This window comes from Dermacentor andersoni, chromosome 5 (genome assembly GCF_023375885.2).
Source record: "Dermacentor andersoni chromosome 5, qqDerAnde1_hic_scaffold, whole genome shotgun sequence".
Classification (NCBI taxonomy): Eukaryota; Metazoa; Arthropoda; class Arachnida; order Ixodida; family Ixodidae; genus Dermacentor; species Dermacentor andersoni.
This window is the reverse complement of record NC_092818.1, coordinates 178,412,511-178,556,689: the sequence shown is the minus strand read 5'-3', so window position 1 is coordinate 178,556,689 and position 144,179 is coordinate 178,412,511. Positions and strand designations below refer to the sequence as shown.

Genomic DNA, 144,179 nt, shown 5'->3' with positions numbered 1-144,179 from the left:
AGCCGCACGACTTGGCGCAGCAGCACACGCGCAGCAGCCACGCGCCCGTAGCTTTCCCTTCGTTGCCACAGAAAGTTGTCAGAGAGTGTAGAACCTTCCACGAATGATGTACGAAAGCCGACGCGCTTGATCTACTGATCAGATTTCGACGATCGCCGACTACGTTCGCCGCTATCGTTGTGCTTCGAGTGTAACTCGTTTTTGTGAACACAAGTTCGCCCAATAAAAAATTAGTTTCGTCATTCGCAGTTTTCCTGCTGTGTCCTTGACCGTAAGTACTACGTGACATCTAGTGCGGATGCTGGTTGCGTCTTAAGCCTTTCTACACCCATTGACGAACTTAAGGAATTCGTTTCTTTGTTGTTTTCTATTTTTTTATTGTTCTTGGTGCTCTTTCCGCTTTCTTCCTTGTTTGCAGCATCGGAACGACGCTTTTTAAGAGGTGGGTATTGACACCTGCGCTTGTTTAACTTTCTCCGGTGACCATTGTTCACCGGCTAGGAAATGTTAAACGTTATTTCACGGCGCAAGACGCACCTGCATGACTTGGAAGTTACGCGAATGTTACCATTCATTCTACGTGTTGTGGATGTCCTTGACGAACCTTCTATTATCATACTGCATGCGCGACACGAATTGCCTAGTAGTTTCTGGAGATCACGCGGGCACCAGCGATTAGACTAGAAACTTAGGCGAGTGATGTATAAAAGCCGACGCACTTGACGCGCTGATTTCGACAAACACCGACTATGTTCGCCGCGATCATGGTGCTTTGAGTGCAACTTGCTTTTGTGGGCACAAGTTCGCCCAATAAAAAGAAAAATCACCCACCCTCTCCCACCGGAAAAAGGGGTAAACGAAGCTTGTCCTACGTACACCTCACCTATACTTCACGGTTAAGTAACTCACAGGTAACGGTGCCGGATGGCTTCGGCTTCCTGCTTCCCTCAGCTCGGGATCTCCTTATGGTTGCTTTCGGATTACCTGGGCTCGGGCTGCTCTAACGGCTGAATCGGTGTGCTGACGGCAAGCCCTTTCACGGGCGAGTTCTCGCCGCCGCTCCTCAAACGCTGCCTGTTCCTTTGAGGAACGCACAACGCTCGAGGGTCCTTTCTGTTATCCGAGACTGAACAGAAACGAGCCGGCGCAGCGCGCGCGAAACCCTTTCCTGCTTTTATGCGAAGCATACTAGCCGCACAACCACGCTCTTCCTTGCTGCGCCGCGCGCGGCCGCGTAGCTACCATATGACGTCATAACAGCTGCAAAAGCGGAGGCTCAACTCGTGCGCTCGCTTGCGGCCACGTAGCTACATAGCCGGGTCTCAGCTCGTGCGCTCGCCTGCGGTCGCACAGATGGTACTGCGGCTTAACTCCCGCTCCTCCCGCTAGGGCACTGACGTCACAACAGCTGCAAGGCGGGCTCAACTCTTGCAAGATGGGCTGGGTGGTAATCGAACCAGGGTCTCCGGAGTGTGAGACGGAGACGCTACCACTGAGCCACGAGTACGATGCTTCAAAGCGGTACAAAAGCGCCTCTAGTGAATGCGGTGTTGCCTTAGAAACGAGCTGTTTCTAAGGCTCAGGCGTGCGTCGCTTGCTCAGGCGCACATTTCGTTACCGCGCCGAACGCTGCGTTGCTCGACGCTCACCGCGTCCAATGCGGGGCGCGTAGTCGCTGCGCCGTAGCCCATTGTCTTACACCCCTTGGCGGGTCGACGGGAACGCTGTCGCGTTCCACTCTTGAAGGCGAAGCAGAGTAACGCATGAGTTGTTTCTTCGTCTAGCCGAACCAAATATAGCCAAGCAACAGCAGTTCACCAGGCTAAACAGTGGTTCAACAACTAAAATAAAGGCTAGTATGCTTCGCATCCTGGGCTTAACCTTAGCTAAGCCACAGCCATTTTTTTCCCTCCAACACGGAAGCCAAACGGCTCTGATTGTTTGCGGAATCCTTGCTAATGACTCATGCTCCGGTGCCGGCGCAGCCGTCAACTCATCAAATCGGCATTCCCCGCACCTGCTGTGCTCTGGGAGCAACTACTTCTTTTTTTCTTTTTCTTGTGTGACCACGACAACGCCACTTTTGAGCCCCCAATACAAAAAAAAAGTTAAAAAGTTCGTTTCATTCACAGTTCTGCCGCTGTGTCCTTGACCGTCACAACAACGTGACAATATCAACGATGTTGTCGATGTTGCCAGACACAGCACTGACAGGTCCGATTATCTTGCGCTTCAAAGCTAGTCTCATTTTTCACCACTCGCGCTGCAATGTTTTATTTCACGTGCGCTTTGTTCAGGCGACGTACTTTGTCTTTTCAGTGATCACCAATGTGGCCGCTATCCTTTGTTGTGGATGCTGACACCCACGAAAACTGTCATCTTACTGAGAAATACGAAACCACAGATTTCTTTTTCGAGCTGGTCACCCTGTGTCATACCTATATGTTCATGCAAATGTTCAAAAGTTTATGTGGGGTAAAATGGTCTGCTAGCTCACTTTTTGAGCGCTGGCGCCCGTTCCTGGCATCGGCGTCCCTCGGCGTAACCGCGCGAACGCGCCCGTGCCACTGCTCTCGCGTTCGTCATTGTCTTCTTCCACTGCTGGCTCCGATGCCACTCATCCTGCCAGCATTCGCATACTGCCCTTCCTTCTGCGGAGGCACTGACGGCTCTGGCTCACTGCCAGTCAGTGCGGTGATTTTGGTGTCAAATGCTTTGCCTCAATATATTGCGAAATGAAAACACGTATCGAGCTGCGTTCAAATTTCTCATTAAGGAATATCGTAATCATCAGACGCATTTACAGCGAAGCTGTTAAGGGCTACTTTGCCCACTGTCCTGTTTGCGTGTAGAAAAAAAAATCAGAAGATAGTGCTATGCTGGCCCCACCCGCAGCGGAGGTGACGCAGGTGTTAAGGACTCCCCATACGTTGGCCAATCCCAAAGCTAGTACAATACCGCACCGACGCACGGCGAAAGTGAATCAGGTGTTAAGCCCTCCCAATAGGCGGGCGGATCCTGAAGATAGTGAAATGGCCGGCCGACCCGCGGCGGAGGTGCAGTTCACCATTAAAGGTCCCACATACGCAGCTTCGCTGGTCATCCTTCTTCACAGAGTGGTAGGGCACTGAGCTTTTCTTCTTTTTCTTGCATTTGCATTGGCACAGACAATTTTCGAGCACTGAAAAACAAAGTAGGCGAGGAGGATACTGCAGCATAAAGATAAGAGAGATTTTGCCGAAGAAATAGCCGAAGCGCAACGGACCTCTCAACTGGAGCGGCTGTCCATGACCAAAGCCGGGAGGAAGATACTGGACGATCTGGGAATAAGACGCTCGAATGAGGTGGAGATTAAGCTCCCCGTCCCCGAAGAGGTCCGACGCCAGACCAGAATCGACCCCATACCGAAGAACATGAATCCCGAGTTCAACAAGGGAAGAAGAGCGGCGAGGGCCAAGGCTCTCATCGACCAGCATGCCAACGACCAACACGCGCGGTACGTGGACGCGGCCGAATACCAACGGAACGCCTTCGCAGCGGTCGTCATAGAGGCGTCAACCGGCGCCACGAGGACTGCAGCTCGCGTGAGAAGCACCGAAGCCGAACAAGCGGAGGAGGTAGCCATCGCCCTGGCCATCGCCGACGCAGACTGCCACACGGTGCTGAGTGACTCAAGACAGGCGGTGCGAAACTTCGCCAAAGGGCAAATCTGCAGGGAGGCTGAGCGCGTACTGCGAGCGATAAAACTAGACGAACGAAAAGTACGACTCAAGTGATTCCCGGCGCACGCGGGCGACGCGTCGGGACGCAATGAGAACCATAATGAGACGGCACACGCCGCGGCGCGAGCGCTAACCAACCGCGCCCCGGCGACAGACCGTCCGACGTGGTTCGGAACTAAGGACCGCATGACGGATTACAATGAAATCGCGAAGGCCTACCGCTTGGCTCGCAGGACTCTTCCACCCCCGCACCCGAGACTGAGTCGAGCGGAGGCGGTAGTACTGAGACAGCTCCAGACCGGATCGCTACCGAGCCCGAAACTGATGAATCGCATGTACCCCGAGACATATCCGACAGATATGTGCAGAGTCTGCCGGAGGGAGACCGCAGACTACACGCACATCTTGTGGGACTGCATTAAATATCCAGAAGACGCTAAATCAATAACACTCCCACCGCGGCTCGAGGCAGCCGCAAAGAGCTACGACCGAGACGATCAGCTCTGGGCCGTCCAGCAGGTCCTCGAGGCGCTCGAAAGGCACGGACCCAGCGAGCCGGCAACGGCGAGCGGAGACCCGCGCCGAGTAACGGCAACTTCGAGGATGACGTAGGCCCTCGTCGGGGCGCGCGAGCGCCCAACTGCAGGCATAAATAAAGTTTCTCCAATCCAATCCAATCCAATCCAATGCCGAATAAATGGCAACGTACAGGACGGGCACTGAGACGCAACAAGCTTTTTGTTGGAACACGATTGGCGTACAACAACGAGTCTGATGATATGCAACGCGATGTCTACACAAATTCACAATAATTGAAAGTTGGATAATTCAAATTACAACTAATTCCGATAGTTCTCCTACTAATGTTGCTGCTTGGGCGTGTTAGTAAGACATGACAAGAACTTTCACCGTCCTCGTCTGGTTGTGCGCTTAAAGATCTTGTCATTTTTTTTCTACTCTTTGCTAGTTCACTGTTTTCTGAGCATAGTGAAGCCGCTTACTTTTAACAGGGGTTTCCGTTATTTCAGTGTACAGCTTCCTATAGAGAAGAACGCCGCGATAGACGGTTCTTGAGATTACGAAGTTCTTAACATGTGCAGTATGCATGGACAGTAAAGTGCCATTTCTGATATTAAGAATGCTGTGGATTTGTACACCAAAGCAACGCATTCGTGCATATATATCTGTGCGCACAACGTCTGCTCTGGTTCTACATGACGTTCAAACGAAACCATGTCGGCACATATGCTAGCATAATAATCCGCATTTGTTTCAAACATCTTAAGCAACTTCTGACGAGTAAATGAAAAACCAGTATGCGCTGAAATTTCCAATTGATTTGAGCGAACTAATTCGTAAGACTTTTTAAAGGTGTAGTTTTATACGACAATAATTCCTGAAATTACCTTCCATAACAATATGGCCCTTGTTCACCACCAGGGCTATGATATTGTCGGAAAATAAGCAAATCCACGAAAATGTAGATAAACACAAAATGAATGCTAGGCATTTTGCACCTCCACCTGCAGGGCACCTTCGGTAAATTGCATGCGCGTTATAGTAAATGTAGAGATTCTCTTATATAGAAACACACTGTAATTAAAGAGAACTGAACCAAAGTAACATACCTGCCCCCCAACCCCCCCCGCCCCATGTGGCAGGCTGAGGTCACTTATGATCAGGAATAATCATTTTTTAAAGAAATAAATACTACATTAAATTACATTGCGAAATGTACATATAGCCAGGCCAGGCCAGGCAAATCATTGAGTATTGCATTCACTCAAAGAAACCAAGCACACAATAAGATACTTCGAAATATGCTAAGGCCTTATAAAGTCCCAAGCGTCACTGTTATATATGGGTAGATATTCCGAAAGTGATCAATTGCTGTCGCATGCAGTCCTGATTAATCCTATCTTTCTCAACCATCATTGCTGTCTTTCTTTCCTTCCTGGCGTTCCCCACTATAGGGAAGCAAACCAGAAGCTTTTCTTCCGGTCAACCTCTCTGCCTTTCTCATGTGATTTTCCTGTAGCTGCCACCGAACCACTGCGAACATGGTTCCGGAATAGTTAACTACATTTCCAGTGGTGTGATATGTAGCCCAGCGCTATTTAAACGTTTCAAGGAAGAGGAAGAATAAGGGAAGACCCTACAACTGCGGTTTACCTACCGGCCTGATTGTTACGTTTCAATGTGCTTTTTATGAATGAAACTCGATCTTACTTTTCATTTCAGTGCCCACCCTCTAAATAGTTTCAGGTCCTTAAGGGTTATGGTTAGTCTCGTGGCTAACACTCTTACTTTTAAGGCGGTAAAAAAGTTATAGTACATAACAGCGAGGTCAAACTACATCTGCGATGAGAGAAACCGGAGGCAAAACTGCCCATTAATTTTGACCGCCTGGTGTGCACCTAAATGTTTGATGCGAGAGTACGACTGCTGTCACTATTAAACCTTATGTGCCGCAATTATTGTGTTGTGTGTAGCAGCTATAAACGTGCTTGCTTGCCGCAAACACACAAACAAACAAACAAACAAACAAACAAACAAACAAACAAACGAAGAAGAAAACCCCGCTCGTTCGATTTTACCCCCTAAGGATGATCTTGTAGCCATGAGACTAACCAAGCGCCTTTTATTTAGTCATACGGATGTTAAAATGCTTGATGTGTGTTCAGTTAACGGCATACTGGCACGCACGGCGGCAGCCGGCCTCTCTGTCACCTCTAGTTTTTGCCCCAGTTCGGATAAAAATGCTGCTTACGAGGTGGAACGAAAGATCCGATCCGACGCACTCGTGGACTTTTGAGGAAACTGCTACATTCCCTGATTGCTATCCTTTGTGGTCATTTTGATTACAGTTGTCACAGCTGAAGCATTCACATTCCTCCGAATTTTCGTTAGAGAGGCTGAGCTTCGTTTGCACAGTTGTTTACGAAGCGGAGGCATTAAAAAAACTGAGAACCGGCCAATTAAAGTAGGAATTCAAATTAGAGTTTCCCAGTGGTCTAGTGGTAGCTAGTTATGCGAAAAAAAGAAAATCGATCATAAGTTAAAAAAAAGAAACCTTCCCGGGTTTATGCGAAATATGCACACTAGTGCCCGACGTGAGCTCACAATGATGTGGAATAATATGCCGCCGAGTCGTTTGCCTCTCACAACCACAGTTCTTTCTCTGAGCCCATTCTAACCATGCAGCCTTATACCTTCCGGAGAATTGGCCTTCTAATATCACTTGCAGCTCAGTCGGGGAGCAGTGGCTCGGTGCACCCCGTAAGCGCAGCCCATTTACCCTGTCAGCGCTCGGGACACGTAGCGTGGAGCGACGAGGCTCGTAAAACGCCGCGTATTTTTCACCGTTACCCGCGCCGACCGTGGACACAACACTGGGGCGCACTGATCCGATTAGCCTGCCGTCAGAGCCACGCCACACACCGCGATGGTAACAGCGTTCCCTCTTCCCTAATGCACCTCTGGAATCCCGAAGGTGGTCACGAGGCAGAAGAAAAAAGTAATACAGAAGCAGGGAACCACAGGTCCGTAATGTAGCGGTAAAGCATCAACTCGAAAGCGGGGCAGCGGGCCGACAGGAGGAAAGTCGCGCGGTCCTACCTCGTCTAAGTGAAAACATTTATTGATGGTGATGATAACCCGAGTTACAAAACCGAAGCGCCGCTATTCAGAGAAGCAGCGTTATATGACTAGCATACTGCCACAAAGCACCAATAAGACCCACTTCTCCTAAAGAGAGCTAAATATCAGAGCTTAAATGTGGGTCCCAATTTCTGCTTTATTTGCCACATTTGGCAACTGCCATGTCGGCAGTCTCCGTTTTCACATCTATTACTATAATCACTGACGAATGCGGAAACGGCTAACACTGGTTAAAGGTTCTTACGGGAAGGATGTACTTAGATACGGGTTCACCGGTCTGCCGGCATTTCGTGAGTCGGGGTGGAGGGGGGGGGGAGGTGGGGTGTTGTGTGGGTCTTGATATCACTGACGCTATAGTTAAAACGCATGAAATAACTGCTGAAGTGTCCCATTAGCATTATAAAACACCAAGTGGAATAAATGAAGGGTTGCATTTTCTAAGGATTCGTTTTCTTTATGGTATTCTATTCTCATCAAGTCTGGTCAAAACTCTGTTTTCGGCTTGTTGATTTTACTCATGGTGTGAAGACAGCGCTAGAAGAGATAGTGAGAGAATCAGAATTCTCCTTGCGGAACCTATTACTCATTCCTGCGTTATTCGTGTTTTTTGGCAGCATTTGTATGTTGTCCTTTCCACCGGTTGTCCGCAAGGGCCGGAAAAGCACAAATTAATCACTACGCCATCCCTTATTTCCTTAGTACACGCACGCACGCACGCACGCACGCACGCACGCACGCACGCACGCACGCACGCTTTCTTTCATTGCCTATTTTGCCTACGTCGTTCCTTTGCGGTATATTGCTTAACAGAGAGATAAGCCCTGCCCTTGTGGCCGGGCTGCTGTGGCAAACAGCTGTCAAGAAATGACTTCAGCTTGAACCGCAGGCATCTGGTGAATCTGTAGCCCGCTGCAAACCGGCCTTGGATGTGCATATCTCGGAAGGCGATCGCTGCTACTGCACTCAAAAAGCTAATAAACACAAAGGCCTTGTGTTCGCAGGTTGCTGCCTATTCAAGGCTAAAATGAAGTGCCTAGTATTCAGAAAATTTAACTCAGCCTAAAGCAATGGACAAGCTGCAGTTGCCCTAGATGGACATATCCGGGCTCGCTGCGGAGAAGCAGAAGGATCACCCGAGCGGTAGCCCACATGGTTTCCCTGCTCAAGGCAATGGACCCTGCAGAAGACGAAACTGTCCCGTCGGAAACCACGCTGGAGGCAGTGAAGCGCCTAATAGCGCGGTATTAGGACACTGCAACCACCACGAGGTGCCCGCTTCTGCCGACCCGAGGTTTTCGTCCCCGCTTTCTTCCTTACGCGTTGCTGGAATCACGGGAACGGGGCTGCCGAAGCTATGAAAGCGCAAGCCACCAGCTCCATTTGGCCGGTCCGTCGCTTAACCGCTGGCTTCCGTAACACTGTAACTTCTAGCTGGGAATGGCGGAGCATGTTGTTTTCCTTAACCGTTCCTTGCCTACCCGTCTAGAACGCACTTTGCTAATGGCATTCCGCGAGCGCCTGGCAGTCTCCTAACGTGCGGACGTTTAACCTGCGCTCGCTTCAAAGTAACGCACGTGACAAAATCTGTGAGCTTAAGTGAACTTTTCAGGCAACGTGGGGTGCCGCCGACGGCCTGGAGTACAAATGTTGGCTAAGTTGGTGCTGTGTGTGTGTGTGTGCGTATGCACTTAACTTCAATGTGAAGAGCCTGTGGCGCGGACGGTCTGTGAGTTTGTTATGGCTTCGTTATTGATTATATACATACCTAACATGCTCGAACTGACAATGCAAGCGCTACCGTGCTGACTGCATGGAATTTTTTTTAATTATTAGATACTTGATAGCGAATTCTATTCATAAACTCGTTACTCAAGCATAGGTCGCGTATAGGTTGCGTTAAGTTAGTTCAAGCACAGCTCCCCGGCGTCATGCACTGCCTCATAATGTGTTTCACCCTCTGCTTTTCTCGCTGATTTGGACAGCAACCTTAATATATCCGATTTGTCACTTGCAACCAGATGATAAACTTTTTACTTAAGAGTCTAATAAAGAAACCTTTTTTCCCGCGCTACTTTGATCAGAACACGCGTACATTCCTCATTTGTCGCGTATTCAAGAAGACGGATTAGTCGGTGTGAAAAATGAAATTGAGGCGCACATTCCAGCCGCAATACACTCGCAAACGAGACAAGATGCTGGCGCAGGTTGGGGAAGGTTGAACAGTTTTCGTTGCCGACAATCAGAAAGAAATAATCACCAACAGCACGTCCTCATTTTCCAGCTTAAAGGCAGAAACATATTTACAGCCACCCGTTTCCCAACGCGTGCACAGCCGATTATTACAGGGCGAATTATGCCCCATTGACCAAAAGAAGGAAAAAAAAAGGCTACAGCATTTTTGAACGCCACATTTGCACAAAATAGGTTAACTTGGGTCTTGGAATAATTTTCCTTTGATTTGCAAGAAATTAGGTTAAATCTATTCACGCTAGCCCTGCCGAGGAGCCCTTCCGAACGAAATAAACAGAACACTCGCGATAAAACGCTCTGGAAAATTTATTGTCTTCACGTGTGCATAGCACAACACTGGACCCATGTTTCATTGACTGCTTCTCAAGAGGAGCTTGTAAACAACCCCGGTGCACGCTTACTGGCTTTCATGGTTTGGAGTTTCCTTTGTATAGGGATGAAAATAGCCACCGCATTGCTGTTGCATTGAAAGCTAATGCGTTGGGGTAGCTGAGGCGCCGATGCTTCGGGGCCTTAGAAATAAACCACCTCCAGCCTTATTCCCTGCTGGGCTCAGAGCGACGCGGTGAATAGAAGTACACGGAACAGTAACGCGATGAAAGGGCTCGCAAGTAGCGCTTTCATCGTGCTCTGCATCGTTGTTCAGCGAGCTATTAGCGCCCATGAAAGGGAAGGAGACCGAAGACACAGTTTTCTTATGCGCCTAAGCGTAATAACTAATCGTTATATTTAGCCATCGCGCACCCTTCGGTCACTATGCCGAGGTCCTCCTCCGTCTTTACTTTAATCTTCTCCAAAGCGAAGTCATCATAGTTATGTTATTTGATGTTAATCTTATTTTTTATCGCTCCTTCTGCGAATCAACTGCAATAATTGAATGTTTATTTTACGTGGCTATGACCCTATTTTTGGTTTCGTTGTTTGAAGCGCACAACGCCCTGTATTGCTTCACTTAGCGCCATGTAGCTACTATATCTGAACGAAGGGGAATAAGCCACACAGCCTTGAACAAGTCATCGCTGTAATCAGTGCCAGGTTACTACCGGAAGCACGTTCACTATAGCAATTAACGCCGACACCTCTCCCAGTTTTGTTTTTCCTGAGTGTATCGATCGGGGCTGTTGCTAGCTGGTATATGCGTGAAGGGTGCATCCAGGCTGTGAAGAAACACAGCCCGCTGGCCTCCACGATGAAGACAGCTGGTTTCCAGACAGCAAGAGATGTCAAGCATGCCCGGGATTGTACGGTGCAGAGCTTACCTTTGTACCGCATAGGAAGATGCAGACGAGTAGCTATCCACAATTATGTTTACAACTTGGCCAAAAGACAACAGCCCGCGCTAGCCTCCTACCGTCAATGGCATCTTCACACAAATGGCCTCTTCGTAATCGTAAATACCGGTCCTTAGCAATATTTATGCGCTTGACGCAGATATCCTGCGCAGTAGCTGCATCTCCATTCAGAAAAACAACCGGAAATGTTTTGCACATATGGCAGGTATTTTCGTCCTACCTACAGAAAACCACGTATTGTAATGCTTTTTTATGGCAACAGTCAATTTTGTCGAAATGGTGCCAGCTATTATCATGGCGTACGCTTTGTTACACGAAGGGCAGTTCTATTGTGATGACGGAAAACTGTTGTCGCGACGAAACATCAAGCTTCATTTATTTTTTTCCTGTATTTCTTGGATATTATTTGTTGTTGTATTTTAACTAGAAGACAGTTTTTAGCAAGTTATTACTTGATGCCTCCAGATAGTACTGTTGGCCAGCTAATTTTCGCACTGGCCGAAGTCGAGTCAAGATAATGCGGAGAAGTCCCGTCTTTTTACAAGTCTATGTTTGATCGTCCCAGGTAAACCAACAATAACTTCGCGCCCTTACAACGAACGATATGTGTAAATGTTGAATATTTCGAAAGCGTAATAACTTAACGTAGTGTCAAGAATTTGGTGTACGTATTCAGAAAAAGCTACTTCAAGAACCTCCAAGTCATTCTCTTGACCTTTGGTTACCATCTGTTTCGAAGTAACGTTGTTACTTGCACCTCTTGACGCATATAACAATAACGTCGGAAAGAGTGAGCCGAGAACCAAATATGGATCTCGGCGCCTTTCTAGATAATATAGTCTTTCAGTCGAACACACGTTCGCGTATTTTTTTAAAGAGAAAAGGGATATTTATGGCTATGTTGAATATTTATTAGGAACACGGCTGCGCTCACGACATCAGCTGCACATTGCAAATAAATTATCACCACGACTAGGACTTGCAGGCTTGTCCGTTAATTTGGGAATAACCACTCTACGGTAAATTACCCAGCATGTAAAACACCGAAGTAATTAGTGCCACTGGCTGTAACACTGCCTCTGAAATCTTTGGCGCGGCGCGCTGCTCGAAATCGAGGATCGTGAATGTGAATTCCCGCACACGTGCGTGCCGCCGCTTTCGTTCGGTGTCGCCCCGCAGTGTTGCGCCCCAGACGACCGAGAACAAAGCTGCTCACGCCGCAGGTCACTGTTATAGGCAATTTATGCTCTGGCTTACATAAACTGAAATATTGGGAGCAAGCCCCTACACGAGAGAACAAGGTTCGTAAGAAAAAAGGTTGTGCGCCGTCTGTGTAAGATTAACACTTTGCTAGATCTTCGTGCATAGATGAGGTATAGCTTTTGCTTCATACACACTTCATTCCCCGCTTTGTTTACTTCTTCCACACTGTTCTTTTGTGTCCATATCTCTGCACAGTGAAACCCTTCTCTTCCTCCTGGAACCAGTTAACAGCCTGTTTCTTCATGTCTTGCTCTCATTTTCTATTGAATTATATGCTGGCAATTAAGACAGTATTAGGTATATCTCAATATCCGTATACGTACATCTCCATTTTTTTTTTCGGAGGGCCATGAACCTTTCGGTAGATCAGCCACAGAAAACCAGCTGGGAACTAAGAAACGAACAAATAAGCAAGGGGGTGCTCATCGAACGGACACAGACATGTGAGGAAAGGGGCGAACTAGAAGGGCGTGCATTGAAAGACGGGAAATCGATGACGGCGGGGCATCGGCCGCACTCAGCAGTGTTTTTTGTCGCACCGAAGTCGATCATCCCTGACCTCACGGCGCCCGGGCACACTGCCAGGTGCTGGCCTAGAGATTGTGAGCACTGTGGAGGTGTTCTTGTATGGTGATACTTACCGGGCTATCGCTTGCGTCTGAACTCGGGAAACCTATTAGCAGAGATTGAAGCGTCACTTTTGGATATGCTATGGCTGTCATAAGAAAAAATAACCTTAACGGAAAGCAGTGTATCACAAACATTACCGAACCGCTTTTTCTGGAGCAAGCCCATTAAAAAGAAAGCTTTTTATTATTTGGGCCTGATGTTAATGCAAAACAGTTAGCTGCTCAAACCTGAACTTGTTGAGGCAACAACTTTATTTGGGCGATTTGTTTCATATAAACGTACATTTATTTATTTATTTATTTATTTATTTATTTATTTATTTATTTATTTATTTATTTACGTTTAGGCAGCCCCATGGTACGAAATCAAAAACAAACCACGCTAATCCAGCTGTGCCTGTTTTTTTGTCTTTGTCCATCACGCTGCTTCAATACATACATTCAAGAAGAACTTGCTGTGTGCGTCTTTTTAGTTGCCCCATCGTTCTCACTGCCATATAGTTCTAGTTATATCGTGTTCTCTGGCCACCACGTAATCATCGGCGTCACCCTCGACATATGGCAACGAAAAACAAAACTGTGCCCACCATCACCACCCGACATCGAACTCACGCCCCTCGTATTCAGTATACAGTCAGGTACCAGACTTCGCTTGGCAAATTGAGAGAATTTCGTGTGACGCAGAATATGATAGTGGTGGTGTCTGTGCATGCACTCGCAAAGAAGCTGCTCTTGAGAAGATGACGATGTCCGTGTTAAGATTCTTCTGCTGTCGCAGTGAACGAATTCAGAGCTGAAGAAACCGATGAGGTATGCTAAACGTTTTTTTAGTAAGCAGAGAAATCTTGTTTTATTTTGGTGCGTACATGTGATCTCACAACAAAAAATGTTCGCCATTAAACAGCTACAATTCAGCTGAGAAACGCAACCACGTGAACGGAAACGTAGAGGCGTGACGATGCACTTCTATTTCTGCAAAGTAAAAAAAAAAGGACAGCTAACTAAATCTCTGCGAAGTATTCATAAATTCCAGTACAATTTTTTTTCTCAACACTGCACTTTCTTGATTCGGTAGCTGCCTTTTTGAATCGGCAAATCTGTGAAGTGATCTAGCACTGTATTAGCGCTTAGCACTGAAGTTCTGTGCGCTCAACTAAAGTGCATCTTTGAACCAAGAAACATTTTGCAGGTCTATTTAGCATTTTATTTTCGACTAAAGATCTGTGCCTCCTCTTTTATGACATATAAAGAAAAAAAAGGAAACACATGCGAAGAGTGGTGCTTCATACTAGAATTCGTTCATCTGATGAAAGATGGAGAAGGTTACATAAAGAATCGTTTTCCCAGGTCGGGATCACGTTCATAAAAGGTGTATTATTTAGAGCACCTATTTTATGATACACGAATCAAAGAAAAACAAACGAAAAGACCCCGGTGTCTAATATCTTTCAACGGCACAAGCGTCTGGGCGATATGAGGTCCTGTTCTTTGTTTATAGAAGAAAGGACTCCATCGTGGCAACACCTCCGCTTCTTGCAGCCACAGAAGCAATTTACTCTAATTCGTGGTGGGGCGCCGTTGAAGCAGGGTGTTCGTAGAGTCCTTATTGCCAATTTGCTCCGGACACGGGCCGAAGTTAGCTTAGCGAAGTTGCTGCGCTAACTGAATAGGTAACCAGACTAGCGCATTTATCTCTCTAGGTACAACCGTTTGTGTAAGAAAATGCGCAGGTCGTTTGCGGCCAACGAGGGGCGATACCGTTCTTATTAATTCGCTCTTTTCTTCTTGTGCGCTTCAGCAAGTAAGCGTAGCAAGAATAATACATTGATCTTAGAAGGAGACAGAAGGACGGAAGGTAGTGTATATTTTGAGACCTGAACAATGCGCACTGAAGCATGACGAACAATTGGGCAGGCGCTTTCCGATGTTGATTGGCTACTGTTTAAGGGTGAACGATGCCCTCCGGCACGGAATAGCAGTTGGAATCGTTATTGAGATATCGTCAGCGCGCCTATTGTTCTCAGCGCGAGAGATTACGGTTGGTAGCCAGCATTTCTATATCGTGAATGAGTATACTTATTTAGGCCATGTAATCACGAAGGCGCCGGCCAGGTTAAAGTAAACTGCAGGAAATGGACGTTTGAAATTGATTTTGCATTTCAAGAAGCCGCGCAACTTTGTACCAACCTGTGCGCTCCTCCATTGAAACGGGAATACGACACTTTCCGTACTAGTTACGCGATATGCGTACGATACTCCAAGGCATTGGGGGGCTGCAGAAGCCACTTGAAGGCATTGAACGAATACTCATATATTCTCCTCAAATACAATCCAACTTGATGTAAAATACCCCGAAGACAGTTTTAAAAGAGTCATTTCACATGTGGCAGAGAGGAGCTTACGACAGTAGATAGATGAAACAGGCATGATTGTCTTGAATCTCTAAGGAAATAGGGGCAAGGCGACTTCTACTTGTAAAGTTATAGGCAGCTGAAAAGAAAAGAACAATGCTTCCAAACAAACGCAAGAAAACAGCATTGCACCACGCATACAATTATGAAGCGCACTATCTATTTATAGATCAGCCGAAGTTAGCAAGGCTACTGCTTCTGTGGCATTATAGGATGTCCTTGAATTAAATTCTGCAGTTTTTACATGCCACAACCACCATAAGATTATGAGGCACGGCGTAGAGGGGGACTCTGGAATAGTTTTGATCCTCTGAGAACCTTGAATGAGCACCTAAATATAAGTAACACGAGCATTTTTGCATTCCGTCTCCATTGAAATGCTGCCGCCACGGTCGAGAATCGAGCCCTCGACCTCATGCTTAGCAGCGCAACGCCATAGGCACTAATCAACCGCGACTGGTCGAGCGAATGTGTCACAGCTACCCCTCGCCACCCACCTCCCCTAACCAGATGGTACAGATAAAAGAGAATAAAAAAAATGTGTATAGCGTACAGTGCGTAATGGGAAGTTTCAGAACGTAGCATTAAAAACAAGTCAGTCAATTTTTTTTTTCTGCAGCATAACGCTTCTGTTTGCAGCTCTGAGGCGTGGGACGACGCCTTGTGTCAAGAGGGCGCCCATGATAAATGGAACCGTGCGGCGCAATTCGGAACATTTGTAGGCGCCACCCAGCCATTGCCGAGGCAAATGGCCACTCGGGTACGAACGGAGCGAGATAGCAGCAGCGACCGCGCTGCGTCGGAAACACCTGAGGGAGCTCAGAAATGCAGAGTTTTGCAGGAGACCGCCCGGACCCTTTCCCCACAAGCGATTCCCTGGCGCAGGGGGTCGAGAAGAAGATAGCTACGTGACAAACGATGCACTCAACGGGCTGTCATCACCCTCCCCCCCCCCCCCCCCCCCCATTCAGCTAGTTTTTGTTTGGAAGGTCTTTTTTCTTGTTTTTTTTCAACAGTGAGCACAATGCTTTGTTACTGTTCGCGCGTGAAATATACTAGTACGTGAGTCATCAGTCCCAGCGCACATCTGAACTCGAGCGATTTCGCTATATTTATTTACGACACATATTCCCGCGTCACCATCAGACATGACATGTGAGTGACGATCGCCGGGTCAGAAAAATTTATCACCTGAACAAGAAAAAAAAAGCCTTACTATCGAGAGGGCACCGTCTTAAGGCAGCTCTGCTTCTTGAGCCGGTTAAAATGGGCACGAGACATTTAAATTGCAGAAAGAAAATTTATTCGTAATTCAAGCTACACGTCAGGGAAAAAGGAGCTAAGTTCTCTAGTTTTATCGGTCACCGATTTCGTTTTTCTTCGTGCAATCTGTTTCAAACCATTAAACGTACCTTCCAATTCTGCTACGTTCTACTTTTGACTTTCAGACGAATTCTTTCCTTCTTAGATGTTTCGTTACTAAGCTAATGCACTTCAATCTATTTACCAAAGAGGTAAATAGATTGAACACTAGCGCTTTATCCTGCCCCAGCCTTTCTTTCCGTTAGCCTTGTTAAGTTGAGTTGAGTTGAGTTGAGTTGAGTTGTAGGCTACTGGTGGGATTAGCCTTGTTCGCGCTAGTATATATGTCACAGCAATTACTTCAATCTAACCAGTGTTTTTCATCATCCATAGGGTCAGCAGTTCATGCTGTGTAGATGCTTAGGCTTAGATGTTGCGGCACGTATGTTGCGCAACCCGCAGATAGGATGATGTATTAACCTTTCCTTCCTCCCATGCAGTCTTGCGCTCGCACACATTCTTTTGTTCTAGAAAGGTCGCGAACATGTGGCAGACAATATTAACACATGTGCTTGATATAATTTTTCTTTGCTCCGTTGCTGTGTTTTCCGGAGTATTACTGAAGTGCGCAGTAGAGGAACAAAAGTTTGTACTGGTGAGAAAAAAAGAAAAAGGAGAAACACTGGCGAACGAAAACGGTGTGCCTCTCTTGTGAAATACGGATGTAGATGTGCAAAATATATGTTGCCTGTAGTGTTTTCTTAAGTTTCACTGTCTCGTTTCGCCCAGAGCAACTTGAAACACAGAATATAGATTTAATTTTATTTCATTGGTGCAACCCGGTTTAAGACAAGGATGTTTGGCGTACAGCACAAGAGCAGCCTGTTCATACTTCTTCAATCACTTTCTAGCAATTTCAAGCCTTCGCGGCCTATGTTAACTGGTTATATTAAATGACTCTGGCTATATGACCCTGGCCCGAAAACACAAATTTAACGCAGGCCTACGAGCAACAGATCTAGTCGTAAAATAACAGGCTTTAAAATTGAAGACAGCTAATTTCAATTCGTTGAACCGACGGGGTCTTGTTCCGGGGAATATCGCATAACCTTGCGGGTGACTGAACATAATTTGGGGAGCAAAATTAGGCCTCCTTATGGCCCTACCAGCACTTCTAGTAATCTACACGAAAAGTGCGGCAGGTGCGAAAGTCGAGGCAGGCCCGGGGTGTAAGCACCTTGAGCGCAAGATCACCGGCAAGGAGATTGTGCAGCAGGCAGCGGGGGTTGTAGTATCGCTTCGGCAAGCAGGCCACGGAAAGCCTGGACGCGTGTGTAATTACACTGCCGCCGAAAGTCGCGGGCACCGTGGGCTCGGAGTGGCACGTGGCGAACGCCTCGCCATCTCGCTGGCCTGATCGTTACAGATTAGGCGATCTTGGCCATGCATTCCCCACATGATTGCTTCGGCCGGTAAGGATACGGGTAGACCTAACGCTGGTCGCATCTACACATGAGTTAGAGCTATGTTCGTTCTTCATGATAACTTCGTGCTTATTTTTTTTTTTTCATTTATAGTAGAGAGACAAAAACACGCAGATGCAATTGAGCAAAAAATCATTAGTTTATTGATTGCCTGCAATGCTAGTTGAACTCAATTCGACTCGACTTCTTTTAAATGAAGAAGAAAGGAAGGGTCAGGGCATTTCCTGGTTCACTTAAAACGGGCAGTGCAACGGTAAAAGTTGCCTTTCTTATAGCAGAAAGGTACAGGCTACACTGAGCATAGTCATACATATATGTGAATATCAATGAATACTCGGTACTTACATACCGGATTGTAGAAGCAAATACTCTGATTCGGAAAATAAGCAACAAATTTGCACTCGAAATAACAATTATTTACATGGCCTTATATTTATGGCCATGGAGCGAAACTCCCCAAAGAAGTTGTTTTAAAGATGTACCATATATAAGAAGCTGGCGCTTTGCGAAATTTACTTGCAAATATCTAAAAAATAGAAATTCCGCTGTAAAACACGCACTGCTGTAGCCAGCTAACACTACGCTTTTGAGAACGAGTGAGTAAACGTGAAATTGGAGGCTTTCTGTCTGAGTACGCAAAGAATCTGCAGAGTAGTGCTCTTTCTGTAACGTAACCCATAGTGGTGAAGTTCGGGTGCTATAATAAGCACAATGTAAAGAAGTGTATACCTCTTGTTGTTTTACTGATTTTCCTTTTTAAAGAATGAGAAATTTGCACTAAGGAAAAGACACGTGAGTCCACTTTTACACGACGGCTAACCAAAAAACCGGGTTATGTTTAGCTGGTCCAGTTCAGTTGGAGGAATGTCCGCAGCTGTTGCCGAATATAAAGTACTTGGTAATTGCTTGCTTGCAAGATAATAGGCTTTCAGTAATGTTGGGCGCCTTGCAGCGGAAAAAAGACAAAAAACAAGAACCACCGTTTCATTGACCGCTGTCTATCTAGCAGCATTAAAACGTTCACCAGAAACAGAAAAACATTTCAACGGGATTTAGTAAGACTAAGGCGACTAAAATGACGCTTTCACATCTAATTGAATAACGCATTTTAGAGCGCAGGTCTCAGACGTCCGCCCCTACGGTGGGCGTCGCCATTGTCCCTCGTAACCGAGTGAACGAACACAGCGAAAGATAGCGGAGAGTGATAGCGAAGATAGAGTGATAGCGAAGAGGAGGAAAGCGGAGGAAAAGCGTACAAACAAAAGTGTGAGAAGAAAAGCGTAGTGCCGTGCAAGGCGGACTTCGCGGTGATGACGGCTAGGTGATTGCACAAAGGTAGCGCCCGTCATCTGTAGGGAAACAAAGCGCTGCATGAGCGGAGGCCTGTCTGCGGTGGCTACTGTGAATAGCGTCCGCGCGTCACCTACGCGCAGCCTCTCGCGAACTCCCGATTAGCGAGGTGGTCACACCACACTTCGTTCCGTTTGCGACGGCATGCACGACACAGATTTTCCACGTCAATCAATATATCGCGAAATAAAAACACGTATGCAACTGCGCTGAAATTTTGCATTAGAAAGTATGGTAATCTTCGGTTAATTTTGTTCCACTCCTTCAGAGTTGGAAAGCAAGAGAAATGAGATACTAAAACACAGAAAGGAGGCATGAGTTCTTCATACCTCGGAATATCGTTTACTAGTGAACGAGAACAATTACGTTCTAGGCTGAGCAATGATGGAATGAACATAGCTGAAAGCTACCGCAATTCCATTGATGATACCAATGACTAAAATAAAGAAATGAGAACATGGTTAGATGCACAGAACAAGTGAGGACGGTTACGTGTCTAAATAAATTCTAAATGAGTGCTCTTCTTCAGTCGAAAAATAGCAGGCTCAGGCATAACTATAATAAGTAGCTTTGAAGACACAGAAAAAAAGCCATATCGCGATACCACTACAATTATTGCGAGCAAAAATTATTAGGTGTGCTTTAGGTTAATTAAGGTCAGCAATAAAGCCATCGGCTTAGACGGGTATTTCACTCGCATGAGGCGTTTCGATGATTACCCAAACATTCTCCCTGAGTCAGAGTGTGTACTTAATGTAGCCATAGGTGACTTCGACGTATAGCCAGCTTGGTATTTCTTAGCGTGGTAGTATTTTCGGTAAGAAGCAATAAATTCGAACAAAGAACGTATAACATTTGTACACCACTGAAATAAGGAGTACGGCATTTCAACGTGACATACTAGCCCAACATGCAGACACATTGCGGTCAGTGCACCTTAACTCCCATGTAGATGACGAGGTTTGGACCCGACGGATGATTCTTCTCGCATGGAGCTCCCTGAGGTCTCTGGTAGGTGAGCAGCTCTTCATCCGAGTACCATTTGGAGACTCCCCTAAAAATGCACGTGTTTGCATATAACTGTGTGTAACATGAGCAGATATGGCTATGCCACCGATATTCTTGGTCTCTACAAGGACGTTAGCTTGTCCTTCTGTCTCTACATCCGCGTGCGATGCTCCCTGCGCTATGAAATCGCTCTTGGCTGGGGCGCCACCGAGAATCACTTTAATCTCAGAATATAGAACAACAGGGTTCACTTGCCGTAAATCAACTCTTTCTGGCGCTGCGGTGATCAACTCAGGAATACCCACCGTCCTGTCTTTACGATGGCGCACGATTCGGTGTCAGCCCGGTGTCAGCGCTTGAGAGGTCATGGCGGAGTGCTCGTCGGTGCCAGCTTGGGTCCTCCTAGCACCTTGTGAGGCGACGGGTGGCGTCGCACCCCTCAGTCTCCAATACGGAAGATATCTTTTCGAGTCGTCCGACGTCTTGAACAGTTCCGACGAGCAAGATGACCAGAACCTTGTTACACCGTTTCCGCCTTAGTGTGGCCTACACAATGTTCTTTCTCTTTAAAATGCATCCTGCAAGCTTGTGTCATGAGCGTGGTGAGCGGCAGTCGAGGACATAGCCCAAGTGTTGTTGTACTGCTCCAGCGATGTAAATACGCCTAGCAAAGGCGACAATACCATATATATATATACACGCCCAGCAAAGGCGATAACAAACTTGGGGCACTGGGCAACCATCTATTGTTTGCTTTAACTTCATTGAAAGGCTACTTCACTAATACGGACATGCACTAAAGATACCACAGTTAATTTTATCCATAGTGACTCGCACTCGTTATTGTTTCTTTGTTTATTTAGTCTTTGCCTGTGCTATACTGTCCTTTCTTTATTTTCCATCATTTACTTTATTTCGGCAAATTAGTATGTGAAGTGGTCTGCCAGAAGCCATTTTACTTCAATCTGTCCAGATAAACTCTACTTATCGTTATCTACCTATACTGTACAAAATATTTGTACAGTATAGGTAGATAACTTTGTATTTGTACACTGTTCATTGTATTTTGTACATTGCTGTACAAAATACAATGAAATTATATCGAGATGCGATACAAAATACTCGGGCAACAAGTATTTGAGATACAGATACAAGATACGACCGCGATTATTGTATCCGATACGGTACTTTCCATTTGTATCTGTAGATACTTCGATACTTCCACAAATTTCTTATTATAGAGTTGCACAACACAGCAGCAAATGCCTATGCGCAAAAATGCATGGTTGGAAATTTCGTAACTCCGACCAACCTTGTTTTATTTTAATGAAATCTGTTTTAGTCTGTTAGTATTTAAAACTTGCTGTTATTTTGCTCAAAGTATATTTTCATTGCGAAAAAAATTATTGGGGTTGCTTTAGCTGCTTAACGTGAAAACTCTTTATACGCTGCGCTGTCAGAGGTTCTTGCTCGTCGCTTTTGCAATTGATGGGAGCTGTTGCTCTGCTTGCCGGCCAGCTGGCGGATCGCCATCTAATTACAAGAGCGCCGATGAGCTTCAGCACGATAACGCAATTACCGGAATAACTTGCCTGTAAACGTGTTACGCTTTACGCGCTACCGGATCACCGGAAAGGTATACATAAGCAACAACGCTGGTAGCGACATTTTTTTTTGCAACGGATCGTGTATACAGAGAGCACATAATGCTGCAATGACCTTTCGTATTCTTCTTATATGTCGGCGTAAAGCGTTCGTTAGCGACATATTGATGCCGCGCGCATTGGCGTGCGCAGCAAAGTACGCTGGCTACGAGCAGTGTCATGGCACCAACGCAACTAAGATAAAAAAATGAAGAAATAAAAGGTTGGCTGTGCGCGGACGTTCGCGCTTGTTTTTGCAGAGACGGCGCGAGCGCCACCACGTGACTCTGCTCCACCAATGCGAATGCGCAGAGCTCATCGCCTGCCCTCGCTGGAGGGCTCTGGCGGAAAGCTAAACGAATGTCGCTGCCTTTAATAGTTTTACTCAGGTCGTTTAGTGGCAGCAGTATCATCATGAGACGCAAAGTTCAGCCAACGTTATAGATTCGCAGGCTGTTGTTGCGATAGCAGGACCTTATATTTTAATATGCGTGATGCATTCTTTCATGTATCGGAAATAGAGATACTGATACACGTCTTCTCAGACGTATCATGATAGAGATACAAAATACCCAAAGAGTATCTAAGATGGCATCTAAGATACATATGTCTTCAATACTGCCCAGCACTGCCTATACAAATATCCGAGGGAATTCACAAACGCGCGCGAGTGAACGCATTTTCGTGAAGTGCACAGTACCGTGTAGTTTCGAAAGACTTCGCTACACCAGGATAGAGTTTGTAAAAAGGCGAAATTGTGCAGCTTCACTTGGTATAGGATTCATGCCGATGTAATTGCTATTACATATTTCACTGATTATATTATTTTGAATGTTATTTTTGCTGTGTCCATAACGTGCTACGTTGCAACTTTCAACATTGTTTCGTCTTCTGGTAAAAATAGTCCATAAGGTAGGCCTTTTTCTACCTTTCTAAGATAAAGAGATTGCTACTTGCTCATACATAAGTATTCAGGAGGACAACAGTTGCTCTCTGCGAAGGCGTAATATCAGCTATCTAGCGCACATGCTTCTAGATTAGGCGACGTTCTGAATAACCTAACATTTTGGACTTTCTTGCTAAAAGATTGAAAGGTCTGTCGTGACAAAATAAGCGTTAACGCTATCAAGAGAAAAGGAATTGAATGATACGCGCCACTCGGACAAAAGTTAGTTCTTCGGCAGCACCCAAGTAGCAATGTACACCATCGTGGTAAAAGCTTTCCCTTGCTAATGTCAAGAACAGTTCCCTTTGACTTCATCCTTCAATAATTGAGCCTCAATTTTCCAATATGAAAAAAAAATGCGTCTGCGATATGTTTTCGGAATGAAATGTTCAGATTGATGGTGGCGAAAGGACCGAGTATCCCCTCCCCCTCATGTCCTTCACCGTAACAAATCATCTGGGTTATGATTCCGGAAAGATTACAGTATATCCAAGCTGTTTGAACCATCTGTCTTAGTGGGCGTGCCTGCTGTTCCCGTTTAGGTATATGCGAAAAAAAAACGCATAGTCTTATCATTTCACGCATAATGCATGACACATTTCTGCCGTAATGGACTTCGGTGCGACGACAAAACGACTTACAAGCGATGGTTAGCATTTTTATGATATGCAACAAAATTGAAAAACGTTGTAAAAAGAAAAGCAGTATTTTACTTTCTTGTCGGAAGTGAAAAATTGTCGCTTTAAGCACCCGCCACAAGCACAGCCCCATCCCTCCCCTTCCAATTCGAGTGCTCAGCGAGATTTGAAGCATAAATAATCTAACTGCCCTAGAGCGAGCTCGTAGCACCAAACAGTTGTTGACCGCCTACATCACTTCGCCGTTCCACCTTAGCAACTTGATTTGGACGGGTTGGTTCATCTTGAGTAAAACGATTGCTGTCCTCGTCTTTTTCGCGTTGCTTTTCAAGTTTTACTTATCGTTCAAGTTAGCGCGAATTAAATTTTAATTTACTAAGCTCTCTGCTGTTCCCATGCTGTTCCCACCATACAAGTGTTGCTTGCTGACTTATTCAAATACCTTTCCTTGTTTTGAAATGTTATCCAAGAATAGTAGTGTCGTTTGCTAGACCAGTTGGTTCATGGCTGCACAAACACTGCTGCGGCATTGTCCTGTCCGTTCCTTTAACTTCTACTCGCGTCTGTTCTTGCTGAAACACCCCTATAATGCCAAGAATAACTTCGTCACTTGCATATATTCTAGGCTGGAGTTGTGACATTTCCCGGCGTGTAAATTTGATCTTTTGATGCTAATATCTACATTAGAGAGACCGAGAGAGAAGTCATAAGTAAAAGCCAAGAAGGATAAACATGCTGTGCCTAGTAGGCTACCCTGCACTGAAGAAAGGGGGAATGCATTGAAGAAAAGAGACGGAAGAAAGGATTTGACAGTTTGCACTGGTACACGCACAGTTAAACGTTAATCGTTGAATCAATCGCAAGCCGTCGTATAAGCTGGTGCATTTCCAGAAATGTAGCAGCGCTTCTGCGGCTTTGTACATGGTAGACGCGTGAGGCCACGGCCCCAAGGTCTTCTCTTCTGTGAAAAACCTCTCATATAAGTGCCCTAAAGCTGTACGAATAGCAATACGCTTATCTTCGTACGTTGGGCGCAAGAGGCGCAAGCAGAAAGAAGCGCGAAAGGAGGAAGAGACGCACCTCTGTTGCTAGGCGACATCGGCTCTATATACGGAGCATGCGCAGCACGGTGTCCATCTGGGACCTCCTGCAAGCCGCATTGTGTGAACATTTTAATCGTTCAACCGGTATATTGTAAAAGTAACCTTTATATTTAGGCAAAGGCACTCAATACTGTATGCCTATACTAGAGGTTAAAGTGTTGTAACCTCTAGTTGAGGTGCACGCTTTCTTACCTTTAATAGAAGGTAAATTTGTAAAGGTTGCTGTGTAACTTATAAGTTAAAGGTGCACAAATCTGTGAGAATATACCCCTTTAATAAAAGTTACCGTGCTAAGAGTGTAGGAGGGATTGGAGGGTCACAGAAAACGGCCCAGTGACTTTGTGAGTATCACTGCACATAAACCACTACGCTAGAGAGGGCGGCAAGCTCGCACCCTGTCGATATTGAGACGTGGTTGATCTTGAACTGCTTGCAGGTTAACGTCGACTAAATAACTACCGCACCAGTAAATCAGGTTATATAGAGAGTATGAATCGTGCAGTAGATGTTTAGCGGCTTGATTCGGGGCACAGGTTGGCAAGTCGGACTACTCTCCAGCTCCAGGAATGGAGAGCCACACGTGTGGTTAACGGAGACACCACAATGGACACGGTGATCTTGCTGCAGGCGGGAAGTCGGATGGAAGAAAAGAACGATAGGAGGCTACACTGTCCTAATAATTTGCATCCGGTCTACATTCCAAAAGTGAAGCATGGCGCTGAGACTGGAGTCGGGAAAGGTGTCGAAGATGAGTTCAAAGCGTGTCTGCGGTGATATACGTACTGATGGAGTGTTCCATGGCGATGGTAATTGTTGCTGCTTTTGAAGCACATCGCGGTAGACCAAGATAGGTTCTAAGCGCTTCAGCTTGCAGGCTCACAGGGACTCCTAGATTTGTCTTCCGGGTGCTTACATTAGGAATTATGGAATCGTCAGAGAGTTTGCGTTTATAATCTACTGTCTTCGTAAGGCATCTCAACACGGGTATCAGTTGAACTAGCAAACTGTTTCAACAATTGTTCTTCCCCGTTGACTAACTTCTTGCATTTATTCCGCGACAAGGGAAGAAATCGATAATTGCAAGTAGCACTCCGTTGTGTGTGTTTCTCTTCAGTGTGTCCCGTCAAAATGTTTCGCAATCCAACATCTCGTATGCTATACCAACACGCCCAGTCTTCAGCCTTAGCATGTTATCATACTGTCGCCGCACTAATTTTATGCGCCTTTTTAATGCATTCATTTTCATTGTCCACGGAAATGAAAATTAAAGAAATACGGTGTCAGCTGCCCATTTTTACATAGTGATCAAAGATGACGTTATTCGTGCATGACGAAGAATTTGCGATCAACAGTTTGTTTTACCCGAGGCGCCAAGACGGTTAGAAGAATCCAAAGTTTGGAAAATATACAGACACAAAAATTCTGTCTACTGCGTAGTGAAGGGTTAACCTGAGTCTTACGGCGATGGTATAATGATAGGTACTTCGGAAACCCTCCCTTAGTATTGTACCGTAACAGAAGAATATGGCGCAGTAGCTACTGCTCTTGTTGCATTTTGATGCGGAAGCGTCAAATGGCCCACTGCGCGAGAAAACCCGCGTCTGTAATCTGCAGAAGTGAAACGGCACTTAATTTTCCTATGGCTGCGAGGCGACGTCACGACAGCGCCTCGACGAAGCAGAGCGGGCGAAAGGAAACACCTGCTGCTGCAATGGCGTGCCAGGTGTTACGCGAGGGGAGATGGCCGCACCGAGACTCCACGTCACCCTCGCTCTCGCTCTCGGAAGCCTGTATTATCCACGCGTACCTGGTCGAAGCCACCTAAGTGGCTTTCACCTGGTCCGCGGAAGATGTCGCCTGCGTTTTAACTGTGCCTCAGCAAGGCCAAATCAAAACGCGCCAAGCGTCTCAACGCGCACTCTTCCCCGCGAGGAGTTCATACCTCGTGGGACCGCTCAGCGGCGAACGCTTTCGCATTCGCAACTCATGAAAATTGCTTAGATGTCCATCTTTCTATGCACATCATCCTTTTTCTGTTTTCTTTCCTTGCTTTTGAACAGGGTTTTCACTCGGACTGCGGGAGCGGCTTCATACCACAGGCTGAACACGGCAGGGCTTCTTGTCTCAGGCGACGATGGCTCTCGCAACCGATTGCTGGGGAAACGGAGATGGCTGACAGCTTGATAAATTTGGCTCACACACCTGTACAAGGAAGTAATAATTCTGTTCTGGTTCTGGTGTTAGCTGTGTGGTGCGCGAGCTTTGCAACCAAGTGGTCTGTATATCGAGTGATTTCGCAGGTCCCAAGAACTTCGTTATAAAGGCGTTCGGCTGTAGTACCGTGCGCGTATGACTCATCATTCTCTTATCGATTTCATCATCATCATCATCATCAGCCTGGTTAAGCCCACTGCAGGGCAAAGGCTTCTCCCATACTTCTCCGACTACCCCGGCCATGTACAAATTGTGGCCATGTCGTCACTGCAAACTTCTTAATCTCATCCGCCCGCCTAACTTTCTGCCGCCCCCTGCCCCCTATCGATTTACACGACCGTAAGGTACATTTTGAGATTTTGCTTTGTTTTTATCATTTCCTTGATGAAAGAGAAGCGCAGGCGATGATCGGCCCACGCTGATTTCTGGCAAGCGAAGAGGAAAGGCATTTTTTGCACTCTGTAGAGTGGCATGTAATGGTATGAACACACGCATCTTTGACGACACACGGTGGCTTACCAAGTAATAGCTGCAGAATCATATGCAGATTTATTAAATAGCAAGTGGCAAGCACTCTTCTAGTGCAGTACGTTAAAGTGTATATATTTCGCCGGAATATTGCTTCCTCTTGCGTGTGATTTACGCTCACACGTGCCGGTTTGTGCAGTATCTCTCGCATACCGATAGAGCAAGTAAACAACTCTTAGCAAGCACTCCTGTAGTCACCCAAATGTCCCACGGCTAAAGATGACTGTTTAGCCGAAGCTTTGTATACTTTCGTCACAGTTTTACACTTGGCATATGCGATGCGTTCTCTATTTTTATAGTCTGGCTATATCTTTTTTTTTTAAGTATATGGGCCATAAACACGAGTCTTTGCAACAGTCTCTATTAACTTTTTACCTTTAATGGTACCAAAGTACTGCCATGGTCGTCCTATTACAAACCTACTATTAAAACCTTTCCACCGTTGTGTAAACGTTAAGCTATTCCATTTTGAGTGTACACTTCCGCTCGTCCTGTCAGAAGTTGTTCTTTATGTTCAAAGAATATTAGTGTGAGACAGTCACTATACGATTAGCGGCGTTCATGTGGGTCCGAGAAAAGTTGCGCTTGTATCACGACATTCTCGTCACTGAGAGCCCGTTGTTAAAATGAATGCATCAAAAATTGAGCACCAACGTCAACAAGAAAATTGATTCAGTGATATGAAGAGATATATTTCAGACACACTTCGCAAGCGGGAAATGACAAGAATGCACAAGATATAACATTCCCTACTAGCAAAAGCACACACATGCCTTTCTTAAGTATTGCTTGGATACATTTTAAAATAACAGCGATATGGGAAGACCACGTTCAGCTTAATGTTTAGATCTTTTAATGTGTAATGGCAGCGCTAGGATCACGAAGATGGCATATTTACTGGCCCCTGCTCAGTGGTCACTGTGTTCTGCCCTCACAGCGACCTCAAGTGATGGTATAGTACGATGTTTCAAATCGAGGCGATGAAAAAATAGATTTCCCAAAGATAGCCTCATCTGCAGCAGAAAAAGAAGTACTAGTTGAAGCAACATACATGAGTTCATAGTTCTGACTCTAATAGTTCTGCAGTTATGGCATTATAAGCGTGTCGCGTCCGGTATTTAAAAAAAAAAAAGTTTGTAGCCACTATTAGAGGCGCAGACACTTTAAACAGACCCTGAGACAGATTATTTGTACTTACATTATTTATTTAACGATTAGCGAAGTGATCAGGTCAATTTCCCTGAATGTGAAAAGCTCTGTTGTTAACTAAACTTGAGCGCACAGTGACCTATAAATGTTTTAGCAGAAGGTGCACGCAAACACAAAAGAATACATTTTTTACCGTCAAAGTATGCAAACAGCTGGAAGCTTTAAAGCTACTGAAGGTAGGCAGTTTAAGTATTTCGACCCTTGATGCGGCTTCGGCAAAGCTAGCAATGCAGAAAAAGCGAGCGCAAAGCCACATTGTCAATTTTTGATACAAAAATCGAATAAGGGAAAAGAGCAACAAGCCAGCAGCCCAAGGCGTCTCTGAACTCCAAGCGCAACTTGTCAGGAACCGTTTTCGAAGCACGCCTGGCTGCACAGGAACGTGGTCGCGCCTAGATGCGCATTCCCTACTTGCCTTTACATTTTTGTTCTTCCCTCACTCTTTATCGCACTAGATATTTTTTTTCTTCTTTCTCTCTTTCGGACTGGCCTCCAGCTAGCCGTGGATTTATGCCCACGCACGGCCTGGCTGCGGGTGGATTCGGTGGAGGCCGCGGCCGCCTACCGCCACGGCCGCCAGATGGGGTTGCTATCATCGATTCGGGAAGCGCTCCAGTCGTCTCTTACCCTTCTCTCTCTTCCCCAACAGGCCCTTCGCACCCCCCTCTGTCCTGCGCGCCCGCTGAAGGAGATCTCGCAGTCACTCGCCGCATTCGCTTCGGTTCTGGTCTCACGCTGTGACGACTTCGGGATCCGGCAACGGCGCTCTTCCCCCGCATTGGACTGGCTTTCATTCGCCGAGTTAGCTCCACTGAATGCATGCTTCGGTACATAGTCTTTTGCTCCTGATTACGCAAGGAAATTAAGCTGTGTGATAAATTTAGCCGCACCAAAAGCACTTTTCAACTTTATAGAGCCTTAGTTTTATGCCCTGGAGGAAAGCGGGTGCTTGAAGAATTATATCTTCAAAATTATATAGCGCGTTCGTTCAGCGTTTATTGAGTGCTGCCTCTGCTAGGGACTCCAATCGAGGTCCTGCAGCGAGTGGATAAGCTAGACAGTGCTTAACTCTTTTTTCCTTTTTTCAAGGCACCGAACGCTGCAAATCGTAGTCGGCTACCACTAGACAGCTCTCGTGCAATGGTGACGTGCGGTGCGAAGTTCGGTGATTCCTGGAAACATTGTGGACTGGGAATATTTGGAACAGTGTTGAGGTCACAGAATCAAGCGGCAGCGAAACCAAGAGTTACTTGGATTACTCTTACGCGGGATTGCCTTTGGCCCGTTGCGCTGATATGCGCTCTTCTGCTGGTTGCGTGCCCCGTTGAAGTAGAAGGTGAGAATACTTTCCTGACAGTGGTGTCACCGGTTCATAGCGTTTTCTGTTTTTTTCTAAACGTGTGCACGTATACAAAAAATAATAATTTAGAAAGCTAGTTTTTCTTCCCCCAACTTTGCGACGCGAATACGCACGCGACACCGTTTTATCCAATAAATAAAATGCACTATTGACGATGACTACTTTCTCCCCTCCAAAATACCGCTCTAAATAGGTAATGCTGAGCTTACCTTTAAGCGAAATTACGATAACAAGCGCGAAAATTTAGTTTCCAAATGCTGGTCATATGTGACTTAACAAGGTTGACTGTCATGACGAATGCCACCTTGCTTTGAAAACTACTTTTTTGTTTAGCGCTGCGCAAGTGCAGTAAACGCGTAGAATGTTTCGCGGAACGAACCATGTTCTACAGGTTCAGTAACGCAATTTTTTTTTCCAGAAGCGCCAAGCGCATACATCTATATCTATGCAGCAAGCGACGACATTTTGAACTTTCGATAAGACAATTATTCTCAATGAATAAATGCTGTTTCATGTAGGGATGCTAATTTAGCATTACCTTTAGCTGGTATTTTTTATTCCGTGTTCTTTAATTGAGAAGATTGTTAGTCTTAATATGTAGCTTACGGCTTGTATTACATATGTTGCACGCGAAGTTGAATGCACCAAATAAGAAAACACCGAAAAAATATGCGGGGTCGGATTTTCTATTGTGGACTTTGTACCCGATTTCATCGCAACTCTCAGTACGTTAGCACATTTTCATGCCGGGACGGAAGAGTAACGCTGCAATGAAGACAGTGGGGTCCGAGAAAGCCACGTTATTGGTAAAAGAAACTACAATTACAATCAGTTTAAGAGTAGTCACTCATTAGCGGCCGAACTTATTTGTAAACCTGAGTAGTGAGTCTAAGGAAAACGACTCACAAGGCACTGATAGTTCTGACAGTGGTGAACTTGTGTACGTGTATGTTGCGCAAGCTTCGACCAATATGGCAAAGTAGTAGACAACACACATGAATCAAACTGTCTTTAGTAACTACACATATCTACGGGTGCGCGCTGCAAAGGTGCGCATTGTACGAGTTTTCAACCAGCGCTGGCCAATAACTTAATACTGGACAAAAAAAAGAGAAAGAAACACTAGGAAGCAGAACTTCCGAAAGTTGGGTGATATATATATGCTTTGTTTTAATTCCCGTGCGTGGGCTATAATCTGGAAATACATTGGGCACTTATAAAGCCAGTGTCATCTGTTCGCTTTCTCGTTACCCCTTCTTCAACGTGACCCATTGCTACTGATAGGCATTTTAATTACTTCTAGGAGCCACAGCTTGATCTCGTCTACGGAAACCATTTACTGATTAGGAGCACAAGCTACGGTAGCGGAATTCGTGCTTTTGAGCTAAAGCAACATAGAGTACAAACATATTTACACTTTTATCAGACAAGCAATGCATTTCCTTGAGACGAAGGCGTCAAACGGAACAGCCGCTAAAGAACAATGGGTAACGGTAATACGCTGAGCCCCAATTTCCCTCCCGTAAGTAACTGAGCTACTACCTGCGTACACACGGCTAATAGCTGCGCACGCTGTGTTCATATTTCCTGCTGGTCATCGCTGAGAATATACCGATTGTATGCTTGAAAGGCGGAATCCTGCAACAGCCAAGCTGGCGCTCATCGTGAATACATGTCCCACCCGGCTGAGTGCAACAGACAACCCGCGAGGTTGTTGAGGCAGAGAATTGGGGCCACTGGTGTTAGTCTGCGAAAGCGCATGCACGCTGTAAATGAGAATCGAGGGTTCTCGAACTTTTCATTTCATCCAGTCTCGTTAACAACCCAGCATGTGAACAGAGTCAACTTTAACAGTTTTCAAATAGGTTCACGCAAAGCCATGAAAAATTATACAGGAAATCAATGTAACTTCTGGTACTACAATACAAATCGTTCAACTGTAATTAACAATGCAGGTGCTAATTACAGTGAGAAGAGAAGGTTCAACCATTTAGTGTTACTCGAACAGATACGCCTTTTTTGTTTTGTTTTGGGAACTGAGCTGCAAATAAATACAAGAGTGGCCGCTTATCTGCAATGGCTACTTCTTTTGACTTGACTATTTATTCAATATGAAAAATGATGATACAAATAAATTCTTGCATAAAGTTATCATAAAACAGTATAGGACGCTGCGACATTATTGACGAAGGTTTTCCTAAAAAATTCACTTGAAACAAGGTCCCCTTATGTTAGAGGTAGACAAGCTTGTTTCAAACCAATCGTCGCGCATGAGATGCATTTGCGAAATCCTTGGTTGAAATCCTTAATTTTTGTAGAATAGCCATTTCACGTATAACTATATTGTTTCACTTTAATAATGAAATTTATTTCATTTCAGCTCGTGACATGCTTCGTGCGTCTTGTATACAGTATCATCTCTCTTAAAACCACAGGCAGCCTGGATATGCTCTGGATGTACAAAGAACAAAAGCCCCGCGATATACGAGCAGCGCTTTTAATCTAATTCGGCCAAACCATACGGTGGGGCTCAAAAGTTTTACATCCCAAACGGAAAAGTCACTCTGCACCAATTAGTGGCGTGCTCTCGCCGAGTACGCGGTGGCGGACGGGCGCGAGAGGAAAGTTGTGATTTCAGCGTTTCTGAATTTGATTACACCGCTTCCTCTCAGCCCACAAAAGGTTTCCTCTTTATTTAATGAGAACCCCGTCCTTTCATCTTTCGCCACGCAGCGCAAAATCTCGGCAGTCCGCATTGGTGTGGGAATCCTGTGCTTTAAGTGCACCATTTATATTCATGGCAAAAGATTCCAAAACAGCCAACTCTTCTGGCTGTCTGAACTATAAACAGGCGTTGAACTGCGGACAGCGATACAGAAATCAGATTCTACATCACGCCACTGTAAGATTATTATTTTCTTTGCTTGTAGCATGGCTGCTCCTTTGCTCGTGTAAATTTTGAACGAATTCTCTCAGTTGGGCCTCCATTATAAGGACCGAGAAGCTCTATGCAATTTTGCTCAGACGGTATTTCTTAGCGCTTTCCTACTAGTTGATAGAGCTGCCGAAACAATCTCTTTGTTGTTTCTGATAACAAAGGCAAACAGCTTATGCCCCATCTAAATGTATGCTCTGAGCAGTAAATGAAACAGCTTGTCCGCTTTCATATTTTTGGCTTGCTTGCTTTGCAAGAAGTATTTCTTTCCTCAATTGAAAAATGAGAACGCTGAGATGTTTCGTTACGATAACATTACTTTAGCTGAACACTTCTGGAGATATATTGGGCTGCGTGAGCTTTATAAGAAATGACAGTGCACAAAAGGTGCTACATCGATTTTATCGACGATGACAAATGTAGTCTGCCATGTGAATTGCATATTCGAAGTAGATAGTAATAAAGCTTTGCTCAAAAATGATATTCGCTACAAACAAAAATACAGGATGTTGTATCACTGTCCGTACGTGCCGGTATTATTATGATTAATATTTTTTTGTGTGTGTTTGCCTAATACGTTCGTCTTCTTCTTTATGCTAGTTAGACACTATTTAATGAGCCGTGTGTTTCAGGTAGTTTGGGGACAGCTGATCTTTAATGAAACAGAGGAAAGCGCAGGTGAGCACTTGCACTCTGGACATGATTTCTAGGCAGAGCTTGCAGTTACTGGTTTCGCTAACCCTACGTCGCAACTATATCGTTATGAGCCATAACGCGCTTAATCCTTGTAAGAGTGAACGTATGGCGCGGGGAATTTTTCGCGTTTGCCACATGTTGCTACCAATGTTATATGTTTATTAATGATGCCATTTCGGTTGCAGTAATGGGACTCTTAATATATCTGCATCTAATTTATTATTTCCGCTGTTTGGGAAGTGGTTGCCAAAGCATGAAAGTAGCGTTCTACGTTTTTGACAAGTCGATGTAAGTCTTTTTTTTTAATTTCTCCATCTTTTTATGTTGACAAACTCAAATTATGGGGTTTTACGTGCCAGAACCATCTTCCGATTATGAGGCACACCGTAGTGGAGGACTCCGGAAATTTCGACTACCTGGGGTTCTTTAACGTGCACCTAAATCTAACTACACGGGCGTTTTCGCATGTCGCCCCTATCGAAATGCGGCCGCCGTGGCTGGGATTTGATCCCGCGACCTCATGCTCAGCAGCCTATAACACCATAGCCACTGAGCAACCACGGCGGGTTTATATTGACAAACTACCGAAACTGTTCTAGATAACTGTAGTTCAAAACTTTTTTTGTTGAAACAATACAATCAGGACGGCAGTGCTAGACATAATTGAAACTAAAACGACTAAGCTGAACCATATACGTGGCAGTACAAACTGCAGATTGTTTTGTCCGAAATACAACGAGTATTGCAGGCTTCCATAAGATAATTTCATGCAAGTCTAACATAAATGCGCCCTCTTAACTCTTTCTCTCTCTTTGTATATATACTGTAGCCCTTGAACACTGTTGGGCAAATAGACCGTAGATAACCGCTTAGCTTTGCTTCTGATATATATATATATATATATATATATATATATATATATATATATATATATATATATATATATATATATATATATATATATATATATATATCCATGTATGTGTGTATATGTGGAAACGGGAAACTGGGTTCAAGAGAAATTGTCATCCACCCGACTGTAGCACGAATCTAAATAGAAACACATACGGGACTCGCAGAAAAGAAACTTCGTAGTAGAAAAAAATAATGTAACTCCTGGTCCGGGGTTCGAACTCGAACCAACGGCTTTCCATGGCAGTCTATCTGCCTTGTGAACTACGTATGAGTCTCCCAGATTGCAGAGCGAGGCCGAATTAATGACATCGAGGCGCAGGGACACACAGTTCTGCGGAAGGCCATCTTGCAGGGTTTTATGCACCAGTCACATTTTCTTGTGCCTGCGTTCTTGTTAACTACGCACAGGTCATACGGCATTCAGGATAACTACAGTGTTTTCATTTCTGACGCCATCACACTGCCCACATACTAATCTGGCCCGGCCACCTGATTTTTGTGGCTAGTGTTGACTTGTAGTTATTTTTTTTTGTTCTGTTCGTTTCTTTCTCGTTTTTCTGTTTCTTTTTTGTCTCGCAGAGTTCTTTTCGCCGTTGGTTGCCCCTAGACAAAACATTTGTAGCTCACATCCAGAATTTTCAAGAGTCAAGCGGTAAACGGCGCAAGATCCTTTGGCCAAAGGACAACAGGAGTACACAAAGTAATAGAGAGAGAGAGAGAGAGAGAGGGAGAGAGAGAGAAATAAAAGAAAGGCAAGGAAACTGCTACGCATGTCCGGTTTCTACCCTATGCAGCGGAAAAAGCGTTACGGCATAAAAAGTAGGACATGGAGAAAGCCGTGACGATGTCACTTCGTTCAGCAGTGCACATCGTAACTACTGTGGCTCACTGAGTTCTGTCTGCAGAAAACAAATAAGGGTAGGTCGTAATGAGCCCTGAGTATAGGACCACATTGTCTGCAGCACAGAGGCTGCTTTGGCAATCGTACTACCCCTGAGGGGGCTTTATCTAGACGAACGCCGTAGACTACAGCTATCAAGAACAAAAATTCTTATTATTCTCTATTTGCTTTACAGACGCCCAAAGCTGAACATTAGGCGAGCAGCGGCAAGAAACAAATAAAGAGTATGCACTCAATTCACACAGAATTCAGAATAGCTGGTAAAAATAATATCAATCAATCAATCAATCAATCAATCAATCAATCAATCAATCAATCAATCAATCAATCAATCAATCAATCAATCAATCAATCAATCAATCAATCAATCAATGAGTCCATCAATCAATCAATCAATCAGTCCATCAATCAATCAATCAATCAATCAATCAATCAATCAAAGGTGTTTATTAAAGTGCCCAGGGACAACGTCGAGGGTCTAGGTGCTGGCACACTTGGCAAAACAATGCAAATGAAGAACAATGAAAGCTTACACACACACACACACATACACATGCGCGCACACTTAAATAAAGATTAATAATTTTGCAAATAAAGATTTTAACAGAGCATAAGATGTGTAGAAGAAGAGAATACAAGGCAAAAGTGGAGAAACAGAAAAGAGAATTACAGGATGACGGAACATACAACAGATATGAGAGTTTTTGTTCAGTTATTGAAATGTCTCTGCAACTCATTTCAGGAAAATATTGCACTTAGGCATGAAGATATCCACGCACTCTGTATGCGCGTTATATGTTGCAGGCACTCTAGATAGAGGGTCACAAAAATCGGAAGGCTGAAAGGCGCGCTGTTTCCTTGTGCCTTTCTGCGGAATGCAAAAGCGCACATTAGAAGCAAGTGCGAGCAGCAGATTTCTCCATGTATTAATTTGTGAAGAAAAAAAAACATCGAATTTATTGCGTCTGCAGGTGAGGGTAGGTAACGGGAGTGTCTGTGCTAGCTCTATGGAGATGGAAGGCTTTTGACAGAATCGATGTTTAAATATATATGTGAACATTTTTTGCACATCTTCGAGAAGTTCCCGAGTAGACCTACAAGTGCCACCCCAAAGCACGGAGGCGTACTCAAGAACTGGAAGGCATACACTCTTATACAAAGTTACAAATGGCCCAGGTTCTTTGAAGTCTCTCGTCACCCGACATACAGTGCAGAGCGTTCGAAGTGCACGCTGCCTCGCCTGTTGAACGTGCGGCGAAAAACTCCGAGAGCTGTCGAAGTACACTCCAAGGTCCTTCATTCCCTGAGCTCTTGGCAGGAAAACATCTTTAATGCTATAAGAAAATAAAGTCTTTTGAGTCTTCCGCGTAAAGCTTACAATTTTCGTTTTTGAGGCATTTATGACCATTTTGTTTTCAGCGCACCATGACGCAAAATTTTCAATGTCCTTCTTAAAAGCGGCGCAATGGTTAACATTTTTTTACCGCTTTGAAATGTTTCGCGTCATCAGCATTAACGAAATTGAAAAGTTTGAATGACTGTCGAGACGTCGTTAATAAACGGCGAGAAAAGAAGAGGGCCCAGGACAGACCCATGGGGAACTCCACTTGTAACCGCATAAGGTTCTGACGACTGACCATTTACGCTAACGTAGCAGTACCGGTCGCGTAGGTAGCTTCTTATCAGCGCTGTGGCAGAGTGATCCAGTTCAAGTTGTGTCAACTTTGGAAGGAGTATTTTGTAGCATTCGACATCAAATGCCTTACTGAGGTAAAAATAAATGATATCCAGCTGCCAGGGGCGTAGCCAGGGAGGGGGGGGGGCGCATAGGACTTCAGCCCCCCCCCCCCGAAATTTTTTCGTGCTGTCCATGCACCGCCGACCAAACCAACCCCCGGCGCCGGAAATCATTCTGGATTTTGTCTAGAACGTCTTTTTCGCGCTCGAAAAGCCATTTCGCCGAGAAAATTGTGACTCGGGCTGGATTTCGCGGCAACGTCCATGCACTGGGAGTCACATAACGCAAGCAGCCCCGTCCGAGCACTAAGTTTCAAGGACGTTTTGATGGCGAACGGGCTCGCCGGGGCATCTCGCGGAGGACGCGGAATCTATCATGGAGTCTACGGAGCGCGTGGATGTCAATTCCAAAACTTTATGGGTATAAAGTTCTCATAAACTTTTGATGTGAAAGATGCATTGACATTTCCAAACGTGTGCTTAGATTTTCAATTGCGGAACTGCAATTGAAAATTATGTTCCCATAAATATTTGACGCCAAAGGTTCTTTAACTTTTCCAAAGTCGGACATCGGGCTATACAACGAGACAAGCCAAATCAACACACTATCAGACAAGTTGACAAAGCCCGCAGCGAGGACTGATGAGACGAAGCGTTGTGGTGGTTCGTTCGTGCCGTCATTTCACATAAAATACTATCAACATTTTTTTTTCACCTGCGCCAAAGCATCCAGTGAAGACACTAAAGCCAGTCAAGGTAACTACGTTCTTATTTATTTTTTCTACTTTGACATTTAATCGCGAAGACACATTGAGCCTCTTCAATTTTTTTTTTTTTTTTTTGTTCTTGCTCCCCTACCCGCGGGCTGCCAGAGCCAGCCAGAACGCATGCGTTTTTCTCGTATTGCCCCGACCACCGTGCGGCGCACTTAGGTGCACGTTCGGGTTTTCTCTGGCCGAGTACATTTTCGCCTGGCAGGGTTTTGGACGCTTTCTAGCTAGCAGACGAGAAAAAGAAACAATGGTCGCTCGCCGCCATCACTGTGGGGACTCGACGGAGTGCACCGCGTTCGCTTGAGTGCAACCTCTCCAGAACGTCTTGTCTCGCTGGTGTAGGATACCGAGCAGTATGCGCATGGTTCTTGGTGGACCAAGCGTCTCGTGTTTTCGTCGATATTCCTTTAATAGCCACATTAGTTGGCCAAAATAGGCATTCGATTGTGACCAACATGCTTTGCGTTTTTTTTTTTTTCATTACGGTGTCCCCGCCCCACAAAAGAAAGAAAAAAGAACGTTGTTGCGGCGCAGCGAATTGTCGCATGGTGAAAGTTCTATTTTGTTACTTCTTTTGCGGAAAGTAATGGGCCATGGGACGCCTCAGCTGCCGGATACTCTTGTTATATTATTGCGATAGCAATTATATGGACACTCTAGGCGCATTCCTGCCGTCGCCGTCGCCCTCATGTCCCGCATAAAGTCCAAGGGCGATAACATCGTGACCGCGCGCCGCATTCTGTATGTGCGAGTGAAAGCGTGTGGGGGGTGGGGGGGAATGGATGAGCCGCCGACGGTGGCTCAGTCTTGTATGCGCAAGGGAGAAAAGTGAGCAAGCGCGCCGCCTTCCATCGCGCGCGATACATCGGGCGGAGTGAATGGAATGGGGCAGGGATCTAGGATTCTGTGAATCTGCGATTGCGCAACATGTTTATTTGCCTTGTTTGACCCATTATATACCGTCACTTTTTCTTAGACACGTAGATTTATTGGAGACTTATACGTATGTTTATATATCTTGTTGCGAGGGTTTGTGCATACGTGCAGTGAACTTTGTTTCCAGTGGCACTTTTTGCCCTTTATCAAGCTGTATCATCGCACTTGTATATTCTATTGTATCTTCGCATTTCTAATCTACGAGGGCGAGTCAAATGACAGTGAGTTTACCCACCCAGCGAAATTATGGTTCTGTTTATTATGTGCAAGGCCTGCGCGTAGCACACATGCATGCCTCATTTACAAAAGTGGCACGCAAGTGTGAGGATAAATGTTCTTTAATGCGCTTATACACTGGGTTGAACATGATTGCGTGACGTAATGGACGCTCCAGAATTTGAGCATCGTGGGGCCGTGAGGTTTTTGACAGCCGAAGATGTTTCCCAAAAAGAAATTAGTCATCGTATGGCTGCCGTGAACATTGAACATAGCATTTCATTGGCAACTGTGAAGCGTTAGAACAAACGGTTCAAAGAAGGACCTGAAAGTTGCAAAGACGATCCCAGACCGGGCCAAAGCCATCGTTCAATCACCTCTAACAAAATTGCAAAGGTTCATGAGCTGATGGCACAAGAACGGAGGATAAGCATCGATGAACTGGCAGAGCGTGTGAACATCAGTCACGGTTCGGCTCACCGTTCCGTTCACTCCATAATTCATGAACATCTCGGTTATCGGCTCTTGTGTGCGCAATGGATGCCTAAGATTTTGAACCAACGCCATAATACGGAGAAGTTCATCTTTTCCGTATTCATCTTGCCGGTATGACAATAAGGGTGGCGATTTCTTCTCTGAAATTGTGGTCGCAGACGAACCATCATGCCACTACTACGAGCCTGAAACACGACGGCAAAGCTTACAACGGAAACATTCGAATTCACCACGCCCAAAGAAACAAAGGTCGTCATTTCAGTCGGAAAGGTGTTGACTTTTATTTTTCGATCGTCAGGGGCCATTACTGATAGAATTTGCTAAATCTTGAGAGGCTATAAATTGTTTCCGATATTGTGAAACGCCGGATCGGCTGCGTGTCGCAATAAAGAACAAACTACGTGAAAAATTGACGAATGGGGTCATCTTGTTCCACGACAATGCCCGTCTCCACGTCGTTGATGTGGTTAATATAAAACTGGCGAAGTTCAAGTGGGAAACGCTGAAATATCCGCCATACAGGTCAAATCTGTCGCCTTGCGACATCCACATTTTGGGGCGACCGAAAAAACAGCTCAAGGGAACTAGATTCGTCTCAGACGATGACGTGAAAGTCAGTTGCAGACGTTTTGAAGCAACAACCCAAGGAGCTTTATGAGACGGGAATTACGCGACTCGTTAGTCAATGGGACAAATGTCTAAATGCTCATGGAGGTTTCTTTTAAATAAAGTACCCCGTTTCTCATATATTCGTATTGGCTCACTTTCATTTGACTCACCCTCGTATATCCTGCAGAACTCCTGCTTTTTATATGCGCTCTCTGTATCGACTATAATTTCGGTGCAATTACTGACGATACACGACCGGTGGTGACAGCTGCTCCTGCGTAATACATTGGAACAAATGACAGCGTCATTGAGATTTTTGGCTGGCCGTTGCATATTTACAAGAATGTAAACAAGGATTTGGAATGACAAATTTTCATTAACATACTTGTCCTGAACTTGTTCATTTCATGGCCTTTACATTTTTCATATCAGCGGCATGCACTGCTTTGCTGGTTTCGAACTGATGAAGTTCTAAAGTTCGTGTGATATTTTCTTTACTTACTAAATATACAAAAAACTTGGAAGCATTGACATCAGTTATATTGGGCTCAATTTTTGGCACCATACGAGTATAATATTTTATGAAAAAATACATACTTTACTTGTATTGACAGTGCGTAGCGTTCAAGAATTCGTTTGCAGCATCTTTGGCAATGCAGTTATTATTCATGTATTTGATCCCTAGGCAAATTGTTTAAAAGGAAGCTTTACCTTGGGCCCAACTCTGACGCGGCCTATTCAGGTACATGTAAAACGCAGAAACGCTTTTCTGAGATAACTGCTGAATCGCTTTTAATGAAATTTGTTCCATTTGACAGAGTAAGTTAAAATCTAGTGTCTGTTGGAAGCGGAATTTCGATTTAGGGCCTGAACTTTCTTTAAAATATTTTGAAAAATTCGCAACTTCGGAAAAGATGGAAGCATGAAGTTTACAAATTAACAGCTCTGCATCAAGAACATATATCGCGGTTCTGTAAACGGCATCTATTACACCATTCAAAGCGAACAAATTCGATTTGTCTTTTTGTATATTACGGAAATTGGTTATATTATGTTACAAGGGTTCTGCAAAAGCCGTATTTCCATAATACTTAATTTTTTAAGACTCATGTGTAACAGCGATTTTGTCCGCTGTAGATGTACTATTATGTGCAATTCACATAATTTTGATATCAATTTTCATTGCTGATTTATGGAGTTGTAAATTTCATTGTATCGTTTTCTGAAAATTTTCGATTTTTTCCACTTTTCAATAAAATATTGACGACCTAAATGGAAAATTCTAAACAAGCAATCACTAGAATTTGAGTTTTACTTTTAAATGCAACAAACTTCATCAAATTTGGTGCAGTGGTTGCCAAGAAAAACGAATTCTCCTTCTACATGTATTTAGATAGGAGCATCTGACCTAATGTTTCCTGTTAGGAGGAAGCCGAGCTGGATTGTGAGCCCCCCGCCCCCGAACGAAATTTCTGGCTACGCCACTGCCAGCTGCCCTTTCTTGTACACTGCTTGAGAGGCGTGCATCGTGAAGCTAACGAGGTTGGTAGTTGTGGAGTGTCCCGATATGAATCCATGCTGCTGAGGAATGATGTTATTTTTAATAGAGGATGAAATTATTGAGTGCAGAGTTGACTCGAATAATTTAGATGCTGCGCATAGCAGAGACATGTGACTGGGAATGTGTTCGTCTTTAAAGCAGAATTAAATATACAAGTACGCACTGGAACAAGCAAAGACCCTTTACGTCTTAATTAAAGCAGGTGGAATGCCATGAGGACCACACGAAAAAGACGGTTTTAAGTGTTTGATTATCTTAAAGACAAGTTCCTCTGAGACCGATAGACTTGAATCGAGGGAAGGATCATTGGAAAGCTCACTAACTCCGTCACTGTATCCTTCACCACACAAAGACCCGAAGTGTAGGGCGAAGGCGCCGGCGACATCTGGGGCAGGTTGGCCGTCGCCACTAAGAAGAAAGATATCTTGTTTCGTATTGTTGGATGACTGTTCACGAACGAGTCTGCAAAAAGACTTTGAATTTTTAGAAGTACTAGCTTCCACATGTGTTATATAGAAGGAATGATAACGCTTGTAAAGACGTTTGAAAGTGCCCTGTACATCTTAAAATCTATATGCCAGTGTTCCTGATCACTACACTGTGCCTTTCTGTGAGCCCGGTCTTTTCGCTTCAAAGTTGTTTTCAGTTCAACAGAAGACCAGTGGGGAAATTTAGAGCGTTTAGCACCTTTGCTTGGTACAAAGTTCTTCATTCCGTCGTGAATAATATTCATAAATGCCATGACTTAATTGGTCATTAACATCTCTTAGTTTTACTACTGAAGACCAGTCCACATTATTAAGATAGTGGTAAAGACCAACGCAATTTCCGTTTGACAAATTAAAGGGCCGAGGTGTTGCAGCATCCTTTAATCTCCTGCTACTAGGTATCGCGAATTGTAATGAAATAGGAGGTGGGAGATGATATTTATCTAGCTTAACAAGGGGAAATTCGCCACAGGACACATTCACAGCTCCTGCGTTACTAGGGCATCGGCTTAGTAGATTGGCACAAGAGTTCAGAATATTGTTAAATTGGCGCAGAGATGTAAACTATATAAGATCAAGTAACGAGTTGCACTTGACAGATAAGTACAAAGAATGGGTTGAAATTTCACCAATTTGCCAGGAAATGCCAGGCGTATAAAAATCCCAATAATGAGTATTTTATGGTTAGCATGGGCCGAAATAACATTTTGAATAGTAGCTAGAATAGTCATCTACTATCGGCGTCAAATGAAAGTTGAACAGCGGAGCGCGTGGACCAAGCATAAGTGAAGATATAGTGCGCGCCGTCCAGTCATCACCATTGACAGGCGCGCGCATCCTGTTTGGCCGCACTGCGCGATCCCCCTCTAGTGAGATAATGTCGCTTCTGTTCTTGTTCTTGCATTTGAAAGGGAGAAAATGAAAAATAAAAATTAAGCCAGAATATTGCAGTTTACGGCAAGTCTTGTCGCACAGATCGCCGAAACCACAAGCGCTGTCAGCGCGAACAGCGGTGCGCATTATGCAGTTTGCACCGTCATCACAAGGTAGATTCGCCCGCGCGGTTTGCAGCTTGCGCGCCACATTCGTTCTTTCGATCGGCAAACTCGCGCTGCGCGGTATCGCTGGCAGCCGCGACGGCGGCAGGCGAGCCTCGTGCAGTCGACGTCTGATTGTTGATGTGCTGACGGAGAGGTTCAAGCTGTCTTTGATCTCTCGAGATGTAAGGAACGGGGCGTCTTCCGCAGCTTGTATGACAAGTAAGTCCTTATCGCTGTCGGTCACCCCCTGCCTGTGTCCGCGGGGAAGGTTCCAGAGGCGTCCATCATCACGGAATGCCTGGCAAATTCTGTTAGCAGCGATTCGTAATCCTGGCAATCTCACGCTGATGCACTTGGTGCCGGTAAAGAGAAACAATTCGCGCTCTCTCTTCGGACGAAACACCCGGCATATCCAGTTCACTTGACGCTGGTAGATCTCCGTATTGTCTTAAGGGCGAAGAAAAAGTAGTTCTGATCACTACAGACAGGCGAATCAGAAAGACCTATCGTTGGACATGAACTACAACCCGGTGATATTGACTCATTCTTTGTCTCATGCACACATGCCGATAACGGTGCGACGCTGTGGTAAAAGCGAAGCGCTGCAGGTTTGGGAGTGAAACCATGTCAAACGGCCAAACGCGCTCGGCATGCCGGCCGCCGTCGCGGCTGCCAGCAATACCACTCAGCGCAAGTTTGCCGATCGAAAGAATGAATGTGGCGCGCAAGCTGCAAACCGCGCGGGCGGATCTACCTTGCGATGACGGTGCAAACTGCACAACGCGCACCGCTGTTCGCGCCGACAGCGCTTGTGGTTTCGGCGATCTGTGCGATAAGACTCGCCGTAAACTGCAATATTCTAGCTTATTTTTTATTTTTCATTTTCTCCCTTTCAAATGTAAGAACCAGAACAGAAGCGACATTATCTCACTAGAGGGGGATCGCGCAGTGCGGCCAAACCGGATGCGCGCGCCTGTCAATGGTGATGACTGGACGGCACGCACTATATCTTCAATTATGCTTGGTCCACACGCTCCGCTGTTCAACTTTCATTTGACGCCGATAGTACATCTCAATATTTATATCAGGAGCAACATAGAAATTTCTTGCTAATAGAGAGTTTTAGTTTAGGGGACGCAAGCGGCTTGCGTACACAAGAACTAGGGGCGACGGTACTGCGCATGCGCAAACCGCCACGTCTACTTGCGTCCCTGGGTTGTTGGTGCGGCCGAAAACATCGCTGCCCCTAAGCGGTCACGTTACCTACATGACTCTCGCGGTGTACGAGAACTTACGAGTAGCTAGCGGGTAGGTAATCTGATAAATCTTTCGCCAAGTGTCGACAGCCTTTTAAGAAGAAATAATTAAAAATTAAATTATAGGGTTTTACGTTCCAAAACCACTTTCTGATAATGAGGCACGCCGTAGTGGAGGACTCCGGAAATTTTGACCACCTGGGGTTCTTTAACGTGCACCTAAATCTAAGCACACGGGTGTTTTCGCATTTCGCCCCCATCGAAATGCGGCCGCCGTGGCCGGGATGCGATCCCGCGGCCTCGTGCTCAGCAGCCCAAGTTTAAGAAGAATAGATTTAGGTGCTTTACTTCATATGCTTGACTTAATGTTTTAAAAAACATGATAACGCAGCAAAGATCAGACGTTGATGCACTGCGAGCGCATGCGACCTCTCTGCGGCTTGCTTTTGGGGCCGCTAACCTATAACGTCTTTCTGCTGGCGTCTGCAAACGCAAACGCACCCAAGCGCAAGGGGCCCCAACGCCTTGTGTTCCCGAAACTAAAACTGTCTAATACCAACACCACTAGCAGCACCAAAAATCTCCGCCCAGACACCATTCTGTTGCACATTCTAAATAATAATAATAATAATAATAATAATAATAATAATAATAATAATAATAATAATAATAATAATAATAATAATAATAATAATAATATAATAATAATAATAATATGATGATGATGATGAGGAGGAATTTGAAGAAGAAGAAGAATGTTTGCTGCCACCAAAAATGCAAAACACAAACAGACCGGTTTAAGCATCATTTCGCTCGTAGGACCGTGCCTATGAATATGATACACATGGCGAAAAAAAAGACATAACTTGATGGGACATGTGGAATAACTGTGCTGTGAAGAACTATGTTGTAAAGAATTAAATATAACTGTTCAGTCGGTGGACATCGAACGTGCCTACCGTTTGGGCAAATTCAAAGTAAACAACAACAGGTCAATTATTGTAAAACTTTCACATTTCAAAGTAAAAGAACAAGTTCTTTCACAGGGTAGGAAACTCAAGAGCACTGAATATAGAATTTCAGAAGATTACTCTCCTAACACTCTAACAGCTAGAAGGCGTTTAGTCGAATTCGCCAAGACACAACAGAAACAATTCAAGCTCCGACACGACAAGCTAACTATTGGAAACAAAGCTTACGCATTTGATCGCAACACCCAAAAGATTGTCCCTCGTACTTCAAATGCCTAGGCCCCAGCAATGCTAACTCCAAGAATTTCTTTTCGTTTGTTTTTACTAAAATTAGAAGCATTTTACCGAAGCTTGACGCTCTCAGTAATCTTGCCGCCACAACAAAGTCTGATCTAATCGTAATTACTGAAACTTGGCTTAATTCTACAATATGATACTCTGAAATATTGCCATTTTTCCCTAATTTCAACATCTTCAGGCATGATCGAACTATCAAACGTGGTGGCGGCGTATTCGTTGGCGCACATAAGGACCTTCAATGCACTGAAATTAAGACATGGTCCTCCCTAGAAATTCTGTTCGTCCTGTGTAGCGCCTCTTAGCCACCCACAATAATCGCAGTCTGTTATCACCCCCCTGGTAATGATACTAACTTTGTCGCAGAATTCCAGGAAACATTGCGTTCGGTAACTGAATTGCATCACCACTCTCCGATGTTACTGTTCGGCGATTTTAACTTTCCCGCCATAAACTGGACTAACCTAACGTCAGCAATTTCGCAGCACAGTACCGAAAGCGATTTTGTTAACTCATGCCTAATCTTTGGACTAACGCAACTTGTCCCTGAACCTACACGTCAAAGTTTTAATTCTTCTAACATACTCGACCTCATTTTTGCTTCTGATCCTCACAAAGTTTATGCAATGACGCATTTGCCTGGTCTTAGTGATCATTCCATAATCCATGCATCGTACTCCTGTTAGCTTACAAAACCTACAAAGATAACCAAAGTAATCAGACTGTACGACAAAGGGAATTACTCGGCAATTAACTCAGAACTCGCACATTTTGCTGCTTCATTCCACACCAGTTTTTTGATGCGTTCTGTCGAAACTAACTGACTGCTTTTTAAAAACAAAATGCTCGATGTGTTCGCGAGATACGTACCTGTTATCACCCTAACCGAAAAACAGTCATCCCCATGGTTTAATATCACACTAAAGCGTCTTAACAATAAAAAGAAAAGGCTTTTTCGCTCGGCTAGAAGATTTAACAACGCAGGTGCATGGAATGAGTATTACCTTGCAGAAAAAGAATTCGAAGCTCTAGCAAATAAAGAAAAACGCACTTCTTTTTCGCAAACGCTGCCGTCTTTGTTAAGAATAACCCCCCAAAATTCTGGAAGGTTATTAACCCTAATAACTCCCAGTTAGCCCTGCTTGGTGAACAAAACCATCGTATTCCCGATTGCGAAATTGCTGAACAACTTAACCGTACTTTTTCTTCCGTCTTCACAATTGAACCTGTTAACATATTACCTCGTTTTCCTCTTTCGGATGATGCAGTCATGCCTGATATTACATTTTGTCCTTATGGCATTGAGAAATTACATCATCGTCTGGTGTCGATGAAATAAATGTTAAAATGCTGAAAAACACCAAAACAAATGTGAGCGCGATGTTATGTGCTATTTTTCAGCAATCATTGTTATCAGGAGTGGTGCCGGAAGACTGGAGAGTAGGCAAGATTGTTCCAGTCCCCAAAAGAGGTCCTCTATCGTTGTGCTCTAGTTATCGTCCCATTTCACTCACCAGTGTTTGTTGCAAACTAATGGAGCATGTTATTTACTCTCAGATCGTGAACTGTTTAGTATCCAATAACCTCTTTCATCCTGCTCAACATGGCTTCCGTAAAGGTCTTTCATGTGACACCCAACTAACTTGATTTCCTCATGATCTAAGCTCTAACCTCGACTTGAACGTACCTGTAGATGCGATTTTCTTAGACTTTGAAAAGGCATTTGACAAAGTTCCACACCAACGGCTACTCCTAAAACTTTCCCGTCTCAAGATTAATCCATTTGTACTAGACTGGATACGTAACTTTCTCACTAACCGACAGCAGTTTGTATTTGCTAACACGCAGTCATCTAAACGATCTTCTGTCCTTTAGGGCGTACCACAAGGCACAATTCTCGGACCACTACTCTTTCTAATTTACATTAATGATCTTCCTACTGAGATCTCTTCTAACATTCGATTGTTCCCAGACGATTGTGTAGTTTATCGACGCATAACTAACACTTCAGACATGGATTTGCTTCAAAATGACCTAAAACGCATTGAACTATGGTGTAACGAATGGTTGATGTCTTTAAGTACTAAAAAAACCTCGCTAGTTTCTTTCCATCGCAGACAGCATCACCAATCAGGGAAATACACCATATACGGCGCCGAAATCTCATCCGTAGATTCATATAAATACCTCGGCATAACCTTTTCAACTACCCTAACTTGGTCACATCATGTCATTAACTTAGCCGATGCCGCGAATCGAACCCTCGGTTTTCTCCGCCGGAACCAAAGACTTGCTCCCCCATCAGTAAAATTGTTAGCTTATGTTACATATGTCCGCCCTAAGTTAGAATATGCATGCTCTGTCTGGGATCCTCATCAACATAACCTATCTAATACACTGGAATCAATTCAAAACCGTGCAGCCCGGTTTATCTACTCTGAATATTCTTATATTGCAAGCGTGTCTGAACTAAAAATCCATGCCGGTCTTACTAATCTAGAATCGCGACGTCTTATTTCTAGACTGTGTCTTTTTCACAAATTCTTTCATTCACCGCTCCACATTTCACCTATATTACCAGCTCATCGTCAGCCCAGCCGCATTAACCACAGCAAAGCCGTGTATCCTCCCCCGGCGCAGACTACCTCTCATCTACGATCATTTTTTGTGAAAACCGCCAGGGACTGGAACGGTCTGTCTGCCGACGCCACGCACCACTCCGACGCTCATCACTTCAAGGCTGCTCTCGAATCACTGTTTTATTAAACTAAGCCCATCCCTCAAGTAATACCCCATATCTGGGGCCTTTGAGGTATAATAAATAAATAAATAAATAAATAAATAAATAAATAAATAAATAATTAATTAAAAATAACATGAAGATTGAAAAGAACAAGATAACATTTGGTTATTCTACTTAAAACAAAGAAAACTGAAGAAGTAAATATTAAGATGCAAAAATTTTCTGGAGGTTAATTTCACCATAGCTGCTTTAATAATTCTTCCCGCGTGCTTTTCGATGTCGCGTTGAATATTTCATCTGGTAACTTAAATGTATCCGGCACATATGCACAGCGTCTGGCCGCGCCATACCTTGTTGCTGAACGATTACGAACGTGTTTTCTAAGTTCTCTTGTGCCGGCACTTTTTTGTTTGAATGTGGAATTCCAAAAATGTTTGACGACAACTGTTTCCATAAGCAATGATTGAAAATTCGGTAGACCAAGTTCACGGAAGATATTTGCAGCTGTTCATATCAAGGAATTGTAGGTAACATTTTTAAGAATATTTTTTATAATCCTGTCTACCCTGCATATTCAACGATCCGAACAGAAGCGGAAGACTGTAATGCCGTATATCAACACGCTGTAACCCAGTGCACGTACAATAATCTTTTTTTTTTTACAGACAAAAGTGGAAAACACTTGATATGAAACACCACCTAAGCGACTGACTTAAGTTTGGAACAAATAAGTGATAAGTGATATTGCCACGATAAGTTACTATGGAAAGATATTCCGAGATATTTCACAAAATTCACGTATTTAATAGGCACACATTTCGCAGCACTACGAAACGTGTGGATGCGTATCTGTTTTAGAAGAATGCGCCATCCTTGGTCGTAGTCATAATCAGCTCACAAGAGAAATCATTGAAGCAAAAGCCATCATAAGCCTTGGTCATGCATGTGTAAGCTCACCTTCATTATCGTTATCAGGCAATGAATAGGCGTATCCCTGGACTGCCGCTACAGGCTGTCTGAATTTTTTTTTCACATGGTTCCTTTCGCTTTTGTTGCTTGGTTTTGTGTTGTTGTCTGTTCATGTCACATGGTTCACTGAGTGTATAAGTATAACCTATAAGTATAAAAAAACCATCAGTTGGAAGTTAGCGCTCACCCTGTTCTCCGTTCCTATTCATTACCCCTTCCACCTTCCTTTCTTGCTCGTTCTGAGCTGCGCTACAAGCCTAAAAAACTCCGATATTAACACTTTGTGCTTATTATACGAAATTACAGCGGTTTCACTTGCTGCCACGATAAGACGAAACGCAGCAGGAGTTACGTTAGGTGCTACGTAAAATGCTCCAAACGACAGGCGTTCACCACCTGAAGAGCACATGTCTATCTAAGCAGCCTCATGGTCGCACTCAATATCCAAGCGGCGGACACATTATATTGCGCTGTGAAATCGATAAGGGCGCCACCACCTCTCTGCTTCCAGAAGTAATAATGTCACAATGAATGCATGACGACTGCATGACGACGAAGGCGTGACGAGAGCCGGCTGAGGAACCTGGAATGTCGATGATGTAAAGACCCTGACGGCATCAAGATGACGAGGACATGCCTAGTGGCCCAAGCTATTAGAAAACTTGGGTCACTGAGTCGGTATTATGGACGGATGGATGGATGGATGGATGGATGGATGGATGGATGGATGGATGGATGGATGGATGGATGGATGGATGGATGGATGGATGGACGGATGGACGGACGGACGGACGGACGGACGGATGGGCGGACGGACGGATGGATGGATGGATGGATGGATGGATGGATGGATGGATGGATGGACGGACGGACGGACGGACGAATAGATGGATGGATGGATGGACGGACGGACGGACGGACGGATAGATAAATAGGCCCAAAACGGCTGAAGTAGGCATTCAATGCTAACCGCATTATTCGCCGCAGATGCAATCACAATCGCAACACATGCGCCGAAAACTACTGCCGTGGCAATAAACTACGAAGGCCCTCTTGGCCGTATGCGAAACACATAATTAAACTAATAGGGCATAAAGCGCCATTACATGAATACGTATGTACATAAATGCAAAGCTGATTTACAACTTACGACGCCGCAGAAAAAAAAAGGAATGAATAGAACGAAACTCGATCAAGTAAAGGTAAAAGAAATGACAAATAGGTAGTAGGGCACGGTTAGAAAATATCAATTTGTATGGATGTAAAGTAGCCCGGAATAGATGAATAACTGATATTGTGTAGGCTAACACTGACATCAACCGTATTATTCAATATGAGTGGCAGGTTGAACAGCAGCATTTGGCCACCATATTTAGTCCTCCCAGTGGGTAATGCGTAATGTTGTGTATAGCGATGCGGATATAGCGATTCATAGACTCAGAGACGCCGTACTTGTGATTGCATTAGCTTATTTAGTTCAGCCTGTCTTGTAACACCGCATTAAACAATAGAAATTTAAGTTATACGCATTAATAATTTCACAATATATAAGTAAATGCGTGGTTAGGTGCTTATATGGAACATCGTAAATAATGCAAATGATTTTATTTTCTGGAACAGATAACTTCTGTAAATTGGACACTGTGGTTGTACTCCATACAAGTGCGCATTAGTTTAGATACGTGTGAAATAGAGAGTTGTACAAAATTACTTTCGCTTTGCACGGGACAGCGCCTCTATGGCATCGATATTTTTAGTGCTGCATGGCTAATGTGCTGATTACGCGTCATAATTTCGGAAAATATGACGCCAGGGGACTTGGATGACCGAACTAATTGTATTGTTTCAGGCTTAAAAGGTAAGGAGATAACTCCTTCACCTTTCTACATTTGTTATGTCTCAAAAATATGCTTTTTTATAGGGGTGACATCCGCGGAGATTGAACTGGTGTCTAATGACACTTCTAGCACTTTTACCAAGGCATTTGCACTGTAAAACAAATCAGCAGTCGAATTTCCTGCGAGAATTACACTATAGTGTCAAGTGCGAGGACTTCAATTTCAAAACAGTGCCACACGTTGATTTTTCACTTCCTGCCGGCGTTAGGTTTCATGGAATTATCACTATTATCAGATAGCCGTCGGTCGGTACACGACACAGAGCGTATTCTCAATTTATCTAACTGTGTCACTGATTCCGCAGCAAAGGAGCCGTGTGTAATCAGCTTGTGCGCGAGTCGAGACTACTGTTGCCCATTCTCGAATATACGCCAGCACCAGCGGCTAATGTGGAAATTACAATGAGGCATATATGTGGGTGTGCAACTACTTATAGAGAACAGCATTCTACGTGCACACAGAAAATGGCCCGACATCCGAGCATTACGGTAGCCGAGGAGTCCCTCAAGGCGGAGTGCTTAGCCCGACTCTTTTCAATCTCACCCTCAGTGGATTAGTTTACAACCTGCCAAGAACCGTACGACTTTCCATCTATGCGGACGACATCTGCATTTGGGCATCAGGTGTGACACGACTTCCGCTTCGCGCTCGGCTTCAGAAGGCAGCCACAATGACATCTTGCTACCTTCGTGAACAAGGACTTGAAATTTCATGCGGAAAGTGCGCAATGGTGGCATTCACGTGGAAGCCAATGTCTGGTTACGGCGTATCTATTGACGGACAAGTTATACCATACAGCAGAAGTCCCAGATTCTTGGGAGTCATATTTGACAGAGACCTGTCTTGGACTCCGCACGTCAATTACGTGAAAAAGCGGCTGACTGCTATCTGTCACCTGTTCAGGTTCCTTGCAGGAAAAAGTTGGGGAGTATCTATACACGCTATGTTACAGTTGTACATGGCGTTGTTCGTTGGATTCCTGCGATACAGCCTGCCTGCAATATCCAACACCTGCAAGACTAACCTGCGTACGATCCAGAGTATTCAAGCCCAAGCCCTTAAGATATGTCTTGGCTTACCACGCAGTGCATCAACGGCTGAAACCATTGCCCTTGCGCAGGATTACCCAATCACGACGCACATTACCGTTGAGACAATGCGTATGCATCTCAGGCATTATGCTAGGACCCCTTCCCACCAGTTGGCGAGCCTCACTGCTGCAAGGCCCTGCTCGACATTTAGCGGTATTATCAGTGCACATCGTGCGTCGTTTACTTCAGGGTACGCACCTGCGGCCAAGCCAGCGTTTCCTCCGTGGTGTTTGAGCCGTCCACAAGTACATATAATGATTCCAGGACTACAGAAGAAGACAGATCTACCGGCCCCTGCTCTAAAACAGCTGAGCACACTTCTTCTGCATGAAAAGTACAGCAACCACGTGCACATATATACCGATGGATCGACTACGTCGTGCAGTTCTGCTGGTGCCGTGGTTATACCAACGCGAGGATTGACACTACGGTTCAAGACATCGCATGTCACGACCTCAACGGCGGCAGAACTAACGGCCCTGCGTCGAGCACTGGAATTCATTGATTCTGAAAGACCTAGAAAATGGGCTGTGTTCTGTGATTCAAAACCGGAATTACAGTGCACGCAGTCAGTTCTCCGACACGGATATCATGACCAATTGACATACGAAGTCGTGAAACTTTACCATGATGTCCAACAAAAAGGCCACGAGGTCGTTTTTCAATGGGTACCTGGCCGCTGTGGAATCAGTGGCAATGATTCCGCCGATAATGCTGCTCGCACAGCACATCAAGAAGAGCACAGCGTTCTAATTCCGCTTTCGAGGACTGACGCTGCAAGGCAGCTTCGACACCTGGCACGCAGTCTCACAGTGACCGAGTGGAACTCGCCAAACTTACGACTTACACGACTGCATCGACTAAACGCCTCCCTCCAACTCCGACCTCCACTCGGACTTCCTCGACGTGAAGCTACGCTTCTCTGTCGCCTTTGGTGAGGATTTGCCTTCACAAAGGCATACTCTACATTAATTGGAGTGACTGACAGTGCAGCATGCGAGGTCTGTGGCACCGAAGAAAACATCGACCACCTGCTGTGCCACTGTCCAAGATATGCCCTAGAGAGACAAGAACTTGCCAAAGCTTTCCAAAAACTGGACAATCGGCCACTTTCTGTGCAGGTGCTGCTGGAACACCGCCCCCATCGCCCGTCGGCCCATAAAGCGGTGAAGGCGCTTTTGTGTTTCTTAAGGACGACGGGTTTGTGCGACCATCTGTGACTATCAATGCAATTTCTGTAAAACCACACGCGTCAGCGCACTTGTCGCAATTTCCTTCTTTCTTTCCCTCCTCTCGGTCCCTGTGATCTTTGTTTTCCCCTTTCCCATTCCTCCGGTGTAGGGTAGCCAACCGGACGTTATTCTGGTTAACCTTCCTGCCTTCTACTTGTCTCTTTCCTCCTCCTACAATGAGGCACGCATAAGTACTGACAAGTTCGAGCTGACGTCGGATTAGATTCGACGGTCTAACCCGTACTCGGCGCTATCGTGCGCATTCGAGTATTCGTCGTCCTTTTTGACTCAAGCTTGCCCAATGGAGACTTGATATCTCAACTCACATTTTTTTTCGCACTGTTTGTTTTAATACGATTCTTACGATATGACAATAACAAATACAGCAAAACAGCCATCAGTCGTTCAGTTATGCCATTTTATAATTTACTGCAAATTTCAAAAGATTAGTGCTAGAAATACGGGTGACGGAGATAAGACGGTGGCTTGAATTATTTGAGTTCTCTAGAAATACTCTTTTTTGTTAAGTAGATTAAACGAACCATACATGCGTCTTAGCGCAATGATAAATGAGAGGCCGCAGAGAAGGATTTATTATGCAGGGTATTTTTTTAAAATTATTCATGAACGAAACCTACAGAGGAGCATGGTTCTGTGATTCCAGGAGAGTGCGAGTAACTGTTAAGTCGATTTCACAGTAGACATGCTGGCCACATTGTAATAGCTTGAACATAATACACTGGCTTAATTGTTTTATGTTAATTCTATTTCGGGTAGAAATATACTGGCCTTCAGGAACTAAATTGAAAGAGCCTAACGTAATTGTACATTAGCCACAGTGGGGTATAAGTGAAAGGTCTTGTTCGTGCTAGGGAGGCCGTATGGCCACGGGAGTATAGAAAAATGACGTAAAGAAATACACATCGTGCCCATTAGAAAGCTTACGTACCTAACCTATTTTATAGGTAGTCTGTCTTATATCCTAATTTTTCCAATCGTACTCTATACCTCTTCGTAATGGGCATGTTTATTTTACAAAGAGCGTTTGGGAAACTATAGTATAGAAATGACCATCCAACTAGCTGCACCCGAGATTGCCCCGAATCGCTCGAGCCCACCGCGCTCATAAATGTTTAGAGCTCTTCTTCAACTTGCCTTATAGTTTGTGCAACCTATGGAGGCAAACAGGCTCTGCTGTACTGTGCAAAGAGATTGGATATCCCTCTGTCTTGCTGCCCGAGTTCATTCAAGCCATTTCCGCACTTCAGGTGTCATACACAGGGGGAGTGGGGGAGGGGTTAAGCAAGCATGAAGTTTCTGGCACAAACTGCACATTTTTTTTTCGGTTTCAGTTGCGTAAATTATACCTACTATGGCCTAGTGAGCTCTCCAAAACGCGACAATTCCTGCTCTGGTGGGCAAATGTACTGCCGAGCTAAGCCTCTCAGCGCTGCGAGTGAGGCTCACTTTACCTCCTATTGCGCCAATGCGTGGCACAACAACAGCGCCATTTGTGCCCGCTACACATACATGATCGAGTAATAGCTTCCCTCCTTTACACAACGATATCAAAGTAAGGGGTGTGGGTAGTACGGTTGCTATAGGTGATAGGGCTATAACATGATTTCGTTACAAGCGGTTTTAGCAAGCGGCCTTTTCTGACGGATCTTAAGGGCGCTTCACGTCAATAAATGTTGCCTGACGGAGGTGTGGGGAAGAAAAAAATATGAAATGCTGTTTGGGTCATTCAATGTCTGTTATGGCGAGAACAGGAAACAGACGCCATCAAGGTGAATTTTTTTTCTTAACTGACGTTTAACCCTGCTCCCCCTCCCCCCTCCTACGGATGCCTTGCTCAAGATCGATTGATTGATTGCGAACAAGGCTCCAGTGTGGGGGCCAAAATGTCAGTTTAAAAAAATGGCCTTGGTTGACGTCTCTTTCCTGTTCTCGCCATGATTCCTCCTGACCAGACGAGATCTCTTCAGACCCTCGAGCTCATCAATGTCTGCAGTGCCACTACACTCTGGCGTGACCACTGCAACGCGCATTATACCTTGAAAGCAACTCGGGCCTTGAGTCATGACAAACGGAGAGTTGGATACCTTACTCTCAAAACTATACGCGTTATCGTGGAGGCATGAGTGAATGATTACAGCACGTGGAGTACGAAGCTAAGTGCGGCGAAAATTTTTGTGGCCTGAAGTTAGCATTGGTACAAACGTTGCATGTCAGAGCTACGATCAATGTCCCACCACACATTAGCAACGTATCTAAAGCGGTATGGCTACGAATGTATTACAAGAGGTGAATAATATCCCGTCGTGATTTCTCATCTTGCACTCAACTTCAGTCAAACCGCACATTTATGAAGCTCATCTTTGAAAGGAGTATCCATGTAGTCGAATCTTGGCCGCATTGCGGACGAAAGAGAGGGGCAGCTAAATAATCACACGGGGCTGGGTGTGCGAGAAGAGATATTCCGTATGACTTTGGATGTAATTCCTTTTGGTGAACCAAGTAAACTAACAAAAAGACCTATCTTACAGACAAAGAAATGACGTGACCCTCGCAACGTCGTTTCAGAATCTGCTGAGTGCGGAGGGTGACGATGTTAGCGGACCTAAATTTCCCCTAGTTGAAGCCAGCGCCATTTAGAAGTGTGTCGAAGGAAGGCAGCGTGACGTGAAGAAAGGCTGTCGAGCCTCGAAATAATGGCGCTCCTCTCATACGGTGCGCTGCGCAGCTGGAATCTACTTAGCGGCTGCATTCATGGTCGTCACGTAGCCTTCCGGTGCGAACGCTTGGCCGAGAGAGAAATCGCGCAGCGATTTTCTTCCTATCTAGGGAAAAACAGTGTGCTCTGCAGGTGAATTGTCTCACCCTTTTCTCTTGTCCATGAACACACACAAAAAATAAGAAAAAAAGGCAAAGAACTACAACTTAAATTCGTCCCGGAAGCTACCAGTACAATGGTATGGTTCATTTTTATTTTTATAAGACAGTCAGAAGCCTGAAAATCCAGTTTCTATTTTTTGTGTGTTTTGTTCTTGATATTTCAAATCAATGAAAGCAATCGATCAATACTTGAAATATATATATATATATATATATATATATATATATATATATATATATATATGGGCCTTACTGCACATACATTTATCTTCCAAGTGTATATTCTGAATGACTGTATTGTGACATATGTATGTTTCTGGCTACACGTTGTATTTATATTATGTAGCAAGTACCTGTACCTTACGGAGTACAGGCCCCATCAAGCCGAATCTTGGAGCTTTTAGCCTGCTCCCTAGAAAGCGCAGGCTGATAAAATCAGCCTGCGCGTCATTTGTCTGTAGCTGTACAAAAAATAATAGACAGCTTAGCAAACGTTCCAATAAACTGCTGTTAGTATAAATTAACATCAACGATTTGAACTTGCTCACAAATTGCGATAAATAAAACAATGATATGATTACGCTGCTAAAACGTTTTTACATGCCGTTAACATTGAATTCTGACAACCCGCATCAAAACTCTTCAGCACACAGAGTTGGTCGCATGCTCTGATTTATTGAAAATCCAGTGGACCTTCGCAACATATTAACGCGTCAGCCAAGAACATTGCAAAAAGAGGAGCAGAAAATAAACCAGTCTATGATAAAAGCTTTCTGAATTAAATTTTCGCTTGTTCGCTGCAAAAGTGAGACAGCAGAAGTTAAAGGCTCAACAGAACGCCTTATGAACAAAAAATAGGTTCCGTCAAGAAAAAAGGAAACGCGAGTGGTGCAGAAATTTATTTCTGAAAAAAAAAATTATTCTAGACGCTTCAGATGAAATTCTCTTGCTCAAGAGTTTTAGTAACATTATAGAAGGATGATTTGTAAGGTGAAAGAGGTAAGAACACCAAACACGCATGCTAAAGCTAATAATGCGCATGCAGAGACCAAAACAAGTAAACAGAAGAAAGACAAGAAATAGTGAATTTTGATTAAGTTATCGACTTCCACATTCCAAAACTTTGTAATATAGTATGAGGGACGCCCATGCATAGTGGAGGGTTCCGGATAACTTTGGTAACATATTTTGTTGTCGCGGCCCAAAACACTTTATTTTTAATAATATAGTCCCTAAATCATGATGATGAGAATGATGATAACTACCGTGAAAACTCTTAGAGTGTTTTCTTTTTTTTTTCACGCCTTCTTCGATATGTTGTTAAACGTACAGCCTCAAATTACCTCCAGCGGCAAACGGGCCAAAGGCCGGAATAAGGAAACGTAAAACAACTTCGGTTTCATAACGAGGCATCAGATCTTGAGTATTCTGCTTTGCATAGAAAAGCAGCTTGGATGCACTCAGAGGGCCCATTAATCGGCACTTCTTCAGAAGCACTGACAAAAGAAGGCGCAGGTATCCCACTACAGCCATAAAAGGGGACGTTCTCAATAAAGTACCAATACCAGCTACGGATTCGTTTTCACCCCTGGATTCTTTAACACGTACCGAGAGCCCAGTACAGAAGGAATGTAACCGTCGCAGCCGGTAATGAAGCTCACGAGCTCATTCAAATAGTGTGTTCATGGCGGAGGCTGCTATAGGATGTTATTCTGGGTAAAGCAAAAAATACGTTACACCATTTCTTTTTAACGCGGCTGCTGTCGCAAGAACAGATATAATATTTTCGTATCACAGCGATACAGCCAAATTTCGTGCACTAGGCATTACAAGTCTGTGGCAAGAAGTGAATGTGCATTTTTTTTCTTTTAATGGTGCTGGCTGAGTTCGTTCCCGCTTGGCTTACCACAGACATGCGTGTCGTTGCAGCTTTACTTATCACAGAAATGTATATCCCCGACACTGCATTTTAATACATTTTATTACAGATACCCAATAGGTCAAATGGACATTGAAGTTGTGGGTTATAAACATTAGAAATACAAGGCCTTTTACTACATACTGTTAACTAAACATTTCATAAATTGGCATGATCTTCATGATCATCGCGCAACTTACAATTAGTGCGCGAAGGTTGTTCCTCTCTTTCGCTGCACTTGACAAGAAGGACAATAAAAAAGTTTTAGTTCTGAATAGCGGAATGTTAGCTTTTGCAAGGATGATCTAGTGATGATGGGAATTAGCGCAAAAAAAATAGAAAGATGGAAGAAGAGAGTGCTCTTTTAGCACTCTGCCCTTTCGTCCTTTTACTTTTTAATTTTTCGCTCTAATTTTCATCACGTCTACGCACCAGCTACTCAAGCAAAGCAACCTTCTCTAATGATCTGATCATTGTGATATGCAATCAGGAGAATAGATTAATTCATTTCACAGGCACTGGGGATAATATATTTTATGAAAAACTTCTAAACTGAGATATAATGGCGGCATGAGAGAGTTGGTAAGTTTAAGCTGAATTTCATTGCAATTAAGCTTGCATTGCGGCAGTAATTAGAGAGAATAAAACGATCAGAGTTATTATGCACCATTTATAGAGAGTCACTTAGATTTTGTTGAGATATAGATTCTTTCTATTCTGGTACTTAAGAGGCAAGTGTTCAGAAATTTTAATTATCTGCACCTAAATAAAACAAATTATTTCATGAAGAGAGACGGTGTAGGTATTATTATTATTATTATTATTATTATTATTATTTGTTTTCAACACATATTAACAGGAAAGGGAAAGCTAGGAGCAGGCTGGCAAGTGCCACCGGAAGGGGCACTTGTGTGTGTATATAAGCATACACACACAACACGCAAGACCAGAAACAATATACAGGAAGCTCCAGCAACACGTTCATACTACAAGAGTAAGCATCGACGGGATCATCGATGACACCACTTCGTCTAAATACGTAAATATAGCGCGGGGAATAGAAATGTTTGCTTATTTGGTTAACAAGGGACAGGCTTTCTTTCAAAACATCTCACCGTCTGTTCCAGCGGACACTGACGATAGTAGAGCACTAATAAGAGCCCTTCCTGGGAATAGTTGGTTCTATGAATTTCCAGGAAGTTTCCCGTAATTATTACAGAAACAACCTCTATACAGTAAGTCAAAACAGCTTCTGCAGGCGTGCCTGTATATACGTCATTACGTGGGCACACAAAAAAGGGAAAGCTGTCGTGACCCTGCGTAGATGAGAAGAATGCGTCATCTTATTATACAAGCGAAAAGCTCCGGTCACTCAGCCTTGCGTACCGAGTGACCTTTCTTCCCTATATAGCCGGAAATGAAAGGCGGAAGTAGTTGTGCTCTCACAAAATACGATACAACACCATGTCGAATCCCGTACATCGATATCGATTAAGAAACCAAAAGCGAAATTTATTTGTGTCTGAAACTTGAGCATTTGTTTTACGCCGTCTTGCCGTAAAGTAATACAGTGGAATTAAACGATGAAATGGTGCAATTTCACCTCTAGTTCCCTAGAGATAGTTCCCTGGGAAGAGAAGGCTGATCTTGCCTTATTGTCAGCGAGTTCATTGCCAATCACAACACAATGACGCAGTAAATGTGAATAAAAATTGAAGATGGTAACGCAACAAGGCAATAAATTCAATAGACGGGACTGAGTAAGCCATCCATGACAGTCACGAGTCATCCGTCTTTGATGGTCACGAGCACGGCTACGTTCTTCATAGGTCGGTCAATATTCTTTTTGGCGTTTAAGCAGAGAACAAAAATCCTGCATGGTCTCCCGTCACTATTCGCTTGCATACCAGAATCCATGTGGACGCCAAAACAATATCAGCTTATCTAAACGAGAATGCCATACGAAGGGCGCCATGTAAACTTCTAACCACTAGCTATTATTTATTCCATACTTTTATTCCATACTGGCCAGTACAGTGCCAATACCGTTATTACGCGCAAACACCTGCATTAATTGTGGCACACAGATCAGAGCACGCCATTTCAGCCTTTTACTCACGCAAAAGTGCACCGATTGAGTTGCGTTTTAACCGCGGAGAAATCACTTGGCGCTGCTCCTTTCTGAGAGAATCTGAGGGCTGATCATTGGATTTAGATGATCAGCAAATACGCAAGCAGAAACCCCTTTGGGAGTTATCTAAAACATGCGTAAACATTTGCTCCTAAACGCCCGCTGTTCCTTGTCTTATGCTGCTGTGTTTCGTATAATGGCGAGAAATATTGCAAAATTCGTGGGGAGAAACGGAAGAACGCGGTTGCCATGCCGCGATGTTAATTAGACCAGAAGACGACGGCGTCATGCTACCCTTAGCGTCGCTGTCGGGCAGCATGAGCTTTTTTCTTCTTCTGTTGTTGCTGAAGCTCTTGGTCGCCATCATCATCCAGTAGCTCTTGTTGCTGTTGTTTGCCGTTCGTGCCAGGTGTCTCCTCAAGTTGTTCCTCTTGTCACCTATACTGCCGCTGACTCTCTGCATATTTGCTACGGTTGCGAAACACGACAGACACATGGTCTTACGCCGCATTGCGGCAACGGATAGGTAGCACAGTGACTAATACCGGTGTCACACGTACACTTCTGATCGCGATCGGGGCTCATTCGGATGGAGCTTGATCTGCATAGGGTGTTGCTACGCGGTCATTTGCGATCGCGATCCCGCAGGATCCGGATATGGCCGATCGCGAATCAAGAATAGCGATCAGGGCACTTGATACGAATAAAACATTGACTGTCCGCGACAGCGGACAGCCAATGTTATTGTTATCTCGCAATAATATGAAATAATGACACGCTGTTACAGTTAGCAAAAACACCATTGAATAAATATAATTACGTCCAGCCGCCAGCTTGTGACTCTAAGTTCAGCTATACCACGCCCCACGACTTCTGCAACACCAGTCGCAACAGCACCAGCGGCGCTGGTGCTTTCAGTAATCGTCACCGGCGGCTTTTCAGCCACTTGCTTTCAACCGCACCTATTTTACCGCGTCGGCAGCCAGCGTCCGAGCGTAAACAATCTCGACCGCCCTCCGCAATGCCGGCACGCCTAGGGACAAACGCCTATAAGACACGCTAGGAAACCTCCTCAGTAGTGCCTAGCAGAGTCATATATTCAAAGAGCAAAAGCCCCCAGATTTTCCCTCTCGCGCCCGTTCTTATTAGCGCCTGGGCACAAACGGCTGGCGATCTCTCAAATGAATGTCCCGTACCCTTGATCGCGATCGCAGGCTGACGTGTGCGCCCTCTAGTGCACTATTCTGAAAACGCTAAAGATAAGAAGCGAAGGCAGATGAATAAAAAACGTTTAAAAGTTTTTTACTAGCAATAATAATCTCTAAAATAGAAATATTGTCCGAATATAACCATATTTTGCAAATCTGAATTTGTAGCCAATACATTGTGCAGTTCTGAGAGTTGTTGACGATCAGCAGACAATAGCTCAATCCGTATTGTTGGACCGCGCAGCAGCGACCATTGTTGATCGCGAACAAGAAATCGGATCCGGATCAACCGCGATCCTGGTTAGAAGTGTACGTGTAACACGGGTATGAGATACCTGACTTTGAATCAAGATGTCGCAGGTTCGAAACTTACTGACGCTGACTAACGTTTATAAACATATGATTTATTTCCATTTCATTAATTTATTTATATTATTACATTTTTTTTTGTTCAATGAAAGGGTCACGCGTCAGCGACGATGGTGTTTCTCAGTGAGTAGACATAGGAATGCGAAAAGGGAATCTCCCGAAGAGCATTCATTTAATTTGCGCCCAATGCTCCACGCAATGAGCTCACATCTCTTCTCTCAAGCAATCGACAAGCGCCATTATCGCGCGGATGGCGACGCTTAACGAGCTTGAAATGGATTGCTCATTGCACGCCTGGTTGCACTTGAAAGGGCCACGCTAATGCCTACGCCCCATAATTGGCTAGTTTCGTGGCGTAGTTCACGGCTTTTCCTGATGAAGCGAGGGAACAGGAGGGAGATAAAATTACGCGTACGAAAGTCGAGTGCTGTTGTTGGAACAAGTGAAAGCGTTCTGCTTAACGAACCTGCACTTAGGCCGATTTTTTGACCTTAAGACTTCCCACTACCTGTCTGCAGGCACGACAACAATAGCACTCAGAAAAAAAAAAGCTATTCGCATTTTCACAGCCCAGTGTAATGTTTTTATTTTAGGCATTAGATGTCTTTAGCCCCCGTTCTCGACGACCTCCAAGTGACCTTGAGCAAAAAGCAAGAGCCGTTATCCGGGTACGAAAACGAGAACATCCGGGCAAGTTGCGACAACAGAACGAGATTCCCCCAGCCTTCGTACAGGGCCACATTACATACGCTAGTTACTCCCAAACAATTTACAAAAGATATTGCTTCCAAAACTGCCGGACAATTATTTTTAATAAAGTATATTTTCTTCTTCCGAGTAATGTTTGTTCACGATATCACTCAAGCTGTAACTTCTTGTATGCTGAAGTTCTATTTGTCTTTTCCAATAGCGGCCTTTAGAACGCCATTACAGGGCACCGTACGCTTGAATTTTGCTAAATGGAATTTCGTGTGGGTCTACGGCTCGCCAAGTTGCTGTGTGGTGTGGCGCCGAACGCTTCTGGAAGCGCTGCTGTGCCTTGATGGAGGCAGGAGAGAGTTAGCAGAGAGGCATTACGTCAAGTAGCCAGCCTTGGCAAGCGAACGCTCCGTGAAGCGAGCCCTTAGCTTAGTGGCGGCCCAGCGAGTGACCTCTTGCGTCTAGATCACGGAGCAAGAATCGAGATTTGCTGAGACGTTCGGTCGGGCCCCCTTCAGGTGCTTTTCTCCTTCCAATTGGGCAGCGCGCTCGGCCTCCCTGGTGTCTTTCGCTGCCTGTCGTGCCGCCTTTCAGCCGGTTTTCTTCTCCTAGCTGGGCAGCGTCCATATGGACCAGTGCACAATCAGGCGTGGTACGGTGTAGTGTGGTGGGGTGTGCCGTTGCGAACATGCACCATTAAGATTATGGAGTATCATCTTATGGAGTATCATTTTAAGATTATGGAGTATCATCTCCAACCAGTCTGCTTTGCGCGTTGCCATTTCATGCTTACATCTACTCTCGATCACGGGAGAGCCAGCACTTTTTACTATGCTTATCATACAGTGATGCCAAGTGTGCTCATATAACGACCTGTACTCTAATGGGAAAACAAAATTTCGCGACTGCAATGTTCGATTTAGCATGATAAAAATAACTATATTACAACTTCGCTGTAAAGTACGCAGGAAAAAATAATATTTTCAAGTTAGATTTGTGAAAAGTAGCACGACGAGAACATGCAAGGTGTGGCTAGGCTGTGCACCGCTCTGACGCGGAGGTGCGTATTTATGCACGTCGCTTCACGGCCACCTGGTTCAAGCGGTAGATTATAAAGTTTTTTTGTCATTCTTCGGGATTACGGACGTTGACCGAGATACTAGCGGCAGCGAAGGAAAGACACATGTTGGAAAACGAGAACAGCTGCATTTATGTTACCCCGTTGACTAACTATCATTACCACATGCTTCAGAGCGATGCAGAAGAAAAACAGGAAGCTGTAATGAAAGCGTCAAGCGCTGTGATCCTTAACATGGACGTCAATCCGCGCGTTAGCTATAGCGTAAGCTGTCATGCCTAAAGAAACCTTAGTGGCTGTGTTGTTGGGCTACTAAGCATGAAGGTCGCAAGATCGAATCCTGGCCACAGCGGCGGAATTGCGATTGGGGCGAAATGCGAAAACACCCGTGGACTTAGAATTAGGTGCACGTTAAAGTACCCCAGGAGGTCCAAATTTCCGGAGCTTCCCACTACGGTGTGCCTCATCATCAGATCGTGGTTTTGGCACGTAAAATTCTATACTTTTTAATTTTTGTGATGCCTAAAAAACAAACATTCTTTTTTGACTTAGCGAAAGCCTCGATTTACGCTCTTATCGGCATGCGTTGAAGCTTTGCAAGGAAACAAAGCAAAACCGGGGAGTGTGCCTGTCGTTCTCTAGGCGATAAAGGGCCGTGCTTTTTAAGTGTCGCATCTTCGGCCGGAGCGACGGCGACGTCGTGGAATACGGTTTCTCAGCGTTCTTTCCTGTTTGCCACTCAGCTACACCACCCACACTGTGCTGCAGCAAATGTATTTAGCCGCGTTTCAGCCGTGGTGTTGTGCTTAGCTTGCTTTTTTCCCCAACTTTTGTTCTGTCTCGCTCCTTGAACAAAGCGTCAAACTAGCTAGCGCTGCAGCTAGGATGCGTCCAAGTGAGTTACTGCACAAATTTTGAAGATAAGCTTAAAGAAACCGGAGCGCTGCGTTTATTCCTTTTTTCGCTCCATTTCAGGAGATGTTTATGTCTGTTGGTGGAGCTGCCTTCTTTTCTGACATGAAAATTGTGCACAAAAAGTTTTAAGATGAAGATTTAGCTTGGGGCCAACTCTAACGCCACCTATTCAAGCACGCGCATAAATACTTTTATGAGAAAACCCCGAGTGTGATTAAAATGAAATTTTACTGCATTTAAGGGAGGAAATTTAAATTTATTGTTGCTAAGCGCCAGAATTCTGAACTAGCTGGGGAATGTAATTCTTTTAATTGCCTCTATGACACAAAAAGGTACCGATGTTCTGTAAACAGCATATGGTAGAACATCTAAAGCAGACAAAGGTGGTATACTAATTTGCAGCATGCGTGAAATTATTAAAATGTCTACGAAAGTATTTTGACAGTCATACAGACAAGTTCACAAGTTAGGAGAATATCTCAGAACAGTGCACAATACAATAATGTTGTCCGCTTGGAATGTATTATAAGGGGCACTTTAAATAATTGTGGTATGGTTTTTCATGGCTAAGTTACAGAGTTGTGAACTAGAACGGATGTTTATTTAAATTTTGCAATTTTCAATAATGTTTTTAGAAAAACTGTGAGCTTAAATAAAGAAATTACTTCTACGGGACTGTATTTCTTTTCTTTTAATTGCAAAAAAAAACACGTATTAATTGGGGCACGAGTTGCTGAAAAAAAATTATTTTTCCATTTCCAGGTAGTTAGGTAGGAGCTCCCCAGCTAAAGCTTCCTCTTATATGAATCCGTTCTTACAGAGAGAACTTCATTTACGCGTTTAGTCACTGCGCGACATTTAAGCTTGTTTACCTTGATATTTGGGATCAGATGTATCACAGTATACCTTACAATAAATGATGTACCGTTTAATAACAAAAGCGTAAATCATGCAACTGCATGAGGGTATAGAGCGGATCAGCCTGGATCGTTCGCATTTCCTTTAACTGGCCTTTCACTGATCCAGCCAAGCACTCATAAGCAACTACATATACGGTTAGTGAGAGCCAGAAAACAAATTCTTCTGGATATTCTGGATTCTTCACATTTTTGACGTCTAATTCTTTTAATGCTATACTTCAGCGCATTATGTTCACTAATCGCAGGAACTATTACGTTGCAGCGCAGTGCTAACCAAGTGATAACCCAAACTAGCGAGCAGAACAATTAAGCATTCTGGCGCACGTCTGGCAGTGCAGTGACTTGATCGATGTAGAAGAGCCCTAACGAAGCCATTACAATATGGTGCGGGCAGGGCCAGCGGATAGTCAAGACAAAACGGCTGCCCATGTGTGTCTCCGATTTCTTTGTCTTGTATCGGCTTCAATTTCCACACACCCGCCGTGGTGGCTTAGCGGTAACGATGTTGCGCTGCTAAGCACGTGATCGCGGGATCAAATTCCAGCCGCGGCGGCCGAATTTCGATGCGGGCGAAATGCAAAAACGGCCGCGTCCCGGGCCTTGAGGGATGTTAAATATGCTGGTCGCAATTAATCCAGAGGGGGGACTCTACAGCGTGCCTGATAATGAAATCGTGGTTTTGGCACCTAAACTCCAAAATTAGATTCAATACAATTCCCACATCGTGTATCCTCAAGTTAGGGTTTGCGTCAGCAAAATTTTCATTATACGTTTACTGCCGTTCCAAAGAAAAGCGGGCTACACTGGACCGCCTGAGCAGGCAGTGCCTCCAGCGAATGATCCGTTTATCTTTCTATTTCCTGTAGCGTGATTTGCGAAGTACAATGCAACCGCTACGCACACATTATCGCCTTGGTGCGCGTGTTTGCGCATATCTGATTGCGATGGTATGACTAGGGTGACTAGTCTCGGCGAGCCGTTGTTCAGGCGCTGGCTAAAAGGCGAGACGGCAAGCTTCAGGGACCGAGGCAATTTCCTGTCTGCGCATCCCGGCAGTCTTGCAGCTTCCGAGCATTTACGTTCCATGTTGGGGCGAAGCCTCTTTATTTCACGCTTCGCTGAGCATGCGTCAGTGGGGAAGAACAGGGGAATTGAAAGCAATTTTAACCAGATATCTCCTTGAACCATTCAGCATTCATCACCCAAAATGATGCCGTGCTGTTCATGCTTGAAGCACCATCTGTGGGATTTTTTCCGGCAATGAGAGACAGCTGAGGCACCAACCCTGAGCTTTGCTTCCGTCCGGTGCATTTCCGTCACGCGTCGGCAAGCGCGACTGTAAGAAAGTGCTGTTTGCGCTGGTGTTGTTACAGGCGTGGCGCAGCACACCACTGTTGCAGACACTGACAGTGCGTTACTTCAAAGGTCATAGAAGCATGCGCTCACTTGGGACCTATTGGAAACTTCGTACGAGCGTCGGCGCTACTGTGACGTCACTTTCTGCGTCGTCAAATGAGAGGGGTGACCCGTCTTTTGAACTCGCTGTAAATTAGTTTAGCGCGCCGTCAAATGTGAGCAAGCTCTCGCGCGACATCATATTCATTTGGTCCAGCATGCCAAGTAGACCTCACGCGAGTCTTAACCATCCGGCGTACCTGAATCATTTTATTCCCAGAATAACGGTAAACAGATAGACAAAGCGATAAATTAATTATTTATTCTAATGAATCAACTTGCAGCCTCAGGCTGCTGTCAGACCCAGATTTTCGCAACGAGACGCTACAGCTCACACAATCAGTAAATCGCTCCAAAGGTAATTATATCTCAATGGCTACCTTTTAGAAGGACGTGTCTCAAAGCAAAGCCGGAATAATTGAAAGCAAGAACACATCTACACTTAAAGTAACTGTGCAAAACGGAAGACGAGTACGTCTTGTTAAGTCCTCGACTTTCGCTGGGTAAGCATTAAGTGACTTCACAGATAAAGTATCTTAAGTATAACAAGAATCCTTCAGGCTACTTCTAATCAAAATCACGTTGTTCACCAACGTGATCAAAGGCACGTTGTCTCTATCTCTGCCTGGTGGTGTTGATTGCAACACGATCACGTGGTTCCCTTCGTTGCTCACTTTTCTCATAATTTATCGCCGCTCTAGATGAATGTGATTCCCTACGTCAGCGTCAATATCTTTGCTTCCTCGGCAAAATAAAGGGGGTGGGTGAGTTGCTGAAATATCTTTCTTACCACTCTTAGAGACACGCCCGTTCTCTACACCACACCTAAAACATAAAAAAACAACCCATATTTCTGGCGCATTCATTCGCGACTAAATGTTTCGTCTATCTGAAACAAGGGATCAAAAATAAAAGTGTATTTGTAGCTGCTTCACCGATAGAAGCTAAGTGGACGGTACAACCGTTCGTGTCTTGCACTTCAACGTGTTGACCATTCGTTATCTGCACATCAACGTCCTTGATATATGCTAGTAATATTTCTACCTTATTGTCGACTGTTGATATCTTAATTGGTGTACAAAATATTTCCAGCCAATTGCAAACAATCAGATGCAACATCTGTAGATCTTGTTCTTCGGCAACGTCCTTTCTTTTGTAGAAGAAAACGCTATACGAGCCATTTTTTTCAAACTCATTTTTTTCACGCCTGTGCTTGATATGTGCGAGCAAGTTATCTCAATATCTCTATTCCTGTCACATGAAAATTTAGGATTATTGTTTTTGACTGCGAAGGGACCGAATATTTTGTACGCAATTTTCAAGAATAACACGGTCTAAAGATTCATTGCTTCTTTTTCTTTTTCTATAACGATATCTGTTCGTGACACTTACACACATGACGAAAATTCCGGGTCACCAGTGAACGGCGTTGGTTGTTCTTACTTACAAGTTTATCTCATTTTAAACAGCTTTTTATAGGTACCCCAACTATTACGGATGAGCCATGTCTCATCGGAACAAATTTTTCATCGCCTATTTGCATTCTTTTGACATAAAGGTAGACGTCAGCCGAGTAATTCTTGGCAAAGGGCCAGACCTAACACAGGTATCCACATATATTGCCACACCTTTTCAAAGCGCCCTTCCTTTGGAGAAGTTGTACGTGTTCGAGCCCCTTCTCTTTCACTTTTGCCTTGCTTTCGCCTTAAAAATGTATTGCGAGATAGCAATATACAAGTGTCAGAAACTCTTCGTGTCTAGTCCCATTCTTGCGAGTTTAAGTTTGTTGCCATATTTGGCGGCAGACGCTACGGTAGGAGCAATAAGCATTAACAGGCGATCTCCTTCTCAAAGACAGGTATTATAAGGAAGTTATGTGTCGTAATTATAATAGGTAGATCACGTCAATTCGTATAACAGCATAAAAGTCTACATATGAATACCCATTAAACCATACATGAGAGATGTGGAGCTAATGTTTTGTTTATTTCTTCATTCGTTTGTTGATATATTTTTTTGCATATTTGTTTTAGTAGCAACTGATCAAGCACAATGCTATTTGGTTCAGTTACATGAGCAGACTTGGAATTATAAGAGAGTGCAACAAGACTCGACTCCAGACGAAGAAAGACGAAGACTGGTGCCCCGTCTTGCTGCGCTGTTTTATAAGTCCAAGTATGGCATGCCAACCCACCTAAGCTTCCATTTTAGCTAGATGAGCAGGACCGGTGTTTTCAGCGCAACACGGTGGTTGGAGGCCGTTAAAGTTTGGGAAGCGGTGGAGGGCTAAAGGTTAGTACAAGGAAAACGCTATTTGTCATGAGGAGGTCCCACGCCATGAGACACCTCCATTCCATCTTCAGCTATTCGATTGGTCCTACGTGAAGCAAAGCTTGGATTGTAATCCTCCAAGACAGAATTTCCATAGATTGGGTTTCACGCAATGACTAAATTTACCAGCTAAGCATGCCGCACTGCTCATACCGAATCCAGATGCTTCATAGCGCACAGAAAAGCTATGACAGGCGGCTTTTCTTTTGTTTTAAATTTTCGCACTTTTCTCGTTCTTCGGATGACGTAAATCATGGCGCTCGCGTACGGCATTAGCGGCTGATACTTTTGATGTGAATCGCTAAGCAGGGTGCTTAAATATCTGTTTCACGCACGCGAGGAGCGTACTATCTTTATGCACTTCAGAATTCAGTCACCTGTACTTTTAGGAAAGTGGAGCTTTGTCGCTTCAGTCAAACTGTGTTATGCAACTTCACAGACATGTGTTAATTTCCTGCCGTTGCTCAAATATGTTTCGCCGCATGCAACAGCGGTTATCTATAAAGAGGTACTTGTCGTTTACATTACCCTTCACACATTCTTCGGCGGCAAATCTACCGATCTTCCGGCATCTTTACACAATTATCTCCCCCGCCGTGGTTGCTCAGTGGCTATGGTGTTGGGCTGCTGAGCTCGAGGTCGCGGGATCGAATCCCGGCTACGGCGGCCGAAATTCGATGAGGGCAAAATGCGAAAGCACCCGTGTGCTTAGATTTAGGTGCACGTTAAAGAACCCCAGGTGGCCGAAATTTCCGGAGTCCTCCACTACGGCGTGCCTCATAATCAGAAAGTGGTTTTGGCACGTAAAACCCCATAGTTAATTAATTACACAATTCTCTCAATGTTTCCGCATTCAAGGGCCTTATAACGCAAAACATTCTTTATCTGTTTATATTTCAATCTCTTGACGTCAAAGTCACGTAACCGCCGACGTATGCATTGAGCGGTGACTCGCAGCGTTGTTTGAACAGGCCAATGAAACGCTCTCGTCGTCTGTAAGAGTCACTTTTTTTTTTTTTTTTCAAAGCAAATATTATTGCCTTCCTGGTTGATCAGAGGCGAGGAGCATGCCCAATTGAAGAGGGTTTCTGTGGGGCCGAGCCAGCACAGTGAAAGTAGATAAACCGATAAGGCGTGTGGTGCAGGCGTTTGCCAGTGGCGCTCTTCTTCTCGCTTAGCTTTCGGTGCCTGGTAGAAAACTGTGGCGACGGGCAACGGAAAGGCAACAACGCAGCGAAAGTGGATGATCCTCAGCGCAGAAGATTTGGCAGAGCGATATCGTAAACATGCCGAAAGAGCTCGACCACGTTACATAGCCACGCAAGAAGTGTTCTTATACGCCAATAAATCCATTCTCCCCTGCCGCTCCGTGTAGCCTGTGCCAGAGCGATCGGCAGGCAGCCATCTTCTATTCATTTCGGAAAGGACCAGTCTCTGGCTATTTCTAAAAAAAGAAAAATTCTGCTTTCAGGGCATATTAATGCATGTTTAATGCGCACACGTCACTTTGAGCGGGTGAGTTCTCGCGGTTTTGTGGCGTCACATGATACACAGGTGAAGTGGGCGCAGCCCGATATCTTTTGACCTATAACGTAGGGCTGATGGTTGAAACGGCATAGAATCGGAAATAATTATTTTCGTTTGGCCCAATCATGCATAATTAGCGTGTACACTTCATATCAGATAAGGAGTTTTCTCGATTTTCTCGACGTCGCGTGACAGACAAGCGATATCGGGGTGGGCCGACAACATTTAGACTAATCATGGCGCGCTAATTGTGGAAATGTAATAAAAAAGTTTTGAACAGCTTTTCGTTATAGCGCCAGAAGTTGTGGACAGGGTTGATATAGAGTGCCGGAGTAGCCGGAAGCAGTTATGCGCCGTCCTTTCATCTAATACAGGGCCAAATGATGTGTTCATCAATTTAGATATTTCTGTACCTCGCGAAGAGCATTGCGCATGCGTAGGCGATGTGGTGTTCGAGGGCTGACCCGATTGCTTTTTTTTTTTGTCAAATATATGTCAGTCGCTAGTAAACAGCGTTGTTGTGTCTCATCTTTCCGTCGTGTTTGTGTCTAAATTTGTTTCTCACTGGTTTTCTCATGTTTCAATAAAGAGTGCCCTTGGAGGGTACTTGCTGCATTGAAATTACTGCATCTTGTAGGGGTCTTCGTGGGAGTTCGTTGAATTTTATATTTGTTACTCGGAGAGCCCACGATCTCCAGCAAAAAGTCGACTATGTTTACGACATGTTAAACTCTATATGTTGGATTTTAATGCTTCACAAGTGAAAGAGATAGAAAGAACAGTTCAGACGCATAGCCTGTGTTCGAGAGCATAGTACTCCAGTAAGTTGCCTGGCACCCGCATGGACTTCAATATAGCATTAACATCCCATATGGTACCGTTCCCGTATTCTGCACTTGGTTATACGTCGTCGCTTCAAACCTTTTCAGTACATTCTACATAGTGGTTGGCAAATAAGTCGCAGCAGTTCTTTCGGACCGGTTTGATGAGTTTCAAAGAACTGGCAGGTTGCCGTGTGAATTGGGGCTTTTGCGAACGCCAGGAGCACGTATATGCGTTTTTCTTTTTATTACCTCGTTGCATGCTAGCCATTCATAAAAATGCTCCGAAACTATTCGGGCTCCCCTCCTAAAGGCAAAAGCCTTAAGTGCCTCATACCCCCGATGGCCCTTAAGAGACGCGTCGACCGGTCCAATGGTACAAAAACTATCATCAGCAATGTCCCACAACCACCTAAGCAAGCAAAAAATCCAGTGGGTCATCCCTTTCGTAATCCGGAGCTACAAGCACAAAGAGAAGCGCGCAGTGCATACATTCGTTGGAATCACGCGCACAACGTATAAAAACGCAGCATCTAGCCGAGTGGTACAAAAAAAAAAAAAAAAAACGTGATTTTCTCTATGGTTCATACTTCCGTTAGCATAGAGAAAAATGCAAAGGCTCATACCCCCGTAAGGCTGAGGCTACAAGCACTCAGCAAAGTGAAGCGAAGAGTGAATAGATTCATAGAAATAACCAATACAACACACAGAACAGCATACGTTTCGATCCCCTGACGCGAAAATGCAACATAAAGTCGAAGAGAAGCGTAGCTGACGCGAGTCTGACCCCGTTATACTAAGCACCGCTATCACGGAAGCAGAAGTTCGCCATTTTCTAGCCACCCTGCGCACAACTATGACACATGACACTACTACTATGACACATAAAATACCCAAGAAAAGTAGATGGAGAAATATCGCCGGGGTAGCTCAATTGGTAGATTACTATGGCACATAAAATACCCAAGAAAAGTGGATGGGGAAACATCACTGCGGTAGCTCAATTGGTAGCCATCGCACGCGAAATGCGAAGGTTGTGTGTTCGGTTTCCACCTGCGGCAAGTTGTTTTTTTCATCCACTTCAATTTCCATTAATGTATCGTTTCTTTACTTCATTTATTAAGCATAAGTAATTTCCCCTATGTTATCCTTGGTGTCAGTGTTTGTTGGCTTCTCATGATATGACTAATAAAAATCGGGCCCCTCGGTTAACCCCCTTTCTTCTCGTTTATTACATAACGAGGGTCTCGAATCCGGCAACATTGATGCCTTCAGGTAGCATGCGTGGGTTTATTGACCAGTTGCCTTCACCCAAAAAGATCACGTTCTCGTGACGCCTGCAGCAAAAAAGACGTTCCACGTCCGCCGCCAAGGTCTGTGAGTGGGGGCGCTGGCTGACACTCCCAGGGTTCTACTATGACACATAAAATACCCAAGAAAAGTGGATGGGGAAACATCGCCGCGGTAGCTCAATTGGTAGAGCATCGCACGCGTAATGCGAAGGTTGTGGGTTCGGTTCCCACCTGCGGCAAGTTGTTCTTTCATCCACTTTAATTTCCATTATTGTATCGTTTCTTTACATCATTTATTAATCATAAGTAATTTCCCCAATGTTATCCTTGGTGTCAGTGTTTGTTGGCTTCTCATGATTTGAGTAGACTTCAGTATTACTGTGTTAGCAAGATTCCTTGTCGTATACATAAAAATAATATTACATCTCTTCCACCTATTTTTGTGAGCATAGTCTCCTCAGTGGGCTCAATATGACTAATTGATTGGGTGCAGAAATACGAACAAGACATTTGAAAGACGCGCGCGCACACACACACACAAACTCAAGGATTCTGTTTACAGATCTGATAAAGGTACTATTTATTTTCACCCATAGAGAACAGCGTATTGGACGTCTAGCTTCCAAAAAAAGCGAAGAATACACCCGACCACAAGCACACAATTCCAGTTTGGCTGGCTTGATTTGAATGTTCCATTTTTTGTTCCATTGTACACGATAGTGTCACTGTTGTGCAGCTTGCGCCTAATTCCGAAGTACGCACCGCTTTGATTTTTTTAATTGTGCCTACACTTATATCACGACCCCAAGAACGATCTAGTGTAAGAGGCACCATAATTACTTATCTACATTGTGCACCATATTGCATTCGGTCCCCGCCGTTGCTTATCTACTTTAAGCTAACACGGCGCATTCATTACAACGGTCGTTTGTTTCGCACGGCTGTGCTTCCCGCGATAAGAGCCAGGTGCGTGGTCTGGGCCTTGTTCCGCAGTGTGCTGGAAACGATCTTGCGCCGTACAGGACTGCCTGGGGGAGATTCGTGGTCGCACGCAGAAAGTAAATCAACTAAACCTTCTTTGGTTCACATCTAGCCACAGTGGTTTCATCAAAACAGTGCGGCGTAGTGGAAGTTAATGCTCGTGTTGGCTGATCAGCGGCCGAGTTCACTGAGCCTTTCTTTGCGCGGTAAAAAAAGTTTTGCGATAGCATGGAGTCAGTGCACAGGCCAGTCAGAGCGGACACTGATACAATCGAACTTTATGCACTGATTCATTTTATAGTTCGTTGCCTAGGTGGACGTTTTACGTCCTCTTTGCTGCTTGGTTCAGCGCGTTGCACAAGGGTGGTATTCTCAAGCACTTTGTGGGGCACGATCACTTTCGCGAGATTTCGTGTGACGCATTTACACATTCTAGCCGGGGAGTTTGCAAGGCGAATCCACTTGGAGTGAATTCCCAGGATGACCCCAGTTTCGAAGTATTAGGTCCAAACTTTGCGGAGAAATGCATTTGCGTTACAGTTACTTTTGTACTTCAAGGCATAAAACAGCGTTTTGTTAGAAAGTAAGTGGAACGACAGCCCATTTTTACTAAAGTTTGACGGTGCATATCTCGTAAACGGTGTCATCCACACTATTATGTTCATGTAGATATTCCTTGCAATCTGAACCGCTATGTTTTGTAAATTGCAATATCTGGTATACTTAGAAACTTGAGTAGCTAATTTTTGTGGATTATTCGATAATACATTTCAAATTTTTATGCTTGTCCACCCCTTCGAGTAGACCAGCTCATAGACTAGAATTATGGTATCTGCCAGAGGCAATTTTTAAAAATGTTTGAAAGTGTACATGCGAAATCTCGCGAGAATGATCGCGTCCCCGAAAAGGATTGCTCGAGGATACCGCTACCCCGGGTAATTTTAAAACCTTAGTGGTTCCGCAAGAGATTCACACAACAATGCATATAGGTCGGCACTGACATCCTGTCTTTTCGGCGAATGCAAAGTGTCTGTCTAATGTCTGCTACAGCGGAAGTGACTGCAGCAGAATATCGCCAGTCAGGCGCGATGCGCCGTTTCTTATGGCGAAATCGGGTGGTCGATCCGGCTTTCCGAGTCGGATTGCAAAACGCTCGCGATCAGATTCAGAGAAAGCACGCGCCACCACCCTGAAGGCGCGTCACATTCCGGATAAGGAAGGAAGCGATGACCCAGGGAAAGTTTCGGGAATGCCCGACTCAACGCCGCCGCATCACACAGCAATATCGCATCGCGGCGAGCGAGGCCGTAAGCCCCACAGAACGTGGTGGGCTACAAAAGCGACAGCCACAGTGGTCGTGGCTTGCAAGTCAGTCCGACGCCGGCATATATAGTTTTCAGCACTATGATAAGATGCTGTGCGTGCTTGCCTCTCGACTCAAAAAGAAGTGAAGGTGCCATTGACAAATTCAAACGTTCCCGCTTCACCATCATCCAGTGTGAAGCATAGAAAGTACGACATCACAATTACGAAACCGTCTGAACTGCAGCACTGACATCGGTAAAAGTGCGCTACATACAGAGCTCGCGTGACTTGAAACAAGCTGGATGTTGTGATTTCTTCGGCGTTGTCGGTGGGAATATATAGGGGCACTCCAAGTCGAACTTCAGCGATCTGAAAGAGCCAATTCAATGCAGTCGCAGCACCATTTTTCAACCAGCCGAACAAGAGGGCTACTACCTCTGGAGTGCTCTGAAATGACCACCCGAAGATGATGTAGCTTTCCTTTTCGCTGATGACCTTGTAAAGGTATTTAGTTTTGTCTTGAAATTGCAGCCAGCGGGTATATTTTTGCTCCGTGATGCATCAGTCTACATCGTAATGCCACTGACGCCACGGAATCGCTAATCGCGGAAGTTGTAGAGCGCCGAATAATATACCAGATTCTCCAACTTTCCACGGTACATCGCTTTGCCGGTATGTCGCCAAACGTTACCGGCTCATGCCCTCATCAAATAATAATAATAATAATAATAATAATAATAATAATAATAATAATAATAATAATAATAATAATAATAATAATAATAATAATAATAAAGAAGTTCCGCAGAGCGTTGCGTTTCTTTCTACTGCGATCGCTCTTACGGGTTCCCTTCCTTTCGAAGTTATGAGGTTAGTCTCCACCGGTGTTTTATAAACAAGTTGTGACGGAATTTCTCAACGATTGCACCGAGGATTCAAAATTCTTACCACAAATTTCCAGTAGAAAATTCAATCTCTCAATTGCTCCGTTTTTCTTTTTGCTTTATTAGCTGACATGAACGTCGTACTCTACAGTATACAACCACACATGACACAAACATGCTTAAATCATACTAAAACCTAAAACCATCAACCCTATATATATGGCTGCGGAGTCATCATCATCATCATTATCAGCCTGGTTACGCCCACTGCAGGGCAAAGACCTCTCTCATACTTCTCCAACAACCCCGGTCATGTACTAATTATGGCCATGTCGTCCCTGCAAACTTCTTAATCTCATCCGCCCACCTAACTTTCTGCATCCGCCTGCTACGCTTCCCTTCCCTTGGAATCCAGTCCGTAACCCTTAATGACCATCGGTTATCTTCCCTCCTCATTACATGTCCTGCCCATGCCCATTTATATTTGTTGATTTCAACTGAGGTGTCATTAACTCGCGTTTGTTCCCTCACCCAATCTGCTCTTTTCTTATCCCTTAACGTTACACCCATCAGTCTTCTTTCCATAGCTCGTTGCATCGTCCTCAATTTAAGTAGTACTCTTTTCGTAAGCCTCCAGGTTTCTGCCGCGTAGTTGAGTATTGGTAAGAAACAGCTGTTATACACATTTCTCTTGAGGGATAATGGCAACCTGCTGTTCATGATCTGAGAATGCCTGCCAAACGCACCCCAGCCCATTCTTATTCTGATTATTTCCGTCTCATGATCCGGATCCGCCGTCACTACCTCCCCTAAGTAGATGTATTCCCTTACCACTTCCAGTGCCTCGCTACCTATTGTAAATTGCTGTTCTCTTCCGAGACTGTTAAACATTACTTTAGTTTTCTGCAGATTAATTTTCAGACCCACCCTTCTGCTTTGCCTCTCCAGGTCAGTGAGCATGCATTGCAATTGGTCTCCTGAGTTACTAAGCAAGGCAATATCATCAGGGAATCGCAAGTTGCTAAGGTATTCTCCATCAACTTTTATCCCCAATTCTTCCCACTCCAGGTCTCTGAATACCTCCTGTAAACATGCTGTGAATAGCATTGGAGATATCGTATCTCCCTGTCTGACACCTTTCTTTATTGGGATTTTGTTGCTTTCTTTGTGGAGGATTACGGTGGCTGTGGAACCGCTATAGATAGCTTCCAGTATCTTTACATATGGCTCATCTACACCCTGATTTCGTAATGACTGCTGAGGTTTCGACAGAATCAAACGCTTTCTCGTAATTACCCTGCGGAGTGGCTGCGGAGGGGCTGAGAGTAATCAGACTTCTCTCTATGCCGCTCCGCGAATCCTTTGGCGAAGAATAATAATGTGTCCAGATACTAATGTGCCTGGTTTCTTGGACGCTTGCACAAGTTATTGCATGTCGCTTGTTCTGCAGCTTATTTATAAATGTGCACCAATGGATAAAAAATAAACGGAGCCGGTGTTAAGAAACGATAGGCAGGAAAGAGGAGAAAGGAAAGTGTCTCTCCACTTCACCACCGAAAGGAGGCTCGAAATGAGATTGTTCGTGCGTACATGCAAATATTTCCTCTAACCGACGCCACGCTATGTAGTAAGACTTACTTCAAATAACATTGCGCAATAATATTGTTTGAATAAATAAGGATTTCTTGGGGAAATGAGGGGGGGGGGAAGGGGAATGGGTGGCGCTGAAACGTATTGTCAGCTGCTCCTTTTCACATGAGAAACCCGACGCACAATACAAAAACAATATAAACGTATAATGGAATGAATGTGCCAATATAAAAACAGGTACCCAGTGCAATGTTTTTGGACCTTAAGCCATAGTTTGTTACTTTTTTTGTGGATCGCGTTATTGTTTTTAGCATCTTTACGGCAGTCTTGTGTTTGCATAATCTGTGCCGCAGTTCTTACCTTTGTCCTGCTATACTCTACATATTCTACTAAGGAGAAGTTCCCCCTCCCGCTTTTCCTGCCCAGCAGCTAGCAATGCCCCTTTGGAAGTGACAGCTGTGGCGGGTGGAGATGCCTGGCTCCCGTGCAACATTACCCCCGACGGTAACGAAGAGCGTCCCGTCGCCCTGATCCTGTGGTACAAGGACAACTCTTCGACTCCCGTCTACACGGTTGACGCTCGTTGGGGCAGCCTTCTCCAAGGAGCTCGGCACTTCCCGAGCGAGGAGGACGAGGAGCTGGCTGCCCGGATGAGCTTCGAGGCCGGGCACCAGCCGGCGCTGCTGCGAGTGACCCGCGTCCAAGCCGAGGACGCGGGCGTGTACCGCTGTCGCGTGGACTACCGCCAGGCGCGCACTGAAGTCACGTTCTCCACTCTACGCGTCATAGGTGAGGGCCAATAGAACGCTTAAACGAACAATCTGTCGCAGTAGCAACCGTGGCATCACTTACCGTAACTTGGCAGAAAAACCGAAACTCGTCAGAGAGAATGCAAACTTGCTACGAGCTAAAATTGCTGTAGATACCATACGTAGTTGGTGCTTTCGGTTTCACGGAGTTTTCTTAGAAGGGGTGCACAGGACTTCTAAGTAGCCCTTTAGGTGAATTTGACGGCAAATGAAAGAGAACCTATGTAGTCCATAACGAGCATTACATCAGTGATAGACGCTAACTTTCGTGGAAAAGAAGCGCCAAAAGTTCAATATAGTATAATCAGGACGGTTGAACAAGTAGCAACCATTCATCTTAAGAGAAATTCGTTGCTTCTTACGCCATTAGTATTTCTCGCAAAGTTGCGTTTAGCTGTCGTTCGTTTATGCATATCCGCAGTGCCTCCGAGGGAGCTGATAGTTCTCGACGAGTACGGCCAGAGACAAGTTGATGTCCTTGGGCCATACAACGAGGGCGCCACTGTTCTTCTAGTGTGCGAAGTGGAGGGAGGTGAGCGCATGCGCACTTGACTTCCTGGCCTCTTCATTTGCGTTTGGTAGTGTCCCTTGCATAAAAAATCAGTTGCATCGTAAATAATAAAAAATAAAGAAAAAGAACTTGTCAGCAACAAACAGTCAATATAATCTGAAGAAAATTTTGTGACGATTTTTAAAGGGCTGCGATTGGGAGACTTATTTTTTCTCGGGATGTCTGCGGATCCACAAAATGTGTGAAGGATTTGAAGGCAGTTGAAAGTGGATCTTACATTAAATGTACGAGCGCACCATTTATAAGCATTGTCACGAAGTAGTGAGACGCCAAAGAATGTGCTTGATATGACCAGCTACTGCTCGCTAGCACTTTCCGCCTACATCTATCAAACTTGAAATATAAAGGAGGTCTGTGCTGAATGGCGCTTACGTCTTGAAATAAGTTCATCTCAAAAGAACAGCCAGCATGCTGCATTGTAGAAGGTGCTGGTGAACTGCGTGTAGCAGATATCATAAAAACGTTGCTCCGACGGCTGAAAAGACACGCACATCTTTATGAATCAGGACCCTACGTCTGAGAAAAATTTGGGAACGATAATTCAATTCAATATGTTCTTGAAGATGTCTCTCCAATTAAAGGTGCAATGGCTTCTTCCTTTGTTTCAACATGTAAGATTTTAAGGAAGCACAAGGTGTCTCAGAAAATAAGCCAAGGTTTTTTTTTTTGTGTAGACCATACCGAATTAAAATTAGCCAGCGGCAGATAGCATGTCTCTAGTCATTGAGCTGGATTACTCAAAAAGGCGGAGATTACTTCCACGAGATATCGAAACACATAACCAACTAATTAACGAAACTTCACTATCTTTTTAGTAATTACCTTGTGGCACATATCTCAATTTATGAATGGTTGTGGATGTATTGTAACGGATGACTATAGACATGGCACCTACGTCAAAGAACGAAAAATTGAAGAGACTGCTAAATAAAGGCTATGCGTGCAATCATTGCGGCTGTCTTCTAATTTGCCTTCTTGCAACAACTTTTGCTCGGGTCCGTCTTTCGAAAGGTTGGCGCAGTTTCCACGCTTCTGTAGCTTTTGCAACAACGACAGAAAGTTTGTAAAGAAAGAAGGAAAAATAAAGCGGTGAGTAGCATTATGGTGCCGGCATTCCCGCATCGAAAGGAAGCATGTTTTACTTCAATAACCAAACTACTGACGCTCGAAACAAATGTATTGGAATGTGGTAAGTGGGAAAAGTAATTCGACGGCAGTGACGTCTGCTGTCTGGTTCTATAGAACAAAGACCGGCACGCACGGTAGACAGTATGTCACCCATAAGAGAGACAGAGAGAGAGAGAGGACAACGGAACGAATAAATCATAAATATACCTCGGCTTGCAAGACATAGTGGTACTGTACGAGTGTCTGCATCATGTCTTCCACCTCTTTTGCAATGCGACTGTCCTCATTGTGCTGTACAACCATGTGGAGATGTCATTGTGGAGATCGAATTCATTCGTCAATCTTTTCTTTTTTATGGGCTTCGCTAAACGTTCGCAAAAGAGCCTATATATATTATTTATGAGACATTCGTGTGAGTCTAGGATGGCGTCGGAATGTCGCGGCGGCGTCTCTTTGTTCTTCAGAAGGTGTCGGCGTAAGAAACCAGCGATGAATACCGCGGAGTCACTAGTAGCCCGAGAACTCGCTCTTTGAATAGGCGGAGAGCGAGATTATGCAATGCGACGCGTTGAAAGGAAGGCCTATTTTGTTTATGATGTTGCAATATTTCAGCCTTTTCCGCTTCTTTCCACGTGATCATGGAAGAAAAAATTATGAACTGCCAGTCTAAGATATATTTCTTTACATATTCTACCAGTGCCGCGGACATATAGAGAACTGGTTATCTAGCAGCATTATAAATGTATCAAGGTCACTCCTATAACACCTCCTACACTGCGTGAATGCATCCGCTTATTCTGGATAAAACTGTATGAGAATTTGAGGACAGCCAATTTTATTCCTTTTTTTTTGCGGCTGAGCACAAAGCTTTTGAAAGACGGTTCTTTGCCGCTAGAGGTATGGCCGTTTGAAAAGCAGCCATACCTCTAGCGGCAAAATTTGAAAAGCCGACAGACACTTCAGTTCGTTCTCGTGGAAACAATGCAAAGAGACTTCGCCACGAAGACCCTTTAGTGCATGCTGCCGAAAATGGAGCTCATATGGAGTCGCTCCTCCAGCTTACGCTGTAGCTGTGCTACGTGTTCCGTGTATCACTCACTTTTTGGTACTGTTGTCCTTGACTTTAGCTGTTGCCTAGAGATGCAAATCGACATGGCTCGGCCGCAAATTAGAGCATCATTGTGTTTACCGTGTGCGCTAATTTACCGATAGAGATTATTTGCACAGTGCTTAGATGCATGAGTGTGTGTGTGTGCGTGTGTGTGCGTGTGTGTGCGCGTGTGTGCGTGTGTGTGCGTGCGTGTGTGTGTGCGTGGATGTGTGCGTACGTCCACATGCGTGTGTATGTTTTTGTATTCTGACTTGAAAGGGCTTTAAATCGGTGTCTCCGAACAATGTTGACATTTGAAGTGCGATCAGCGTGTAAATAACCGGCAAAAAAATTCCTCTATACGAACAGAGACAAATCTGTCAGTAAGAAAGCCTACAGGAGTGAATTCGCGGCGACATTTCTGCAAAGTGCTCTCAACTTGTACTTCAGGGGATCCTCCACCTGAAGTTGTTTGGTATAAGGACAACGAATTGCTGGACGCCAGCTTCTCTGTGCTGTGGCCGCAAGGGGTCGTGCGGAACGAGCTGCGACTAGGCCCCCTACGACGACGAGACCTTCTCGTCGCGCTTCAGTGCACTGCTTCGAATAACAACCTCACGGAGGAGCTGACAGCCCGGCTTAAGCTGGATCTCACTCGTGAGTTTGCAGAGTGAGCTCGCGTGCTGTGCTAGCGTAGCGCATGTGTCACGTTCCCCCCTTCCTCCATGTTGTTGTATTTGCGCTATTCCTTGCAATACATCGCACCAACAAGGCCGAATCTCTTCACTCGAGCTCGTCAGTCGTGTGTTTGAATTGACAGACACGATTGCCATATCTAGTTTTATAAGCCGTCGTAGCCTTTTACGTAATCAAATTGACAACGCGGTCCACTTTCAGAAATCTTCTGTAATGTAATTGTTCCCTCTTTTGTGGACGTTCGGACGCCACACATTAATGATAATGAGCAGCATGGTATCAATGTGTTCTCTGTGACGACAGAAAATGGCAAATGACATTTGTTCTTACGCAAGGGAAGCTTTGCGTATGGCAATCCTGTATATTTACACGTGTACTTATATTTAACGGCACTACCACGTGACAATATCAAACGCTCGTAAAGAAAGACTACGAAATATGCTTGTTGTGTATACCAAGATGCACACAGTTTAATAGGTTGCTATTTGTGTCCTGCGAAGAATGAAACGCACATTTTGGCTAATGGGCACATAAATCTACAGTTGAAGCAGAACACCAAATCTTTGGGGTCACATAACTAAGCATATGAACTTTTTTCCCCTTTATCTGAGGACAATCGATTATTGAGCAAGGCTGAGTGGCGATGTTTTCCAGCTCATATCTTCCATCTCAGTTCATAGCGGTTATCAAGTGACAAGATTCAGAAAGTGGCAACACATTCATTTCCTGCTCGGTCAGAGTAACACTTGAAGAGACATGCTTTTGATACATGTCCTGCGACTTTTCACGTCATGTCGCTTTTGCAAGCGCCTCACAATTGATAACCTTCATGTCTATGTCCCATGTCACTGGAGCAGTGAAACCCACGGAGGTGAAGGTGTCGTTGCCAGCACTGTCGGCCCCTTCTGGTGGCGCCACCCTGGTGGCCGGTGAGGTGGCTGAGGCGCGTTGCCAAGCGCGGGGCGCGCGGCCCGTGGCGCAAGTCGCATGGTTCAAGGGAAGCGAGCGGCTTCAGCACGACCGGCTGCTGTCTCGCGAGCCAGGGTTGACGCTGAGCGCTGTGAGCTTCGTGGTCCGCGCCCAGGACCACGGTTTGCAGCTTACGTGCCGTGCAGACAACCCGAGCCTTCCAGGGAGCGAAATCAGCGATTCATTTGTGCTTGATGTTCAGTGTGAGTAGATGAACTAAGCTTCTGTACAAGTCATCTCTTTTGCGATGTGATGTATCATAGTGGCAAAAATGGGGAAGAGGGAGAAGAGGGCAGATAATATAATGTGTAAAAGGTACTTGTTGTCACTGCCACCGCCATCACGTCACCATCATTTACTTATAAAACAAAAGCATACTACATGTTTCCAAAATATTTGATATGGTATATACATATATAAATATCCACACAACAAAGAAACTTAGTGCAACACTGACATCCTTGTGTGTGCTGTGAGACCTGTAGAAGTTTCTCCGGCTACTATAAAGAACCAACCTTGCAGACAGTATAGTCCAGAAAAGCGCTATTTGTAGTTCACCAGCGACTTTGCCTTTGCTAGAAATGGTATAAAGCTACGCCGACCGTTACTCATTATAGGTTATTCATTACGAATTTTTTAATTATTTCATGCTATTAAGCAGACATGAACTCAACGTCGAACTATGCGCCGATGAGTGAGTCGATGAGCTCTGCGAGTATTTAGAGCGAGGACGTGGTGTGCCATCCGACTTAAAAATATGTATTTTATTTATAACTGTACCATGTTGTGCAATCCCTATTATTAGTAGAAGTATTTAAGGCTTCAATGTCAAGGCACCTGTTGTGCTCAAAGTGCGGCTCATAAACTGAGGCGCCCACATTGGTAAAAAACGTTAAAGATGGACGTAAATAAGTTTACTAATCATGTGACCAAATGTTTCATTGATTGATTGATCGATCGATCGATCGATTGATTGATTGATTGATTGATTGATTGATTGATTGATTGATTGATTGATTGATTGAAATAACAGCTATCCGAAAGAACGAACAGCAGAAGTGACGTAGTATCAAGACAAGAATCCGAAGAATGTTGTTGGCTGCAGGTGGATCTGTTAGTGTGGGCATTGCCGGTGACGTAACGTGCCAAAGTATTGAAACATTCATAGTGTTAGACGAAGACAAAAGTGCGTTGGAGGGTAGTCAATTGAAAGCACTTGTATGGCATGTATTTGTGTCTGTGCAAGCAAATACGCCAGGGGAGACGCGGGAAAACACCTTCAAATTAGCGCGGAAGTGCGGCAAGCGCGGAGCGCAGCCCATCTGTAATAGCAGCCTAGCGCACAATAATATATCAACTAAACCGAATGAATACAGCGCTTTGTAATGTTGGTTTTTCCTCAGGCGTATGCAAGAGGAACATTAGTTACCCAATATCAATTTGATCTTCGTTGTAATGGTCGCAAAGAGTTCAGTGGTTGCCTATAGCTGTTGTGTAAGCGATCGAGAGTGCGTCGTGCCAGATATAAGTTCGGTTTTACACCCTACAATAGAGGAGGGTAATTAGAAAGAAACGAAGAAAAAATATAGAGATAGACGGAGAACAAGTGCATGATAACTTCTGGTCTCGATAACTACACGCAATCCCAGCACAGGATCACGTGCAGCGCAATAAGCACCATTTGAGGCGGAAAAAATTTGTGCAGGTTTGTCGCACTCGAGAATGAAAGCAGTGCCTTAGCTGCCCACTTCAGCAATGGTTTTTTGAGGTTGACATGGTAAAACTATCTGTTTTGACAATGGTCTGTGACCAGCCCTAGCTAGCGCAGTCGCAAGGAATTCTTTCTACGTGCGCACTGCATCGAGGACATTCACACAAAACATGTTCTAGGATTTCCTCGTAAACCACAGCCATCACATGTAGCGTTGTCGGTTATCCCAAAAGGCGAAAGCCGAAATATTTCGTGAAGCCCAGTCCGAGGAATGGTTAACAAAGCACGACTTCTTCTTTTGCGATAAGTGCCTGAAGTCTGGCGCATTTTTCCTACCGTCGCTTGCTGCAGATCCACCGCAGCTGTCGCTCACTGCTTCCGACCTTCGTCCCCACGAGGGTGACAACTCGACGCTACGCTGCGATTGGAGCGCCAACCCCAGCGTGAACGCCGTCTGGTGGCGTCGCGACGGGCAGCTGCTGGAGTGGCGAGACGAAGTGCTTCACCTGAGCAACGTGACTAGAGCTCACTCCGGCCTTTATGAGTGCCTGGCCTCTAACCGTTTCGGTGAAAGCTTCAGCAATCAACTGAGGCTCTCCGTGCAATGTAAGTGCCGTATGCAAGGTCAAATATATTCGTCACAAACGCGTCTGGTTGAAATAAGAGCAGTTAATGAAGAGTGCTCTAAATTCTTCGTGACAAAATACTAAAAATGAATTCGAGGGAAAATCATGTTGGCCAGAAACCCATTCAGTTTGCTAGAGAAACTGTACAGAAGAACCAAAAGGTAAAAAGAAGGCACGAGTATTGCTTATACATCCAATTGGAGTGAGAGCAGCCAGAAAAATATCCAGTAGGAGGCATCAATAACTCTTTTGTTTCCGCTTTTCAGCTTCAGGAAGTTCTAGAGCACCCTATTTATTTAATGCGATAGCGACGAATTTTCGCCAACGTTCCGAGGAGCCTTTGATCCGAAACGATGGTCTACTTCAAGTTTTTCTTGTTCATGAGCTACATGCACGTAAAGAAATAGCTACACTTAATAGCCCGATATCTCATCTACTTCACCAATGCAGAATCACTTAGTGTTTTGAGGTCTTTGTAAGCAGTGCGCCTGGCGACAGACACTTCGGATAATAACCGCTAAAATGACAAAGATTATTTATTAAGCTACGCCTCGTGTTATTCCATTTCCGTTCGGTTCCTCTTCTCCCGCTCTTTACCTCGCGAGCAGACGCTCCCGAGTGCGCCGAGGGTCAAAGGGCAGAGTACGCGGCGTCACCCGAACTCCGCGTCGCTTGCGAGGTTCGCGCCAATCCGAGCGACGAGCTGCACTTCGAGTGGCTGGCCAACACCACGAAGCGTGCGGGCCGCATCAACAGCCTGGCGGTGAATGGAACCCGGGCCCTCGCGCGGGCTGTCGCCAGCAGGGAGCTGGAGTACGGCCTGCTGCTCTGCTGGGCATCAAACAACGTGGGAAAGCAGCGCGATCCGTGCATCTTCCGCATCGTGCCGCCTGGTGGGTGTCGGCGCTCAAGCAAGATTGAGTATTGCCGAAATTCAGTCTGGGCTGTTAGAAGAAAACGTGAACAAGTACACTGTAATTAACACTGTCTGAGTGTGCTTTCCTTTCTTTCTTTTTTGCCAGCCGCGCTTTAGCCGTGCATGCCATGCACTAGTCAGTGCAGCAGCGCCGGACTAACTGGGTTTCCCTGTGCTCATTTGCGATTCCTACGCGTAGCGACGGGGAAGCATATATAGGAACCATTTTCACTGTTTTACACATGTCCCAGATATTCATGACAGTGTCTCTTTATCAAGTACCAATTTTGTAGGCTTCGAATCACCGTTTTACCTAATGACATGTCGTGGCCACATGCATCCTCTTTCGCAGCCCTGAATCCTATCTAATTTGTAATTTGATTGCCTGCTGTTTTTAGGAATTTGCCGCCTTTGAAGGTGTTTCCTAGCTTCCTCTTCCTTCCTTTCTCCCTTCCTTCCTTCATTTATTTCTTGCTTGTTTCCTTTACTGCTTCCTTACCTCCTTTTTTATTTCTTTTATTGCTTCCTTTATTTGTTGCTTTTTGTCTTTAATTCCTTCCTTGCTGCCTTCCTTCCTACCACCTTTCCTTCCTCCATCTCTTATATAATTTCTTTCTTGCTTGCTTCTTTCGTTCCTTCCTTGCTTCTTTCCTTTCCTTCTTTCTTTCTTTCTTCGTCGCGATTTGCGCAGCACCTCCGGGAAGTCCTCACAACTGTACGGTGACTGCTCAAAGTCAAGACGGCATGGCGGTCACCTGTTCACCGGGCTCAACAGGCGGTCTCCTAGTGACATTCTTCGCCGAGCTGCTCATTGAAGGAGCGGCGACGTCGCCTCCTACGCTGTTGCAAAACGCCAGCGACTCCCGGCGGCCAGAGTTCAACTTCGCAGGGTTGCCCAAGGAGGGCTCATTGCTGGTCCGAGTTTACGCAGCCAACTCGCAGGGCCGAAGCGCCCACGCTGAGGTGCACCTTCCCGCCGGATTATCGCTGCTGCACAAACCCTCTCCCACCATCGGTGAGTTTCGCTTATACGAGCGTCGTCACGAGATGCTGCAGCTACAGGTGCGCTTAGCTTTGCGATCGAGGCCGGCCATTGCAGCGCTTGAGCGTTTCTTACATTGTCACTGGGGTAGTCACGATCCGTCGGACAGTTCATTGTCTCTTTGAAATCTAAGAGGAACGCGGGAAGCTTCCTTGCAGTCTATAGCAGATTCTTCCGGAAACACAAGGTCTGTCAGTTTTTAAGTAGAGCGTCTCTTTCACCCCAGTACCTTGGGCAAACAACGAGTTCTAAGTGGTTCGTAACCAAAATAACAGAATATAACTATTAGGAACGAGCAAACTAGGCAAGAAGAGTACACCTGTGCTGACCATAACCATCCAGACATATAAGAGATACGGGAACAAAAAAGAAAAGAAAGAAAGAAAGAAACGAAGGAAACAATTTATTGTAAATGTAACCTAATACCTCCTGTTGGTGGGATACCACATTTACACGATTCTAATGCGCCTTCGACCGTAACGCGCAATTTGACTTTACCGGCCAGAAGTTAAAGAAATGATGTGTCCACGATGGCTCGTTCACCATACTTTCACAGTAAAACAGATATGGCAATAACGATTTGTTCCCACTTCTGAAAGGAAATTTATAACAAACGAACTACAGTGGACCGCGAGCATCGCTCATCCTCCTGGTACATCTGCTCTTTATCACTATGAACCCCCCCCCCCCCCCCAGTATAATATTTTCTTGAAGAAAATAACAAAACAAAAACAAAAGAGAACGCGTCATCTTCGCTGCCATTGATAGCAGTCAAGATACCACACTTGTGAAACACCTCGACGACCATGCAGCCTAGATATCTGATGAAACGGGCATAAACATTGCCAAAGCACGCACAGCTGCTGTGACAGGTGCATTAGATAGGATTACAGCAATTTTTGACACAATGACGACAGGCTGTCACTACAAGAGGTCTTCTTTCTTACTCTATTCTAACTCGCATGCAAGTCTTTGATAAGTTGTCTCGCAAGAAAGGCGCATTTTGTCATTGATTAAACACAACATGTAAAACATAGCTTAAAAAGACAAGGAGCACTATCGATGTACTGCAGGCTGAATCTTAGTTTGTGCGATTGCGTGGCGATCGAAGGCACTAACTATAGCCCTGCGAAGAGTTCGACGAAGCGCCTAAAGAAGAGCTCTCCACGTAATCCCCGCAGCTTGACAGGTGTTATTCGTCTATATAAATAGACATAACATCGCCATCTGTGCACCCACGTGCGGCTGCGTTAACGCGCGCGTTTAGAAAGGTTCTGAGTAACTGAACACTCTAGGGCACGAGAAACAAGAAAAGTGTAAGTAACTAGGCGCTCTAGCAAGCATATTTTACTTGAAAAACTCGAGAGGAGAAATGTGCAAAAAAGAAGAAGCGTTGCCTTGAATTCCGCTCCACCTGTCGCTCTTCCTTTTCTTCTACTGATGTGAAGAAAGTGTGTCTCGATTGCGGGAGATGAACACGTCCAACACTACTTTTGTTCTTTTCTTCTTCTCTGCCTTTATTGACATTTGGTTAAAGTCATGCTGCCTTTTGTTCTAACGGCAACTTATGCTACGCTTTATTGTCACACGCAGGAGAAACTAATGGGTGAAAGGTTTGCCTAATCCGCTACTCTTGTTTTTGCAAATATGTTTGTGATCTTGTAGTAGCATACGAGCTGCCTAAAGTTGGCCGGAAATTCCTCCGTGCAAAACACTCAGTAGTACTGATGACCTTCACATGAAGATAATCAACATCTGCTTTCGTCAAGTAACAAAGCTTAAACATTAACAAAACTTAAACCCAGGTTTGCGTTATGTTATGTCTCTTGCGGACGACATTTTCCTGCCGATTGAGCACGTAGAAGCCTCACTAACAAGGCAACCAGGGACGCGTTAGTTGCTCCTGCACATGACACGTTCACCAACAACGTATTTTCACGAATAACCAGTATTTTCGCAAGTTCTAATGTACGGGCAGCGTTTTAGTTGCTATATTTCTATTTTTGGTTGGACTCCTTGTTTTTTTTATTTTGCAGACTCCAGCGCGGTGAAGCTACCAGGCCATGTTTTGGGCTTTCTCGTTACGGCAGTCGTCGCACTTGTTTTTGTTATTGTCTCTCTGACTGCTGCGGGACACTGGAAGCGACGGCGGAGGCGTAAAGGTGGGCGCAATTGTTTGTTGAACATTTTAGAAAAGAAGCTTTCAAACTATGGTGTAAAAGCCTCTTTCTGGGAATTAACGAGGAAACATTTCCATTGAAGTACTGTTCATTCTAAAGAAAGTGTAGGTCACCGCTGCAGGTGACTACGGCATTTATTTGAAGCGGCCGCTGGTTGACGATGGCCCCAGGTGCGTTACTTCCACGACGCTGCTCGGACCATGCGAGCTGCCGTATTATCCGCGTGAAAAATTCACACTTGGCGGTTTTCTTCATCGACAGCGTTGTAGCCCCTAGATTGCGTAACGCAGCCATAAAAAGATATAGCCTTAGGCTCAAATGTGAATTCTCTGGGCGCTGTTGCAGCCAGAACTGTCCTATTTTCACACTATGCAATCTCCAGTGGCTCTAGCTGCCTTTTATCTACGAAGCTAGACAAGTGTCTATGGCCACAGGCCTTAACCGGATGCTTTTCCCGGAAGCTCCCATATATGTACGTGGCAGTGGATAAATGGTCTTGCACGTCATTCGTTTCACCGCTGTCGACGAGATTTGTGGAAATTGTTCATATCTTCTTGGTATAAAGCCACACCTGAATTCACGAAGGGCTTTGTATGCACATTGATTTTTAAGGGAAGACACCAGCCACTAGTCATAGGAACCACGTTACCAGTGAGGTGAGCTGGCCAATAACAAAATTTTTGCAAGAAAATATGTGTGAATTCAGCTCGAAGTATTGTTATTTAGCTAATAAATTATTTTACAGAAAGTTGTCGAATTTCGAAAACTAAAAGAAGGAAGCATTAAAATTACAGCTCTGTAAGATCAAACGGAAGCGATTTCACAATTTTGTCAGCTGTAGCTGTTGTTACACCCAAAGGCGAGCGAAATTTATATAATATATAGTACCATAAAATATATAATTAATTTGCAAGTATGACTTCTACAAGCTCTCCGTAAACACCGTAATAATTTTAGCTGACCTGCAAATTAAGGAATCACGTTGCCCACTTCAGACTTTCTAACAAACGAAGTTTACAAAATTCAGATGTCTATTTCTGGGCAGGGCTACGGGGTCGCAAGCTTCGTGATACAATTTTTTAGACTTAGTGATATTTACAAGCTTATGTTAAAAGAAAAGTCCTTCACTCAAGCTTTTTGTGTATCAAATAGGAAGAACCTAGCTTTTCCTATAACAATATACTGCTTTAGTGTCATAGTGAGTTAATTTTAAGTTAATTAAATTAAGCCATGGGGTTTTACGTGCGAAAACTACGATCTGATTATAAGGCACGCCGAAGTTGGAGACTCCGGAATAATTTTGTTCTCCTGGGGTTCTTTAACGCGCACCTAATTCTAAGTACGCGGGTCTTTTCGCATTTCGCCCCCGTCGAAATGCTGCCGCCGTAGCCGGGATTTGATCCTGCGGCCTTGTGCTTAGTAGCCCAACACCATAGCCACTAACGAGCCACGGCGGGTTGAGTTCATTTTGTTGGACACTGAAGCTTGTTCCTTGACTTGCAATAAAAAGTTTACAGTGCACAATAGGAATCAGGATATGCGTGAAAGATTAGAACATCGGACGCCCTTTAACTTTTTTTTTAGTGGTAGTTGCGCAACATCGCTTAAATGGAACGGCGGGCCTCTGTTTCAGATGTTGGAGATCATTTAGCTTCCCTTCCTATGCTTTAATATGGTTTCGTGTCTAGCTTAATATCATGAGTGCAGCTGAGTTAGCGTTAACTGTGCGGTCATACCAGAAACAGCTTTCTTTTCTCATTAGCCACGCGTCGCTCAACATAACGAAAAATGAAATGTACCCTCTCGGGAGTAGGTCGCGAGCAATAAAAAGAACCGTTCTATCTACACAAAGCTATAACATTCTCCGTCCCTTCTGCTTTACATTTCCCCCTTGAAAATATTTATCTCTGGGGTGTTTTTCTTTTGCCGCACCAATTTTTCATTAAAGATTGCCTATGGCACATATCACAATTCTAACCCTTAACCTAAATTACTCGATGAGGTGGCCATCACGTCTACGAAAAATCAAAATATTAAGTTGAATAATTAAGATAATTACGCTAAATGCATTTTTAACAATTACTTTACGCCACATACTTTATTCAACGATTTATAGGCGCTGAGTTCGCTTGGAACAAATTCTCTACACAGCACCAGTTCCGCGATCATAATTTTCAAATTTTCCTTCGAAATGAATTGGTGTTCCACTTACTTTTGTGCGTCAATGCATAAAACAGCGGTTTCTTAAAAAACGAACTGCACTGGCAATCCATTTTCTCGGAGATATTGAAAATTATTATCTTGGAACTGGCGCGGTCCAGAGAATTTGTTCCAAGTGGATACGCCTGGGGAACTAACCTATTATGATTTGTAGGTTTAGATATGTGCGGCAAAGTAAAGAATGATAATGTTAATTAGCATAATTATGTTAAAAACAAGCATTAGAAACCGTTAAAATACTTGAAGTTAATAAAACCACATATGTATATATATATATATATATATATATATATATATATATATATATATATATATATATATCTATATATATATATATATATATATATATATATATATATATATATATATATATATATATATATATATATATATATATATATATATATATATACATATATATACATATATATATTAAACAAGACAGTTTACAGACACAGTGCGAATCAAAATTGTGTAAATTTGTACTTGCTTGTTACTAATTCGTTCACTATTGTATGTAGGCATTCTATTGCCACTCTGCTGTATGCAGTATGTACAAAATAATGTGTATATATATATATATATATATATATATATATATATATATATATATATATATATATATATATATATATAGATGTACATTATTTTGTACATACTTGATACCGTTCGGTCCAAGCAGAGTGGCAATAGAATACCTAAATAGTGAACGAATCAGTAACAAGCAAGTACAAATTTACACAATTTTTATTCGCACTGTGTCTGTAAACTGTCTTTCCAATCCGTTATTGTTCGGGGAAAAAAAGAAAGTTTACTCGTTTCAGTTCGAGCGTAATAGGGTGTTAGTGAGACAGGATGATACTGTCTTAAGTGCCGTGTTAATGCAGGCGTTATGTAAGTCGATGGTTTCAAGTTTGTTGTTCAGAAGGAGGGAAAGAAATTGCAGCCTCGGCTGCTTCCGGTGGGATTGAAGAGTAGGTATAGAATTTCCTGACATAACTTTAGAGGGAGAGTCCAGCTTTGCTAATTTATGAAAAATAAACCTGACTGCCTTTCTTTGTATTTTTTCAAGCCGCGCGATATTTCACTTAGCGTAAGGATCCCATGCTATACACGCATACTCTACCTTTGGTGTAATAAATGAAAAATAACAGTAATTTTTCGCTAGGAGGAAAATTTTTGAGTGTGTCTCTAAGGAAACAAAGTTCGCAGAAAGCAGAGAAACAAATATAGTTAATGGGCATGTTCCAAGACAATGTGGAAGTCAAAGCAACACCTAAGTATTCGTAGTTGTTAGTCTGACGCAGTGCTGAAGAAAGTATATATAGCGTATAAAAAAAAAAGTTAGCGTTTTTCTTTACAAGTAATACGAAGAAATGCGGATTTTTCAGCGTTAATAAACATCACCCATTTATTACATAACTTCAATATGTCACTTAAACTCCTTTCGATGAGAATCTCATCATTCTAACACGTTATATCACTGTGGAAAATACAATAATTGGCGAACAGTCTACTACGCGCACCAGCAGTTGATTTTAACAATGTCAGTTATATACACTAGAACAGCAAAGGACCCAAGACACTACCTTGTGGTAGTGTCTCGGTAGGTAATATATATGACCAATATTTTGTTTTTGCTTTGCAGAGGCAAAACACTCAGTCCAGCTTCAAAAGTAAGTATTTCTACCATTTCAACAGTTTGTGCCTGGAAATTTGGAAGTAGAATTCTTTTATTTCCTTTTGAGCACATCGTCCTGCTGCACCTGATGTGTGATAGTGGCGCTCAAGGAAAAGCCAATAGGTTAGCAGTGAAGCACAATATAGCAGTTGTTGCTTCGGGGGAGATATTTGCGATTGCGCTGGCATAATTCTCTAAAGGCCACGGGTTAATGGACTGTACATTACTGTGCAACCAGCTATACGTGAAATGACGAGTACTATTGCGAGAGAGAGACATGTCACGTTAGCTTCAACAAAACGTAACCATGAAAGAGCACTCATTTTTACCCTCCACCACCAAGGGACGTAAATATTGCGTTGTTGCGACACTATTAAACAGCTCCTGGCGGGCTCTACTGAAACCATTGTCGCAGTTGCGCTGCGGTGCCTGCTTTCGCAACATCAGTGACGCATGCAAAGCAGTTGCACCTGTTGCGCTATGGCCGCAGCTCTTACGATATTATGTTGCGGTTGGCAAACAAAAAAATACAAATAAAAGTGGATAACACCATGAAGACGAAATGTGCCGGAAGACGTTGAAATTCATCTCCTATGGTAAATGCTTTCTAAACTTTGTGCTCTTCATCGAAGTTGACGCATGCAGCAGAAGCCATGCACGCTATGACTGAAAACGTATTCTAATTGGCCTGTTAACATTGCGCCGAGTGAACCATCCACCTTCCTAAGCCATAGTTCCTCTAGAACGCGCACTTTCTGTCTAATATTTCTACGAGTGAACAATAAATTTTGCGCTGCAGACTCATATTTTTCTCGACGTGCCGACGAAGGTGAGAGTCTGTCCTGTATGCCTTGGCTATCTTCTTTTCATGCAACCTTTCCGCTCAGCACAACATTCCCATCGCATCACCAACTAGCCCAACAGTCCTCCAATCTGAGCCATAGTTCGCCTGTTGGGCTTCGCAGCAGCTGTAACATCAATGCAAGATAGGAGTCCTAGGCGCAAAACTAACACGAGGCCTAAATTCACCGGCATCTGCACACGGCCGCATTTCTTTAACTGCATCAGCTCCGTCAGCATCCGCTGTCTACCCATCAGGGCTGTCTGAACCTGTGCACACACAAAGATGTATATATATATATATATATATATATATATATATATATATATATATATATATATATATATATATATATATATATATATATATATATATATATATATATATTGTGTATGTGCATATGTGGCCTGTTGTAGTGCCAGGAATTTAGTGGTATGTTGCGTTGGCCTCAGATTGACAAACAGCCTGCATCATTCATTTTACGGCGGAATGAATTGTTGAAATGAAAAATTTTTTCCTTTGTTGTATTAAGCTTTTTTGGTGAGGGGTGCGTGGCTAAAATACAGTTAAAAATGTCAGAATACTACGTAAGCAAAAGATGTCAGCAGAAACCTTCTTTGCTCTCTGACTTGCTCTCTTAGGCTTTAGTTCTCAACGCTTAAAACGCTGTGTTAGCAAACTTCAGTTTGAAGTCTACCTCACCTTTGATTCGGCTAAAGATAATTCCCAACGATTGTTGGGTGAGACTACTAAAGGGTCAGGAGCTGCTAGAGACAGCAAGAGATGGCGTAGAGACAGCGAGAAAACAAAAAGCCATTGAAAGTGAATGCGGCTGTTAGTTGAAAAGAAATAATTGCACACATTTGCACACGGGCACGGGGCAAATAATTGCACACGGGCACGGAAAACGCGCTACAAATTATCCCCCGTCAATTTCGGCGAAAATGGTGATAAAATGGCTATATGCTTCACTTTACCGCAAGTAGCACGCAAAGCCTTCCATCCGTGCTTCGAGATCATTACACTAATGCGAAAAAAAATGCTGTTACGCCACTTTTATGCACCTTACGTCACGTTCCCTGCTTAAAATCAACCACGTGCGTACATCGGGACAGTCGGAACGCCATGAGCACGTAGCGCTATTGCCTCGCATGGCTGCGCCGTGCCGTTCACATTATGACGGCGAACTGGAATTGCCTCTACAACAGCTGAAGCCAGACGTGTTCATAGCGGAGATGCGAATCGATGGAAAAGCGTGTGCTGCGGTGTAGCCAACCGAACTGCGAGAGATTGTTTGTTCTTCCCGGCCACGCGACTGTTCTTTAGCAGCTGGCGGATTTCCATAAAGCAAACAATCTCCGAGCAGCGACGACGATACGCTGTTACACGCGCGTAATTTGGTATACAGTGGCCTGCCTATCGTGACGTCTCCAGGGTTCCCTCAATCCTTTGCGTAATCCCTCACATCTCACCCCTTTTCCCGAAGCCGCGGCTTTCTTTTTTTTTTCCCTCGGCCCTTTTCTTCCGCCCTTCACAGGCACGGTCTTCCAGCGTGTCGAGGCGATCGATCGTGGATGGCGAACACCATCGCTCTAATGCGCCCACCGTTGGCCGGCTCGACTGGCCTCTCGGTCACTGCAAGGGCTGCCGTCGAAATCACGCGTTGCTGTCAGATTGATCGAGTGCGCGGCGTTGCGTGCAACGCACGCCGTGCTTTTACGGTCGACAAAGTTGAATCAATTCGCGAGCGGGACGGGAAGTTTCACGGAGCCGTTCTGGCTCATTATTAGATTGATTCGAAGCCCAGCCGCCTGTTATACAGCGTCGCTGTAAAACGTGTATACCGGCTCGGGCTTGGAATGATTGCTGCACGTTTTCCGGCAAAGCAGAATGCCGCTTCTCCTGACTTTGCGGACGGCAGCCGTAATAACGGTTGCCATTTGGCGAATGCCCCAACACACGATAGCGGATTGCAACATGGCCCCGAAATTGTTTCTGCTATGACCTGCGTTTGACTGATATGAAAGTTACGCGCTTACGTGTTGACCAGACAGAACTTTGTCGCCCGCTTGCTTAATTAAAACCACAGCGGCGTAGCCTGAGTGAGTCTGAGGTGTCTGATTGCGTATTGCAACACTCCAAGTTAAGGAAAAAAAACTCTACGACTGAGTTTTTGCAAAACACGCTTTAGAGCTCCTGTAATAACAGCGACGCTACGCAGGAACTTCAGTTTTCATTACACATTGTTTTAGGAACCAGCGAAGGTAGGACTTTCGCTTGGCCGGACGCAAGAAAAAAATATGTAAAGAAATTTCAAGCATGGCTTACAACTAAACTTTCTATGTCTTTATCGTTCGTAAACTGGGCAACGAAGCTATGGCTGCACCATGTTGTAGAAGCGTTAGTGTTAGCAAAGCGCTAATGGGACCTACATTCCTTTTTCGTTACTTTTTCTGTTGCGCAGAAACAAAGTTAAAATTAATTGCGACAGTTTAACATAAGCATATTCATTATTAACGGTGCAGTGGCTACAACTGCCTGGGTCTGTAGCTTCAGTAAGTTCATCTCTCAAACAATTAACGAACGACCAAAAGTAGTGCAACAGCACATCCCTCAATCAAAGATGCATTGAACTTGCTTTGAAATGAAATATTTCGCCCACCATGAATTGCAGGCGTAGAAGCAAGGGAAAAGAAAGAGAGAGATTTACTTTGTGTGCAGATATTCCCCTGAGAAAACCTTCTGCGAGTGCTCTTCTGGTGACGTCATGTATCAGTCTCCAGACCTCATCACGAGCAAGTACGGAGTGTCAGGCGAGTACACCAGATTCGATGTTGACTTGCAGTCTGTTTTAGGGCACTCGGTCCTTTAGAGAGAGCTTTGCTATATTTACCAGTATTCACTCGACAACCTCTTTTAGATCAATGCGGCAGTGTATGTATACCTTGTATGTATGTGAACATGCCTCTCACTTTGTGCGTGCGTGCGTGTCCATTACTTTTTAGATAAGGTGACACGGGGCGCCACAGAACCAAGTGGCTCACTAAACACAGTACTCATCTTTTACACATTCGATTTCTTTAGACTACTCATTTTCTTTCACTCTGTTGATGATTTAATGATTCTGCTCTAATCGCAGAAACTGCACAATGTGCCGATTTGTTACTGTGTTAGTTTTCTTTTTTAGCACATAGTTGCTTCTTTGTTGCTTCGTTGCTTAAGTGTTCCTAAATCACCCCAAGTTATCACACTTTGAACCTTTAAGAGTTTATGGTTACTGAAGGAGCTGGTGACAAAATATTATTCGACAGTTCATATTTCCAATCACATCTAAACAAACGGATTTCTGCCTAACGAATACTAAAAGAGCCGACCACTTATGCTTCTAAAGAGAATGTGTGCATAACAACGAGTTCATAGTCGCCGTAGCATAATCTTCTTCAGTGCGGCTGTGGATTTTTACTCTAGAAGGGCTCACACGTGGGAGGTACCCTGATATTTAATAGCAGTGTTCTTATATTCATGACATAGATGGCGCGTTAGTTATACAATGTGCTCTGCTATTCTTCTAGACGACGTATGCTCTCTTTACCTCCAGGTAACAAAGATGTATTTGGACAAGTCTTGCGAAATACTTTGATGACTTTTAAACCACATAACGCTCGCGACGCATCTGATATTTAATTCAGGAAGAGAAATTGTAGTTCAATGACCGCGTGCTCTGTGCACAAATCGCAAGGCACCCCCACTCCTCCTTCCCTGTCCCCCCCCTTAAAAAATGAAATACAACTGTTCGGTAAAACTGTCTATTTGCTTCCTAGACAAAGGAAATGGGAACTTTCAAAGAGTAAAAAAAATTTTAAACAACCCCCGCACGAACGTGCGCAAGAGGCTTTAAAGTCGTAAAACGTTATCCTTTAATGATATACTGAGCTAGCTCGACTGAGCACTAGTCAAGCCCCAGTGAAACGCAACAGAATGCCGGCCACCTGCTTCGGTCGTAAGCAGACGGGGTACGGAGGAAATAAGGTGGGAGCCACACATTGCACTGGTGTAGGCACCACATGAGGCGAAGTGCTAGCCTCAGGTTGCCAGTTTATCCCCCGTTTAGAATACAATGCATCACTGCATAATGTTTATTTGTGCACCCTTATTTATTCTTTTCTCTCATTTAAGCCGTGCAGACCAAGCCGTAGCAATGTCAGCATTGCATGGCCAGGTGGTCAGCGCGTCTGTGCTCGATACGTGCTGCCCTGGAGCGGTCAGCCGGGAGTCTAGCTGTGTGGAACCAGTACAAATCAAGGTTGGTTATGAAAGACAACGTCATTTCAAATCATACATTTTTATTTCTTGCTTTTTCTTTCTTCTTTTTTGCGCATGCGTATTAAAACGGGAATAGATGGCATGAATTCACTCGTCTGGTCAATGAGGAAGCATGCTGAAAGAAAGGACGGTGAAAATGCCAGCCAAGAAAGATAGGTTAAAAACTTTTAAGACGTTTCTGCGTCCGTACGGAAGCTTTGTTCACAACAGGCCTTGTGTTGCTGTGTGTCTCTTCCCAGCTGCTCGATAGGTTGAGCTTAAATCTGTTTTAGTCCGTATGCAGACAAACTTTTAACCTATCCTTTTCGGTTGTCATTTTTCATTATTATCACAAGGACGATTCGCATTATGTATAAGTATCTTTAGAAATATCGAAAGTGAATCTGAACACGGAGTCATTCATTTTGTGAACGCGGAAAGTCGTGCAAGTGCTGAGCGTAACACACATACCAGAAATATTGTATCCGGTGCTCTCTATCAAGCCAGTGCCTTAGGTATACTATATATTTTTTAGCAAAACGTTTTGACAGGCTCTAGCGAAAACTTTGTTGACCGTTATTATAGACTTCAGTTGGCACACCACAATTACTTCGATATATCTTTTTAAAAATCTGCATCACGAGCTTTTTTACTTTAGTCCTGAAATGAGGTATTCAAAGCAATTTTCGGTGAATCACGTATTAGAGTAATCTCGCACATCTGACCACTGTGCATTAACATGTCGACCTCGTTTTTTTTTTCATTTTTGTCGCAGCTCACAACATTCACCCCTAAAGCAAGCCCCGATGATCAGAGGCAGACGTCGTCTCCATGCATTTGTGCACCCTCTACTGTGCTGCCGACGCGAAGGTCTTCGCGCCCACAGGACTTGTACTGCACTGGCGGGGAGTCACCGATCACTACCACGTGAATGTCGAGAGAGTAGGAGGTTTGTGATTTGTGGTGGAAATTATGATGAAGATTGGCGATAACGTACACTTATTTCCGGAAAAAAATGAAAGTGTTTTAGCTCGGCCGTGTGTAGCAAGCATAGAAATGTATAACAAGGAGAATACAGTGTACATGAGGTTAAACCAGTATCTCTGCAATGTCTGGCTGTGCCGGAAAGGGTGGTGGGACAGAGAGACTATATACAGCCTAAAGACCGGCGGGCTACTGTGGGCTGGGGTAAGGTGGTTAAAAAAATCAAATCTAATAAAAGGAAAGAGGACATTAAATACAATAAAGAGAGGGAGAGAAAACAAACGCGATTCAGCACAGTATAAATCTTATCCGGTAGTCTCTTTGCCTCTGTCTAGATCTTTAGCGTTCTTTTTCAGGTAGTGGTACTTACAGGAAAAGCCACTCTCACGTAGGTGTCGCCGATATGGCTTCAACGTACTCCAGGTCACCAGAGTAATCACGTTCAAATTATTGGAGAGTGGATTTCAGTATCTCATCTCTTATTCGATCGCCACCAACGAAGACAATGCCTGCGATTCTATGACGTTCGGTTATTCAGCACACATGTCTGCTTAAAAGCCTTGTGCTGCCATGTGCTCCGCAGTGGTCGACGAAGAAATGCTTAATTGGCCTACACAATGATTTCACACATTGCCAGCTAGGGACAGTCCAGTCAAGCACACAAACACTTCTTGCTATGTGGCCTATTACCGTATTATTGTTTTGGGAAATTGATTGATTGATTGATTGATTGATTGATTGATTGATTGATTGATTGATTGATTGATTGATTGATTGATTGATTGATTGATTGATAACGAAAAGGCTGATATAATTTCGTCTCTACGTCTGCGTTGTTGGTCAGCTCTGCCGCAACGTTCTCGTAGTTTCCGACTGAATAAAAGATGCGAACCAATATTTACTCGAAGTACTTGTCTCTGAGTGTGTAAATCACTGGTAGCTTTCTGTTATTGTGTTCACGTTTATTTTTATATTTGTTCATGTGAACTCTTCTTTTCTTTTCTAGGGTTTATGCCCAGCTCAAGCAAACAGAAAGCCGAGCGACAGTCTGTGACGAAGACATCAGTGACGTTTCGGCAGTCCTGCTGATTCCTCTTATTTCGCACATGTGGGCGACGTCTTTTCCAACTGTTGCGTCAAAAGGAGGGAATCAAATCACGTGGACTTGTGCACCGATGTTTCGTTAGCTGGAGAAACTCATCTTTTCTTTTGGGGCACAAATGGTGCCTAACTATATCGATGTTTTTAAGTGAGAGTCCTAGGATTTATTCTGACAATTTTCGACAAAAAGTGCGTTTATAAACTAAACGAGAAGGCACCTGTCAGCGAAGACATAAACAGCACAAATAAATGATACATTTGTAAACTAGAAGCATTGCATTTTCTTCATTCGGCTGAGAAATCTGCCGAAATTTCTCTGTTGACTGAATTAGTACAGGGTTGAACACCTGTCTCTCTACGAGGGGCGAAGACAAACGGGTACTACGATATAATTCGGGGAGAGACTGCTACACCAACGTCATGCAATACCGCATGCAAAATAGGCAAAGCCGTATTTGGCAGTTCCACAAGTGTTAAAATTTTCGCACACATATTGCGAAACGCCAGGTTCACCGAAATTTCGTGCATAAAGATGCGCAAGCAAATTCAAGCAAACCTAACTGATCGGGAACGGTTGCAAAGGTAACCGGGGGTACAGACAAAATTGCGCAGGCTGCATTACCATGAGACCGCGCTCCGCAAAGCAGGTATAAAATTAGATCGCTTAAAGAAACAGCCAACGTATTTTTTTCCGGGATACAGCAATGGCACCACCAGTGGACAGCCAAATGAAACAGCCGTTGCCATAGCGCTGCCGAGGTGCGCTCTAGTCCATAACTCTCGATTACTTCCAGAAGAGCGCGTTCCCGGGGTGCTGTCTCTAGGGTCCAACGAGCGGGCTATTTGCCACATTCGAGCGGGCTCAGCCGTATTCCCGCCACGTCGTAAATATGGAAAGCACAACGGCATTTCAAAACACTTCCGGAGAGCGTCGCGCTCTGCCTCGCCAAATAATAACGGAGCCCCTGCGAATAAAGTTGGCACGGTGGAATTTCGAGCGACCGGTGAGAAGACAACCCTAACCGCCCTTCCACTGTGTCGCTCGTCTCTTTCACACGTCCGCGGTTGTCTTTGTCAAAACAAACATGTCAGCAGCTTTATATGAGATATGCCCAGAAAGGAATTGCAGTCGAGGCAGTTGAGGTGTTCTCCGCTTGGGATGAGTCGGAAAAGGACACCTTGCAAAAGCAAGACAAATAAAGTACAGAAATGGTGTCGTTGTCGACGACAGTAACGTGCGTATGCCCTACTTATTGAGCGCCTTCTTAGTGCGGCAGAGACAACGCAAGTTTGCCACAGTACTTTTAAGTGCGATACTCCAACTGGCGTAATAAAGATAAAACGCCAGCGGCTACACAACGCAGCTTCCACGCGCAAACTAGTACGTGTTGCTAACGCTAGAGTACAAGAAAGACATTCATTGGGATTTTTCGGATATGTTAGTTAGAATGCACTGAAAGGTGACCCTGGACACGTGAGCAAATTAGTTGTAATAGTGTTTGTTCTAAAATTACTTGCAATCTGGGGCCCTATAACGCAAAACTATTCCAATATGTTTTTGATCCAACCTCCTTACGTCAAATATGCGTAACCGCCGACGCAAGCGTCGGGCGGTCAACCGCAGGGTTGTTTGAACAGACCATTCAAACGCTCTCCTCGTTCATAGGAGGTCACTTTTGTTTGCTTGAAAAACGAATAACATTGCGTACACTGAGCGGCTTGTCGTATCTAATTGGCCGACAAGAGGCGAGGATCATGCTCAAGTGGAGAGGGACTCGATGGGGCCGAGCCAGTGCACTGAAAATCGATAACCGGATGAATAGGGTGGTGCCGGTGCCTGCGATTGGTCCGCTTTCCCTTACTTAGCTTGCGGTGACTCGTCGACAATCGCGGCGGCATGCAACGGAAGCTTAAGAATGATGCTAAAACGGATCCTCGGCAAAGAAAAGTTGGCGGAACGAGGTCGTAAACATGCCGCAAGTGCTCGAAAATGTTACACGGCCACGCAAAAACGTTTATTACATGCAAATAAGCCCATGCTCTCCGGCAGGTGCGAACAGCGAGCGCCTGAGCGATCGGCGGCAGTCATCTTTTATTCCTTTTGTTACGGGGCAGCTTGCGGCTATTAAGAAGAAAATTAAGTTTTGTTCGGCATATTAATGCATCTTTAACGCGTACACGTCAAAGTGACGCAGTGAGTTTTTGCGGTTTTGTGACGTCGCGTGAGAGGCAGCTGAAGTGGGTGCAGCCTGAAAACTTCAGACCAATAACCGAGGGCTAATGGCGAAAAGGCGTCGAATCAGAAATAACTATTTTTCTTTTGTCCGGTCAAACCATGCATAATCAGTGTGTACACGTCATATCAGATGGGGAGCTATCGCGGTTTTCGTGACGTCGCGCGACAGACAGGCGAAGCCGGAGTGGTACAAAAAGTTTTTGACCAATCGCGGAGGGCTGATTGCAGAATTGGAATAGAAAAGTTTGGAATAGTTTCACGTTATAGCGCCCCTGCCAACTTTTCCGTGACAGGCATGAAGCCCGTTCACTCACCTTTCTCACTCTAACGTTTTTTTTTTGTTTTTTTGTGTGTGCCCGCTTCCTTCATTCTTATACAGGTCGCTTCTGAGTAAGTACGTCTTACTGTACTAGCAGTGCTCCAGTATACCACCGAAAGCAACTTGCGATAGCGCATTAAAGGCATAAAGAAAAAAATGAGAAGTTACTTAAGCAAGCCCTTGACACCAACATGGAGTATGAAAATGGAGAATTTAGCAGCAGAGAAAAGGATGCATCCCTTTTACTTACCTTTCTGTCCGCTTTTGCATTTGCATAACTAAATTGAAATTCTGGGGTTTTATGCGGCTAAACCATGGTCAAATTATGAGGCACGCCGTAGTGAGGGATTCCAGGATAATTTTGACCACATATGGGCATTCTTTACCATGATCATGTATCTAAGTACACCACCTGCATAATGCGCTATGTATACAGTAATTTAGAAGCAGCCGGACGCCCCTAACATTTTTACGTGTTATACTTTTGTAAACCATCTTTCATGAATGCGCTTGCAGAAAAACTTTTTTTTTTGCCTTCGTCAAAGTTCACAGCTGAAAATTAATATCAGTTTCAGTGAGGCCGACCAAGAAGTTCGCACATACTAAGAACTGCTCATGGGCCTTATGTGCGCAAATGGAAACTGAGTTCGGGTAATAAACCCCGTTCAGACGTTATTCAGGCGCGAAGGACGACGTCGCGGGATCAAATCCCGGCACGCCGGCCTCATTTCGATGGGGGCGAAATGCAAATACACCCGTGTACTTAGATTTAGATGCACGTTAAAGAACCTCAGGTGGTCCAAATTCTCCCAGAATCCCTCACTACGCCATGCCTCATAATCAGATCGTGGTTGTGGCACGTAAAGCACCGTAATTTAATTACTTTCAGATGTTATCCGAGGAGAGCTTCAAATGTGCATTGTTATGTACATTATGCTTTGCTGTACGTGGGTCCTATAATGTCAAACTATTCCAATCTGTTTTGCAGCGAAGCTGTATATAGCTGCCATCCGGCGGTGGTCGATGTCTATTCGCCTACGCGTCGCGTCTACACAAAAAAAGTTTCGTCTCCCGTTTCTCGCGAATGCTCTGCAGCTCTCAATCCAGTGTAGGTAGCTTGGAAACAACTACACTAAAATTGGCCGCTAAGACGACTCTATCATTACGCCAAATTTCATTCGCTTTTCGTAATTTCAAAGTAAGTTCACAGTAAAGTTTTTAACGCTACACAATTCCCGTCTGCTGTCAATACATGGCCGTCTACGGAGGGAATTACTAAAGGAAACGGCTGTAACTCTTGTTTTGTCAAAACTATCCCGAAGCTAATCATACTTAAATTGGTTGCTAAGACGACTCTAACACTATACTGAGTTTCATCTACTTTTCATAATTACGTAGTTCACGGTGAAGTTGCAAGTATTGTGGAATTCACGTCTGCCATGCGGCGGTGCTAGCACACGCCGCTACTACATAAAAGAATAAGACCAAATCACTCCACAGTCCAAAGATGCATTCATTGTCTATGTCCTTCAATGACACACACACACACACACACACACACACACACACACACACACACACACACACACACACACACACACACACACACACACACACACACACACACACACACACACATATATATATATATATATATATATATATATATATATGCGTCGAGTGAGGTAAAACAGACAACAGCTTCGCTGCTTGTTCTTCTACACAGAGTGGAAGGGCTGACGAGTTTTTATTTCAGTCTCCTTTCATCATATTTACGTAACTACCAACGTAACCTTTGGGCGGTGACCCGCAGCGTTGTTTGGAGAGCGCAATCAAACTCTCTCCTCGTTTAAAAGAGGTCACTTTGCTCTGTAAGCGAATCGCACTGTCTACATTGAGCGGCTTCACAGCGGAGCTGTATATGTCTACCCTCCCATAGATTTTTCAGTATCCGCGCCTCAAAATTTCCGTGCCTTTTATAAGGAGGCAAATCAAACCAGTAAGGCATGTGCGTAGCAAGAGGAAAGCTAAGAAACGACCGAGTACTATAGATTTTAATACAATAATTAGTAGAGGGAAATCTGGCCCTGGTGTCTATGGGAGCTGCGATCGAGGTGGTTCAGTCAGCATGGCAGTTATGGGAAGTACATGGACTTGCCCAAATTTCACCTTTCTGGCTTCAAACGGCTTCGTGACTTCGCAAACTCGTCATTTTCAACGAAGCTGTATATGTAATACATAATTGAATATGGTTTATTAAAATTGTGCGACGGTAGGATTCGAATACAGGACTTCTTGCACAGAAGCCCGATATTGAAACCATTGCGCCACGGAAGCATGCATCCACAAGTAGCGTAGAGCAACCTCATGAATTTCTCGCGGGCAGGTCAGTGAGTTGAGACGCCAGGCATGTTTCGAGTTGGCCACCTCGGCATGCAATTAGTAATTGTGTGCTTTTTTAGAGAATGTGTCTGCAGTTGCGAATATGCCTATAATTGTATATCATAGCGACCACAAATCCATTATGACCGTCGTTACTAGGTGACAATGAGCGATGCAATAAAGAGCACAAGTTTTCTTACCACGACATTTACAGCTCAGCTGGTCATTCATCTTCGCAGGGTGAAATGACCTTGAATTTTACAGCGAAGTGGTATGTGGCTTTGTTCCAGCAGATCGATGTCCGTAGACCTAAAATCGTGGGCTGATCCCGAAGATAGTGCAATACCGGGTCTACCTGCGGCGGAGGTGAAGCAAGCTTCAAGCACTCCGCCAATTTGCAAAAATAAGTTTAATATTTTGGCTCCAAATTCAACACGTATCCGATATTAAGCTGATAAGGACCGCTACTAGACTCTGACCCGCGTCGGCCATGTCTTAGGAAGCCTACATGTAAGCGCTGTTTTAGGGTGGTGCGAGCCTTTGTAAGGGTAATTGCCGCCGCTAGCTAAATTGTCGGGTTAGGCTTTCCGACAAATTATAAGATGCGGGACACAAGACGGCGAAAGACCAGCCGACCGACCACATTTCCGCAACCCTTGATGACGTGAAAGTAATTAACTTTCTTAAATAAACTTTGGCTTCAGCAGCCAGAGATATACAGCGTGTCTTAGTGCAGTACAGGGCACGTCTACGTTTTTGTTAAACGGGCTAGTAAGCACAGTCTTTGTTACAGCGCACTTCGAAAAACACCCTTTATATATTACGTACAAGCGGAACGCAACGACAGAACTTACTGCAGTTCACATCCTTAGCGTGAGATAATACTATACCACACGCACGCCACCGTGCCTTATATCTTGTTGCTTTATGTGTGTCGCACGACATGCAAATGAAAAACGATCAGTTTGATGTGTTAAAATAATAGGAAATGGCAGCTAATATATGAAAGATGCATGCAGGTTTCAAGTGCGCATTGGTGTAAGACTAAATTATAGAAATTTAATAGATCGCGTGTCAACATGGGTACATCAGAGTGACAAAAAAGGCAGGAATGCGGCATGACTCTTAGCGAGATTAGGGATGAAAATGGCTACTCACAGAATTTGGCGGTAAATAGCGATCAAAATTTGGTGTTGTCACCACCCTAAAACAGCGTTTGCACGTAGGCTACCTAGCAGTGTTGCGAAATGCACCCCCCCCCCCCCTTCCTTTCTAATTCCATTCCGGGGACTTAGAAGTTGAAAATGAAATCTCGAACCTCGAAATGAAAATCTTAGCCACTCCGGTAATGGCTGGGCAATTCAATTCTATTCCTGTAATTAATCAGCGTAGGAAAGGCATCATGCTAGTTGTATTGAGTTACCAATAAACGCACCGTAAAGCTGATGTCATCAGACGCATTAAGAATTGTAGATATACGCAAAACACGTTACCAAGATCGAGGGATAGTAGCTTCGTGACATATCTCGCGCAGTACAACCACCCTATTAATTCTCATAGGGGCAGTTCTCCCGCTACCTATAGTATTTGGATGGCCAGTGCTGTTTTAACAGCTTGTGATGTTTTAATATTGCTTAAGTTTAAATTTGTTAATGCTAAAATGATGATATAGCGTATTTTTGCGCAGATGTCCTTGTGATCTTTAAATGCTGGAATAAAAGAGGAGGAGTACGAGGAGGAAATAAAAAGAGAAGGCAGGCATGATAACTAAAAATGCGTCTGGTCGGCTACGCTACTCTGGCGGACGAGAAAGAGGAAATAGAAAGATAGAGAGAAGGAGGGACGGAGGAAGAAAGCTGCGGTGAGCTTGTGCACGCACGCGGAGGGCCTGAGCCAGTCAAAGGCGTTCACATAGGCTAGTCGCCCTCAAAAAAGACAAAAGCGCCTTCATAGGTTTGTGGGCCTACGAGCGACAGGGATGGTTTTCAAGTAGCACCGGCACAGACAACGGCCGATCGTCCAGTCGTCGCAATGCTGTAAAGGTCTCAAGCAGTGCAAGGTGCAAAAAGAAGCTTTGTTTTGGTTTCATTCATCGAAATTTTGCAACAAAATGTCCTGAGGTAAATACGCGCTTCGCCGTTTAGTGTTGAAAACCCGAAGCGTAAATGACGGCTTCTTGACTGGTTAGTTCTAAAAACACCAACAAGAAAAGGAGATAAAACAATTGTCTTCTACCTAACTATGTGTGGCGCTTCTCAAACAACAGCTGCTCGAAAGAGGTGCGTGCAGCCGATTTCGCTTCGCTGTCATCGTCAGGGATACCGTAGAAAACACTCGTTCCACGTCAGCTGACGTCGAATGAATTCACAGTGAAACTGCCCTCGCAAAGCGAGAAAGCAAGGGAAAGCGGCTAGCGTTCACCTTCCAATAGGTCAGGGGCTCAGCCGTGTCTGCGCAAGCACCCTCTATAACGTAGAAAGAAATTTCCCCTGCAGTGGATCCAGGCATATGATCTTGGGGTGCATTTTCATTTTTCCTGATGTTGTTAAATATCAGTCTGCTTGGCCCTGCTTCAGAGTCTGCATTCGCAACAGTGCTGGTGCTATTCTGTCCTAACAAAAGAGGCCCCCTCCACAGCAAAGCAGATCGCATCTGCTCGGCTGTTGGAGCTGAACACCAAAAAGACTTAAACCGTGGATATAGGAGGGCACGCATAAAAAAAACAGAGTCAGTGCACGTGTTTGCGAACCGCTTCTCCAGGTTAGGCTGTAGGCCTTTAGTCGCCTCTTTGCAAAGAAGTGTGCCTTAGCTTAAGATTCCTGCAAGGAAAAGTTAGATGTTTCTCAACGCAGGAAGCAAAATCCCGGCTGTATCGTGCATTTCCTGTAGCAACTCCGTGACTGCCTCTGCAGGGCAGAGAAGCTCACTCAAGTCTTTCGTAAGCCTCAGTTCATATTTAGAATGTTTAGCCTTCTTGCACGCGTGCAGAGTTTGTCAGGCCTGGATAACTCTAAAAAGCGGTAACGAGCTTTCTCATTATTCGCAGCTGTCAGTTTCACTTCGTCGCGTTGTGAGATTCCAAATTCAGACCGGCCACATTCAACACTTCTTCCGTGTCGGCGGTGCTCTTGAGTATAGATGCAACCATGGCGCCGCATTTTTGTACGAATTCCTCGGCCTTCGGGTCCTAAAGTAAAGTGAGGACGACCGTTAGTGAATATGAGCACTGCAAGTACAGGTAGCGCAAATGGCAAACTTGCAATACTATAGGGTTTCCGAAACAGAATTATCACGTATGTAATCGTACGGTATTGCACTCGGCAACACACGGATATTCTTCAAGACTGCATTAGACAAAATAAAGTGGGGACCGACACAGCCGTTTTCTCCAGCACTACGATGAACTGAGTGCACGTTAATGCATAGGCTGTACCACGTACACAAGGGAGCAGCCAATGAAGGGGGGGGGGGCTGCCCCCCCCCCCTCCCCCGACAATGCTACCACTCCTCACACACATTCCTAAAGCGCCTCCAAATCAATCTTGAGACTTGACAACAATTCGGCGGTCAACATTTTGCTGCCTTTTTCACTCCTTTTGGATGGCGGTAGTTATCGGCACCTCCTGAGGTGTGAAGGCCAGTTTTCTCATCGATTCGGTGCCAGCGCGATTAAGTCGAGATGCGTTCAGTTGTCACCATCTATTGCAACGGTCACGCGCATCGCTATTGCTTCGTTAGTTCAACCTTCTTTGTTTAGAGTGATCCAGGGACCAGGAAAGGGATTCGGTTCGTAGTCAGCTGGTCTGTATGCTCGTAGAACGAGTTGCGGCCGGAGAAAACGTCAGTTGAGTTTAAATTTTCCTTTTGCTTCATTATTATCTCGAGTGGCGGCTCACCGCGACTCTGACAGATCGTCGGAACCATATACCCGAGGTATGGGTTAAATAATGTGCAAAATAAAATCATGCGGAAAAGCGTTCGTCATATCGAACCCTACGATAACTGTTAAACCCGCAAGAAATATGAATGTCAACCATTACCTCGTCTGGTTTTTCCCCAATTGTACAGCAGTTTTCGTGCAATATTGGCAACTGGAAACAGCAGCCGCAAGGAGTTGAGAAATTAAGTGATCTACAGAGAGAAAGAGGCGAGGAAACAGCAAAACAAAAAAGGAAAAGCGAAAATTAACAAATTTAACCATTGTTTGTGAAAATGTTGAGATCATCTTTTTATTTAAAAAGCAAGTAGAGAAAATGCCGTTGGAAGTTTATAACGATTCCGTGTGTTTTGAATGACGCTTCTACAGTTATCAGTCGATCCTCCTGACGTCGACATTTACATACTGTGCTTATGTGGGTATTTTTCAAACCTTCCGCGGTAGGCGCAGTACGTCTAGAACCGCAGCGTCCTGCGCTCCACGTGGTTGTATGAGACTACGTATCGTATAGTTACACAATTTCCCTAATAACAATACGAGTCGGTTTTGGCACTTGGTAGAACAGTAAACAGTGGATCCAAAATAACTGTGATTGTTCCGCAAATATATATGTATCTACAATTCTTTCAAGCTTATATAGAAAAACGCCACTACAAATCTTTATTTTACACTGTCGCTTGTTTACTTGTTCTTGGCAGTGTTCTGCCTGCGCTTCTTTCCTGCTCGAGTCTATGTAATGGGCTTCCTTGTTTACCAAGTAAAGGAGAGGTGTTTCTCACAGGCCTACCTGTCAGATACACCTTATTTCATTTCTCTTTTGCGGGATTACGCGTCTTTATGGCGAACGGCGGGCATTATGCACATTTGTACTAGTGAAGATACACCCCCCCTCATTTGCATAGAAAAATTACCTTGTGTGCCCGCCCCCCTCTCGAAAAAAATCCTGGGTACGTGCCTGGGCTGCACCTTCCTGTTGGATAGGAATAAATGTCATGCACGTAGTGCTATGGCTGCGGCACTACGGCTGGTATTATCTTAATCAAATGGGCTTCGTAATTCAAATAAACATACTATCAGCAGACTGCCACCTCGCTTACTGGTCTTATAAGGCAAGCCACTCCGTTTACGGGCAGAGTGATTTATACTAGAAGGAGTGACGTAGGCAGGATTTCGTTTTCCCGGGTGGGCGGGGAGGGGTAATTTCCACCTCCCCCCCAGAAAGAGAGAGAGATCACGAAAGGAGAAAAATAGCAAGGAGCGCAAAATACAATACGACAAAACTAGCTTGAACAAGGAATCAATCAAATCCATATCTTTTAACATGTTACTTCGGGACACCGTGGGCACTCTTTACATGATGTGCCAGTTTGCTTTTGTTTGTCTTTGGAGGTATTTCCGAACGATTGATTGACGTGGTGAGAGAAGACCACCAAGCTTAGTGCCTGGCCTAGACACAAAAATGATTCGCAGCCACTATTTGATGGGGAGCAGAGTTCGTGACCTCGCCCATGACAGCAAATGCACCACGAATCCCTAAGATGAAAATGCGAAGCACGCTCGAAAATTCAGCTAAACATGAGCTGGGGGTAGTTGCATAATAAAGCTTCAAAACACCGAAACTGTAGTCAGCATACTTGTCTGTCATCAATTTTCAAACTGTAATTATTATATTCATACATTCTTTGTCCGTGGATTCACGGCCAATTATTTAACAAAGTTTGGCCCAAACAATGGTTCATGAAAATGGTAATAAATGAACGACGCATCAATGCACATAAGATGAAACCAATATGTTATTTAATAGGGCATACCTGCCGAATACCGTGTTTTACGTCAAGATGCAGGCTGTAGGCGGCGAAGCCAAATCGAAATTGCTCCAACTGATGGAACTCACTTAAAAGCACATTGGTTAAGCGTTCTGGGCAGTCGTCGAAATTGTGATCATCATCGTCCTCTTCAGTCTCCCACCAAGTAAATATAAGTGCCTTTATCATTGATGAAGCGTTATCTGAAACCACGTGAAGGACCTGGAAAATGAAATAAAAACAGTTAACGTAGGCGAAATTGTACCAAAATACATACTTCACCTTGCCAGCGATGTTCCACTGCAGCAACGCTGCATTATACTCGGGGCGGATACGAGCAGCTGTGCTGCACCCCGTCAGGTTAGTAAAACTGATGAGGTACGTGTGAGCCGTGAAGTCATTGTCCACGAATGTTGCTTCGACAACCGGGAAGCCCTCGGTGGACCGCGACGTCGACCCGTCTAGTGCGATACAGATGTACTCTGCTCACGCCAAAGACGATGATATTTTGGTCTGCAGAGCTGATACTTTTCTGAGCAGGAACTGCTCTTTAGGTCATCTTGCTATGCGAACTTGTAGCTCGAAATGGTGACCTGAGTCTGAAAGAATACAAAGCAGTTACTTTGATGAAAGGCGGCTTATAATATTGTTAAACTTACCGTTACAAATTGCTTGAATCCCTCGCTCTCGACAACATAAAAGGGCTCAACGTCAGTGCAAATCATTTTAATTATAGCGTCGTCAAGAGCAGCCTTTCGATGAGCAGGCACAGAGCTGCACCCAACGGTGAAGGCCGACGTTATCTTCGGCTGGCTTGCCAGCCCTATCTCTTGTTCCGTGTATTCACGTTCGTGCTTTCTTTTTAGGTGCCGAATCAAATTAGATGAAATTTTAACTCCATCATGCATAGTTTCGCAGCAAAGCTTGCAGCGTGCAGCTTGTTTGTTTCCTTCGCGGGTAATTAAAGACAATTGTTTCCGATCTGCAATTTTGGTGGATTTACTGCGTGCGTCCGACGCTGGGCGCAGGAGCCAGTGTTGCAGTGCGTTATGGAAGCGCTTTTTACTTGCAATAGAAGATTGGAAGGGAAGGTAGGGGTGGTAACACAGAAAGCCAAGAGGAATGCTTCGAAGCATTGTCCAGAGAGAGAGAGAGAGAGAGAAAGGCAAAGGAAATACAGGGAGGTTAACCAGAGATTATCTCCGGTTGGCTACCCTGTACTGGGGGAGGGGCAAGGGGATGCAAGAGGTGAGAAAGAAAGAAGGAAAAAAAAAGGAAAAAAAAACCGAAGCACACACACGCACGCATTAACAGTATGAGCTAGGTGCTAAATAAACCATTCGGCTTCTCTAGCTTCCAACAGGCGCTAGCGTGGCGGCCGCGCCACTCCAACTTACCCCCCCCCCCCCCTTTCCCTGCCACACACACATACTTTAGAACAGAGCTCCGTAGAACAGGGTGAATGTGGGCTTTCTTCAGCGCGAATCGTCGCAACGGGGCTCGTGGAGGCGCCGCCGTGGCCGCAGTTACGTGGGCTCGCCTGGTTCGGCTGGCTTTCTGAACCAATGCTTTCAAAAGTTTATTCCCTCTCTCTGTGTGGAAAGGGCACCCATTTCATCGTGTACGACTGTGTGCGGCGCTGACCTGCAGAACTTCGTCGACAGAGTTTCTGGAAAAAGCGTCCATGTGTCTAGAAAGGCGGGACAGCAGTGCAAGAGGATTGGGAGGAGTGGGGGAAGAAGAGTACGAGGTGAGACGGCGCGTAAGTTGCTATGCGAAAGCTTGTAGTAAACACAAGCATAGCGCCAGCGTTCGTACGCATCACAACTCAGAGGAGAGCTTGTTAAAATAAGCGTCCGAGCCGCGTACGGCGACAGAAGCAAAAACAAAGAAGTGAAGGGTGGGGAGATAGCAGGCGGTTGGGGCGAAGGTGCCGCCGAGGTAAAAAAATCCCAAGTCGTAAGGGAGGGGGGAATATGCCGCCCCCATAGTTCCGCACGACGGATACCAATGGCATAGAACTGCGGTTACGCGCGAAGAATCGAGACAAACTTCGGAGCAACTCAGTCTATAAGGACAGAATTGTTGTAGGCGTGTTGCTTATAGATGTACTGTGCTTGTAATCAGTCAAGTCGTTTTAAAAATACTGCTTTATTGTTAAAATCAAGGCTCTAGCTTACTTACTAATGTTTGAACATGGGCTGGTCGGTCGGGCATATCTTGTCCAAAAACAGGGCCTAGACGAAAAAGGGCTGTATTTTCGGAAAAAGACGTCATTTCATTCCCACTCCGTTCCTCCAAGCGTTGTCACCATTCCATTCCGGGGTCGCGAAAATGTGGAATGATTCCTGTGTCGTACCAACTCTTGAGTGGTAACTCCGCAACACTACTCCAGAGCCACGGCTACGTTCGCACCACCCTCTCTTTTTCGGCGTTCCAAGCGCTTGCGTATCTCCTTTCCTTCCGCTCTCCGGTGGTGGCGGACCCGTCGAAACATCCCGCGGGCCTAGTTTCCTCCGGCTTCTCGAGGCGGCGATCCCGTCGTCCATGCCAATGTACATAAAAATCAGAGTAAAGGAATCTGTACCTATGTTTAAAATTCTGTGTCAACTCTGTGTCGTATGCTAAACAGCTTCGCTGGCCATCCATCTTCAGAGAATGGAATGAATCATGATTTTTTCTTGTCTGATTGGCTGACTAGTAGCAAGGAACACGATGAAGGGGAAAGGGATTCGGTCGGTTCGAGCTAGCCTAGTGGAAGTAGATAACCGAATACGCGGGTGGCACCGGTGTCTGCGATTGGTCCGCTTCCCCTTGCTTAGCTTGCGATGACTGGTTGAAAATTTCTGCGGCGTGCAACGGAAGGTTAAAAATGTCACTAAAACGAATCCTCGGCAAAAGAATGATTGGCAGAGCGATGTCGTATAAGTGCCAAAAGGGCTCGATAACGTTACACTGCCACGCAAAAGAAAATGTGCTATACGCGAATAAATCCATGCTCCCCAGCAGCTCCGAGTAGCCAGTGCCAGAGCGATCGGCGACTAGCTGTCTTCTATTCCCTTCAGAACGGAGCAGTCTCCGGTTACTCAGAAAAAAAAAATCAGTTTTGTTCAGCATATTAATACATCTTTCACGTGTTCATGTCCTTTTGACTCGGGGAGTTTTTTGCGATTTTATGACGCCGCGTGAAGACAGGCGAAGTTGGCGCAGCCCCAAAGCGTTAGACCTATGGCTCAGGGCTAATGACGAAAAAGGCGTTGAATGAGAAATAATTATTTTTTTGTTCGGTCTAATCATCCATGCTCAGCGCATACATGTCATATAATATGAGAAGTTAAGTTAACCAGACAAGCTAAGTGGCGGTGGACCGAAAATTTTTTTACCAATCATGGAGGGCTGATTGCAGAATGGGAATAGAAAAAGCTGGAACCGTTTAAATTATAGCGCCCTTTATATCCTCGGTATACCAGCGCCGTGGCTCAGTAGCTATATACAAGCGCGTTTGATTCCCGACCGCCGCGGCAGCATTCTCATTATATAGGAATAAAAAAGACGTTAGAGTGAGAAGATTGGTATAAGGGTTCAAGAACACTTACTTGATTAAAAATTGTCCAAAACCATTCACTACGGCACATACCAGGAGAAAAAAGAGAGAGATGAAAGAAAAGTGAAAAGTGGGGAGGTTAACTAAAACACAAAAATGTGTTTGCTATCCTAGACTGGGGAACGATAGCACGGACGCGCAATCGCAGCAAACCCCAATCACTGCATGCAATGCACAGCAGAGGATACCGTGAAGCACGAGAACGGTATCCTCAAAATCCTTGTGCCATTCTAAGATGTTAAACCTCGTCAATGAATCGGTGAGACAAGCTCTGTCTTCTTTTTTGTGTTGCGTATGGAGGTTTTGCCTACATTTTGAAACATATAATGAAGGAAACAACAGTGACTGCGGAGAGACGAGCGAGGTTTAAGCGTAAATTTCATTCTGTAAAAGGTGGCGGCGAACGTTTCTTCGCAATGCAGCAAAAAAGCGTCACTACAGGCCGGTAGGAAAGCAGGTAAAAATAAATACTATCGAGGACGTCACCTTATTCCAGCGTATTCCATACTACAGACGTCCCTCAGTGGTCTTATGACCAGCTGGAGAACGATTAGTAATGTTTGTTACCCCATGACTTCGATTGAAACCATCGCCGGGTATGGTAATTTGAGACAAGTGTATTTTATAAAATAGTGTTGCGAGGCGCTTGTGCGTGAGTGCGACGAAAGTACAGGAATGCCTCGCAGCGTGGAGATGATGAGTTTGAGAATCAAAGGGAACTCGTACAGTGTTTGTTTCTCAACCTCGTCTTCTTCGTGCTGCAAGGCGCAGCTGCGTTATCATCGCGTTCATGCCAAAGACCGCGTAACGTAATTTTCGGATTTGTGCCAGCTACTCATTACAGAATATTGAAGGTAAGGAGTATTTATTTCTGTATTTATTTATGGAATGACAACATACGCCGCCGTTAGAGGCCTATAAATTAAATTTTCTTTTTGTAACTGTTTCGGGAAAGAAGTTTCATAGAAGTTTTCTCGTTTCACTCGAAGGAAAGCCACTTGAGCATAGATGTCGTCTGATGGTTGCATAAGGTGACGACGCAATGCGGCTACTATATTAAAAAAGTCATACCTTCCTTTTTCTGTGTTTAAGAAAGCTGGAATAATACTCCAAGTGCAGCCTCTAAGTAAAAATTTCGTTAGGCAACAGTGCTGCTTCGTATAATAATCTGCACTCAACCACTTGACTGCATCAGGGCTCCATGTGAAAGCACTACAACAACACTGCGGACCATAAAAAAACTCAAGTACAGTGCAGGTCGTCGGGAAAGCCGGAATGTGCTCTATTTAATGCGATCTCGTGGCCGCTGCCTTAATGACGTCATTGTTACGAAGTTCTTCGCAAAGCCATGCGTGCAAAGACAGTCTCCAGGAGTGCGGCGCACTCGGCGCAGTAATTAAGACCTACTCCTAACTTCTTGGTGTTGGTCTTTCTGCTGTCGACTGCAGACGGCTAGTTTCTTCTCTCACCGTTCTTGGCAACGTTCGTGCTGCACAAAGCCAACATTAAGGACCTAATCAGTGACTTAGTACGCATGGCCCAACCCTCACCCTTCCCCACTTCCTCCCCAGCTCTTCCCTATTCCCTCTCCACACTCCACCTCACCGCTACTCTCCTAGTAGTTCATCGTGCCGACTATTTCCAGGGTCCTAATGATGAGGGAGTGATGCTTCTTTTCAAGTCCGAACAAGAGGACGAAAGGCACGGAAGAATGGATAAAATGATAGCTTAGGTAATCAGGGTGGCCAAGAAGTTCGCGCTTCTAAAGTAACCGCGTTGTTTATTGAAAGTGTAAGTGCGTCAACCCCAACAGCCCTAGATAAACAAGGAAGCTTTATGAGATGGCTCTAATGATGACTCATTATGCACGTTATAGACTCAGGGGAAGTTTAACAATAATGGAAAAAGGGGGCAAATGTCCATTTGCGCAAGCTCTCATACAATGGCGATGGTTTTTATTTCCATTAGATTAGTATGTTCCTCTCGTTGAAAACCAAATTCCCTTTGGCGTACTTCATTTAGGTGTATGTTAAAGATACCGAATTGGTAAAATTTGCCTCGATCCTTTCAAACACAGATTTCCTCTTGGCTTGATGTTTGCATGGGGTAGTAAAATTGCATCGTGTATTTAGTTTTAGTACCCAAGGAGGCAAGCAATCAGCTGTTCTCCTACACGTGCAAATTGATGCTATATATATTATAAAAAAGCCAATAGGGACCCCAAGGACAGCATAGGGGTAATATATTTTTACGTGGAATAAGTCACTATAAAGATATATTTACAATATTTACAATATTAACACAACAGAAAACGATGCATAAAAAAACGGCTGTCGAGAGGGATTCCACCTCTAGACACCAAATCATCTACTTCTGACTGGCGCCACTCTTGATTGCGCCGTAACATAACCCTCAGCTGTAAAGGCGCCATTTCGGCGCCAACTATAAAGGAGATGAACTCGCGGCAAAGTAAGGCTTCAGCCGAGACACATGCACGACATCCGTGGGGACACGCTAGTCCAGCGCAGCGATTCCGTAATTCACATCGCCAAGCTAACGCAATACAGTGTAGGGTCCTGTGCACCGCGACAGCAGCTTTTAGGACAAGCCGACGCAGCGACATGGTGCCCATAGGAGGACAACGGAGCCAGAAGAAATCAAACGAACCGATGTCTGCTGTATTAAAGTGGAAACTTGAGCGAGTTGGTATACATTCATAATGGGAATAGCGCGAACAAGACGACGACGGAGTGAAAAGACACAGGACAGCGCTCGTCCTGTGTCCTTTCACTCCGTCGTCGTCTTGTTCGCGCTGTTCCCATTATGAACAATGCCGGCTGTCGGACTGGATCTTCTGCGTGGCCTGAGGCTCAGTGAGCCGGGAACCGGCAATCTGGCGTGCCGTGCGAGCCAGGGCGAAACCGTCTTTAGCATATTCAGTGTGAGTGCGAACAGAAGGTGAAATGGTGAAAAGCCAGCGGTCTCGTGACGGGACGAATTATAGGCGAAGGTCATGAAAGGTAACGTGCTGTCCAAATCCCTATTGTCGTCGGAAGCGTACATAGACAGCATTTCTGTCAACGTGCCATTTAGCCGCTCCGTCAATGCATTTGTCTGCGGATGGTAGGCGAACAGTAGCGAAGAATGCCTTCAACTACTCTGGACAAGAAGGTGCGGCCGCGATCAGTGAGGAGCTGCCGTGGTTCGCCGTGATGGAGGATGACGTCATGTAAAAGGAAATCTGCCACCTCAGTTGCACGCTTGTTTGCGTAACTGGTCGCGTAATCAGGCGCCGCAACGACTCAATTATTGCCAGATGTCGACGTCGAAAAAGAGCAGAGAAGATCGACATCGACGCGAGAGAATGGATCTGAGGGTGCATTTATGGGGTGAAGGCGTCCAGCGGGCAGCAAAGCAGGTTTCTTTGCGACGCTGACAGAGCGCACAGGGGGCAACGTAGCGGTGCAAAGAGCGGTACAGGTGCACAAAGCGGTACAGTAGAAGCGGCGCCGTACGCGGTCGTGAGTACGCGAAACGTCGAGGTGGCCTTCAGTAGGGGCGTCATGTAACTGCTTAAGAACTGATGTACGGAGATGGCGTGGTACAACAAGCAAAAATTCTGGTCCTTGAGCACGTAAGCTGCGACGGTAGAGAACGTCGTTGCGGAGCCCGAACATACGCAGCGTGAGCTCTGAGTGTCCAGAATTGAGATGACTGATGAGAACACGTAAGCAATCATCACACCGTTGTTCAGTGCGGTTGTGGAGCAGATCAGAAATGACCAGAATGTCATGAGCGTCATAATCAGGGCGGTGGGCAGGATGACGGGAGATGCAGCCGGCATCCTTGTGCAAACGGCTTGACTTGTATAAAACAGCAAATGAATATTCTTGGAGCCATAGCGCCCATCTACTCGATCGTCCAGTGGGGTCTTAAGTGAGGAAAGCCAGCTCAAAGCGTGGTGATCGGTAAACATGGCAAATGTGCGACTGCACAAGTAGGGGAGCAATTTGCAAATGCCCAAACTAACGCCAGGCACTCCCGTTTGGTAATTGAAAAATTCCTCTCGGCGGATGACAGGAGGCGGCTGGCGTATGCAGTCACGCGCTCTGCGTTACGCTGCCACTGAACATGCACAGCCCAAATTCCATTGCCGCTGGCATCCGTGTGAATTTCAGTGGCAGCAAGCGGCTGCAAGCAAGTGGCAATGCAAACGGCTGCCATATCCAAATGGTGAGCCGTGAGCAAGCGTAGAAGGGCCTAGATGGCTTTGGTTTGAACAAGGCCCCATGTGAAAGGAGCGCCCTTCTTAAGTAAGTCGGTAAGTGCGCGAGCGATTTCGGCGCAAATCTTGATTAAATGACGGAAATATGAGCATAGCCCAACAAAGCTTCTTACGTGTGCGGCGGAAGACGGAACGGGAAAGTTTCGGAGAGCGCGCATCTTGTCAGGGTCGGGTTGAACACAAGCGGCACTGATGAGATGGCCAGGAACTGTAATTTGACGGCGTCTAAAGTGGCACTTGGATGAGTTCATTTGCAGGCCAGTGAGTTGGAAAACACCAAGATTAGCCGATAGACGCGTTAGATGACTTGTGAAAGCTGGTGAAAAGATTGTGACGTCGTCTACATAACACAGACATGCGGACCATTTTTAACCGTGAAGTAAGCAGTCCATCACTCTTTCGAAGGTAGCCGGGGCATTACAAAGGCCGAACGGCATAGCCTTGAATTGGTAAAGGCCGTCAGGTGCTACGAAGGCAGTTTTATCATGGTCCATGTCATCTACCGAAATATGGATGGTCTATGGATGAAAAGTACTTGGCTCCATGCAAGCAGTCCAAGGAGCCATCAATACGCGGCAAGGGGCAGACATCCTTGCGTGTGAGTTTGTTGAGGTGTCTGTAATCCACAAACACACCAGCTGTCATCTTTCTTCTTGACAAGGACAACAGGGGGCACCCCCGGACTGCAAGGTGGCTCGATAACGCGCTTAGTAAACATATTATCGACTTCTCGCTGTATCACTTGTCGTTCAGCATGTGAAACATGGTATGGCCGGTGGCGTATTAGATTGGTGTCTCCGGTGTAAATACGATGGGTGACCACCGATTCTGGGCTAAAGAGCGGCCGTGAATTTCAAAAATGTCGCGGGAAGTTTTCAAGAGGAGGCGGAGGTCAGCAGCTTGTGCCAGAAGTAGATCAGGTGCAGTCATCTTGCCAAGTTCTCCTGTGAGAGTTGGTGAATCGGAGGTTCCTGTAGAAGGCGACGCGATTTCGGCGTCTAGAGCCGATATCTAGCAATCGTTCGCAGGCGAGATGTCACCCAAAGACATGCCTCTGGGAATAATTTGAGTCCAGTAGGTAAAATTAATGAGAGAGAGCGAAGTCTGATTGCCTGTAGCATTGAGCACGGTATGGGGAACAATTCAATTTAATTCAATTCTTTATTTGCAGACATCGAACATACAGAAATACCAAAACTGGTTGGACCCATAGCCACAGGCTAGTTGCCAAACTTCTTTCAAGCAGTATGTCAGTGGTGGGAGGTACTACATAGACGCCGCCAGGAACAGATGGGAACGATAGTAGAGGGACGTACGTAGAGGCTTGAGGCGACCGACGGACGTCTTCGGGAGAGCATAACTGTGGTTGAGTGACTGGTGGACTATCGCAGTCGCGGGGCAGTTCAAGCTGAATCAGACTCAGCTGAATCAACTCAGCTGAAGGAATCTCAGTGATCCTCTTCAGTACGTGCCCAACCTTGTCTGCCTCAACCATATCGCTGTCGGCCTTACGGCACGGAGCCAACACGTCCTGCATGTAAGAGACGTATGATTCTATGAACGTCTGGGTGGGCGTGGGACAGCCGAATAAGTCCCTCAGCTTCTGTTTGCACGTATCCCAATCGTTAAGCTCTTCCTCGTGGTTGGCATACCATACTTTAGCCGTGTCGTGTAGGTAGAAGACCAAGTTAGCCAACGTAATCGTCGGAACCCATTTGTTGTGGGCACTTACATGCTCTAACGCGGCAATCCAGTCTCCCACGTCGAGGTGGGCGGTTCCGCAGAACGTTCCTGGATATTATACATATATATATATATATATATATATATATATATATATATATATATATATATATATATATATCTAGTGACGGATAAAGTACTAATCGAGTTGTGGTGTTTAAAAACAGAAACCGTGACTAGGGGGTTAAAATTATGATGCAAGTTAGCCGCATGAGGAAGTTACATTAGTTACAAATTTTGATCCTTCAGTGGTTAAACCAAAACAACGACAACGATGGCGGTGAAAGCGTTAGCTTACTAATACATTCGCAAAATAATGAATTTTTTAATGCATTTCAATAAATTAATTTGTTATCCAGCACTCAATCGTGCCTGTATTTTTCCCTTTTTGTCCTCTCGTTTTATGATTTATTATATAAGTAACGAAATATTGTGCATACCAATAAAATATTGCCCCCCACAAAGAAGGACATCGATTACAAAACACGGTCATTTCGTACTAGTACTTCCTGATGTGCGAAATTAAGAACGGAGTTATTTTTATGCAGGTTTTAGCAGCATTCCGTTCTTTCACATGCCCTCCAACATGACACTTGTTCTGTACGTATAAAATGAAGTGTTGCTTTTATTTAACGCGAAAACTTATAGAGTTCATAACCTGTCTTCAAAGACGAAGCGAGCATGACTTCAATAAGGCCACAGGCACTGCGCTGGCTTGGCATTGCTTGATTGCCTTACTTCGCTCTTTTTCCATTAACTTCTTCCTTCGTTTATATAACTCCCGATTACTTAGAACACCTTTATTTTGTGTCACTTTCACACGTAGCTAAAGTGCATACACCCGTTTCCTATTCACATTGCAAATAATTAGGATACTGAGTAGGAGAAGACTTCCTCCGGAGACTCTTTTATAAGAAGCTTTATAAGAAGCTTTTATAAGAAGCGGAGCGATTAGCCAGCGTATATTGCGGTACCTGCTATGCTCCGCAGAACCAGCCTTAGAGTAACATTCGTACGGTGCGCCCGCAAACCTAGCTCTACTGATATGCTAATATCTGCTTTCTTTATGCTGTAACACCCATGCACCGTGAGTGCTTTAGCTAAGGAGGTAGCTACTTCAGAACTTTTTCTTCTTCTGAACTATCCTGTTTCGCACTATACATTGATTTAGCTTTCACCCCCATTGTGGAGCAACGGCTGCTCCCTTCGGTGGGTATCGACTGCTTTGCGCTATCGAAGACAGAAGAGAGGAACAACCGGTCGTGGCACATCATGAGACAATGGCATTTTTTCTTTCTTCTCCTGAAGAAAACTTTCATGAATCAAATAAGGAACAGAAATAAATGGTGAACAACTTCCGCTTCAAATGCAGGCGAGAGAGAACAGGCTACTGAATTTTTTGCTGCGCTGCCTGATACAAGATTCACGAGTTGTGGGCCAAGTGAGTGCGATCAACGGCATTGCGAAACGCCCCGACCACACCAGTCCCGGTGGCTCAGTGGCTTTGGCGTTTGGCCGCTAAGCACGAAATAGCAGGTACGGAATCGAAACCGATACGTCGTGCACAGCTACCGATAATCAATGCCACTGAGATACCTTGAACGGTATGCATTACTTAAAATTTGGCATAATCAGATACCTCTTAAATAGACCCAGTGACTTTTGCAGAAGTGAGTGTGAGAAAGCGATAGAGAGAAACAGTAAGGGAAAGTCAAGCAGATTAACCAGGCTGAAGCCCGTTGTTTACCCTGCATGCGCTTGGGCAAGTGGGAAAGAAGACTGAAAGAAGTACACAAGTACGCACGCACAAATGCAGAATCAGCTTTTCTAACTCTTACGCCTCCCTCATTCGAATGCTGAAATGCCTGACGTGCGACACATGCAGCTGTCACGAGACATTCAGACATATTTTCTGCTGCTGCTCACGTTACAGTGCCGAGCGTCAAGAGGTGCGCGCATTGCTGTGCAAACTAGGCAGTCGACCACTATCAAATGAAAGGTTATAGACCTGTGTTCTCAAAATAACTTCACGCCGAAGGCTGTAGTCGCTCTACTGATGTTCCCGATGTCTGTAATACGCCATGATAAACTATAATAGCGCGATATGCTAACCGCTGTACCGTCGCTGCACAGTGTACGCGGTTACATTGTTTGTCCTCGTCTCTCTCTCTCTCTCTCTCTCTCTCTTATTTCTTGATCCCTCTCCCTCACACTCCCATGCAGGGTAGCCAACCAGAATTACCTGAGGTTAAGCTCCCTGCCTTTCTAAGTTTCTACACATCCTTTCTCTCTCTCTCTCTCCAGTTCAGTCAGTCACAAGCGATCACATATGTTATTTCTCGAAACATGCAGGCTATTTTTTCATTATCCTGTAGATCGCCGGCACACGAGGTCACGGTCTCAAGATCTTCTATGTCGTTAAAAGCATGCAATCTAATTTCTCTAAAGCTGTCCTAACGTAATTCTCTCATCATGGTATGTTGGGCAGCGTGGTTATGAAGCTTGTTTGCTCATCGACAGACCGTGAAACAGAATCCTTAATTTAGTATGAGGAATGTACACATAAGCGCTAAACGAGCACTAAAACACAATAAACATAGCCAGTAGCAGTATAAACAAACTAGGTCGCACAGGGACACTGGTACACTAGATATTTTACAATTTTGGTATGGTTGTATCCTCCAACGCGTCGACATTGGCCGAACACATTAACTACAAATTTCACCCCGGTTCACACGGCGTTATAATGCTTTTTTTTTCAGAAGACACGGGCCAATAGGAGCATTCTGGAAGCGTAAAAGAAGAAATCAAAATAATTTATTTCTGTAGCAACCACGGCTGAAAGTTGACGCTCCCGTCGTTTTTCTGGACATGCCAATTTTACAGCCAGTAAGTAATCAGCCAAGCGGCTACAGCTTACTTCAGCGACATTTCAGCACAATTGTTTCCTCTGCGGCGACGTTCACGCTGCCATGATTTCCACCGCGACGGCCTTCAACTGAAAATCAAAATCGATCTGGGTTTTTCCGATCTGAGACGCCCATCAAAAACTACTCAGGCACTCAGGAACGGCTTCAGCCGTCTTTTAGTTTTTCCTTTTTGGTCTTCACATATTCGTTGTTTTCGTTGCCTTGACAGTTCAGCGTGAGGGCGGACAGTTTCGCTGAACCAATTTCACGACACAGCCCCTTTATACTAAAAGAAGAGACAGTCAAAAATTGAAAGAGAAATCTGCGACCTCTCTGAGGAACTTACTGCGGCTGGCATAAAGGTCCTTATTCGATGGAACCCCGCTGGTGCTACCTGTTGATCACTAAGGGCCGTTTGAAGAGGTTTCTCAAAAGGCGATGTGAAAGTAGCAGGAAAGTTTTACCTTTATAGATTTGGCCATGCTAACGTAGGCGGCTTCAAATTAAGGCTTGAAATCGAAAGACGATAAGAAAGAACAATAGTTCAGAATCAAAATGATGGCCTCAAAAACTGAACGTGAGCGATTCTAACAGCCTGTACAAACACATCTTCGTAAAGAGACTTCAAATAGCAGCTGGTTCTATGGTACTGTGCACTGAAGGTAATAATGATCTAAAAAGAAAAATTAATTGCGGTACTAAGGTTGAGAGACAACTGAAAATCATGTGACAATTTATGAGCAACATTGGAGAAAAATTGTTGTCACGAGACGGCTAGTTTGCATATGTTACCTTTGGTGCCGCTGGGAAAACTTCGAAAGACGGGCAAACATCGCTACAGTGGTTCACTGCTTTGCTTCTATTCAACCGTGCAAATCACGGCGCCTCAGTTAACAAGCTTCTTACAAGTGAACCCGCCTAATACAGCCCGTGAACTCCTGAGTAGCGGGAAACGTTCGAGGATTATAATGCTTATTATTTATCACAAGGCTAAAGCTATCAACAAGGGGTAGTGTACGTCACAGGGCTCGAACATTGACACACACCAAGAAGAAAAATAATTTACCATAGCACAAACACAAGTGCTATATGAAGATCTGCCTCTGGCGCAAACCTGTGCTACGGTTTCCAAGGCTGCATGCTCAAAATATGTTTCCTCAATAACGAAAAGAGGGCGGTCGTATTCTCGCGATGAGAATATCCTGTACCAACCTCTCTACATCATGGCTTCGGCACATCCTTTGTGAGCATGGCAGAGGTTGAAAAAAAAATACAACTGGGCGCGGCATTAAGATGCCCAAACAAATGAAAAGCTGAGACCGTTGCTATAGAAGTTGCATTGTTTGACAAAAAATTGCCGACACAAAATATTGCATTCACGAAATTACTGGCAAGAAATTTCATTTCTAGGGGCTCACATTAGCGAATGTTGAGAGTTAATATTCTCTTCGATAATTGTTTATACACAGCAAAGAATACGTGCCCTCATCCCCGCAATTGTATGTGCAGTCGGTAACAATAGCTTTAGGCGACAGAATGTTGTGGAAAAAAATTGAAAAAAAAATTCTCAGTGAGACTTGCATAAATGGCTTCTTATTCAAAATTTCAATTTGTAGTATTTTTTTTTGTGACCTACAGAGTGATTCATAAATTTAGAAGCATCTAGCTTTAACTGAGCTGAAATACACATTTCTTGTGGAGCCCATGTGACGCAAGTCTTTCTGGCCAACTCTACAAAACATTGCAATTATGTTGCTTCGAGGCAGAATACGTCACCGGTGAGCATGGCGAACATCTAATCTATTATTTTGAGAACTGGCATGTATTGACGTGGAACGTGCGACACAACGGGCGCCATAGATGTTATCACGGTGCAACACTGCTTCGAAACTGGGTTGTTGCAAAACACTAATAGCGAGAATGTCAAAATTGCATACCATCAACAGCGTCAGTGCATGAGCAGGACCATAAAAAAGACGCCAACACATTATGCCTTACCACCAAGGAATGTACAACACACATGCCTTTATGACGTTCGCACGGAGGAGGCCAGGCATAGACCCTCATGCCCTTAAGCAAATGAAGGACTGAAATATTTGCTGCAACGGTATCGGCCACCTTTTCGCGTATCGTCATAAGACATATAATATTTAAACTTGCCAATGTGAAGGACGATTCATCATCATCATCATCATCGTCATCATCATCATCATTATAATCATCGTCGTAGTCTTCAGTCATTCCATGCCCATTGCAGGACGAAAGACTGTCGCATCGTTCTCCAATTACTCCTATCTTGCACCAGTGGGCAACATCCATCGCCTGCAAATTTTCTCATTTTATGGCATCACGTAGTTGTCGGCCACCCTCGACGGCGTATCCCTTCCTTTGGCACACATTCTGTAACTCTAATTGACCAATGGTTACCTATTCTAGGCATTAGATGGCCTACCCAACTTCATTTCTTCCTCTTAAAGTCAATAATAATGTCGGCTACCCTCGTTTGAGTTTGAGGACAACATCACTGTCTTCCTTTCTCTTAAACTTACAGTTATTTTTATTTCAGTGAGCAGTTGAATGGTTCCTGTGACTCTTTCTCAACCTTCTTCGTTGACCTCCAAATTTCTGCCCCAAAATATAGTACTGGTAGAATAAAATGACTGCACACTTTTTCTTTTCAAGCATAGCTGAGAGAGAGAGAGAAGAATACAGGAAGGCAGGGATGCTAACCAGTCAATAGTCTGGTTGGCTACCCTACACTGGGGGATGGGAGCAGGGGAAGAGAAAGAAGGGAGAGAGAAGGTGTAGGTACGTGTACGGACAGCACTTCAGTTAAAGTCGCTCGAGCAAACCAGAAGTTCTGAGAAAACACAAAAGTGCCTTCACTGCCTTCTGAGCCGATGATCGGTCGGGACGGTGCTCTAATATTGTCTGTTCACTCAGAGGACGATCATCTAGTTTCCTCAATGTGTCGGACAAATACTGTCTTTGTGCTTGAAATTGAGGACAATGGCACAATAAGTGGTCAATGTTCTCCTCGCATCCGCAAACATCACATGCAGGACTATCAGCCATTCCAATTAGTGCTGAGTAGGCATTGGTGAAGGCCACTCCAAGCCATAACCGACAGAGAAGAGACGTTTCACGCCGGTGCACACCGGCTGGAGGTCTGAGTTGAAGTGACGAGTTTAGGCTGTGCAGTCTTGTGCGCCTTGTATGTACGGTATTCCACTCTGCTAAGGACTGCTATGCTAAGCATAGCTGAAGTGGCCAGTAATCACTTGGACGACGCCAGATGAAACAGAAAGGGCACATCCGCCTGTGAGCAGCCGAAAAGCCTGCCTTAGTTCTTGAGAAAGTAAGCGTCGTTGATGAAGAATTCGCCCAGTTTCTGGGATCGAACTGGTCACCAACCTTCACACTCCCACCTGCTAGCCTACCGGTACAGTCGCTTCGCAGAAATACTGTCTCGAGAAAGTCAGAAGCACCTGGTTAGACCTACAAATCAGGCAGAATGAATGTTTATTTAACTGCGCACAGCTTTCATTGCGAAGAACCAGTGTCGATTCACTTTGTAACGTTGGGGTACTGACAGGCGGATGCCTTGTTTCACTTTAATAATAGCCATGGTGGCTTCCGGGATTTCGCGTTCCACTGCGGAGTAGGAAGTCGCAGGATTCAGTTCCAGGCTGCAGCCACCGCGTTCCCATGGAAGTAGAATCCAATAAAGCTCACGCACAGAACTTTGATTGTACTTCAGAGAGCCCCCAAGTGGTGTAAAACGCTACGGAGCTCAGCGCTACGGTGTGTTTCATATCAACCGATAGTTATTTTTAAACGTTAAACCCACGAATCAACTTTACTTTTCAACCTCCATCTCTCGATGACTTACAAAGTGCTTTATTGTCAAGTTGGTCAATGAAGGAAAGAGAGAGCGTAAACGTTTATTTCAAATCAACAAGATTTGAGTCCGGCGTCTTTTTAGTGGGTTTGGGCACCCGCCGTGGACGCGGTTCCGAGACCTTGTCTCGAAGCGGCTTCCTCGGCTCGCTGGACGGCCCAGAGTTGTGCTGTCGGGTCAGAGCTGAGCAGTGCGGTCATCCAGCGTGACCGGAGGCTGGCGGTGGAAGAGACGGAGGGGTCGGCACTACCCGACTTGTTTGTTAGGTCCCGACACTCCCATAACATGTGATTTAGTGTGGCAACCTCGCCACACGATGTGCATCTGTTTGTAGTGTACATGTCTGGATACATGGCGTGCATGAGTCTGGGGTTTCTGTAAGAGTCTGTTTGTAATTGTCTGAAGTGTACTGCTTGCGTCCTGTCTAACCTAGCGTGAGGGAATGGGTATATGCGTCTTTGTAATTGGTAGTGTGCCGTGATGTCGTGAAAACTGTCATACGATCCTCCCATGCCCAGACGTTTGCAGTACCCCGCGGGGGCTCTTCCTCCGATGCTGCTCGGTGAGTCAGGCCCACGGAGTAAGACATATAGGAGGTGAAACTCCCGTCAGCGCGAGCGGGCGCGGGCGATCAGATAAAGTCACAATTGTTGCATGCGCCGACGCTACCGTATACAGTGGCGGCACCATGCGGCGCGTCGTAGAAGCCGCAGCGAAAAAAAAAAAAAGCAGCGCCCGGCAGGCGGCTCGGCGGCTCCGGCAGCTCCGGCCACTCCGTGGTAGAAGTCAGGCGCGCGCGGCCGAACGGGAGCAACACGCTCAACCGGTTGCCCTGGCAACCGAAACGGCGGTAATTTCTTCCCATGCCGCCAGGTGCCGCCAGCATGAAAACATATCCGCGGGCTTGTGACCTTTACTGGTCGCCGCAAACAGCGGAGTTTCCACTCCTAAATATTTCTTGCTCCGTGGTCAGGCCTCGAGCAACGCCGTGAGCCGCTTCGTTGGGGGTGCTCATTCCAGTGTGTGCCGAGATCCATAGCAAATGCCTTCGGTTATCAACGTCGGCCTCTCCCTGGTGTATGGGATGTCGCTGGAGTATCTGATACGCCTCTTGCGAGATACGCCCATTTCCAAAATTGCGAATTGCCGTTTGCGAGTCGCAGATCGCGTATGTAGCTTTGGTTTGTGTGAGGGCCAGTGCTATGGCCGCTTCCTCTGCCGCTTCGGCATGTGCCGTGTTCACGGTGACGCTCGTGAGGTGGTTGCCTCGGTGGCTAGTAACTGCCGCCACGAAACTCGTCCTGTCTCGATAGCGGGCTGCGTCGGTGAAGACCGCCTCCTTGTCGTTAGCGTAACTTTTGCTCATGTGTTTTGCCCTGGCTTTACGCCTCCCCGTGTGGTGTTAGGGGTGCATGTTGCGAAGCAATGGGGGTACGTATAGTTGCTCGCGTATGGGTCTTGGAATGTCTACTTTGACGCCGTGTTGCGAGTGGTACGGGATTCCGAGATTTTCAAGTACGTGTCTGCCCGGGCGGGTCTTGGATAGGCGTTCAAGTTGGGACACTTGTTGCGCCTACACGAGTTCTTCGAGCGTATTGTGTAGGCCTAGTTCTAAGAGCTTGGTGGTGCTAACTCCAGGCGCAAGTCCCAACGCACATTTGTACACCTTGCGTATGAGCGCGTTGAGCTTGTTTTTTTCCGCAACCATCCAGTTGTGAAACGCTGCCGTGTACCTTATCTGAGAAATGACGAAGGCTTGTATGAGTCGGATGACGCTGCCTTCGCGCATGCCCGCGTGTTTGTTGGTGATGCGTCGAATGAGCTGCATCGTGCTGGTGGCCTTTGCCGTTATCTTGCGAAGTGCTTCGCCGTTGCCACCCTTATGCTCTATCATCATTCCTAGTACTCGGATTTTCTCTACTATCGGGATGGGTAGGCCGTTTGATGCCGTTAATTGGATCTTTTGCTGTTCCAGGGGGGTGTAGCATTTAGGTGGGCGCCCCTTTCTGACTGGTCTATATAGCAGCAGTTCGGATTTTTCGGCCGAGCAGGCGAGTCCCGTGCCCACGAGGTAGTTTTCTACGCATTGGATGGCCTGTTGTAAACGTTGCTCGATCGCTCCATCGCTGCCCGTTGTCGTCCAGATCGTAATATCATCCGCGTATAGCGTGTGATGCAGTCCTTCCATTTGAAACAATCGGTCGGGCAACCCCAGCAGGACGAGGTTGAAGAGCATTGGCGAGATCACCGAGCCCTGCGGGGTGCCCGAGCTGCCGATGTTGATTTGCTCTGACTGTAGTAGTAGGAAAGAAACGTTTCTTTTTTCAGGAAGTGTGGCTTGTTCTAAGGATACTGTAGGGGAATGTAAACGGGAACCATACCACGCACCGCGAAGAAAGGAGTATCATGTTATAGGAAAGGAAAGCGAGAACGCTTGAACGGGCAAAGTTGTACTGATGAACGTGGACTATTACTAGACAATCTGCGATTGAAACTAGGGTCAGCGGGTGCTGCCAGGGATCCACTTGGCGATTGGTTTATTTTGGAAACCCGCCGATAACGCCAATCGCACTAGTCGAAAACGTTCTATACACGTATGGCTCATGATGTGTTTCACCAATTTAGGCAGCAAAGCTGGTTAAGATTATCTGCAACACGGATACACTCATTTACTGCATATTATGAAACAGAGAGGAACTCCAAGTCACCTCTCGCCCAGTTAGGACCGCTAAAAAGGAAAACGTGGAGTGCGCACTTCATAGAAACCCCCTGCCATTTGATTCCGTGTTTATCCTTACTGCTGTTCTTTCCCGCTGTAGGTAAAACAAAACAACCTCAAATCATTTGTCCCTCCGTGTTTATGTTACAGTTTTTTTTGCCATGCACACACGACATCTATACAAGAATGATGCTACGGAGACACTTCATTTGCTTCAAGAGACAGAACTGGAAGTCTATATGCAGCTTTTTCTAGAGAATGTATTGTGCTCAAGGTAATCACAGTTGTGCCTTAATAATGTATCTACGATTAAATGAGGCGCAAATGCACGTGTCCACTGTATAGAGTCTGGGTGCATACTTACGTAGTAAATAAATACGTTGTTTATTGGAAAACATCAAAGGCTGTATGAGTTAACGTTTCTGAACATAGAACTGTATGAAAATGAACTGCGAGCGGCATATGTTAACGTCGCGTCGAAGCTTGAGCGAAGCTAAAGATAGCTGCCTCATTCGTGGGCTTTGTATCATTGTTTTGGACAAAAAGAAGGCTCGGAAGACGCATTATGCTGTCTAGTAAGTATTGTGTAAAGCTTGGAATACTGCATGAATGCTTCGAGCCATGCATGTATAATTATGCGTAGATTCCTGAGAGCGTGCCAAATAAGAATACCATAAACGAAGCCCTGATGCATCGCAAGTGGTCGTCCACACAGCTAAGACGACAATTTATGGCATGTGCACGGCTTGTAGTTCATAATTACGGCTCCAGACCACAGACCACGGATAAAAAAATTCAATGAAACTGAATAGAACGAAACGGAAGCAGCATCGGAGCTTCGGAAGCCATCGTTATCTCAAACGAAGCATTCGTGAGCCGCACTCAAAGGCAATGAACTGCACACAGGAAGAGCGGTCGGGCGTTTCATCCTGTTCTTACCCGGTGTGTTGAAGGTGCCGCGAATTTCGTTTTTCTTTTACATGCGCCAGCAATCCCTAGCCCCAACCACCAGCCCTGCCCCCCCCCCCCCCCCCCAAAAAAAAAAAAGAAAGTAACAGGAGAGGTTGGGGGGGGGGGGGGAGGAGGTGTTGCCTGCACTTTTAGCACTAGTCTTCACAGTTGCTTGCTCTACAGAAGACGCAGCTTTCAATTCGTGTTTCTGCGGCCGCTAACTGCGATGCTTTCTGAAGCTACCGCTCAACTTCTGGATGAAATTTCTATCCCCCTGCAAGGGCTTGCAAGTTTGAAATGTTTGAAGTATTCTTTCAATATTTCACGCGAGGTACATCACCCACCCTCTCTGTTTATTCCTTTGCTTTGTTAACAGAGTAAACTAGCAAGCACAGCGGGAAAGAAAAGCCCGTGCTCTTCTCGCGGTTTCCTGTGGCTTATGTGTCTAACTTGAGATACGTGTAAGCTTTTATATCTGTTTTCTTTAAAAAGAGGAGCAACTGAGTGTGTGTGTGTCTTTTTTCCAGTCTTTCTGTTTGGGTACAGAAAGCCTACCGTTAAAATAACAATACAACGCCGGCTTGGCAACAGAACCCTTGCGCGCTTTCAACGTTGACGTCATGCAATAAGAAAGATGACACCCACACTTTTAGTCGGTGAGGTGAGTAAATCTTGGCCTTAAAATTAAATTATGACGTTTTACAGGCCAGAACCATCGTACGGTTATGAAACATGACATAGTGAGGGGCTGCGGAATAATGGTGACTACCTGGGGTTCTTTAACGTCATCTCTGCCGCATTAGGGCACGTCGCCGCAGATCAAAGTTGGTCGGCTTTCTACTGTGTTGGAACTGGTGAACGAAAGCGCATGTTTTAGTAGGCACCTGCGCATGGCAAGTATAGAAAGAGGACGTAGAACGAGAGCTAAGCACTTCGTTCGCGACTTCGATTATCTCAGTGGCCCCGCAGCCTTGCCCACTGCTGAAATGCTCATTGAATTTCGGCGGCGACGTCAGTCGAAGTGGACGCATCGCGACATAGGCAGTATTAAAGTAGTACGTGTTGCTGGGATGGTTGGTTCATAAGGAATAAGTTCAGACTATGTGGCCTACGGCCACATTGTGCGAAATGGAAATAAAAGGGCAAGGGACAAGTGGAGCGTTACCTTTCGACGTTTATTTGCTTACAAAGACAGTCAATATACAAGGTGTCCCACGTATATTAGTACGAAAATGTAAAAATACGTGAGTGCCACGTAGCGGGACAGAACCAAGGTAATATTGTTTGACATCGCTTGGAGCAAGTCGCTAGACTATTCTTGGTTCTTTTTAATTTGCTTCCTTGTATAATGGGTTATTACTAATTACTTAACTTTTGAAATATTACATGCAGAGCTGAACTGTTAGTCAGACACTTCTAAGCCGCGCTATACTTTTGTTGCTCAATAAGTGCTAGATAAAAGTTTCTTCGTAGCCTGAAAGCCGGTATAAACACGCAAAAAAAAAAGAACAGCAGAAATGTGCATCGAGGATGTTTCATGATGGCATAATTTCTGGAGAGTCAATTTCGCTTCGAATATAATATTTGTGAAATTATTTAATTATTCATAATGAATATGTGGGTAAGAAAAATACAAAAAAAATTTGCCTGACTTGTTCCAAGCGACGGCAAACAACAGTACCGTGGTTCTGTTCAGCTGCGTGACACTCACGTATACTTAAAGTTTGGTACAAGCTACGTTGGGCACGCTATTGAATTATGCGCTGCGCAGAATCAACAGTCGAATCTTAGCGCTCACCTTGTCCCCTTCCCTTTTACTTCCGTTCTTAGCTAAGTGGCCCTAGGTTTTATGGTCTGAAATTGCCCAATATGCAGCTGTATATACAGGGTGTTCTTTTTTTTTTTTAGCTCCACCAAATTTTTTAATTTAGAAAAATATTTTTAAGGGGTTAAAAACAGTCAGACGTATATTTACAAGCTATTTACAATAATTGTAGCAGCTAACAACATGGTAGACAGCGCGCGAAGTCCAGAGCGTCGTCTTCTTCCGACCAGGATTAAAACATCTTCTTCGTCAGCGTGTCACATGAGTGAGTGAGTGAATAAACTTTATTGTAGGTCCGGCGAGGACGCGAACTCGTCGCGCACCCGGCTAGTCCCACGTCGGGACCGGCAGGTCTAGCCCACCGGCCCGGTCGCGGGCACGCCGGACGGCCAGGATTTGCTTTTCTAGAGCGGGGCTACGCAAAAGCGAGTCCCACTCCTCCTTGATGAACTTGGGGTATGTCGACCCGCACTCCCAGAGCATGTGAGGTAGAGTGGAGGTCTGGCCGCAGGACGGGCAGGCGTCGTCGCGATACACGTCGGGGTAAGCCTCGTGGAGAGCGGACAGACACGGATATGTGCTGGTCTGTAGGAGCCTAAGTGAAATGACCCCCGGCGGCTGAAGCACCGGCTCGGTGCTGGTTAGGAGGCGGGCGAATCATACAACTTAAGACGCGCGACGTGGACCACGTCGGAGCGTTGCTGAGCCACGGTTGGCTCAAGAGGAGCGATTTCGTACGTGACGTCAGTTACTTGACGCAAGACACGGTAAGGGCCAGAGTAGCGTGAAAGTAACTTCTCCGAGAGGCCAACGCGTCGCGACGGCGACCAAAGGAGAACCAGAGCGCCCGGTGTGTAATGGGCGCCACGATGGCGGGCGTCATATAAACGTCACTGATTGTCCTGCGACTCCACAAGTCGACGTCGGGCAATATGGCGTGCTTCTTGTGCTTTGAGTATGGCTTCACGGGCGTACTCGGATGCGGAATTCAGACTAGCAGGCAGAACGGTGTCGAAAGGTAGTGTAGGGTCGCAGCCAAACAAGAGGAAGAATGGAGAGAGGGGCGCGGTATCATGGCGAGACGAAATATAGGCGAAAGTAACAAACGGCAGCGCGACGTCCCAGTCGCGATGGTTAGCGGAGACATACATGGACAACATGTCAGTAAGGGTGCGGTTAAGGCGCTCGGTTAGACCGTTCGTTTGTGGATGGTAAGCAGTAGCAAGTTTGTGTTTAGTCGCGCACGAGTGTAGGGTGTCATTGACAACTTTAGAAAGAAAGTAACGGCCTCAGTCGGTAAGGAGCTGTCGAGGGTCGCCATGGTGAAGGATGATGTTCTCTAGGAGGAAGTCGGCGACATCGGTTGCACAGCTTGTCGGAAGAGCCCGTGTGATTGTATATCGGGTGGCGTAGTCTGTTGCTACAGCAATCCACTTGTTTCCCGAAGCAGACATCGGAAAGGGCCTAAAAGATCAACACCCACACGGAAGAATGGTTCTGATGGTACGTCAAGTGGTTGAAGGCGACCAGCAGGGAGTGTGGTCAGCTTTTTCCGTCATTGACAAAGGTGACACGTAGCGACGTAACGGCAGACGTCACGGTACAAACCAGGCCAAAAGAAGCACCGACGAACGCGGTCATAAGTTCGTGACACGCCAAGGTGACCTGCAGTCGGTACATCATGAAGCTAGGCGAGAACAGTCTGACGCAGATGCTCAGGCACAACGAAGAGTCGGGCAGGGCCGTCCGGGCACATGTTAGAGCGGTACAATATACCAACTTGGAGTTCGAACATGCGAAGGGAAGAATCGGGCGTCGTTGAAGTGAGCCGTTGAATAAGGTCTTATAAGGAGGCGTCCCGACTTTGTTCGGCTACAATATCGCGTAAAGCATGCAGAGAGAGAACGGTGACCGGTATGCCGGCCGCAGAAACGTCAGGAGGGTCGGCAGGATGGCGCGACAGGATGGCGCGGATGGCGCGAGTCAGACGTATATTTACAAGATATTTACAATAATTGTAGCAGCTGACAACATGGTAGACAGCGCGCGAAGTCCAGAGCTTCTTCTTCCGACCAGGATTAAAATATCTTCGTCAGCGTGTCACAATATAAATCATGGTAACGTTATGTTTACCATTTGAGTGTATGGATAGGCAGCCTCTAGATACAGAGCAATTTCCGCAATTACGCGGGCAATTAGCGAAGTTATGGTAATTAACTTTCCAATTCTGAACAATAGGTGGCTACAGCAAATAAGTACTTTGGGTCCCCTCCTCGACACTACCTATCCCAACTACCAAATTTTGAATAGCGGAGTTCATGTGGGAGCCCCGTGAACAATCTTTCCGTTGGAAGGCTCCTTGAAACCGAAACTGGCTGGCACATGAGCATCTTTGTCGTCGATGTCGCCGCCTTTCATCACGTCTCCGAGGACACCGCTGGTCCGGTGCCGTGAGCAGCTTGCGTTATCTCCTTGCAGTCTGCGGCTTTGGTCTACCGCTTCAATACCCGCAGGCAACAAAATTTACTTCGTCATTTGCAAGAGTGATGGACTCTAACGGACGATGTGTGTGCTTTGCTATGTGCTCTCTCTCTCTCTCTTCCCCATCTTTCATACCCCCATCCCGCTGCCATGTGTAGGGTAGCAAACCGGTTAAGCTAAACTGGTTAACCTCCCTGCCTTTCCTTCTCCACTTTTTCCTTCCTTCCTTCCTTACTTCGTCATTCCGTTGGGCGCCACGTGTCCACTTCCACTGGCGAAACGCGTTTCAGGCTTTTGGATGATACACTCTTAGGCAAAGTTACACCCTTTGGGGTGTATCTCTGCCACACAGCAATAATCGTCATCTGCCTTGCTTGCGCTTTCTTTCTTGAAAACGCCGCGCCCGCTACTTTCCTGTCGGGAATGCTATGTTATGCTGATAACGCGCATGCCGTTCGTTACTGGGAAGTACCGGGCTCGCCGCGTTAAAGAAAGAAAATACAGGCAAAACAGATGACGATTATCGTCGTGTGGCAAAAGGGTGTAATTTTGCTTAAGAGTGTAGCGACATTCAGTCAAAATTCGCTTTTTCCGGGAAAGGTGTCTCAAACGCGCGCGTGCGATTTGTGTATACAAAAACGCATAAGCAGATAGGAACATAACTTACCGAGTCACGAGGAAAAAAACAAAGGAATACCATATATGGTCGGCGCTCGCTACACTCCTAAGGAAAATTACACCCGTTTGCCGCACAACGATAATCGTCATCTGTCTTGTCCTCATTTCCCTTCTTTAACGAGGCGAGCCCGGTACTTCCCAGTAACGAACGGCATGCGCGTTATCAGCATGACATAGCATTCCCGACAGGAAAATAGCGGGCGTGGCGTTTTCAAGAAAGGAAACGCAAGCAAGGGAGATGACGATAATCGTTGTCTGGCAGAGATACATTCCAAAGATACACTTTGCCTAAGAGTGTACAGACTGATACGACGCCATGCTTGTAGTATCTAAAGGCCCAAATCGCGGGATCGGCGCTACAGCGCGAACATGGCGCCCAACAGAATGACGAAGTAAATTTGGCGCCCCACCGGCATCGAAGCGCTAGGCCAACGCCGCAGACAGCAAGGAGATACTGCAGGCTGCTCGTGGGCTCGGAGCGACTACCGACAACACAGACGCTCTTTTGGCAGCCAGATTCGGTTGTGAGCAGCCTACCAATGGGAACTAATTGTTCGCGTAGCTCCCACATGAACTCCGTTTTTCAGAATTTGATCGTTGGTATAGTTAGTGTCGACGACGGGCCCCAAAGTACTTATTTGCTGTAGCCCCCTATTGTTGACAATTCGAAAGTTAATTACCGTAACTTCGCTAATTACGCACGCAATTGCGGAAATAGCTCTATATCTAGAGGCTGCCCGTCCGTACACTCGCATGGTAAACAAAACGTTACCGTGATTTATATTTTTCTGAGTTTAAAATTTGGCGCTGCTAAAAAAGAAACAACCTGTATATGAACGCGATATCATCCTAGGAAGCTGCATGGTGTAATATCGTCCAGTACTCTGTTATGCATTGCATACCGGGTGCTTTCCTTAGAAGGCGTAACATTTTTTTTTTAATTGCCTGTGGAAGATAGTACAATTGTAACTATTGATCTAAATTACTTGATGAGGTGGTCATTACTAATACGATAAATTAAAACTGCTTAATTAACTAATTAACATAATTACTTTAGCTAACTTCTTATTTAGCAATTTTGAGGGACATATTTCAACCTACGAATTACAACCGGTAAGTTCGCAAGGCTTATCCACTTGGAACAAAGTCTCTGGACTGCACCTGCTTCGATATATTCATTTTAAAAGTGTCCGACGAAATGCATTGGTGTTCCTTGTTACCGTTGTGCTGCAATGCACGAAGCAGTGTTTTCTTAAAGGAAGTGTCTTAAAAAGTTTTCTTAAGGAACTTTTCTCAAAAGATAAGACTTTCTTCGCTACAGCTATTGTCGACCCGCCGTGGTTGCTCAGTGGCTATGGTGTTGGGCTGGTGAGCACGAGGTCGCGGGATCGGATCCCGGCCACTGCGGCCGCATTTCGATTGGGGCGAAATGCTAAAATACACGTGTACTTACATTTAGGTGCACGTTAAAGAGCCCCAAGTGGTCGAAATTTCCGGAGCCCTCCACTACGGCGTGCCTCATAATCAAAAAGTGGTTTTGGCACGTAAAACCCCATAATTTGATTTACAGCTATTGTCACTGTCTCGAATGCAATGGAGGCGTCCCACGCTCAGTCGAACGCTGCAAGCTGACGTCCCTGTGTTCTTACTGCAGCACAAAATTATAAGTAGCTATACTGCAGGTACTCTCCACTCTTTTATTGCAGATTTAATATGTACTTTGCATTATTCCCTAGAGCACTGCCTCTAAGCCCGTGCAGCGCGGACCTTGTTGTCTAAATAGAATTGAAGAAAGAGATTGAATAGTCGAGAGCTATGGGGCTGTAGTTTGGTGGGGAAATATCTAACCGGATTAGAGCTTTGATTGTCTAAAGTATACTGGCACGTTTTGCTGTGGCGCGGTCAGTCAACCGTGAGAGAAAGTGCCCGGTAGCCCAGACAGAAGCCAGGGAATGTGCTTTTCTGTAAAAGGAATGAGACCGACTGGTCGACATCACCTCGATTATACCCTTAAAGGGACCCTGAAACGATTTTGTACAAACGTACTGAGTCGGTAGAGTAGGTCCTTCTGATCCTTAATTGACGCATCTAAGTGCTCTGCCTAAAGCGTGTAATTTATTATAAGGTTTCAAAAATGTACATCGCTGCCGATCGCAGCCCACTGCTCGGCGGAATATTCAGCCGCACATACCCATAGACGTAAATCACCCAATGACGTCAGTAGGGCGAGCTATCCCATTGGCTGCCCAGGGCGCGTCATGGATAATTTTTCCACCTTTATGGTGAACAAATGATGCTCGTAATAGTTCGAATGTTAGTTAATTTGCTTCTATAAAAAGAAAGTAACAGAATGATAGTACAGAAGAACAATTTCTCACTACACTTGAGCACTTCCGGCACACAGCAAGCGTTGTCTGCTTGTGTTAAAACGTGCTCCATTTTGACGAGAGCTCCACGGTCAGAGTCAGTCTCGGTCTTTTCGCGAGCAATTTGATTCGACTTTGTTGCGTTGTGGACTGCAAACGTAACGATTGGCAATATGTCAAGCGGCGACATGATGTCCCTCTGCAAGTCAGCAGACGAGCGGACTGGCTGCAGCGCATCGGACTGCCGCTATCCGATCGGCGCCAGGATTTGCGCGTTTGCGGCCGTCACTTTACACCAGAAGATTACTAACGCAATAGCGTTTCGCGAGTTCGGTGTTAGGGTAAACGCAAGCGCAAGGGGACAGGGCCTGCCGTTTTAACGTGTAGATTCACGGGATGAGCAGAAGCGCAAATGTGAATGGTCTGCACGGTGCAGCCACCTGGTGGCACAGAGCTCAACCACACACAGTAGCAGTAACGAAATGTATTCTTCTTTGCTGCGGGTGTAAAATTCTCGCAGGAGTGTAATCCTCAACACGTTGTTTTTGCAGATGTTTAAAATGTCTTACACTTAGTTAGAGCAATATTAGCGCTTTGTTTGGCTGATTAAGCTCTGCGCCAACAGGTCACTGGACCATGCAGACCGATCAGGCCACTCACGTACGTCTACGCTAAAGTTCCTTCATCAGCTTGAGTTTATGCCTCCAGCCATCCGTCGAAACACCCAACTCGCCTGTGGTTACTGGAATACCAGACACATTCGTCGCAGTGCCAGAAAGCTCGCAACGCACGCTGCTTCGATAGCTCTCGCTTGGGATCGACTGCCAAGCACCTGGCGGAGAGTTCGGAGAGGCTTCGCGCGCTCGCTCCTGGAGAACCGGAAGTAGACGACACAACGTGCCATCATGACGCTGTGCCACTGAAGGCGGAGCTTAGCCCCGATCATTCGGCGAACGAGTTGAGGAGAAAATGCATGGTTATGGAGGAGGGTAACTTGTAATCGTCCATAGCTCTCTTAATATGAGACATTTCACACAAATTGTGGTGCGAATGATTATCTTTAGCTGTACCCTACGCGTCTACAAAATTTGTCCGAACCGTTTCAAGCACCCCTTTAAGAACAGACAAGAGAGAGAGAGAGAGAGAGAGAGAGAAGGGAAGACAGAAAGGCAGGGAGGTTAACTAGACTGAGTCCAGTTTGCTACCCTACACGTGGGGAGGGGAATGGGGAGTGAAAGAGGGAGAGAGAGAACTTAGGTATAGGATGTCTACAGTCTGGCACTCAAGTCTGTTTCCCTCAGGTAGCGAAAAAGCGCTCGAACTGCTTTCTGGGCAAATGAACTATGAGGCCAGGCCCCCAAGATCTTCGCTTCCGTAAATGGCCTGTCATCCAGTCTATTTAAGGCACACTGGAGAGTCTCGCGTTGATTATCGAAGCGAGAACAGTGGCACAGAAGGTGACTGACGGTCTCTTCACACTTGCACTTCGCGCACATTGGTGAATCCGCCATTCCAATTCGATAGCTGTAGGAATTGGAAAAAAAGTACAGCAGAGAGGCTCATACTCTTACGCGTTGGCCATTCGAGCGTTACTTAGAAGTTCATTTCATATTGGGGTGTCAAGCGTATTATGCTAGTTAATAAAACATTGAGTGGGCTCAACATAGAGGCCATAGAACAAGCATAACTCAAACGACAAAAGAAAAGAGAGGGTGGAATCCAGGAGGGGAAGGCGAGCGACTTGACCAGTTGCCCATTTGCCCGCCTGTTCTCATACTCTACTTGTCGCCAACCGATACTAACGGGCGCAGCTTCCTGCTCTGCAATTAATTCCACAAGGATGAGAAAATCCGCTTAACTAAAGCTGGTGCTAAAATCAAATCTCCAGTTCTAGTCAACAACCACGAAACAAAGACTGCCGTCTACAGGAAGTTACCTAATTAGGAAACTGAAAGTTAGGAGCCACTACATAAGTACGCAATAGGCGTACAAACAAGTTTGGCTTTTTGGATAAGCAAAGTCGCTTGGGTACAAGGTTTTGAAAACTGCATAATGCATGCGGCGCAAGGACCACATTAAATGAAGACATTATAGTTAACATGACTAACAAATTCGTGGGAGTTAGACATACTGTGAACCGATTTACACACTTATATTAGAGTCCTTAAGGGTGCATATTGGTATAGAACTGACGCCCTCACACTTGTAGAGTGTAACGGTGTCAGATGTAGCCAAAAAACACCCCTAAGGGTGCATATCTGTGTACAGCTCACGGGTTCTCAGTTACAAAATCCACGATATCGTCTTCGGCCTAATTTGCTTTCGATACCCGCTTTCCGGCTGCCTGTGTCCGTTTCATGCAATTTAGTCGTGGCGGAGCGATGCAGTGCGCTTCACTCTATTCAAGTTCTTGTCATCAGCATACTGCAATTATAGCAAGCTCGCTTCCTACGAGGAGTCTTCTTTATGGGAGTAGCCGTGCTTTGTACTGATGCTGGGACGTAAACATTGTAATTTTGATTAAGCGTAGCTATTGCTGCTCGTAATAATAACATATAATCAGAAAAACAGCGATGATACTTTCCTGCCTTGTCTTAGAGCATTATTAGAGCAGTTTGCCAGCAAAAAGTCGAGATCATCCGCTGTGTACAGCTATTAGTAGAGACGCATTTACTTTGGTTCACTCCCTGTCCTTTTCCCGTTCCAAATATGCCGATAAAACGTCAGCAGAAACTGGATAAAACAGCGACGGAAGGATATGAGATGCTAAAGAAGGAAAGACAGAAAAGGAAGTGGCGGAATCCTAAAGCTAGAAGAACCATTGTTGTTTTCTTTTTCTTTATTTTTTTATTCTGTCAACACGGCTTCGCTGGCGGATGCCATTACATTCGTCGAAACGCTCACGTTCGAGCCGTCACCTAGAGGTGAAAGGCGAACAGCAAGTACTGCACTTATTTGTTGCTTTTCCCATTTAACTAAGCGCTAGGTGCAGTGGTATCAACTAACTTGTTGTTTCTAGTGTCGCGGTTTCGAGAGGTGAAAAACTTACGCCTAGTACTCATTTGAAGCAGCGCTACTCGGAGCCGAGTTGATGCCCAGATAGACAGGCCCGAAAAGGTGAGGGATAAAAGGTTACTTTTCTTAAAAACTATATTTTAGCACTTCTTGTGAGTCCCCTTCGCTTCTTTTGTTTCTGAGCCTCTAGTTCCAAGTACAAGAGCTGGGTCGCGTCAGGTGAAATAATCCGGTATCGAGAATCCATGGCGAGAGTGAAATAAAAGATTAAATGCGAGTGTTTGGGGATCTAAAAAGAAGGACTAGTAAAGAAACAAGCGGCCTAACAAGTGTGGGGAACCCGGAAGTCACACATGAAAGGCGCGGTGTGCTTCTAACACCGTGTTTGGTAAGTGACATAGACACCTTGCGCTGAAGCTTTTCACAGTTGACAGCATCGCCCGAACGCGCAGCCTATAGCGAACGGTGGAAGCAAAGTGTGCGGGAAGTAATAAACATTAGCCGCGGCATCGTCGATCGCTTATCTAGAACCGAAACTCTTCGAGTCCGCATGCTCCACATGACTCGGTAGAGTTGCGACCGAGGTTAGAAGCGTGAACAATACCGAGTTTCAGCGCGGCTTAGCTCCGTGCGTAACATGTAGACGAACGATGAAGCATGGGTCCTTGTCATTTTCAGTGCGTCATTGTCCGTTTGTGCGCATCCTTAGCGGCAGGAGTCGGTGACGACAGGGTGAAAATCGAGAGTGTCGTAGCACCGTCTGCACGATGCAAAGTGGCCATGGCTTCACTAGTTCCCGGCGGAGCGCGGTGGGGAAATTTCTACTCCTGCAGCCGCCGTCAACTTAGTCACGTGTACGGTGACGTTGTCGGGACTTTACTCTCGCCACGTAAACAGAAGGACACAACGGCCCTCTTTCTCCTTGAGGAGCCCGCTTACCACTCCCGGTCGGCTCGGGTAACGGTGAGCAAGTGAATAAATGTTTCGCTTCACAGCTACCTAAACTTGCATTCCTAATCTACAACTAAATAAAGTTCACTTTCGGTAGACGAAGAACGACGAAAGAAGTGTCGCTTACAAGCATTATTTGGTGCACAGCCGACGAAGAAGCTGTTTCTGTTCTTAAAGTTAGTGATCTGTGGGACGTCACAGGCATTGCTCAATCCGCCGAAGACTCACGCCTCTGTGTGTGTGCTATCTGTTCTGTATATTGGACTTCCTTAGGTAGATTTCGCCTCACGGCGTCCGACAGCTATCAGCGCACATGAGGCAAGGACGCATATATGGCGTCATATTGTTGCAGCCGAGCCATGTAGTTTCATGGTTCGTGTGCGAAAGAAACGCTGTAAACAAAACATTTCGCATTCCATTGGTGCTTGAAATATAGGTTGTTCTGCGAGTAGAAGAACACAATGTGGTTTATATCTGGGGCCGTTTATGCCACCGTTGCTGTTGTTGTTGTTGTTGATATAATGATGATGATGCTGCTGCTGATGATGATACAAGCAGAATTATCCTAGCGGACGTCATCATCATCATCATCAGCCTGGTTACACCCACTGCAGGGCATAGGCCTCTCCCATACTTCGCCAACAACCCCGGTCATGTACTAATTGTGGCCATGTCGTCCCTGCAAACTTCTTAATCTCATCCGCCTACATAACTTTCTGCCGCCCCCTGCTACGCTTCCCTTCTCTTGGAATCCAGTCCGTAACCCTTAATGACCAGCGGACTAGCGGACGTGGCCGGCAATTTTGCGCTTGAGCGTTGCTTTCCGCGCCAAATATGTCCCAATAAGTGAGAGAGAGAGAGAGAGAGAGAAGGAAAAGCAGGGAGATTGTTCTCCCTGCTTTTCCAGACTGAGTCCAGTTTGCTACCCTACACGTGGGGAGGGGAATGGGGAGTGAAAGAGAGAGAGAGAGAGAGAGAGAGAGAAGACATGAGTCTATACCGCGCTTTCATATGCACTAAATTAGGTGTAGGATGTCTATAGTCGGGCACTCAAGTCTGTTGCCTTCAGGTAGTGAAGAAGCACTCGAACTGCTTTCTGGGTTAATGAACTG

The 144,179-nt window shown here is 45.1% G+C and overlaps 1 protein-coding gene and 2 non-coding genes across 7 annotated transcripts; 2 read left to right on the top strand and 1 right to left on the bottom strand.

Annotated features, from left to right (window-relative positions):
- Nucleotides 1-29,343: 29,343 nt before the first annotated feature.
- LOC126531668 (neural cell adhesion molecule 2-like) lies at nt 29,344-101,231 on the top strand. 5 transcript variants are annotated; one of them, XM_050179314.3, is made up of 14 exons: nt 29,348-29,988; nt 78,523-78,882; nt 79,324-79,434; nt 82,142-82,348; nt 83,245-83,559; nt 85,419-85,673; nt 86,302-86,586; nt 87,301-87,624; nt 89,688-89,813; nt 93,700-93,727; nt 97,295-97,386; nt 98,758-98,876; nt 99,651-99,824; nt 100,866-101,231. In XM_050179314.3, exons 1-13 carry the CDS (start codon nt 29,793-29,795, stop codon nt 99,804-99,806), a joined length of 2,574 nt encoding a protein of 857 aa, XP_050035271.2. In that variant the 5' UTR covers nt 29,348-29,792; the 3' UTR covers nt 99,807-99,824; nt 100,866-101,231. The 5 variants fall into 5 exon arrangements, with proteins under 5 accessions (XP_054927341.1, XP_054927342.1, XP_054927340.1 ...); XM_055071364.2 differs by having other exon boundaries at nt 78,520-78,882; XM_055071366.2 differs by lacking the exons at nt 99,651-99,824; nt 100,866-101,231 and having other exon boundaries at nt 29,344-29,988; nt 78,520-78,882; nt 98,750-98,851.
- TRNAT-CGU (transfer RNA threonine (anticodon CGU)) lies at nt 73,500-73,572 on the top strand. The gene has a single exon. It is a non-coding gene; the product is annotated as a tRNA-Thr (tRNA).
- A 4,978-nt stretch (nt 101,232-106,209) lies between the features above and the next one.
- LOC126532579 (U2 spliceosomal RNA) lies at nt 106,210-106,404 on the bottom strand. Its single transcript, XR_007599827.1, has one exon. It is a non-coding gene; the product is annotated as a U2 spliceosomal RNA (small nuclear RNA).
- Between the last annotated feature and the right edge of the window lie 37,775 nt (nt 106,405-144,179).

What these genes read in the sequence shown, in the direction of transcription:
- LOC126531668 (XM_055071364.2), top strand. Translation starts at nt 29,793, where the DNA reads ATGGTGACGTGCGGTGCGAAGTTCGGTGATTCCTGGAAACATTGTGGA. An exon ending in CTTCCGCATCGTGCCGCCTG is followed by an intron (nt 86,587 to 87,300) that starts GTGGGTGTCGGC and finishes CGATTTGCGCAG; the next exon opens with CACCTCCGGGAAGTCCTCAC. An exon ending in TGGAACCAGTACAAATCAAG is followed by an intron (nt 98,877 to 99,650) that starts GTTGGTTATGAA and finishes TTTTTGTCGCAG; the next exon opens with CTCACAACATTCACCCCTAA.